The following is a 143,516-nucleotide window of genomic DNA, read 5'->3' as shown; positions in this document are numbered from 1 at the left end:
GAGAGTTGAGACAAGGAGGCACCAAGGAATGAAACGACTTGCTATGTATCTGTCAGCTTTTCGTAGTTGAGATCCTTTAACTCCCAAACCCTGTTTCTTGTTCATGGTGGACAGAGGGAGCGAGCACACCCACTGACTGTGGCGGAGGTGGCGGGTAGGTTCATGACCTTCTCCACTTGTGCGTTGGCTAGGCTGTTCTCAAATTCAAGATACCCTGCTGGGGTTATAGAGGGCACCACCACTGGGCCCAGCAGACTCACTGGCTTCTTTAAAGAGCAGTTTCCTCTAATATTCTTGTTACATATGGAAAAGCTTTAAAAACAACAGCAGTGTCTCTTGCTTAACGTGTACTAGCTCTCTGCTTGGCTATATTGTCACCCACGTTCATGACGGACCCCATGCTAGACAAGTCTGAAACTTCTTTTTCTCTCATGCCTTCACCATCAAGTCGTATTTGGGGATCACCTATCACTTGGCTGTGTAGGTGTTGTCTGTTTCCTAGTTGAATGGAAACAGATTCTCCAAGAGCTGGATGAGTAGCCTCCTCCATGCCTTTCACACCCGCCATGTTGTTTGCAGGTGTAGAGGTTGGGCTTATGTCCTTTCTAATTCATTTACAGTCAAACAGGACTTCCACATATAAATCAGTTGGGGGAAAGCCAGTAATGTTTTTCTGTAATTTTTTTTAAACACGAAAAGACATTTATTACTAGGCTATAAATTATGAGGCAATGGGTGGGTGTGGAGAGCCCAGCAGTCACGTTTTGGGCATCTGCCCTTTCTCTCTGTCTTCCTGGGCTTGTATTTGGAGTTCCTCATCTAGGCGTTCCTTTGCACGGACAACCTTTGACTGCAGGTAGAAAGAGTCACCCACGGACTTATCATTCACCTTAAACAGGTGTTCATAATTCTGCACCTCCTCAGGGCTCAGCTTAGAGATGTTGAGAATCTGCTGGGCTTCCTGGAGGCTGAGGCCAGAGAGATTGGATGCAGCTGCAGACTGGTGCCCAGCATGGCCTCGAGCATCAGCGGCTGCCTGGCTTGCTGCAAACTCCTGCCTCAGGGCCTTGGCAAAGTCTCTGCCCACCACCTGCACACCCATCACAATGATCTGGGTCAGGTACTTGGCCATGGCGGCCGCTCCACTTTACGGGGACAGGTGCCGCTTCCCGACCCAGTGGGACCAGCTCAAGGGTGGCTGGTGGGTCAGAGGTCAAGGGAGATGGCTTTCTGTAATTTCTTAAAGTTATCCTTTTTAGCTTAGGGCATTATTATTGTTTCTCCTGTCCTTGAGAATCTCAGACTTGAAAAGGACTGATGGGAGCATTCATTGCAATTCTGTCTTTGCTCATTAAAACCTTTCTAAGGTTCAGGCAGTCCATGGACCTGGTGTTGTACTTGTAGGGAGTCCCCCCCACCCCCTTCTCCTTCTCTTCTTCCTCCCCCTCCTCCTCCTCCTCTGAAGATAGCTCGTAATTGTGTGACATGTACTTTGTTTTCTATGTAAAGCTGAAATGTAGTATCTTGGAACATGTGCCTTTTGCTTTGGGAACTCCCTTAAGCAGAAGTAGGAGGCAAACCCTTTTCTACTTCCTATGTCTACTCCAGATATTTGAAGAGCATCCTGTGGTGTCTTGTTTAACCTGTCACAGATCTCAATCTCTACTGTCTTCAGGCTCCATTTATCATAGATACCGTGGAAGAAACCAACACCTTTTAATCCAGCTAAGATTTACAATTATAATGTGCATTGTGTTCTTTCCCACTGAAAGAATGACCTGAGGTTTCATTCTTGCTTTCCCATGGACTGTTGTGATTATGTAGCCCATTTGTTTGTTGACTGTGTGGATGAGTGAATAACTTAAGTAATGAGCTTCATTACTTAACCATTACATAACCATCTGGCAAAAAATCGATTATTATTATTCTATTTATGAAATAATCAAACCTATAATGAGTAATTTCATCTAATATTAAGATTCATATTAATATATGTGCTTCAGATTATTGATTTATAAGCAAACGGAATCAAAAGCACCTGTATCTGTTCTCACCCCTAGACCTAGTCACCCTCCTTGTCAGCGGTTTTCAGTAGATGCTACTTGTTTATGTGGGTTTAATTTACCCAAATCAGATACTTAATGTACCAGGTTTTTCTTTTTCTATTTAATATCTTTTCTTTTTTCTTTCTTTTTTTTTTTGTTCTTTTTTTCGGAGCTGGGGACCGAACCCAGGGCCTTGCGCTTCCTAGGCAAGCGCTCTACCACTGAGCTAAATCCCCAACCCCTTAATATCTTTTCTTAAAAACTTAATGTATATACTTAAATGACTAGATCAAGCTTTTATTAACATTTTAATGTAGAGAGAGAGAGAGAGAGAGAGAGAGAGAGAGAGAGTGTGTGTGTGTGTGTGTGTGTGTGTGTGTGTAGGTGTAGTTGAGCCAAAGTGTGGAGATCAGAGGACGACTTGCAGGATTGGTTATTTCCTTCCACTGTAAGTTCTGGTGCTCAAGCTCAGGTTGCCAGGCTTGGCAGTGTGCCCTGTAACCCACTGAGCTCGCTTGCTGACCCTACTAGCTTTTATTTAATATGCTGAATTACTGAATTCTTTCTTGATGAACACTTCAGTGGTTATTATATTATCAACATAGTATTATTTGCATATGTCTCTCACTGAATAGATCCACTGTGCTTTATTTGAAACCCTGAAACTCAAGGAACTTTGAAGAATTTTTTTTTAGATTTTTTCAGAAAGAATTATGTTGCAAGAGCAGGGTGATGTATGCCTTTAATCCTAGCGTTAGGGAGGCAGAGAGGCAGGTGAATCTCTGTGAGTTTGAGGATAGCCTGGTCTATATAGAAAGTTCTAGGGCAGCCAGAGGTACATAATAGAGAGACCTTGTCTCCAAAAGTTATGTATATATATTTTGCATGTGTCTTTTGTCATGTAACATTTTTAATATAAGAGCAACACACAACACATGACAGAGGCAATAAAATGTCAGACTTTGTGGAATAAACAAAGACCATAGCATTAAGTCTGATCAGTGTCCGTCACATACTTGGTTTGCTGCACACAAGGTTTTATAGACATGCAGCTCGGGTTATAGACTTGTACAGAAATGCTTTGATGAACATCGATTACAAGTCTTTGATATTAACCAGAATCTCTGTAAGACTGACTGCTAAAACTGTCATGCTGGGTCACACAGTGTGTGCAGTGATGTTACCAGGTATTGTCAGAGAGCTCTTGAAGTATTTCACCAATGTGTAATCTTAGCATTGAGGTCCGAGACTGTCATGTATGCTTTCCCTACTGTGTCTATCCCAGGTTCCTGATTGGAGAGTGTGATCTCATTGGTTTTAACATGTGTTTTTCTGAGTCACCATTGACGTTGATCAGTTTTTCATGTATTTATTTACTCAGTGTTTCCTTTTTTGTCATTTGCCCTTTGGCCATTTTTAAATTTGCTTTGTTAAACTTTCCTCTTGGTTTGCAGGTGTCTTTACGTATGTATTCTGGACGTCAGCCTGATACCTGCTGCAGGTGTATTTGCTTATTTGTTGATGGGTGCTTTTAGTATATACAGTTTGTTTTACATATTACAGCCACATTCATTTGTCCTTTTCTTTGGGGTTTGACCATGGGTGAGGGTTCTTTAACTCAACATTATTTATGTACATCCTTTAAAATTATCTTATTATTTTGTATGATTTTTTTTTTCTTTTCTTTTTTTTCGGAGCTGGGGACCGAACCCAGGGCCTTGCGCTTGCTACGCAAGCGCTCTACCACTGAGCCAAATCCCCAACCCCATTTTGTATGATTTTTAATTGAAATAGAATTACATCATTTTTTCCCTTTGCTTTCCTCCCTTCAGCCCCACCTAGCTATCTTCCCATGAACCCCTCCCATGCTGGCCCACTTTCAAAGTGATGCCCTTTTTTTGGTTATTATTATTAAATACAAATGTACGTTTGTATGCATATGCACAAATATCTGTGAATACAACCTGTGGGGTCTGTTTTTGTTTTTTGTGTGTCTGTGGTTTCAAGGGTGATCACTGTGCATTGGGCAGTCAATGAGGGGCTCGTCTCTGGAAGAGTCTAACTCTTTCTTCCAGCAGTCATTAGTTGTTCGGAGTTCTTTGTCTAGGGGCGGGACCCGGCACAGAATCCCCCTCCGTGTTAACGGGGTCCATTGATACGGCCATTGTTCTGGCATTGCTTATGCCACCAGTTTTAGGAGAGACTGTTTCTGTTCCTGCTATTCCATCTCCTATAATCTTTCTACTTGCTACCAGTTCCCTTGATGATCCCTGAGCTGTGCATGCAGGGGCTGTGAGGTTGATGTATCTGTTGGGGATGATCTGTTGATCTCTGCATTGTGTCCAGTTGTAGTTTTCTGTGGTGCTTTCCACTTGCTGTAAAGAGTGACTTCTTTGATGGGGTGTGGTAGCTACTCTTATCCAGGAAAGATAGCTCGAACACAAAGAGCCTTTTTTTTTTTTTTTTTTTTTTTTGGTTGGGAGGATTCCATGAAGTGTGTTCTCTATTCAGATGATAAATTGAACTGTCAGAATTTATTTAAATTAATTTTTTCCCCATTGACTTATGTCTCCAGTCTCCAAGTATGTGACTGCTTCTGGGCCCTGGTCTTTGCTCTTGGGTCCAGGGTAAGATTGTCTATATCCTTGTACTGCTGTCATATGGTTATTTATTATGGCTTTGTAGTTGGTACTGAGCGCTATATATAGTGTGCACAGTAGAGAAAGATTGTTGAGCTTTCCCTTAAGGGCTGGAGATAGGCCTTCTTCAGACAGGTCCTATGTAGAAAGCCTTTCTTTTATAAGCACAGGAGGCCATTGGGGCTAACATAGACAACATTCCAAGGACTGTCAAGTGATGGGGAACCACTAGGAAGGGTTTGGAAGGTGGTGACTTTGGCCTGGAACTTCTCCAGGCCTAATGTCTGGGACATGTTGCATTTCTAGATGAGATGGCAGTCCTCCTCCTGTTGTCAGGGAAAGATGTTTACAAAACAGGAGATACCTATCTCTCAGGGCCATTCCCTTAAGTGTTCCTTCCACTGCCTGGTCCCCTCTGTTCTTTCTCTCTCTGACTGTTTTTCAAGCACTCCATTTTGCTTTTGCCCCATGTGAAATGCCTTGCATGCCCTTCTGCAGATCATCATCTTGCAACCTGTCTTCACTAAACCTCATTTTACCTTCTTAAAAGTGATGCTCAGATCTGCATTCAAGCCTACGTGCTTGTGTGCACGCCTGTAATCCTAGCACTGTGTAGGCGAAGGCAGGAGGATCACAAGTTCAAGGCAAGCCTGGGCTGTGTAAATGAGAAAACTCAGCAACCACAACTCCTTCCAGCTACGAAACCCCAGTTTACACTTTGTTAACCCAGCCTTCCCGCCTCCTTGGCTGCACTGTACACAACTCCCTCAACTTTGTTTCCGCCTGTGTGTGTTGGGGTTTCTTAAATCTTCTCAGGGGTTTCTCATGTCTGTTCAGCCTGTCAGTTCCTAATTATGTTGTTTCTCAGGGGCGAGGATTATATCTTCCTTGCCCTTTGGCTCTTGGTAGGCAGACCAGTGCTCAGCACATTAGGTCGCAGAACAGAGAGTGGGATTGGCTGGATACTGGTTGAGGTTTATCGCCTGCTGTGTGGCCTTGAGCAACTTACTTGACCTTTCTGGTTTCAGTTTTTATTTATAAACTGAGAGCAGTGATGATGCTTTCCTCTGGGGTTACTGACTTAGCAGTGTCTCAGATACAGTAAGCTCTCTCTAAATGCTATCAGCGTTGTTCTTAGCATGAGGTTTGAAATGAAGCCTGAAGTGCCACATACAGATTTTACAGTTGAGTAGCACCGTCACCTTAAATCAGCTGTAAGGCAGCATTAAGAGAAGTTGTCTTTCCTGACCGAGGTGCTGGTGACCACCCCTGTCTCACTCATTTCCTCTTCCTTTGATAGGCAGGTCCACGAGATCCAGTCTCACATGGGACGCCTGGAGACGGCAGACAAGCAGTCTGTGCACTGTGAGTAATTAACCAGGGAGAGCAGAGTCCTTTCCCTGATGGCATGGGGCTAATGGGCTGGGTTTCCTGACTGCATTCTGCCTTAGGGGCTTAATGACTCAGCATGGAATGAGTTGTTGTTAGAATGGACAGAAAAACCCTATGGCCAATAGATTTCCCCGATTGTGCCCCTTGGAGTCCCACCAGTTTTATCCCCCATTACCCTTCCACTCAACCTGACGGCCCTATGGGAATGGAAGTTCTCCTTCCATCTGTCTTAATCTAATTACCTAGTCTGAAAATTCAGACATGTTGACCTGGAACTGGCCATCTCTTCCAAGCTGAGACTCTGGCTTCTTAGTAGGATTATTCAGACAGCTAGCAATATTAATTAGTTTAGTTCCCATACCACAGGTTTGTGTGTGTGTGTGTGTGTGTGTGTGTGTGTGTGTGTGTGTGTGTGTGTGTGTAGCATGTGGGTTGTGGTTTGGAGTTTTTTGGTTTTGTTCCAAGCAAAGGCCCCTTACTGAGCCAGCCCTATAGACCTCCCTTGGAAGCTCTTGTCACCCTACAGCCCAGCTCTGGCCAGGCCTCTTCTGTTTCCTGTTTCCTCTTTTTCCCTGGCTCCCCAGGGTGGTCCTTCCCTTGACTCTGCACCCTATAGTGCCCTAATCTAAATTGTCTGTGTTTGCTGCAGGTGCGAAGACCTAGCAAGAGGGTGGTACTGGGGTTGTCATTTCTCCTGGGTGCGGCAGCCGCCTGGGTGCGTGCTCTGTGCACTTTAGTTTCTGCCTACTGGCCTTTGTTTGCCTTTCCAGCAATCTCACTGTCGCCTGATTAGAAGTGGAAAGAGGTCATTTTGACAGCTTTATCAAAGGGGATAAGGAAAATGACTATCATATTTTCTACCTCTGCCTGTGCTTTCCTGGGTCTTTCCGATTGATATGTGGTCTATTTTGAGGGCCCTAACACATCTCAGCCTACCATTCTTTCAGAAAGCCTCTGGGTATTTCTATACTGGTCTTCCCTTTCCTTTATACCTTTTATTGCTCTTTTAGCCTTATTACTATAAGGAATTCAGTTGGCAACACTTCTCCTAGCGGTTTATAGTCCATATCTGAGACCAGTCTCAAATAGACCTACATCAGAAAATTTAACTTAACAGAGTTTTATGGGCAACCATTAAATATTCATTTTATTTTCTAATGAATATAATAATATTTGTGTACATTGTGCTCCTTTGGGAATACATATGCTTTAGTTTGTGTTATAGCTTATCATTTTTACTTTGTTGTTTTGGGGTTTTTTGTTTGTTTTTGTTTTGTTTGTGACTGTGGCCCTGGCTGTCCTGGAACTTGCTCTGTAGACCAGGCTGGCCTAGAACTCAGAGATCTACCTGCCTCTGCCTCCCAAGTGCTGGGTTAAAGGTGTATGCCAACATGGCCTGGCACGATCCATCACTCTTAATTTACGTTATTATCTTTTTTCTAGCAGTTATTCTTTCTCTCCCCTCTCTTTTGTGCAGTAGTGGAAAATGAAATCCAAGCAAGCATAGACCAGATATTCAGCCACCTGGAGCGTCTGGAGATTCTGTCAAGCAAGGAGCCCCCCAATAGAAGGCAGAACGCCAAACTGTGAGTGTTGGTCCCTGACAGGCTTGGCTACCACGGGCCCCTAAGGCAGGCCTTTCTCCCATTGGAAGTTTTAGAATATTCTGAAAAATCTGGGTACATGCTAAAGAAATGAAGTCTGTGCGAAGAGAAAGTCTCCCTAAAATACACAGTTCTGTGTAAACAATAGACCCCCAAGTTAACCTGTGATCGTGGCCCCTTGTTTCATTGAGGTGATTATAACCCACTGTCCTTTGAGGTAATTTTGAAAATGTGCGTTTTCTGACCAGATCCCTGGTCACTGGAAGCTTAGTGCTGCTGAGGAGTTTGGCTCTGCTGTTTGGTTCCCACTGGCGTCTGTTGGGCTGAAATGCATTTGTACCCCTAATCGCTTCAATCAGTCTGCTTATAATGAAGTACTGATCGAATCTTTGATACTCCACCGTGAAATTCAAAGGAAAACTACCCTCACCACCACTCCAACTCCTACTCCCAAAACCTTCACGAAACTTCATGGCTGTTCTACCTTAGAGCTGCCCTTTGGGCTTCTTCCAGGAGTACAGTACAGCCCTCGGAAGGTCAGGAAGGGGTCATTGAGCCTGCTTCCTGTCACCTGTTCCCCGAAAAGTCAGAGTCCAGCAGACATTTAAGAGCAGCTTCTGGAATCGTGTCAGTTACACCCACCACAGCCCCAGGCCGCTGTTTGACTCTGCATCTTCGTTAGGCGCGGTGGGCCCCGTGGGGAGAAGCGAGGGTAAAGCCAGGCTGCCTCAAGTGTGCCAGCCTCAGCCTCTAGGATTTTAATCTCTGTCTCCATTTACTCCAGTCGTGTCGACCAGCTAAAGTACGACGTCCAGCACTTGCAGACTGCCCTCAGGAACTTTCAGCACCGGCGCCAAGCCAAGGAGCAGCAGGAGAGACAGCGAGATGAGCTTCTGTCTCGCACCTTCACCACTAACGTAAGCCAGACACTGGGGGTTGGCAAGTGCCTGACAGGTCAGGACTGAGTGCAGGTAACAGGCATCACCTCTTACGGGTGCCTGAAGCAGACTCAGGAGGAGACCAGGTGGAAATGCTAGGACTTTGTGCATTGCCACTAAGACTGTGCCTGGGTGGGGGATTTCTCCAAACACAGAAAGCTGAGGAGGAAGCAGTAAACGGAAGCAGTGAGCAGAAACGAAAATTACCTGGTGTGACTAGTTCACGACAGAGTTGGAAGTTAACATGGTCGAGATGTTTTGTGATCAGATAGAGACAGATGATTGGAACTTAACCCATCTGGGGAGACAATAGCACCAGAGAGCTAGCTGCCTCAGGCACTTGCCATGGTGCTGTGTGTGTGTGTGTGTGTGTGTGTGTGTGTGTGTGTGTGTGTGTGTGTGTGTGTGTGTGTCCATCCGTCCCAGCCTCTGGTGCAGTAAAACGTTTCAGCCTCTGGTTTAAATGGTAGTTTGGAGGACTTTGTTAACAGATATTTAGTGTTAGATGAATTGCTTGGCTTCAGTCTTTTGGACTAGCCTGTTGGTTTGCATGTTTGATCTCTTAGAAGCCCTGCCCTGTCCTCTAGCCTCAGTAGGCTCATTCTCTACAAGTGCAACCTACTGACCCTTTTCAGGGACTTAAGTAGTGTGTTCTACCAAATGAGGTGGGTTTGGGCTTCATATTTTGTCACTTTCTAAATCTGCCAGTAGAATTCCTGGCTTAACATGTGTGTAAAGCCATACTGTAGACAACAATACTGCAAGTGAACCTGGTGGCTCTAGCTGTACACAGATTGGGCTGGGGAGAGGACCAAGTTATCACCAGCAGTGAGTGTTGGCACAACCTCCTGCCAGGCAGCGCCCCTCCACCATGGAAGCCCCAGTTCCCACTGGCAGGTGATTAAACCATTGCCCTGTGCTCTACCACAGTGTGTTTCTCCCAGTGCTTCAGGTCACGGCTTTACAGGTTTTTTTTTTTTCTTGAGCAGGCGGGCAGGCAGACTGGTGATTAGCAACTCACAGATGCTGTAAGCGACTGAATGAGGTCAAATACGACGTGGTAGATCACACTCAGGCAGTTTTAGGCTGGACATGACCTCTCTGGATGATTTTGTTGACATGTGGCACCACACTCACCAGGCTGTTCATCAACAGTGACTCACCAAAGGAAACCTTCAAGTCACTTTATCCGTCCTGAAAAAGAGCAGACTAAGCACTTTTCAGATGGGAAGGCAAGCTAGGCTTCTGTCTAAAGTCATTCAGTAAGTGCTTGTCGGAGAGGAGGAGTCATTGGTTCTCCTAGACACTAGAGTTACCACCAAGGTACCACGGAAAACATTTGAGGAGATTATTAAGCATGGCTCCTTCCTCTGGGGAGCTTCCATGTTAGCTGAGAGATTCAAAATGTCCACCTGAGGCTGCTTCTGAACTTGAGCAGCAGAAACAATGGTTAATCACCTGCCAGTGGGAATTGGGATTTTCATGGTGGAGGGGCGCTGCCTGGCAGGAGGTTGTGCTGAACAGATAGCAGGAAGGAGAGCACTTACTGCTTGTGATGACTTGGTGCTCTCCCCAGCCCAGTCTGTGTGCCGTTAGAGCCACCAGACTCGCTCTCAAGTGCTTCTGTCTCAGTGTAGTTGAAATTGAGAGTTGCTGTGCGCCTAGCCCTGAGATCCTTCCCATTTGGACAAGTTATTCCATCTCTCTGGGCTTCACCTTCTTCATCTAAAAATGGGGAGAGCAGGAATAACTCCCAGCAAGCTGAGCGAGTTTAGAGAAGTGCACCTGTGAAGTGAAAGGACTTGGTCTGTACTGATGGGGCATCTGCAGTCAGAAAGTCCAGAATCCAAAGGGCCGCTCAGTGGGTAAATCCATTCCTGCAAAGTCTGCAAAGTCCTGAGATCTGAGGCACTTCTTTCCAAGCTGTTCAGATAACCTGGGCTCAGTCTGTAGTCCTCTTTCTTTTCCACTGCTCTTTCTTTCTTTAGCACCTTCTCCTGCCTCCTCAGAACGGTGTTCCTATCCTGAGCACCCTTCAGCCTTCAGGAGAGAGCACCGCCCCTCTCATCTGTAGTCTCAGTGTAATCGGAGGGATAAGCTGGAGATAAAATAGCCAAAGAACAAAAGCAAACATGGAGTAGCACACGAGCGAGGACCCTGTAAAGGGACGTCTGAGAAGCTGTCTTGGGAGGAGCCAGAGAAACCTTTAGGAGAAACGAGTGAAGTCTGGAAGGAATAGCCAGGTTTCCTCTGGGGATGTGACAGATGGACAAACCAACACTACAGCAGGACTCACCTGGACAGTGCTGAGTCTGCCACGTCTGCTGCTGCTGTGTGAGCAGACCCTGCCCTTACACACACCTTTGTTTTGCTTTTTCTTCCCTGTTGGACTCTGATTATTGCATTCTTCCCTCTAACTCTTCTGGCTTGACCTTGGCCAAAAAGGCAGAGTAGTACGATTTGGCCAGACCCCAGGAGCTGACTGGAAGCAAAGGTAATCAAGTGCCTGCATTTCTTCCACAGGACTCTGACACCACCATTCCCATGGATGAATCACTGCAGTTTAACTCCTCCCTCCAGAACATTCACCACGGCATGGATGACCTCATTGGAGGCGGGCACAGTATTCTGGAGGGACTGAGGGCCCAGAGACTGACCTTGAAGGTGGGGACCCTGCTAGAGAATAGAGAGAAGGAGTCTTATTTTATCCTTGTCCTGTAGTTTAGCTCTGTGCTTGTATTGTTTCTGTGTCCCTAGCTTCTATGTGACAGTAAAGCCCAAGCCCTTGAACTTGCAAGTTTGCCAGTGCTTGTAATGAACACAGTGGCAGTTTTTGATAGCTAGGGCTTTGCCCTTCTACTGACTCTGCATGAAATAGAGGTTGTCATAAAGGGGACCAATGACAGGCTGAAAAATGCATCTTTAGATTTGCTCTTTTGTGAACGAAGGCAGGCAGTCTTGTAAGGTGGTTTTCTTCGGGATTTCAGCTGTGGAGTGCACAGGGAGGCCCCCATGCATCTCTTCTTTAGCCACAGGTATTCCAAGAAGCCTGCCTTGTTTGTACTGCTGAGCATGGCCCCTGGGCGGGGTTTACAGAAACATTACATAGATCGCTGTCAGTCATGGCACTTCAGCCTGCCTTCCCCTGTCAGCCCTGATGGCTCTGGGGGTGTGGGCTTTCTTTGTTATCAGGGTGTGATCCCTGGAATAAAGCGCTGCCAGCCACTGGGCTGTGAGAAATAGTCACTTGTAAGTGTGACCATTATCTTGGTTTTTATTGGAGCATGTAGAGTTGTCTACTGTGGGACTCTACTGTGTTTCTGAGCAGTTCCCACCATCTTTACCGGGGAGAGGACAGATAGGCTGGTCGATGCTCACCTCCTGCTGGCACTCACAGTTTCCCAATGGCCCCCCCTCAGAATAGCCAGCGAAAGTCTGTACAGATCTCTACAGTTGGCCACCCGCCTTTTTTGATTTTGGTGAGAACTGCAGCTCAGGGAAGGTCAGGACAAGTAAACGGCATCCGTACGGCGTGGATGCAGACGAGCACGCTTGAGGTTATCGGTGGAGTGCGAGGTTCCTCCTGAAGCTGCTGTTGTCACTGAGGAATCCATGTGCTGCTAGCACGGGTGGCTTGCCAGGAAGCCTGTTCACACGGTGGATCTTGAACCTTGTGATTTCTGATTTTCTTTTCTCTGTATCTCTCCTGCCTGTTTTGCCTCCTGATCTCTTCCTACCTGGGCCAGGGAATTTTCTTCCTAAACTGTTTGAGAGGAATAGGGGAATATGAGAGAACTGGTATAGTCACTTTGATTTTATGGTTGGAAATAGGCACTTTTTGAAATGAATGGTCACTTTCAGGTGATTTGGAAGGCATAACCACAGGGCAGTCTGTACTTTCATCCTAAGGCGGGATCTTTAGCTAGTTTCCTCTGACAGCAGACAGATTTGACTTGAGACCTCCACTTTAATTTTATTTGCAGTATAGAGAATCAAATGTAAGGCCTTACACTTGCTAACCAGTTACTCTACCAGTGGACCACATCCCCGGCCCAATATTCCTTTCTTTGGGTTTTGAGACAGTGTCTCATTACATAGCATTGGCTGGCCTGGAACTTGCTATATAGACCAGACTGGCCTTAAACTCACAGGGATCTGCCTGCTTCTGCATCCTAGACATTGAGATTAAAGGTGTGCACTACTATTCCTGCTCAGAATTCTTCCTGATGAGGCTTGTTGATATGCTGAGCCTTGTCTGGGTAGACCATGGGCTCTGAATTCCTGTCCATGTTAGTTTGTGTCTTAACCTGGCGTCTACTCTCAGTAGCTTATTAATGGCTGTGCCTTTTAGAAATGAATGTGGGGCTGAAGGCTAGACCATCTCTCTAAGCATAGTGGGTACCATGTGTGTTGACTCTGTACTTAGTTTTCTTACTTCATAAGAAACTGAATATACACTTAAAAATTAAAAAGCAATGAGAGAGAGCAGGCCATGTGGTTTAGACCCTTGATTATGATGCGTGGCAGTGTTTATGTGTTTATAGAAGAAGCTTTTTCTGTTCTTTTGCTGTTTTTTCTTCCTTCCTTCCTTCCTTCCTTCCTTCCTTTTTCTTTTTTTTTTTCTTTTCTTTTTTTGAGACAGGATCTCTCTATCTCTGAATAGCCTTGGAACTCATAGAGAGATCTGCCTGCTTCTGCCTCCCAATTGCTAGGGTTAAGTATTTATACCACCATGCCTAGCCTTTGCCATATTTCTGTCTTTGCTTCCTTTCCCACTTCAAGCTCCCTTGTGAATACTGACTTTCACTCACTCAGTAGAAGCCCTAAAGAGTCACTCTACAAAGTGACAGGTCATTATCAAAGATTGCTAGGGCTAGGGAGCTGAGAAAGGTTTTCACATAGCTCTTAAGAATATATAAAATATTTTCCGAGTGTTCACAGGAAGATGGTTGAACATGAACCCAGTTGGTGCTGTTAGTGTGTCAGCCGTTGCCGAGATTTTCAGGAAAGTGGTAGTGAGGAGCATTTCAGGTACTTGGGCCCTTGACAGCAGCACTGCTCCAGCTGGCTCATGGCTGGATACCAGCACAGCTCACAAGGCAAGGGCGCTGCCCAAAACGACTCTGCCCCACGTGATTATACTGTGTGAGTGAGAGCAGCCGAACCCTGACCGCAGACTGCAGCGGAGCTGCCCGGGAGCTGCGGTCCACAGAGCTGCTGCTCGCCACTGAAGGGCTCTAGAGTGTCAGTTCCTGCTTCGCGCTGGTGTGCCAGTGGAGCCTCGGGCTGTGTGAAAGCCTTTCTGGAGAAGACCTATGAGTATTAGCTGGTCCTTATCACCACTGTCCAGCATCTCATCTGTCAGTCCTGTGCCCACAGCAGTAGCCATCCTTGGCCCCAGGATCAGCTGCTTTACGGTTGGTTCATCTTGGCAGTAATAGAACATAGGGCAGACCTCAGCAGATTAGAGCTGCTGCTCTGGGGACCCAGGTGTGATCTCACTGCCCACATCGTGGCTAACCATCTACAACTTCAGTTCCAAGGTTTCCAATGCCTCTTCTGACCTCTGCAGGCTCTTGTATGCATGTGGTGCACACACATACATATAAATAAATATACATTTAAATTGTATGGAGAAATTAGTTGTATTTACTTTCAGAAATGAGTAAGACACAATGAAGTGTAGTTCAGCATGCTTCGACTAGTCGAGCCTTTGACTGACTTACTCAACAGTGGAGCAAGCAGATACGGAACAGAACAGAACATGAAGCATGAATGACCCAACCCTAGCAAGACTTGAATCGTCTGGTCTGCCGGGGGTCTGCCCTCTGCTCACCTTACACCTCTGCCAGAGGCCCTTCTACTCACGGTAGCTCCAGTGCACGGTAGCTCTCCATTTAACGTTGTAGGAGTTTTTTTTTTTTTAAGTTCTTTTTTTTTTTTTTTTTTTTTTCCGGAGCTGGGGACCGAACCCAGGGCCTTGCGCTTGCTAGGTAAGCGCTCTACCACTGAGCTAAATCCCCAACCCACGTTGTAGGAGTTTTAATTTGGATGCACATGGTATACACTTGTATATTTGAAGGCCGGGAAAGGTTGGGTATGTAGCACATGCCTAGAATCCTAGCACTGGGGAGGGTAAGGGAGGAGAACCATGAGTTCCAGACCAGCCTGGAGTATTTAGGGAGACCCTATCTTGAAAACAAGCAAAATTAATATTAAAAGACAGATGTGGCAGACTGTGTGGGAACACTTGTTCCCATTTGAGCCACTTTGCTCTAAAAATTTAATGAGCTCCAGAAAAGACACTCGTGTGTAATCTGTGTGACCAGCAGAGGGATTTGTCTGCTGGTACACACATGCATACACTTGTCCACAATTGCCTTAGGTATAGGAAAGTAGTTTAAAAGCTTGGAGAAAATTCTGTTGCTGTACCAGCTACTGAACTTCACATTCGTATATATACCATTGTGTGTGGCTTCTTCCTGTGTTTTAAAGGTTCATTCCTGTTACGACATGTTTGGTTACGTATGCTAATTAGGTCCTTTTTATTGTCGAGACATGCATCTATACCATAATCTATGAGTGTATGCACAGGTATCCTCCATCACTCTCTGACACTGCCCATCACTGAATCTGGAACTAGACTGGTGGCCAGCAAGGCCCAGCAGTCTTTCTGTCTCAGTACCGTACAGCAGTGAGGCTCCTGGTGTTTTACATGGATTCTGGGGATGCAGACTCAGGGCTTTCTAACTGTACAGCAAGAATACTTACCACTGAGCCATCTGTCTCCCAGCCCCAATCTTTATATGCACTGTGAATCAAGGTTCACTTTTTTACTGATACATAAACTGTACTTATGTACATGTAGGATGCATGTGTATGCCATGTAGCCAGTTCCAGCACCGTTTGTATAACAGGTGTCTTACCCTTTGATCATACACTAGTTGGCCATGGCAGAATGAATATTTCTGGTGAATGTTGCTTTCGTCTTCTCTGAGCATGACCAAGAAACAGTGTCTCTTAGTAAAACCCTGGTTTGTGGTGACTTTAACCACCCTTGGCAATGAGGCTAATCTCTGTTTTTCTTCCTTTTCTCATCTCTCCAGGGGACTCAGAAAAAGATCCTCGACATTGCCAACATGCTCGGCTTGTCCAACACCGTGATGAGGCTGATTGAGAAGCGGGCCTTCCAGGACAAGTACTTCATGATCGGTGGGATGCTGCTCACTTGTGCAGTTATGTTTCTCGTGGTGCAGTACCTGACATGAGCCAGCTGTACCCAGCACTGGACAGCCTTCCCATTGTGTGCGCATGTGCAAGCAAGAAGTGGGCTGGGAGGCCCTTTTGAAATGTATGCCTTAACTGTGAAGACACCTCTCCCTCCAGGACTAATCGTGGCTTAGTATCAAACCTGCTTTGTTTTCTGTGACATCTGGGGAGTAGGACCTAGGGTCACCAAGATGTGTGGTACTTAGGAGGTGGTTCAAGACCCTGTTCTCTGGCTTTCACGGGGGTGGGGTGGGGTGGGGAGGGATGGCTAGGTTTTGTGGTTTGTCCACACAGCTGATGCAGAGGAAAGTGTGCATTATGAGGCCTGCACACAGGACTGTCCACTCTGTTCACTTCTGGTCATCACCAGCTTTTGTGGCTCCTGAGAGGTGGGCTGGAGCACAGTGAGATGAGGAAAGAGGTCTTTCCTTACACCATCTGGGATGGATCAGTTCTCACATCCTTGCTTCTAGCCACTACTCGGCCCCAGCCCCTAAGAAAACAGGACATGTAGGTGACTAACCACGAACACCAGCACCCTTTCCTGGAAGCAGCTACTCCAGGGAAGCAGAGACATCAGTGCTGCTGCTGATAATGTAAGCGTTTCCGTGCCACGGTTGCTGGGTGTTTGTCCTTCCTGAAGTGAGGCTAGCAGTGTTCCCAGGGAGTGTTTAGTCTGGACCCTGAAGTCCTGAGTCACCAGGACTTGATACAGCAATTGGCTCTTGCAGTTCGGAGACAGTGGCTCAGCACCTCCACCCAGGCTCTGATCTTGGGCCTTTAAAAGGAGCCATGAGCAAAGGGTGACTTGTCAGTTACAGATTCATCTAATTCTGCCATCTCAGATCCTTTGACTATCTCTCCCTTGAAATACATTAGCAATATATCAATCAGCTAAGCCTCCATTTTCCCCAGCCCTCGTAGGCCACCCTGGAGGTGTCCCTGGTAAGAATGTTTTTGTGAGACTGTTTCAGGGACCAGGTCATTCTCACTTGTCCCAGACGTGATTAAGGCTATGTCAGTACCTGGTGTATTGCAGAATTTGTTTGAAAGTTAATGTATCTCAAGCACACCTATTGTGATTAATCTTCGCAAGTACTAGAACGGTCCAGTGAGTTTATTTGTTCATCAGTAACGAGCCCTGCCCACCCAAACAGTTCTAAATTTAGTAGCCTCCTGGTGGGAAAAACAGATGCCAGGATTCCTAAGAACTGGAAACTGGTCAGTATTAATCCTTCCTCTGATTGCCCCACCTACTTCCTGTGTTTGCTTAAGTCCTGTGCTTTTCCCTCCTCACAGTGCACTATGTCTCACCCTCCTACTGAGTTGCAGTACTCCTCTCTCCCATACGTCTGTGGCATCCTGTCCACATCTGTGGCATCCTTTTGGGAACTGTCTCAATTGAACACATTTTAAACCTGAGTTTCCTGGGTACTAGCTTCATTTCTGGTCAGACACAATGTGTCGCTCCTTCCCTTTTGGCTAAATGGGCCATAGCTGGCCAGAAAGGCGGAATGTGACCCCTTTAGTAAGAACTGATAGTCATGCAGAGTGGAAACAGTGGCCCTAGAAGAGACAGGAGCCTACAGCATCTCCACCAGATCACTTTGGGGGTGCAGATGGGCATAGGCTCCTTGCTGGCCATGGAGTTCATACTGCACAGACCTGACTGCTGTGCCCCCTGGCACCTGGTGACCCCACCAGGCAGCATGCTTTGGACGATGTACAAGCCGTAACGGAGCCATTGGAACTCGAAATGTGGGCAGCAAAGGCCCCAGCCCCTGCCCTTCATTGACTGTGGGGCAGTGTTTTGTAGTACATAATGGTGTATTGCCTTTGTAGCAATCCTTGGCTTCAGTGAACTTGATGTCCCACCCTCACAGCCAGGTCTCCCTTTGGAATGAAGTTGTGGTGAGGTGGTCAGCATTCCAGCCTGGGGGCAGGGAGCGGAAGTGGAGGATCTGGACTCCAAGGGGCATTGAGCTGGTTGCCTAGGTTGCTCTCCCTCGAATTTCCATTCAGTGCCTTGTGAGATCACTCTGATCTGATTGGGTACAACTGTCCTTACATCTCCAGAGGGAAGGGCACCTAGCCTGATTGGAGTGCCCTCTAGTGGAGAGGGCTGTGTACTTACTTGGAGCTTGTCAGAAACTGCAGCCTAGCAGGTAGATAAGTGAAAGGGTTTGAAGCAGGTAGGGTGCCAGAAGGACTCCAAGTAGATAGATGTATATTTCATGTACGGCCACTTGAAGGAATGCTAAATCTAAGGACCAAGTAAACAGTAGGTGTTACAGGTTTCGTTTCAGGCTTTTTCTCAAAAGCCAGCTTGCCCTGTTGAGTTTAAATAGCTTTGATTGGCAATATTTTCACCCCTTGCTTTCAGAACATGTCAGCTGAATAAAGTTGAGGTTTATTTAGAAAACCTTAAAGAAGAACTTGGCATTCTTTGTTATGACTGCCCCTTTGCTTCTAGGCTAGAAGCATTCACGTACACTGTTTGAGAGCTACAGGCTAGGTAGCTAACTGTCTCAGAAGCAGCTGGAGAATGAAAGTGTAGGCTCTTGGGTCATTCCAGGCCTGATTCAGAACAGTTCTTGAGGTTCCCAGGTAATCTGCTGTGTGTTTGTTGCAGCTGCTACCTCCTAGACAAAGAGCCCGGAACCAGCTCTGCACAGGCGTGCAAAGAGCAATACCTGGCAAGTTTGAAATGAAGTTTTAGTGTAGCCTGCCTCATTCCAGGAGGGTTGAGGACTTAGAAACAACTAGGGGCTGGGTCTGTCACTTGGTGTCAGAGTACTAGCCTGGCATTCACATTGCACTGTGTTCCATCAGCAGTGCGGGTCCCATAATAGAAACAAGGAAGTAGGGCCTGGGGTGAGGGCTCAGTAGTTAGAGCACTGGCTGCTCTCCCAAGGAGCCTGGGTTTGATCCCCAGCACCACATGCTGGCTCACAGCCATATTAATTAAACAGCCTCTTCTGACATAAGGACCAAAGGACACAGGATGTGCACAGAAATACACACAGGCAGAACACCATACACATAAAAGGAAATAGATAAACACAAAGTCAGGACTGTAAACACGAAGGCAGAGAGGCGTGTCATATCAGGGAGACTTGAGCACAGGTCTTAAAGCCTTGTGGATGTAATTCTGGGAGTCCCCCACAACGGCAGAGCAACATGTTGCTGGCTGAATAGGATGGGGTGTCAACTTGTCCTCAGGTCAAGACCAGACCTGTTGTACTGCCAGCTTCCTGAGAGTCCCCCAGCCCTTTGAGTTAGATGGGTGACGTGCCTGCAGTGCAGACAGTAAGCTGGGTCACAGTGGCTTTCCAGAGAAGCTGGCTCCTTCTGTGGCTGGAGACCCAGCCCTACCAACCTGCCTTTTCCATCCCTGAAGATGCTCTGCCAGGAGCAGGCAACAGGGAGCCCCTGAATGTCATACCAGGCTGCACAGATGGCTCCAGGTGCTAGATGGTACCATGCCCACACCTTGCCACTAGGGGGCAACATATCTCCACTCACTGCTGGTCCTCAGAGGCCCTTGCTTGATGCTGGTTCCCTTTAGGCGTAAGTTTCTTGGCAGTGCAGTGGCTCTGGGCTACTTTAGAATTCTAGAAGTGTGGTAAACAATGACCAAGGAAACCCCAGCCGTTTTCAGGACTCCAGCCCTCCCTTCAGCACTTCTGCATGCTACAAACAGACATGGAGAACATTTCTCAGAGGCACTCCTTCTGTGCTCTTTCACCTCACATGGCCCACAAGAGGAGGAGGAAACAGGATGGGAAGAGGTCTGAGGGGTCAGTGCCTTGCCCCCTCCAATGCAGCAGAGCGCACATTGCAGCAAACCTCCCCATCTCATCCACATGATGTAGCTGCTGGGTTTACACCACAGCCCCCCACGCAAAGGCATTTTACTTTGACACTAGTCTATCAGTGCAGTTGCAAAGGGGGCATTGTGATTGTGCATTGCCCAGACGATATCATGTGCAGGTATGACCTCAGCTGTGGACAGGAATACCAGTCCAAGACTAGCTGCCCCCCATGGACTTAACTCTTTTTTACCCATTGGTTCTACTATATCGGACCAGTAGGAAGGTCCTAAAAATGCTCCTTGGCCAGTGGTGGTTATCACTGGCGGATGGCACTCTGTCTCCTGGGTGTGAAGTACTGTAGGGTGAGAGGCCAGCCCTTCTCCCACGCCCACCTGACTCAGGGCTCCATGTTCCCTGCCTACTGGGCATCGGGGCACACTGTGTCTGCTGGATGGGGAATGATAATTGTTCCTTACTTCAGAGAGGTCATCAGCACATAGTAGGCAGACATGCGGTCGCACGCTATCATGTCAGTAGCCTGCAGGAGGCGCCCCAGCCCAGTCCATTCAGGTTTAGAGCTCAATGCTCAGCAAAGCTGCTGTGCTCATACCTAGAAGCCATGAAAGTTCATGGCTACTTATGCTATGGCCCACATGCTCAAGGGACCTCAAGAGCAGCAGTGGGAAAAGTAGAGGGGGAAAGGCATGGGCCGCAAGATGGAAAAAAAAATGTGTCAAGCAGGCTGGAGAGAATTCAGGAAACTGACTAGCACTGGGTTTTAAAGTAGAAAGGTCTGCAGGAGCAGCCTTCCAAGTCCCTAGTAAATAGTGGCAGACAGTGGTGACCAATTCAGGGTCCCCTAGTGAGGGGACGGGCCACCTGAGAGGCTGCCCTGGCTCAGCCACTCTAGTGCTGGTGTCTTAGAACCCCTCCTTCCAGCCACTAGGGACAACCTCGGAACCGCTGCTAAGGCTACTGTAGTCCAGAGAGGAAGTGGAGAGGGAACCACAGTGACAACAAGCTCAGTTCTTGTCACCAAAGTGGTGCGTCTCAGCCTTGGCCACTTCCTGGAGAGTTTTGTAGTTTAGGGGGTCAATCCTAAGAGGCTCGAGCTACCTGGTGTGGGGCAGATCCTGGGTTCTTTTGGAACTTCTTAAGGGCTCTCCTAGGAAGGCTCATCCATGCCTTCCAAGTGTGGTGCACTATTCATCCTGCTTAGCTTCAGAGATTAGCCCTCTTCCTCCAAAACAGCCAGAGGACAGGGCAACACAGTCCCCACCATCGAGGAACCGTGACTCTCCACAGCTGTCTCAGTGGGGACATCTAATAGGATGGGCTTTTCCAGAGATTGGGAGATGATGGGTAATGACTGGGCCTTGGAGGATAGAAAGAGTCAGCGGGGCTGAGAGGACACAGGGCGTCCTGCGGCCTTAATGAGCTCTCACCAGCCTTTGGCTGCAGGAGGCAGTGGGACAGCTGCTGGCAGGGTTGATGGCCGTCATCAGCCCATTACCACACAGCTCACAGCTGCTTGGAGCTCGTAAAGAGCTGGTTGCCCTTCAGAGGCAGAGAAGCTGGAAGCAGAGCTGAATGTATGGTGGGTGTTAACTCGTCAGAGATACAGGCGTGGGCTGTGCAGGAAGAAATCGATTCCTCTCATTCCCAACGTGGCAACAGGGGCCGTGTGGGCAGAGCCCACCCTGTATGTAGCCTTTCCACACTTCTGTTAAGAGTAGATTTCTGTGTCCGGGACATGTTGACACAGGTTGAGAGGCAAGGAGTAGATACCTTTGTAGGAGGGCAAAACAACCTCAGAGCCACAGGACCTCTGCAGATGTGACTTTGGGAATATAAAAATTTTAGAGATGAAGCCTCAGTCTCCTGGTGCTGGCCAAGTTCTGTTGCTAGAGTCAGAGTGTACCTTCGGTGTCCACAGCAATTTAAGACAAGAAACCATTTCTTTTTCCACCATGGCAGAAGGCAACCCTTTACCACAGTCTAGGGGCTCTAGAAAACCCCAAAAGCTGAATTCTAGAACAAGAGCTGTAGGCATCTCTTGGATAAGAAGACATTGGAATAGAAGTGTTAAGGTCATTCTTACTTGCACTTGGTTAAACATGGGGATGCCTGGGAAACTCAATGAAGGAAAAGTAGCTGAGCCCCGGCACTGCCACCTTTTAACATGAAGTCAACTTAAGGGACTGAAGAGTGGTTCCCTCTGTGTAGAGACACTGCTCCTGTGGAGGACCCAGGCTCAGGTCTTAGAACCCACATTGCTCTACACAACCCTCTGTAGCTCCAGATCAGGGCATCCAGTACCCTCTTCTGGATTCACACGCATGCGCACACATGTGCCCCACCACACAGCAAAACATTCCTACGTATAAAAGCCATGAAGTCGTCTTAAGCTGTGAGTGATAAAGAAGGCCTGGAATCTCAGCGCTTGGGAGGCAGAGGCAAAAGGGCCATTGGTGAATCTGAAATCAGCTTGAACTGCCTAGAGAAGGCAACCTCAAAGTAAAAAGAGGCCAATTTAATGACTGGATATCATGGGGCAGCAGTTAGATGCCAGGCACTTGGGGCAGAGGTGCCTGGGGTCCAGAGGCACAGGAGTAGGTAGGCTCTCTTGAAGGGGTGTTACAGTGGGCTGGAGATTGAGGCAGGGACCTAGTCAGAGGGAGTGGGTTTAGTGTTCAGTGGCCCGGGTTCAGGGGGCACTGAGCAAAGAGTAGGGAAGAAATCTGGGGAGGGGACAAAGGTGGGGAGTAGGTGTGGATGGAAATACCATGTCATCCTGGAACCCAAAGATAGGGAAGGGCCCAAGTCTTTCCTGATTTTCAAGCTCTCAGGAGCCACACGACCTAGGAAGGAGTATACTATAGCTCTTCAAGTCTCCTCAGGAGCACCCAGTTTCCTGGTCTCCCCATCTCCAACCTAGTGAAGTCACCATCCCCAACCTTGGGTTCCATCTGTTGACTCTGTTCCCTGTCTGTATTATCAGGGTAATGAGGACACTCCCCAGGACAGCTCACATGCCTGCATTTACGAGCACAGTCAATGGGAGTGATTGGTTTTTAAGAAGGCAGGAGAGTTGGCATGACTTGGTTATGAGGATCAGCTCGTCCCTTTATTGTGTGGACTTGAGCAAGCCATGTCCTCTCTCCTGTGCTTCTCTTACTTTAATGGGATCAATAATGCCTTGGCCTCGGGGTGTCTGCAGCCAACGCCAAGGCTTGGACAATCACACAAACTTTCCTATTGTTAATCAACATTACGTAAGCTTGGCGTTGGGCAAGCCGCATTCAAGTACCCTCTTTATTGTTACTGGTCCCCACTCATCCTCAGCTCCTTCGAGTGGGGGATGTTAGTAATGGCGTGGAGCACAGAGAGAACAAACATTTTTGAAGCAGGGGCATCGAGGCGACTCAGGCAATGCACTTTGCATTCTAGCCTAGTGACCCACATTCAAACCCATAAAGGTAGAAGGGAAAACCAGCTCCATGAAGCTGTCCTCCGACACACATACTCTGCTGTGGGCATGTGTGCATGTGCAACAAGAATTACAGACACACACACACAGACATACACACACACACAGACATACACACACACACAGACACACAGACACAGACACACACAGACAGACACACACAGACACACACAGACAGACAGACAGACACACACAGACACACACACACACACACACACACACACGTTGAGACAAGAATCTGATGACAACCCAGGTGGTCAGTACTGGAAATCCCTACTCAAGCAGCATCTGGAGCAGCAGGGACTTGTGGATCTCAGGAAGCTTATGGGGTCGGTTGCTTTAAGACTTAGTAATGTCACTGAGGCAGGCTTGGGCTACCTTGGGCTCCCTGTAAGCCGTGGAACTCTGGAGAGAGAATGAAGGAGGGATGAGCTGTGATGGAAAGGCCAGACCGGAATCATAATCTGCTGTTTGAGTCACTTTTCTCCTTGCTGGGACAAGATACTTGGCAAAGCAACCTATAAAAAGAAAGTTTGTTTTGGCTCCCAGTGAATTTACGGCTCAGTCCATCATGGTGGAGAAGGCCACACTGTTGGCAGCCATGAGGCAGATAAACTGTGGTGCACAACTCCCTTTCTCCCTTTTATTCAGTCTCTTCCGGGACCGCTACCACCTACAGTCAGGTGAAGTCTCTCTGCAAACACCCTGACAGACATACTCAGAGTTCTGTCCCCTAGGTGATTCATGTTGACAGTCAAGTTCAAGGGTGTGGATTCAGAGTGCGAGCGGGATAAAAACCACTACAAACTTGCAGGACCCAGCACTCAGGGCTGCACCTCACAGTTCCTATAGAACAAGACATGGTTAGTATAGCGTGTCACTCTTCTATGACATCCGAAGCGTCAGCTGGACGATCCCAGAGCTACAGAGGAAAGTCCTCAGGATGCTCTCCACCTGAGTGGTGCTTGCTGTCAGCCCGAGCCCTGTGCTGGAGCTGCCAAGCCGACACCAGCACACTCATGCATGTGGCCAGAGCTTCCTCACAGCATGGGCCCAGGATCCAAGGGAGGGCACCTGAAAGCAAGAACTAGACAGGATCTGTACATCTCACGATCTGGCCTGAGAATTTGGAAGACATTCTGCCCTACCTGCCCAACTGTGGCAGTCAGGCTCCCAACCACCCATTTCTCATTTGGACTACTGTGGTCCTCTAGAGCAGAAAGTGCCCTAAACCACTGGGCTGTCTCTCCAGTCCCTCACTTTCTTACTACAGAAACTTGAGGTTCTTTTTTTAGTTGTTGCCTTCTCAATACCTCAGAGTCCACAGGCGCCCTCTTTCCTAACTGTGGCCCCCTTGCAGGATTTTTGGATTGTTTTTCTTCCTCCTGGACCATAGCCCGTGTTCTCTGCTGCTCTGTGTAGGGTGGACAGGAGGCCACTACTTGGGGAAATGCTGAGAGCAAGTGAGCAGCAAGGCCAGGGGAGGGAAAAGGAGAGGAGAGGGGACTAGAGGAGGAGAGGGGGCACAGAGAATGGAAACTGCTAAGTGTGTGCTCAGTCCCAGAGCCAAAGGCCTGTGCTGCAAATTGCTGTTTCCTTCATGTCTGTCCCAGGGAAAGGCCCAATTAAAATAACACCTATTGAAAATGGAAGCAGAATTACAACAGGCTGCTTATTAGGCCCATCTCCACAGGCAATCAGGGTAGCTGTGAGCTTGAGGAACCTCCCTGTGTGAGATCGAATCCCCCGAGCTTTGCGAAGACCAGCAGAAAGGGGCTACCCCAGCAGCTGCCCTGAGAGAGAGCCCAGACCTGATGCTTTGAGGGTCCCCTGTGCAGGGGTGGGATACTTTTGAGGGCCAAGATGTGAGACCGGATTAGACCAAAAACATCCAGTTCTAAATCTTAAGAACAGGATCAGTGTAATTGAAAGGAAACTTCTGGGGGAAAGACAACTGGTCAAGGGCCACCCAGCCTGCTCGGGGTGGCAGAGCTGGAAGTGGAGAGAAGGCCACGTATTTGGCATTCACGGCTCCTGCCACTTTATCCTACTGCCTTGAACATCTCATCTGAGCCTGGGCCTGGGACCCTCGTCCTAGCCACAGTTCCTACACACCAGCCCTGTGCAGTATTCCTGCTCCACACAGCTAACTAAGGGAAGTAGGAGCCATGCCAAAGATTTTGTTTTTCTGGTTTCAAAGCATCTCTCCAGACCCCTCAGGAACTGGTTTAAGTTCTCACTCTCATGGCCAGACTGGGGTGTCCCCAGGAGGAAGACAGAGATGGACACAGTCCCTAAACTGGCCAGAGCAGCAGGTCTTGGAGGTGCCTGCTGGCCGCCCACAGTGAAGCTTAGCAGTGGGTGGTTTTCTCTCCACTGGGGCATGTCTCATCTACCCAGAGTTGGTTTCCATGACAACAACAAGCGCCTTACCCATCCTGTTCATCCTTAAAAGATTCCCACCCCAGCTGTCTGAGCCTGGGCTCCTCGCCCAGCCGCCGTGCCAGCCTACAGCTCCAGAGCCCAGGTTTAGCAGTGATCTGTCAAGCCGCCAGATAGAGTCTCCTGGGAGGTGCCTGGTAACTGGCCAGCCTTTGGGAACGTCCACATGATTGCTTCTTAATTGGATTAGGAACCTGTTCCCAGGGGTTCTCTGCTCTCCGAGTTGCAGCCAGGTCCCTCCTGTCTTCTGGAGCTCAGCATTAAGATCTTCCCTGTCCCCTGCTCAATGTCCCCAGTCATAAGAGTGCTGCTAACCAGAGCCACTGCAAAGCCAGTTACAGACCCAATGGGAAAAGAAATGGCCTGATACCTTCGGAGATGAGAATTAGCTCCGTGTGTGGAGCTGTTCAGGGACCACCACCCCTCTCTCGAGCCTCAGGTAACCCCATTTCCTGGCTTCTGCGTATTGTTTCTGCCACGCTGCCCTCCCCCTCTATACAGCACCTCCTTCACAACCCAGCTACAAGTTCCCTCCCACCAGAAGTCTTCCTGTCTAAATAATTTCCCCTCTGTCTTCTCACAGTGGCTATATTTAGTCCCTGTAACATGACTTGCCTTATGGTATATTGTGCCAGGGAGGGGGGAAGATCCCTGAAGCTATTTATTTTTCTGAAGTTTGTTTTTTTTTTTTTTAGTGTGTTTTCTTTCTCTGCTGAAAAATTCTTCTAGTGAGCATATGTTGTTTACCTGCCCAGCATACAAGTCTCTTTCTTATGGAAATTCTATTCCATAGGCCAGCTAGAGTTGCCTCCTCCTCCTCCCCCAACGATAAGAATCTGGCCAAGCAAGTGACAGGTCATAAATGTTGATTTAAAGATGACCACGTGACCGTGTAGAGCCAAAGAGAATTTCCCCTGGCATTCCTGTGGACACTTACGGCTCTCTGACAATTCTCGATCCCCCCCCTGTGGCACTTATTTAACAGAACAGTTGGAGATGATTACAGCTAGGAATTGTCATGTCCCTTAGTTCTGGTCATTAAGACATGGACGGAAGTTTCTGGAAAAGACAACTGGGAACAGACTCAATCGGCATGGTCTCTTCCACCCTCACCTTAACTGATGCCTCTCGGGCCCATGACACTTCAGCCTGAGTGGTTTAGTTGCAGTCAAGTAAGAGGCTACCTGACTGTGAAGCTCACCAGGGGCAGTGCTGGAGCCAGAGCGAGGGGGAGAGAGTGTGCATATCACTCAACACCTGTGCGTCCGGCCACACCAGAGGCTTGGGCTGTCCCAGCGCGGAGAGTTGGCATTTCCTGTTCCTACTTCAGCAGGCCCGCACTGGGTTTCTTCCTCACAGTGAGAGACTCTTGAATGGAAACCTCCACAAGACCTGGATCCTGTGCACTAAGACCCAAATCCGTACAAGGAAATGCCAAGGGCAGGGGTGAAAGGCCATACATTGTTCTTCAAGTGCCCAGATTCATCATCAAGGTCCAGCAAGAGCTTGAAGACTTTGTATTACATACAGAGTAGGCCAAATAAGAACAGACTTGTTAGTTATCTGAGTAGGTCCCCGAAACAGTGCATGGGCCAGCCTTGTCTCTACCAAACCCTCCCCTTCAGCATTCACACCTCTGGGGAACCGGCCACATCACACCTGACTCCACCATCCTGTCTTTGTGATTCTTTAGCTCTGACTTTTCTCCTGGGCTGCTGGACCTAGCCCAGGACCTTACACATCCTAGGCAGATGCTCTTCCACTGGGCTACATCCCCAGTGATGGCTTACTCTTTTTCGAAGCTCAAGCTGGCTGTACCTAGTTCCACGAACCATTTGAGCACTGTGTGTGTCTTCCCCCCAAGTTTCACCCCACCAGTGAGTGGAGACCTCTCTAGACTGCAGCATTTGGAGTGTCTTTACCTTCAGACTAGGGAGTCCCTGTGTGTAGGGTGGGCCTATTGGATTGGGGTCCAGCTGCTGCTTCTACTCACTTCAGACTGGACACTCAATCTGTCTCCTTCTCAATGGCCAGATAAGAAAATATGGAGACTGGACTAAAAGTCTTCAGTTGGGGGAGAAGAGAGAAAGAGTGAATAATTAGCATAAAGGACCATTTTCCAATTTAGAGGAAGATGATCAACAGCCCTTAAGAACTATCTGTAAGTCAGAATTCGTGATCCAATGATAATAACAATATTCAAACTCAGGCCCTGTCCCTCCTGGCCAGCAATATGTGCAACCCCCCACCCCACACACACATATGGCTAGGATTCCGTTTAACAATTACAGTTTGTTTGGTTTTTTTTTTTTTTTTTTTTTTTACATTTTCAGAGAGAGAGAGAGAGAGAGACAGAGACAGACAGAGACAGAGACAGGGAGAGACAGAGACAGAGAGAGACAGAGAGAGAGACAGAGACAGAGAGAGACAGAGAGAGAGACAGAGACAGAGAGAGACAGAGAGAGAGACAGAGACAGAGAGAGACAGAGACAGAGAGAGACAGAGACAGAGACAGAGAGACAGAGAGAGACAGAGACAGAGAGACAGAGACAGACAGAGACAGAGACAGACAGAGAGAGACAGAGAGTATATATGTGTTAGGGAAACTTGCAAAAGTCAGCCTTCCCCTTCCACCCTGTGGGTCCCAGAGATTGAACTCAGGCCATCAGCCTTGGTAGTTGGGGCCTTTGCCTACTGAGCCATCTTTCCAGCTCCCAGGAATCTGCTTATAGGACTTTTCTCTGTCTCTTGTCTTTTGACTGTTGTGTGACAATGGATCCCCTTATTGGGAAGCTTGTAAGACCATGGTAGACTTATGAGAGGAGGCCCCTGTGTGTTTGTGGCCTATGGCTTCTGCTGGATGGGAATACCCTGTGTAGTTCATAAGTCACTGGGAGAAGGTGCACCTCGTTTCTGACCCCTGTCTCTTTCCAAAAGACCAAAATCTTTACAACAGCAGCTACACCATGAGTGTCATGGAGAAAGAATGCTAAAAGAATGTCTTCCAGGAGGTAAGGAGTTTTCACAGAGCCAAGAGAAGCCCTGTAGGAAGGAAGTTTAGCCTACATTAAGGTGGCAAGTGTGAGGAGGGTCCGAGTGCCCACCAGACATGAGTGAGCTTTTCTGAGTCACCAAGAGCAGAAAGCAAAGGGAATGAGGACTGAGTCCCAGAGGGTGCAGGGGCCAGCTGTGCAGGGGAGCGGAGGAAACTGACTACAGTTGGAATCTGTATTTAGCGGAATAGTTGATGGCAAGATGGCCAGACCTCGGACAGGAGAGAGACATGATAAAGATAGTGCTGATGACCCAGACATCTGCACGTGGGAGGAAGAGCATGAAGGGAGACAGCTGAGCTGCTTGTCCGGACAGCGCAATCTATGGGGACAGGAGGTATTGGGGCTTGATTTTTACACAGGCTTTGTGACTGGTCGGATGGGGAGCCATGAGGTCGATCACCTAGGAGCCAATTGTGCCGGAGGTCATTTCCTTTGGGTTGTCCCACAGAGAGCAGGAACTTCAGTTGCCCAGAACTCTATCTGTCCGTAACCAACCAAGAAGCTTGGAGATGAGTGGAGAGCAGGACGCCCCGAGGCTTTGGCCCAGGTTAAGCAATCTGGAGAATGAGGGAGAATCACGAAGCGTTTTTAGGTATCCTTATTCCATACTAAATAAGGAGAGAGATGGGGCACAGTTGTACAATAATTCAAGACTAGATTTCCATAGCAACAATTACCCAAAACTCCACTCCTGACAGTCGCAACAGCAGGAGCTAGCAAGGAAGACTACGGGGGTGGGAGATGTGTGTGGGGCTCAGAGAATAGCTTCCTTTTATCCTTAAATGGAAGGAAGGCTGGGCTGGTGGCAAGACCCAAGTCATTCCAGAGCCAGCTTAGGCCAGAAGTAAGGGTCGGCAAAGGACGAGCAACTGGGAGGCCCACGTGAGGCACACTCCGGGAACACGTGGACTAGGCATAGAAGTCACCCGTCCCACAGCCCACTTGGCATGTGAGAGTTCTCCCTGGCCTCTAGGGGTGTTAGGGTGGGCTGAGGATGAACCTCAAAGACCTTGGCTAACTTGAGTCTGCTTGAAAACTGGAGCCTGCCAAAGGCTCGCCTCTGCTGGGGTGGGGGAGAACTGAGTTCTAACCAGCTCTGTCTAACACTCCCTGTGTGATCCCTCTCAGTTTCCCCCACAGTTAGGTATGTGACCTACTTCCAAGATCTGTTCCAAAGCTGGGTTAACAGCAAGAGACAGGAAGTGGGTTGTATTGTTAGTTTGGTTGGTTGGCTGGTTGGTTGGTTTTGTTTTGATTTGCAATAAAGGTAGACTTCAGGGCAGACAGAGGTGTCTGTACAACGAAACAGCCGGACAAGGTGAGCCACACTAGGGCTGTCTTCACCAGGGAGAGACAGGTGGGCAAGAATCAGCGTAAGCGGTCCCCAGCTCCGGAAAAAAAAAGAACTAAAAAAAAAAAAAAACAAAAAAAACAATCAGCGTAAGGAGTGTGGCGGGAACCTCAACTCAACTGTGGTCAGAGAGGAACCAGGGAGACGGCCCAGGTGGAGGGGGGCGGCTTAGTGGCTGAAGCGGCATCTGCTTCCTACCAGCAAGCAGATGGTTAGCCTGGTAGAGTAAGCTCCCAGGCAGGCGGTTATATGTAATCGCTGATGTTTATTTTAGTTTTAAAGAGAAGTTTGGCTCCAAAATGGAAAAGCATTCTATTTTCCTTTCAGAATGAGGTAAATGTAGCCCTCACTGGACCCTACACACACACACACACACACACACACACACACACACACACACACACACACACACGGTCTTCTGGTTTTCCTTGGCCCGGTAGTGCCATAGACCACTGGCTCTTTTTCTGATCCTAGAGTTCAGTTTGCTTTAGTGTCCCTAGGGAAAGGGGAGTGGGGGCTTTGTTTAAATATTCCTTTGGGGCATGAAGAAAAGAAAAAGCAAGTTGACTCTTTCCACAGCAAGGAAAACGTTCCACTGTGTCTTACTAGCAATTGGAAGATTTTTTGAAAGAAAACCACGCTCAGATTCTTACAATGAGACACTCTTAAGTGTCTCATTCATGCAATCACCCTTCACTGCATGAAGCACCCATGACGGGCCATACTGAGCCCTCTGGCCAGCAATACCTTACTCTGACTTATGGCGAGAAGGAGCTAAGTCAGACCATTGGCATTAGCAAGTTTCCTATTCAGGGCTCTTTCTCTCAGAATCTCTCTCTCCAAATCAAAACATCCTTCTCATTTTTGTCTACTTCCCATCTCCATAGCCTTTCTTCCCACTCTCACAGATGAATTACTTCCTCTTCTGAGTAGGAAGAGACAGGTGTGTGAGAGAGGCCATCGGAGGAAAGGAGGCTGATCACTTAGGTAGACTCCTCAGAGTGGGCTTCAGAATGGCTACCACAGCCCATGTCTGTCTTCAACAGAAGGACAGAGAAATCCACGTGGATCAGGATGTCTAGAAGCGGTCAGCCTCTCAGGCCTGATTCCTCACGCTGACCAAACTCAATGATGGCTAATCAGAAATGCATCTTCCAAAATCATGTCGCCGGAAAGATCCAGGTCCAGGGATTGGAGAGATGATTTGATAGGTAAAAACACTTGCTGAGCAAACCTGATGACCTGAGTTTGATCCCCAGAATGCATAGTCTAAAAAAAATTGAAGCTGTATGTAACCATGTGTATTGGTAACCCTGGCACTTCTACAGTGATACGAGAGATTGAAAGAGAAGAATCACCTAGAAGGGTCCAGGCCAGTGAGCCTGGGGTATTCAGCACAGCAGAAACAATAAGAGAAAGCCTGCCACAACAGGGTACAAGGAGAGAATTGCCTCCAGAAAGCTATGCCCAGATCTCCACATGTATCCTGGTGCACACATGTATCATGGTGCACACACGTATCCTGGTGCACACACGTATCATGGTGCACACATGTATCATGGTGCACACATATATCATGGTGCACACACGTATCATAGTGTACACATGTATCATGGTGCACACATGTATCATGGTACACACATGTATCATGGTGCACACATGTATCATGGTGCACACATGTTTCATGGCGCACACATGTATCATGGTGCACACATGTATCATGGTGCACACATGTATCATGGTGCACACATGTATCATGGTGCACACATGTATCATGGTGCACACATGTATCATGGTGCACACATGCCCTCTGCCCCTTCTGCTACTGCTGCTGAATCTCATGGCTCAGTGATGTGAGGGAAGACATTTCAACATTAGAAAGGAGCAAAACCAACACCTGCAAAGACGTATAACACCATCATTCATTATGTATCCAGTCCAAGGTGTGGCACCACTGCACACGCGCATAATAAGTATGAGCTCAGGTGATATCAGGAACAAAGAGGGTGCACGGTGACCCGAGCAGCTCTCACTGCTGGTGAGAATGTGAGTGCGTTAAGCAGTCGCTATGGAAAGTAGTCTGCAGTTCTTCATATGGGCAAGCTTATGCTTCATACGTGACCCAGCAGCCTCACCTCTAGGTATTTGCCCAAGCGAAATGATAACTTTGAATCACACATGTATAAATATCTATACATGAATATTTATGTTGGGTTTATTCATAGTCACCCAAAACTGAATACAACCCAAATATGCCTCAGCCATAGACAAAAATAAGAGTTCAAATTTTAAAACTTAGGGGATGGCTCAGCATGGTCGTAGACTCACTTCCATCACTCAGGATCCTGAGGCAAAGCAATCCCTTGAGTAGCCTGAGCAGCACAGGGAGACCGCATCTCAACCCACCCAAATCAGACCTGTGGTTTAATAACCCATCTGATGTGGTAGTACCCATTCTGCCATGAAAAGAAATGTGTTCCTGACAGATGAAATAACACTGGGTGCATTAAACAATGAGAAACCGGATTGAGTTGTATGATCCCGTTTATTTGACATCCAGAGAAGGCAAGCCACAGGGACAGAGGCAGAGAATAGATGAGTGCTCATTGGAAGCCAAGGAGAAGAATGAAAGGCTGGACCACAAAGAGGCTGCACCAGGAGGTCTTTCCAGGCACTCTAAGTAGCTGTTAAAATTCATAGTTCCACACACCGTGTCCTAGCTGGGTTACTATTGCTGTGATAAAACACCACAACCAAAAGCAAGTCCAAGAGGAAAGGGTTCATTTAACTTATGACTTTACATCCTTGTTCATTATTGAAGGAAGTCAGGGCAGGAACCCACATGGGGGCAGGAACCTGGAGGCAGGAGCTGATGCAGAGGCCACAGGGGTTTGCTGCTTACTGGCTTACTCTCAGGGCTAGCTCAGCCTGCTTTCTTAGAGGACCCAGAACCACCAACCCAGGGTTGGCTCCACCCACAACAGGTTGAGTTCTCCCCATCAATCACTAATTAAGAAAATGCCCTACAGGCTTGCCCACAGCCTGGTCTTATGGAAGCATTTTTTGATTGAAGTTCCCTCCTTCCAGATGACTCTAGCTTATGTCAAGTTGACATAAAACTAGCCAGCAAACAGCCCCAAAAGTTAATTTTACAGTAAATCTAAAATAGGACTAAAAAGATATGTTTCTAGTGAATACTTTGGAGACAGTTTTTTTTTTTTTTGAAGCTAGGGATAAAATGAGACAAAAATAACATGATAGCCAGACACAGTGATGAGTAACTAATCCTAGCATTCAGGAGGCTGACAGAGGAAGATGACAAGTTGGAGGTTAGCCTGGGCTACATAGTTTGCAACTATGCCTGAAAAACACAACAAACAATAAACTCAATTTTGTCTATGGAGGAGGTAATCGGAATTTGAACATTTTATCAAGGTCACCTGAACTATGTTGTACGTAAATTTGATAACACCCTGTATGATGTGAGCCCTTGCTTCCAAATAACATTTTAATATATGTCTGTATTATATGTAATATAGATATAATTTATATGAGAAGGTAGAAACTAACTTACGACTTTTCCAAAAATGAAGCTGTCAAAACTTGAAAGGTGACTGCTAAAAGAATCAAGACAATGTGTTTAATTTCCAAGCCAATAGAGGGCATGAGAAAAAGGAGAAAAGTAACCAAAATGGGTTGTTGTTGTTGCTTATGTTTTTTTTTTAAAAAGCTCACCATATTAAATGGATCCAAATATATACACTAACACGATTAAGGAAAATCCAAATAACAAGGTGATATATTCATAACATTCGGCGACACGCTGTGCCAAAATGGAAAACACGGGAAATTCGCAAGGGGATCGAATGGGCTGAAGGGAACGCACACAAAGAAAAACCGTGCAGATCTAGAAGCGTTCGCATACCATTAACAGAAAAGGCAACTTGCATTTAGTGCCTGCCGTACACAAAGCCCATTGCAGGGTGATGAGGGGGGAAGAGCGGTTTGACTAGCTTAGGGTGGTAGCTGGAATGGTGCTCACATGAGTTTGAATTTCTCTAGTCAGCAAATCCAAGCTTCTTCATGTGTGTGGGGTGGTGCACCTGTATGTTTCTGCACGTGGACGCCAGAGGCTGGCATCATATGTCTCCATTGATGACTCTACTTCTTCCCTTAGGCAGGGTCTCTGGCTTGGATCCAGAGCCTGCTGGTTCCGACCACCTAGCTAGACAGCTTGCCCCTTGGGATCCATTTCTGTTTCTCAAGTACTGGGGTCACAGGTGGGCCACCAAACCCCTGCCTCTGGCTTCTGTGTGTGTGCCAAAGATCCAGCTATGGTCCTCATAGGTGCACAATAAATATCCACTGAGCATGCTTCCAACCTCCAGAGGTATTTCTAAAAAATATGGGATAAGGGAATGGACCCTCCCTTAAATTCCAGTAACAAGAATACTTCTTAATCTACGTAAGTGTTTATTTCAAATGCTACCCCATAATGAGCCACACTTCCAGGTCCTCATGTTCTTGTGCCGTCTCCTCCCACTGTGGATCTGGACTCGATTAGTGACTTAGTAGTAATACATAAGCTCTGTTGAAGGAGAAAAGATGCCAGTTCTGTGCCAATTCTGAAGGTCTAGAAACTTCTGGTTTTGGTGGAGAAATCTGCCCAGTCCTAAGTTCAGCTCTCCTCCCACGAAGACTGGAGAAGGCAATGGCATGGGACTGAGGAGAAGAAAGAGCCCATCCGCCCTGCTACACTCACCCTCCTGGCTGTCCCCATTAATGTGCCAGAAACAGACACTGTAGTCCGTGTGTCACCTCTGGACGCCTCAGTCACAAGCTGACATCTGCTGCATCAGGAGTGCCTACCTAGGTCCATCTGACCCACAGAACCATGGATTTAAAGCTTTGGGGCCAGTTTGTAGCCCAGCTAAAACTAACCAAACAGTTACTTTCAATGTTGCCAGACCCTGGGCTTGCTAAACATCTCCCCGACTCCCCCTACCCCTGCTTAATCTTCCAACTACTTAAAACATCAGTTAAAGTATGTGTAACGGATTTCCATTTTCCAAATGAGGACTCAGGAAGAACGAGATGTCCAGGGTAGAAGCTGGGCTTACGTAGAGGGTTTCCGAGTTGTGGGCTCCACACTCCCACACATTGCATTATGTGGGCAGGTGGGGACATTAAGAGGTGAAAATGCTTGATGTCCCAAGCAAATTCCTATGCCCCCCCCCCCGTCTTTCTTTTCTCATCCTGTGTTCTGGAGGAGGGAAGTAGACTATGGAGAGATGGTCAAGTAATTAGGTGGGGACATAGCTATTGTGATTTCAGCATGTTTCATAACAAGCGGCAATCAGCGCTCAGCTGTGGCTTGAGAACATGCAGATGCTGCGTCCGAGACCTGCTTCTCTTTTAGTGGAAGTGAGCATGTGTCCCTGACAGGGGGTGCGTCTTGATCTCTGTCTGCTGTTACCAGTGGAAAAGCTGAGCTTCATGCAAAGGAGAAAGACTGAGGGGTTTTTTTTTGGGGGGGGGGCGTCCTCCTCTCCCCATAGCTAGGTGAACTTCTGGACTCTTATTCAAGTTTCATAGATAAGGGTGGGGGTGGGGGCCGTGACCCCTAACTGCTCCTGAGAGAGATTGTCAGGCTACGATGCATCACCAGATCTCTCCCCTGGGGTTCTCTGAATCCCAGGGCCTCTGATTGGAATGCACTGAGCCCAGCATGGCTGGTGCTAACATCACTCCATTGAGAATAGGCCTTGGGCAAGGTGTTCAGCTTGTGAGATTTCAGGACCACGGACAGCGCAGCCGTTCGGCTTTGTAGGAGACCGGATTTAGGGCATAGGTGGGAGGCTGGGCCCTCCGCAGGCGAGCAGACCTTCTGAAGAACACAGGGTTCCATGTGTCTGGCCTCATCGTTTTGCATGAGAGGAGACTCAGGAAAGGAGAGAAACAACTTGCCCGACGCCATACGCCAAATCAACAGAGTCTTCCCTGCCTTCTCACTGGCCAGAACTTTAATCAGTTTCCTAGATAAAAATCTCGTGCTCTTGGGAGTGATCAGGAGAAACAGGAAATAGAGAGATAGAGATAGAGATAGAGATAGAGATAGAGATAGAGATAGAGATAGAGATAGAGATAGAGATAGAGATAGAGATAGAGATAGAGATAGAGAGATAGAGAGATAGAGAGTGAGCGAGCAAGCACCCGGCCCTGATGGGAAGGTCTGTGATTTGGCTTCTAACAGCAAATTCTTGACAGGAGCTCCTTACTTCACTAAGGTGATGTGGCCTTTCAAAAACATTTCTGTTACTATGGCAACTTCATCCTAAGTTTTATCTCCATGGCAATTCATTAGAGTTTTTCACCCCCTGGTGTGTATACATGCGAATGCCTATACATATACCATACCCCAAATTAATGCAAAAAAAATCACCTTTTTTTGAGGTGGAATCTCTAATTATATAAATCTGCAAGCCAGGAGCATAACAGGTACATTTGAAGATACTCAGGGCCCAGGGCCCAGAGGAAAGGTCCCTGGTGCTTTTTGAGGGAGCTCCACCATTTCATATCTATTAAAACCTCCCCTGGTCTTAGAGCCCTGTAAATCTACACATGGATACAAAGAGCCCCTCTTTCCGTGTGTTCCCCTAGTGCTCGGCTTATGACAAAGGCTTGTGGTTGTCTGTGCCAGGGAGATGTGCTGTGAGGAGGAGAGAAAAACCTGGGACCCCTGACTGCCACCTTCCCAGAACACATCAGTGTCCTTCCTGCTGAATTTGCCCCTGTGCCCCACTTTGGAGTAATCCTGTAGCTAGTGGGCTACATGGTGAGTGTCCAGAAAGGAGGTGTCTACCATCCAGATGCTTCTTCCCCTTTCCTCTGTCCCTGGCCTTCAGGTTCCTCTATTTTAACCACACCCTGCAGAGGGTCACAGCTACTTGGACAGCCATAGGTGAGCTATGACCAAGCTCTGTCCTGATAGGCAGAAACTGCGTTCTGACAATCAATTCCATAAGAAGTGTGTTCGGTGGGTAGTGCTTAAGGAGAATTGTTTATGGGACACAGATACTGAAAGAGGTTTGCAGATGAGTGACTAAGAACCAGAGAGAGGGGTGCTGCCCTGTGGCCTGACCTAAGACTCTGAGTTCTAGAGTCATGGTAAGATAGGAGCGTGCTACTTTCCCCAAGCCTGCTGTACCCCGTGGCTCTAGATCGCATCTCTCTGCTCCCTTCCTGGGCCAGTCTCGGTTATAGATGGTTATAGAGATACAGTGGAGCAAAAGACACAGCATGTAGGGGCCAAGACGAAGACACCAGATCCTAGCTCTGCCGTTGCTTGGCCAGACCTGGTGTTTTGTTTATTTGTTTTGTTTGAGCGTGCATAGTGTCTGTCTGTGAATGCCAACATCTAAACATCTAAGGTTACTGTGAAAATTAAAAGTTTGGCTAATAGATGGGACTCAGTGAGTGGTTGCAGATGCCATCCAAGAGCCTAAAGACTTTTCCTGCATCCCAAGAAAGCAACGGAAGAGATGCTTGGGCATGAATGCTCCAGTTAAGCGTTCTCTAAGTTCACTTACTTCCAAGGTGGGGTGGCGCACAGCTGGGGCCTTTCCACCCACCTGGAAACAGGGCGACACCCAACTGCAGGGGACTAGTTAGCTAAAGGGTGTTATGTGCATAACAAAAACCTATCGTGTAGGTGATGCTAGTTCCCAAACGAACCTGTCACTGTGTATTGCTAAGTGAAAACAGCCACGCGCCTCAAAACAGTTCAAATGTTCAAAATGGCATGAATGCTACAAGAACTTTCTTTTTTTTTTTTTTTAATTAAAAAGTCCAAGTTTTGCTGTTTTGATTCCTACAAAAGCAGCTACAGCAAAGGGTTCATAGTGATTCTTTCTGGAAGACAGGCTGGGACTGCTTTTTTGCCCTTTCTCCCTTCTGTTGTTGTTGTTGCTGCTGCTATAAATGTGAAAACTCAAACGGGATCATTGTATGAGGAAAAATGGACCAAGTATAAAGTCCACGGATTCTACCTCCTGGTCTAAGCTGGCGTCCGAGGACCTAACATGGCTACGGGGCTCTGTGATTCAGTGTCTCCTGCCACCGTGACTGCCTGCATCCTGCGCTGGCATTGAGCCTCATACAGACCAGGGCCGAGATGCACAAACACTTCGAGATAATTCTTTTTGCATAGTTCACTGCACTACTGAGTGCTTTCAGACATTCTCATTCGACTTCCCGACCACTTGGCCAGCTAATATTCTTAGAGATGAGGGACCTGAAGCTTGAGGGGCCGAGGGCTTTTTCTGTCAGCCAGGAAGCCCGAGGCTTGCCTCTTCACGCCCTGTGCCTTGGTGTACATCTACCTACTGTCCACCCATTTCCTTGATTTTATTGAATGCTCATATATTTATTTATTTATGTTCTATGGCCTGAACTACACCCTTTGTGGTAACTTCCTCCCCAACTAGGGATGATACTTTATGGAGTATAGAGGAGTGGGGCCCAGGCCTTGGCTTTGAGGAAGGGTCACCATCACAAGGAAGCTGTGTGGTTGGCAGAGGACACAGGTAGGGGTGGGACCACCTCAATTAACCCCCTTAATGCTGCTGCTTTGCCTCTCTATTTACAGCAGATTTGGAAGTGGCTGTGGTTGGCCATCCCATGTGTAGAATCCTGAAGATGGCACAGAGGAGGAGACCTTAGGATCCTGCCGAGCCTCTCGCTCCCCCTCCGCCATATTTCTCTATTCTTTGCCTTCTTCTCCATCCCATCTTCTCTCAGCTCCCCCCCCCCATCACACTCTCTCCTCATCCCTTTCCTTTTCCCTCCTCCTCTTCTTATTTTTGCTTCCTGTTCTAGCTAGAATGGGAGGATGCTCCTGCATGGATCCTGGCTCCGGGTGAAGACAAGCTAAGCGGGGGCAGAAAAGGACTCCAGGAAGAGCTGCTGGGAGCACATGGTTGGTTGAATGGCAGCCTGGAACAAACGGTGGTGGTGGTGTACCACCCCACCCCCAGTTCTGCTCAGCAAAGAACCCCCTGTAGGGCAGTGAGGCAACTGGGAACAGACATAGGCCTCTTTTGCTCTCTCTCCTTTCCTACGGAAACCAGTTCTGACACTCCAGGTGACTGATGGTCTGCTGTGGTGCTGGGATCACGGGAGGGTGGGGATCGCAGGAGGGTGGGGCTCCGTGCAGCCCAGGGCTTTGCACCCTCTGCAGCTGGGGAAGGAGTGGGGGTGTGGGTGTTAGCATTCCCAACCGTCCTCTGCTCCAGGTTCATCTTGTAGATGATGTTACATCTAGCAAGGAATAGAAGACAAGACTGAGTTCTAGCTGCTCTACCCCAGGACCATTGCTGATGCCTCAGGGATGGGAAGACTGGGACTGGGCTCTTGCAGGTCCCTGGCCCAGGACTAGACCTACAGTAGATTAGTTGTAGATGCTAACAGAGAGAGTGAACATGAAGAAGTCCATTAAAGCCAACCCCAGTTTCCTCTCCCATAACAGCAACTGAGGTGATGTCTTGTCTTACTCTGCAAGGTCTTTATTCGGTGTTTACTCAGGCAGCTTCTTTGGGCCCTAATTTCATCATCTGTAAAATGGAAATGTTAACAAAACCCAGTGCTTTACCAATGAGATACTTAACAAAGTGCTCCCACTTTGTTGTTACTTTGTTTTTTTGTTTTTGTTTTTTTTTTTTTTTTTTTTTTTGGTTCTATTTTTCGGAGCTGGGGACCGAACCCAGGGCCTTGCGCTTCCTAGGCAAGCGCTCTACCACTGAGCTAAATCCCCAACCCCTTGTTGTTACTTTGAAAACATCAAAATGAGGTCTAAGTGTGAATTAATATTATCTTTCTGTCCAGGGTTCTCATTTCAGAGGCAATTCCATTTTACTGGGAAAAGAGTTCATACATTCAACAGAGATAACCACAGTGCTGGCAATTTTCTTTGCTGACTGTCTCTTAAGTGCCAGGCCCTGTATTGACTACCTCACATGCATGTTATAGGACCTCTGGGTCTTACTGTGTAGATGAAACGGAGGCACAGAAAGGTTGAGCTACTTTGTTGAAGTCACAGAGCCAGGAAACAGAACAGTGAGGATACCACAGAACAGGGTCGTGAATTTCTCCATGCTGGATCTGGGACCTTCTGAGATTTGGCCACTGAGTCCTAAGCCAGTCTCACAGGGAGAATACATACTGCACAAGGGTTGTAGACACAGGAAGTGTTTTCATCCAAAGTCCCAGGGCTCAACATTCTGATCACGGGTCACCTTTTTCCTGGAGCGTCATGCCTCACTGGGTTCTACCTAACTTGATCCTGTCTTCCTCCTCTTGTCTGAGATTTACGTAGCAGTCAATACCACTCCATCCCTCCTAGGCTGCAGAAGTAAGAATTACAAATGTGTCTGCTCCTCCTCCCCTCCCCAGAACCAGTGCCTGCTGCCATTTCTTCCTGGCCTTTGCATATACCTGCATGTGCAAACAAGCACCTATGCATATTTGCCTGTGAATGAATGCTCGAACAGTTTGAAATGGACAGTGGGACATTCATGGTAAGCCTAGGCTGTTGGTGTGTGCATGTGAATCCAGAGCACAGGAGACCGAGGAAGGAAGATTGTAAGTCGAGGCCATCTTGGGTCATACAGGGAGACCTTAGAGTTTTTGACTCAAAAACAAAACATTCATACTTCTCAGACAGGTCTTTGTTAACAATGATCATGGACCCGAAAGACTTCTGCACTAAAGTTCTCCTTTGTCGGCAAATTCAAGAAACTGAACTCGTGGACCACCTCCCCTCCGTCACACTAGCAGCAGGGCGCTTTGCTGCAGGAAGTTCTCAGTGTTCACTGGAACCTGGCCAGGCAGACATCTGAAGCCCTTGTTCCTTCCCAAGCTCCCACCCCCTCCCCTGTCTCCTGCCCTTTGGGAGTTAAAGAGACTTCTTTGTGGTGGTCTCTGTGAAATTCTCCAGGCCAGCAGGTGGCCCAGACTCCAGGCACCTGTGCCAACTCATGCCAGGGGTCAAGAGTCCATTTCCAAGTTTCCCCATCTTCCAAGACCCTCCCCGCCCAATCAAACTACCCGAGATAATGCCAGCCAGTCACTGGCACTCCAATGTTCTGTCCATGCTGTGGGACTTGTCTCATAGATATTTAACAAGGGCTCTGAAGTACCTGGCCTTACTGACCTGTCCAGCCCACGGATGAATCCCCGGGTATACGACTGAATGGCAGGGTGGTGGGAAGGACATGTCTCAGTGTTGACGAAGCTACCGAGCTGTATGGGAGCTGAGACGAGTCAAAATCCTTCAGACTCAATCACCACATGTGATATATCCCATCCCCACCGCAGCCTCCTTTCCTATCTAACTGGTGCCAAAGACAGAAGGTTCCTTCTGTTATCCATTCTAAAGCCAGAGAAGGCACCAGCCATTCTCTTTTTAGTCCTCCTTCATTTCCGCCCAGTTGGAGAGGAGAGGGAGGGACCTGAGCTCCGTTTCCCCAGAAACCTTTCCAAGTACTCTATGCCCAAGACTCACTAAGAGGGTGCACATAGGTCAAAAAGCCTATGGGAAGAGGGATTTCTCCCTGTGGTGGCCTGGACAGATGGCCCTCTTCCCTTCCTTTTGTCCAGTAAGCACCAAGTCCCCTCCAGAACTTAGTTTCAGGTTATTAGGGAGTGGAGGATGCATTTTTAAACAGAAGGATCTAGTACTCAGAAGACGACTGCATTTGGAGGTCATTTTCCTCATCTTAAACATCCAAGTCCCCTTCCAGGACAGAACTAAGGGGTCTGTTCTGAGTCCATCCATCTACCATCTATCGGAGTGGGGCAAAATAAACCATTAAATGGGGCTTCTGGGCTCAGGCTGGAATTTTACTAGATCTAGTCCCTCTCTACCCAAACGAATTTGTCTGATACATTTATTTTTATCCCCTCCCCCAATTCTGTTCACTTTCTTTTTCCATTTCAATTTCCAGCAATTAATCTCACCAAGTGTCTGGCTGCCCCAAAGGACCTGCTTCCTCCACTGTAGGTGTAGGTGTAGAAGAAAACAGTTCTTTGTAGAAAGAAGGGGAAAAAAATAAAAAAGACAACAAAAACAACTTGAATGAAAAACTAAGAAATCAATAAACAAACCAAACCCAAACATAAAACAGTTCCTTTCTCTCTCCTCTTGGTCCGAGACCCCAAGGAGCTTCAGCGCTGTCTGCCCTACAGTTTAAGTCAACCAAATAGGGCCAGAAGTAGGACACGTTCCCCTCCCTACACACACACACACACACACACACACACACACACACACACACACACACCCCGCACAGGCACAGTTAGAATGTATCAGGAAGCCCGACGGCCATGGTTTTATTACAAAATTTCTTTTCAGACGCAATGCGAGATCAGATGCAAAATCTCAGTGATGCTTCTCTCTTCCCTGAGCCCTCCTTGGAGCTGGCCCTCACTAAAACGCCCGACATCCCCGCGGCAGTAACCTTAGCCTCGCATTACATCTCCCTATCCGTGTCTCCCACCCTGCCCCGAACTTCTCTTTGTAAAAAACCTGTGAAGAACCCTGCGTCCCTGGCCCCTGCTGGAGCGCACACGAAAGAGTCCAGAGTGACAGTCCCTTCGCGCACCGCCCGCGCCACCGCCGCGGAGTCCTGAGGAGTCCAGGACCAGGTGGTGCGAGGTACTTCGTTGATCGCAGGCAGCGGACAAAGCCTTGAGAAAGAGGCTCCGTGGTCCCTTCCTCGCCGTGCTCCGACGCTGGCGAGGGCGGCCGGCGCTCAGTACAGTCCCAGGATGGCGGCGCCCACGTCCTTGGAGGGCCTGCGTTCCTGCATCAGAAAGTTGATCATGCTCTCGGACTTGATGAGCAGGTTACATCCCAGGAAGAAAACGCCGAAGACCACGGTGAGCGACAGCACGCAGAGCACGGCGATCTGCGCCACGCGCGACACCCACAGGCTGCGTTCGTCGGGCGCCAGTCCCGCGGGGACCCCGTCGCTGGCGGTCAGCGGTGCGCCGCCGGGGCAGCAGTCTAGCCACGTGCCCAGCCCGTGGCTGCGGTTTCCCAGGGTGGCTCGGGCGTCACCACCCACCTCTTCCAGGCCGCTGTGGTTCAGAAAGCTCACGTTCATCCCGGCGCGGTGCCTGGGGGGTCTGAATACGCGGGCTAGGACGCGCCGGGAGCTGGCGGCGTCCGCGCTGTCGGGGACGCCTTGGGGTCCCTGGATCACCCTTGCGCCAGCAGGAGAGGAAGGCGGGAGGCCGCCCACGCTTTCGGTCCGCCTACCTCCCCACCCGGAAACCGGCGGCCTGGAGCAGAGAGCAACAGGCGGCGCGCGATCTGGAGAGAGCCAACAGTGCGTGGCTATCGCCCACGGAGCTCCTAGCCTGCCGTGCCGCCCCGCCCCTGGCAACCGCCGAGCTCCGCCCCGCCCCGCCCTTCCCCAACCCACTCGCGGCGCCCAAGCTGCGAGGACACGAACCCCTCCCAGCGTGCAGTTTGCGCAAACTCCGCTGGAAAGGGTCAGAGCGTCCAGGCAGCTCCTGCCCTCCGGCCAAATAACGTTGACTCACTCTGGATGGTTGCTGTCTGTTTCTGGGCTGAAAGCTGCCCCAAGATGTCTGTTCTCAGAACTGTAGCTGGGGGCGGTCTGGAGCCCTTCTTCATGTTTAAGGCGGGGCAGGAATGGGTAGCTTTGGCTCTGGCATTGCCGGCTCCAACTGGCTTGACTCTGGGTGTCTTGGCTGTGCCACATTGTCTCTGCTGGACCCTCTCAGCTTTCCCCTGGCTGAAGCCACAGCCAAGGAAAGCTCTTTGCCTCTTACCATGTGTTTGGCCCCATATGCCACCCCTATTTCATATATTCATTAAAATTAAGTCATCTGGGGGAGTTTCTATTTGATTTACTTTATAGAATCAGTCATTGTAGATCACTTAGCATGGATCAGCAAAAGTGGGGGAAACCCTCTAAAACTGCTGCCTGGGGGCAGGTCAGTGTTATTACCTAGGTACAACCTCCTCCTGGTTGTCTATTTGTGTCCGGGAATGTTGTGTCTTGTCTTCTGTAGTGTACATGCTGTTTTGTACTGCAAGTATCTGGCCCGGACAGTCTGTACTTTACTCTTGGCAGCAGAATTTCTTTAGAGAAATGCTCGTATATGTCCTTTGCTCATTATTCTGCTCAGCTTAAGGCGGGGCGGGGGGAGGCTTAAGCTGGACTTGGAGCCCATGTCCTTGACTCTATCCAGCTGAAGTCCAGCTGTCGGCCGCAAAGGGTGGGAGTAGAGAGTGAGTAGGGAGAACAGGACAACGCCTGTTTCAGGGAGTATGCGCAGCACGCATGGGGCAATGTTCTAGTCCTTAAGTTCTCAGTCCTTGCTGCCGGCCCACCTACCCTTCAGTCTAGATCCCTCTGGATAACGTGGTGTGAAAGGAGGGTTGAGAGATGTTTGCCTTTGACCTGTCGTGTGAAGGGAGAGAGCTCTAGCTCGTGGAATCACCAACTGAGGACAAGCCTAGGCTGTTCCCTGAGATCTTGCTGGGACAAGAGTCAGCCAATTGCCTGTGTCTAGCTGACTGAAGGCAGGCAGGGCAGGAAGCTTCGCAGTAGAGGCAGGAAAGCCTGAGGGTGGGGTACAGAACAGTATAACTTGGGCTCAACGAAAGGTAGGCATAGTTTGGGGGAACATATTGCTTTCCCTATCGTGTCCTTCAGGATTTAGAGACAAAACTAGGGGCGCTGTCAGCTGCTAGCTGCCTGCCAAACTCAAGCCTGCTTGTTACTACGGGGGCTGTGTTTAGCCTTCTGACTGCTGCTAGGTATTAAGGTTTGATTTTCACATACAAGTCTGGCTATTGCCTGTGTAGACCTGGGCTCTCAGGCTCCTCTAGCTCAGAAATGGGGGACCTGTTTGACCCAAACCCAGGTCATTACCCACTATTTCTCTGGACCATGAGTCCTGGCAAGATTGGCCAGTTTGGTGTGTATCAACTCTTTTTACTCCACCCCCACCCCCAGGTATGTATGTGTTTGTGTGTGTGTGTGTGTGTGTGTGTGTGTGTGTGTGTGTGTGTGTGTGTAGGTCAAAGGTGAGTGTTTTTCTCCACCTCCTCCCCATGATCCCCTCAGGACTAAGGGTTGAACCCCATGTGTCATATATGTGAGGTAAGCATTCTCTCAGGGAGCTTTAGCTCCAGTCCCTTCTATCTTAGTTCTGAAACAGGGTCTCCAGCTGAGTCTGGAGGTCACTAAGCCAGCCAGACTACCTGACCTTCAAGCTCTAGGGAGCCTCCAGTCTTCACCTCCTCAGCACTAGAATTACAGGTGTGCAAAGCTCAAGTCCTCACACCTGTGTGGCAAACGCTTTACTGACTGAGCCTTCTCCCTGGCTCCTGTACTCTTCAATTTTGTGGGAACCCTGACAGGCAAAGGCATTCCTTTTTCAATGGCTGCCTCACAGATCCCTTCACACGGAGCAGACACTGGTTTCCTCCCAGTACCTGAGCAGCTAGGCTCTGGCACAGTCCCTCACAAGATGGAACTCCAGGTCTTGGCTAAGGTCACAGTCATCTATAAGTTAGGCTGAGGGCAGAGGACTGGCTTCCCAGATCTCTCTGTCTTAGTTAGGGTTTCGATTGCTGTGGAGAGACACCATGAACACAGCAACTCGGAGTCGGCTTATAGTTCAGAGGTTCAGTCCATTACTGTCTTGTGGCATGAAACATGGTGGCCTGCAGGCAGGCAAGGTGCTGGAGGAGGAGTTGAGAGTTCTACATCTGGATCAGCAGGCAGGAAGAAGAGAGAGTGTGAGCCACAGGGCCTGGTTTGAGCTTCTCCTCAGGCACACTTCTCCAAAAGGCCACACCCTATGAGCCCATGGGAGCCATTTCCATTCAAACCACCATACTCCCTTAGTTCCTTAGTTGCCTGTGGGCAGGAGGAAACCTTAATCCTCCCCTCACAGTAGCCTTTCCGTGGGGCTGCTTGACTTTTCTCATGGCCACACTTGGAGAATGGGCTAGCATGTAAACAGCTGGTAGATGGAAGAGGGAAGAAAAATGAAACCTGCCAGCAGCCCTCCCATGGCCATGCTCTCACAGCAAGCCTTGGAGAAAGAAGTCCTTGGAGAGTTAGAAGGAAATCTTGCCCGAGGTCGTAGCAGGTAGTGTGGCACAGACAGTATTACAGACCTGTAAGACTTACAACCAAGTCCACATGCTTCCAGCTCATGATGCGTATGGGTAGATCTGTGTGGGGTGCATTTCACTGTCAGGGGAAGAAGGGAAGTTCAAAGTGCAGGGTGGGGGCCTCTGGAACCCAGGAGCTGTTCTCCACCCGGGTTGCCACCCTCCTCTAGAGAGAAGGAAGAAGGTGCTTCTGGCCCAGCTGCCACCCACGTGGGACTATTTTTACCCTCTACCTCAGTCACACTTCTGTCTCTCTCAGCTCTGGAAGGGCCATGTGGACAATCTGGTCCCCAAGAGGAATGGCATGGGCCACTCAGGAGGCGGTAATGCACTGTCTCTGCAGCTGTTTGAAATAACCTTTGGCCTTCTGGCATGTGTGGGCCACCAGGGTTGGTAAGAAACAATCCTCCCCCGGGGCAAAGAGGTTAATAAAACCTTCCTCATTGCAGCTGCTGGCTAGATGAACCATGGGGACTAAAACGTCCTCATGAGCTGACATTAGAAACCATCTACACTGTAAACAGGGTAAAGACAGTGTTCCTCGCACGTGCGAGCTATTGTAATAACGGTAAGACCAAGCTCATCTACATACCCAACTATACCTTCTCTGCCCTTCTCTCTATTTAAAATGTAAATAGTTGACCATGGAAGGAGCATGCCCTTCAGAGAGGCTGAGAGCCCCGGAGTGGAATTTACATCACCAGCAGATCTTCTTGGATCCTATTTACATGGTTCATTATCTCAGCAAGCTCTTCCTGAGGCAGGCAAATTTGCCTTCTGCCCAGTTCCTGTCCAAATGGTCTCGTGTTTCCAGTTGGAGGACAGGAGGGAAGCCAATGGCATTTTTACTGCCCTGGGTACAGAATTAAACACTGGTTGCTTTGTTTGCCCTCGCTCACAAGACGTTGCCACTGTGGTGCCAGCCCTGTTCTGCTATGGCAAGTGGGTAGAGGGCACAGGGAGTCCCTCAGGTTGTACTAGTCAGGGTAGCTTTACCGAGGTCCGTGGGAGAAAGGCCTGAGGTGGGGGGGGGGGCGGGGTGATACCTTTAGCTGTGGAAAGCCAGCACAAGCACTGCCCAATGAGCAGATATATTTGTCATAGGTATCAGAGACGCTATGCCTCACCTGCCACCACCTGTCTGATTTAGGATTGATCGACTGAGTTATTGAGACAGGGTTTTTTTGTGGTGGTTTGAATATGCTTTGCCTATGGGAAGTGGTACTATTAAGAGGTGTGGCCTTGTCAGGATAGATGTGGCTTTGTTGGAGGAAGTGTGTCACTGTGGGGGCGGGCTTTAAGACCCTTGTCCTAGCTGCCTGTGAGTCAGTCTTCTGTTTGCCTTTGGAATGAGATGTAGAACTCTCAGCTCCTCCTGCACCATGCCTGCCTGGATGCTGCCATGTTCCCACCTTGTTGATAATAGATTGAAGCTCTGAACCTGTAAGCCAGCCCTCATTAAATGTCCTTTGTAAGAGTTGCCTTGGTCATGGTGTCTGTTCACAGCAGTTAAACCCTAAGTAAGACACCAGTCCCAAGTAAATGTTTGCCTTCATAAGAGTTGCCTTGGTCATGGTTTCTCTTCACAGCTAAGTCAGTTTTGTTACATAGTCCTGGCTGACCTGGAACTCAAGATGCTCCTGCCTCAGCTTCCTGGGTGTAGGATAACAGGTGAAATACTATGTCTAGTTGGGTCATGTTTTAGAGAATATTATAATTTTAGAGATCTAGAATCTGTTTCTGCTGGGCTCCTAATTGGCTGTGTGATTTTGGACAAGTCAACCCTCCTTTTTGGGGTTTTGATTGGTTCATCCATTAATCAAGAAGCTGGAGAGATTCTTAGTAAAATGCTTGCTTTGAAAGCATGAGGACCTGAGTTTGATCCTTACAAAGTATGTTTTCTATAAAAGGTGGGGCATGTTGTACATATATACTGTATTACCTACCTGTAATACCAGACACTGACGGTCCCTTGAGATTCATTTTCCAGATAGCCTCACCTACTTGGTAGACTCCCACAAGTAAAAGACCCTTTCTCAAAAAAAAAAAAAGGGTCTGTGTGTGTGTGTGTGTGTGTGTGTGTGTGTGTATGTGTAAGTATACTACTTGAGGAGCAACCGCTGAGGTTGACCTCCTACTTACACACACACACACACACACACACACACACACACACACACTTGTACAGACACAAAGAAAGTCTTCATTACATTTTTTTTTAAAACTCAAACAGGTTAGTGGACCAGATGAGCTTCTGTCTGCTTTTTTGTGCTCTGTGTATGTAGAAACATGAAGCCCAGGGTCTTTGTCTGGTCTGTCCCCAAAGTGTCTAGGCCTCATGGGCCATCTGTAGATGAGGAGGTTGGTCATTATCTGCAGTCTCCAGACTGCCCTTTCCACAGCAGTGGTAATATGAAGTCTGCAATACATGAGATGCTGCAGGAACTCTCAGGGCCTTACATATGTGGTGTTATTTTTGAGTTCTCTAAGGAGAGTCAGGATGTGGCATCCGACAATGGAAACCTTTCTCCCCTCAACACAACCTTACTCCCCCACCACCCCCTGCTAATATCAACTGATACTTTGTGCCATGAGGTACCGCCTAGAACACAGGGGAATTCTCTGAAGCTTCTCTCTTTTTTTTTTTTTTTTTTTTTTTTATTAACTTGAGTATTTCTTATATACATTTCGAGTGTTATTCCCTTTCCCGGTTTCCGGGCAAACATCCCCCTCCCCCCTCCCCTTCCTTATGGGTGTTCCCCTCCCAACCCTCCCCCCATTGCCGCCCTCCCCCCATAGACTAGTTCACTGGGGGTTCAGTCTTAGCAGGACCCAGGGCTTCCCCTTCCACTGGTGCTCTTACTAGGATATTCATTGCTACCTATGGGGTCAGAGTCCAGGGTCAGTCCATCTATAGTCTTTAGGTAGTGGCTTAGTCCCTGGAAGCTCTGGTTGGTTGGCATTGTTGTTCATATGGGGTCTCGAGCCCCTTCAAGCTCTTCTAGTTCTTTCTCTGATTCCTTCAATAGGGGACCTATTCTCAGTTCAGTGGTCTGAAGCTTCTCTTAAGCCTCAGTTTCTTCGTGTAGAACACAGACAACGCCACAAAAGTTAAATAAGGCCATGCCTGGAAGCAGGCCTGGCACGGCACCTGGCACAGAGTAAGTGCTCAATAAATGCTGGTAGCTATTATCTATAACGAGGTCCTTCCTTTCCAACATTGACATTCTGTACTTCCAACTGCAGCATGCAATTAAACTGCAAAGCATCTGGCTTCCCGAGCAGAAAGAACAAGCCTGGAGGAAGGAGAGAGAGAGAGAGAGAGAGAGAGAGAGAGATCCTTCTGTGTTGCCCGTTTGTGCAGCAGCCTCCCTACCAGCCGGGACAGCAGGGAACAGAGCAAGATGCCAGTCCCTTAATGACAGGGCTTGAAGAGCCCGTGGTTCCCTGTTAGCTCAGACCCTTGGGGGATATTTGCCAGTGCAGACAGCTGAAGGGAAAGATCAGGGCTGCCTTATGGTTGCTGAAGTCGAATATGTTTGAAACGTCCCCGAAGGGTTCATGTGCTGATGACTTTGTTCCTAGGGCGGAACTAGGAGATGGTTGAACCTTGAAGAGATGGGGCCCCTGGTTTGGGCATGGCAGTTCATGCCTGTAATACCACACAGTCTGGGGAGGCGCGTGGCAAGCGGGGTCAGGCAGGTGAGCTCCCATATGCTCCAGTAAAGTCTGGGCTACAGAATGAGGCCTTGACTCACAAAAACAAAAGGAAGGGCTGGGTATGTAGCCCAGTAGGTAGAGCACTTGCAGAAGGCCCTGGGTCTGAGCCCCAGCTTGGTATGAACCAAGCGTGGTGTTGCGTGCCTGTAATCCCAGTCCTGGGGAACAGAGGCAGGTGGGTCAGAAGTTCAAGGTCATCCTCTACTGTGCTACTTGCCAAATTTGAGAGCAGCTTGGGATATATGGCTCCCTGTCTCAAAACAATAAAATGAGTGGGACCTTGGGAAATCATGGTTGTACAGGACAGTCCCTGCCACAGACAGGTAGGTCAGAGGCAGAGAAACTTGGTAAGAGCAAGCTGGTAAGGACAAGCTAGGGGAAGACAATGCATGCTGGGCACCCAAGGCTAGTAGAACACAGGAAGGGAAGCTCTATTTGGATTCCCAAGCATCTTAGCGATGCCAACTCTGGCTTAAGCATGGGAAACCATTCCCAGCCTCGCAGGCATGGGGCTCAGCACTGAGTCTTTGAAGTGACAGGATGGCAGTCAGATGCTGGCCCAAGGAACGGCCAGGCATCTGTAGTGTCTCTTGTCGCTTTCCAAGGTTGGAAGTGATTTTTTACTTTCAACAGTTCAGGGAAAATGCCTCTGAACTCTGGACATGAAGCAAGTCTTTGCGGGTACAGGCACAGGGCCAGCTCTGGCTAAGCTTGTATTCTGTCTTGTTAAGGAAGCTTGACCTGGGGAAAATGGGTGATTGTTGCTTTTTGTCTGCCTGAGGCATGCCCACTGTCTTGAGGAATTTCCCTTCTCCATTGTAGTCAGCAGCAGTGGGTTGCAACGTGCCAACATGCCAGTGACGCATTCTCCCTCTTGCAGAATCAATCCTAGTACCTTCCCCCACCCAAGCTGTTTGGGCACAGAGATCCTTCTGCCTGTGACCTGAGCGACAGTTAGGTAACCACCGATGAACCATAGAATCCTACTGTACTGGCTGGTTTTGTGTGTCAACTTGACACAAGCTGAAGTTATCACAGAGAAAGGAGCCCCCACTTGAGGAAATGCCTTCATGAGATCCAGCTGCTGGGCATTTTCTCAATTAGTGATGGGGGGGCGGGTCCAGCCCATGGTGGGTGGTGATATCCCTGGGCTGGTAGTCCTGGGTTCTGTAAGAAAGCAAACTGAGCAAGCCAGGGGAAGCAAGCCAGGGGAAGCAAGCCAGCAAGCAGCACCCCTCCATGGCCTCTGCCTCAGTTCCTGCCTCCAACTTCCTGCCCTTGTGTGAGTTCCAGTCCTGACTTCCTTTAGTGATGAACAGCAGTGTGGAAGTGTAAGCTGAATAAACCCTTTCCTCCCCAACTTGCCCGTTGGTCATGATGTTTTGTGCAGGAATAGAAACCCTGACTAAGACACATACCTTTCACACTGATGGAACTCGTCGTATGATTTCTTCTGGCCAATTGGACAAATGAAAGGGTAAAAGCGAGGGGCCAGTGTGAGAAATGTTTGTTTCTGGGTCTGGTTGTCTTGGTACGCTCCCTACATGATGTTATTTAACAATGGCATCTTTAATAGCTACTAATGATGCCATTACTAAAGTTTTCAACCATCCAGGGCCTATGCATGCAACGCCCATGGAGGCCAGAAACAGGTGACAGACTCTTTAGAACGGAAGTTACAGCTGGCTGTTAGTGGCTACATGGGTGCTGACACATGAACCTGGATCTTCTGCAAGAACAGCCAGTGCCCTTAACTGATGAGCCATCTCTCCAGCCCCTGGCTAGATGAATTTTTATGTGTGTCATTTGGAAAAGGATCCTACTTCTGAAAATGGTATAAAGCTGCTATCACAAGACAGCAATTGCTCAATTATACAAGGGTTTGTTTCAAAGGAGACACACTGTACATTATTGTTTATAAGAAGGATCAGTCATTAGCTGATGGGCCAAGTTTAGCCACAACCTGTTTTTGCGAGATTTTACAGCAGCAGGGACAGACTCACTCACGGATGCCTTATCTGCGGCTGATTTTGTGCCGTGATGACAGAACCAAACAGTTGCAAGGAGATCTTACGGTCTGCAATGGTGAAAATACATACTATGAAGGCTTCTATAAAAAAAAAAAATGATTGCTACCTCCTGCTTCATCAGAATTATAAAGAAGGTGGGAGACTAGGTTGAAAATATGCCTCAGCAGTTAAGAGCACGTACTACTTGAAATAACAGGGCTGGACATTGAGCAATATCACTGAAGAAGTTCATGACACGCTTGTGACAGTTAGCTTTAATGTTGAGGTAACCTACAATCATCTGAGATAAGAGTCTCAGAGAGAAACTGTCTACTCGGACTGCCCTGTGGACATGTCTGTCCAAGGTTGTCTTAACCAAGTTAACTGATATGGGAAAAGCCTGCCCAGGTTGGCAGCGCCATTCCCTAGGCAAGGGATCTTGAATTGTTTAAGATGGAGAAACCAATCTGAGCACAAGAAGGCAAGCAAGCAAACGCAGACATTCAGTCCTCTCCACTGATCACTGGTGTGATGCGACCAGCTGTCCCAAGCTCTTTCTACAACGACTTCCTAGTATTGGTGAACTGTAACTTGGAATTGCAAGTTAAAACAAATCCTTTCTCTCCTAAATTGCCGGTTGTCGGTTGTCAGGGAATTTTAATCATAACAACAGAAATAAAATCAGGACAATGCCTTTGGGAAGACAACTGACAAGACTTGCCAAAAGTTTAAACCTTCATCTGAATCTGATTAGGCATCTAGATTCAACTCTCAATGAACAGAAAAAAAAAAAAAAAGGAAATGTATTAAGACACATCACAGATTTGCAACATGTAATGTGGCTATTTCAAATAATGAACGGCAGAGCTGGACGTTAGTGCTCAACAATAAGTCCATCAGGACTTGAGAGACTAAGGCAGGAAGAGGACCATGAGTTTGGGGCTAGCCTGGGCTACAGAGTTCTTGCCTCAAAAAAAAAAAAAAAAAAGACGATTTTGTTTATGTGATTGCTAAATCTCACAGGTTTGGTTTTAGGCTGCCTCCTCCCAGCTCTGAGACTTTGGGATGGCTAACTTCTCTGCAGCTGATTCTTAGGAACTCTGAGAAGACAAATGGATTCCTTGCCTGCAGAGTTGAGCATTGCACCCCACGGACAGGGCTCATTCAGGGTCAACATTTGTTCTCACTGGGAGGCTCATCCACCGCATCCATGGGCATTTCCCTGTCTGCATCGACTCTGCTCTCTTTCCTGTCTCTTTCACTGAGTCGTTTATCCCGGTGCCCCACTGTTGGCCGTGTGCCAACCAGGTTAGTTAAGCCCATGATGCTGCAGCGACTGGTCCAGTAAGTTGGCCTGCTTCCTAATCATAGGGTTCCAGGCAAAGTGAATGGGAGAATTTTCTGAAGCTACTCTGAGAATCACAGTTCTGGTGCCATCGACAGCTCCACAAACCCGGAGCCTGGTGTCCGCCCTTGTTTAAACACAGGGAGCACAGGGAGCACAGGTAGCTCTCCCAGTGCTGACGGACAAACAAGGCAGATTCCTAACCAAAGAGACCAAGTCTGAAATTCAAGAGAATGGTCGCTGCTGGCTAACTGGGGAGGCTAGGGCCTCTAAGGGAAGGCGTGTTGCATTTCGGAATACCAAACTCTGGCCCCCACCCCCACCCCCATCTTCTTTGACACCGGCTGCTTCTGTCCTCTAGTGGCTGCTGGCTAGCACAGCAAGTACCAGCTTCAAGATGTTGAGCATTGCTTCCAGACTTCTAAATTACCCATAATTACCTTCCCACTAAATGTATCTTGTTTAGTGATAGTGATTTCTAAATATTTTTCAGCACCCTTCTGAAGCATCGTCATGTTATAATAGGTAGATAGGTCTTCTTTGTGAGCGTGTAACAGAAACACAACTCAGCTTTGTTTATGGAGGAAGGGAGGCTCACTGAGTCCCAGAGAGTGGGAAGGAAAAGGTGTATGTGGATCCTTGAAGGTTGCTTCTGGATTGGATTCTGGCCTTGACTCCACAGACTTTCTACAAAGGACTGGAGCTGCACAGGGGCTGGGCCCACAGAAATCAAATTGCAAGGTACATAGGTCCTGTGCAAAACCCCACAGCTCTGCCGAGTTCCAATTCAGAATATAGGTACACATCCTACAGCCCAGGGACACGGGCAGGACGAGTAGGAAGCTAAGGTTGTCCTGTTCCCAGAAAGGGAGGGAGGTGGTAGGGTTTTGCCCATCCGTCTGCCTTACATGGGACACCTTCCTTGCCTTCCAGACCTATCTACCATTTCTACCTGAAGCTTGGACAGCTTGCACAGTTCAAACCACCATCTTTCCTGGAGGGTGATGACGTCACAGAACCAGGGTTCCAGAAGGCTGGGGGTGCCAAGAACACATGCCTTCTTGAGAGGAAGGAGAACTGACCCGCTCTGGTGTTGCAAATAGAATGGATGAAGCCCTGTTGAGTTAGACTTTCAGGTCAGTAGCAAATAGCTCTTTATTTCACAGGTGTGTCTTGCAGGCCTTTTTATTGTGATTCAGAATGTCCCTCAGAGATAAGCTTCTCAGAGCCTTGGGATGCAGGAAGGTCTGGCTTGGCCATTGAGCCTCACAGGGATTCCCTTGTGGGCAACAGTGGTCCCAGCAGGTGGCCCTATCCAGCTTCAAAGTGTACCTCTCTGGCCCTAGCTCCCAGCCAGCCTGGGGGGCCTTCTGGGAGGATCTACAGAACAAGGTGGTTCTTGGCAGGAGCCTCCTCTTCCTTACCAAGCACTCTCTGACCCCATTAGGGAAATTTGATTTCTCGCTCAGATTCCCCAGGCTCTCAGAGACCGGCTGGTACCCCGTCTCCTTGGATGATGATGAGGGTGCTGTTTATCTGTGTGGTGAGCTGCCTTCTGGTCGTGAATGATGGCAGCATCATCAATCGCTGTACCTTGGCCAGGATTCTGTATCAAGAGGACTTGGATGGGTTTGAGGGCTACTCCCTGCCTCACTGTGAGTGTCCTCTCCTCGGCTCCTTCCCCGCCCCCCTTCCCTGCATCTCTTACCGGCCTTCCTTTCTCTGACATTTGTCTTTCCAAGTTGAGCTCAGAGAACTATCTCCCTCCAACAAGAAGTCTCTCCCAACATGTCCCATCTCAACCAACGGCTATTAACTGAGCACTTGCTATGCACTACTGTGGTAGAGGTAAATCAAATTCTTTCCCTCACAGTGCTTACATTCTAGGAGGGCAAACACAGCAACAAGCACACACACAGATATCCAGGGTCGGCTGGTGGTGACATGTGTGTGGAGAACGTGGTGCAGGCTTGTCATTCTCAGAGACGAAGGCAAGAGGATTGCTATGAGGCTAACCAGGGCTCTATAGCAAAGTTTTTGTCTCAAACAAACCAAGGAGAAGCTTAAGGGGCCAGCAGATGGCTGGGCGGGTAACAGCACCTGCCTTGTATGCCTGATAACTTTGATCTTAAAGTTTTTGTTGTTGTTTTTGTTTTTGTTTTTGTTTTTTTAAAGTGGGAGCTGGAGAAATGCTCTACTCCTCCAGTAGACCTGAGTTTGAGTCCCCTCTGGAGCGACTTAGAACCTGCGACTCCATCTCCAAGGCACCTGATACTTCTGGCCTCCACAGGCACCTGGCAGTCACATGCACATGCACATGCACACAGACACGCATGCGCATAAATAAAAATAACTTTTTAATGCATCTATAATCCTAGCACTCATGGAGAAATGGGTAGCAGAGAGAGAGTGGGAGAGAGAGAGAGAGAGAGAGAGAGAGAGAGAGAGAGAGAGCAGCCTGAAGCTTCCAGGCCATAGTTAGTGTGGAATACAGGACACAGCTGCAGAAACGAGAGGTCCTGAAGTAATGAAAACTGACTTGAACATATATTCTCTCTCTCTCTCTCTCTCTCTCTCTCTCTCTCTCTCTCTCTCTCTCTCTTCCTCCCTCCCTCCCGCTTCCCTCCCTCCTTCCCTCTCACTCCCTCCCTTCCTCCCTTATCCCCTTCTCTCTATCTCCCTCACCGTTCGCTCTCTCTCTCCTTCCCCCCTCCCCTCTCTTCCTCCCCTCCTCTGTGTTAAGCCCATACTTTTGTACTTTTGTTCAATCTGTACTAGACCCCTTGAAGTCAATACTAGCCTATCTGGCTATGCATAGCTCCTAGCTAACAGAAGGTACTCAGCGAGAGTGCATAAAACATACGTAGGTGGAAAGATGGGGGGTGTGTGTGGCTGTACAAATGGATGGGGAAATGGACCGAAGGACAGGATGGAGAAACCTATGGCTGTTTCTAGCTCTTCAGGCATGGCTAGCCTCTTGGGCCTTGTTCTCTCTCCTGATGCCTTGTCTCCCGCCCCCTTTTGTGTCAACTTCCTACCCACTCAGTTTAGATCCTACCTAAAGAGCATCCCTCTTCTCTCTTTTCTAAGGGCTGTGCTTGGCTTTTGTGGAGAGCAAATTCAACATATCAAAGGTGACTGAGAATGCAGATGGTACCTTTGACTATGGAATCTTCCAGATCAATAGCCGTTACTGGTGCAATGACTACCAGAGTCATTCAGAGAACTTCTGCCGCCTGGACTGTGAAGGTCTGGCTGGGAACCCTAGGGTGGGAGAGGTGAGAGAGGAGATTAGGCTCTATTTACAGGACCTTTCTTCCCAGGCACCACCTGGGCATGTCCTTCCAAGGACAGTTTAAAGAACAAGGAATTCCTTGATTGAGCGGATGAATAACTCCACAGTTGTCCTTGGAGGAGGTCTGGAGGGTCACCTGAGCTCAGAAAGACTCTTCATGGCCAGGAGTGGCCTTGAAGCCACACTGACAACATGCTCTATATCGAACACAGTGTGTGCACAGGCCATTGTATCCACCCTTCCACACAGTAGAAATTGTTTATGAGCCCCACTTCTCAGATGAGCAAACTGAGGCTCAGAGAAGAGCCAAGATGGGTCGTCATTTAGTACTATCTACTCTGCAGGCTGGAGCAGGAGGATTGTCAGGGCCCAGAAACTCAAGGCTGGCCTGGGGATGTACAATAAGATACTTTCTGAGGAATGAAGAAAAAAATATTTTCTGAGGGAGAAAGGGAAGAAGGGAGAAGGAGGGAGGGAGGAAGGGAAGGGAAGAAGAGGGGAGGGAGAGGGAGGCAGTTAGTCTAGAAATGAATGTGATTTGTGGTCTTGAAGGCTCAAAAATGTCCATTCACTAGGACCCAGGCTAACGGCCAGGTACAAATTCTTGTGTCAAAGCTAATCCAGGAGGCTTGACAGGGTGGGTGAATCCTTCCTACCCTAATATCCCTGGGCTTCTCACCTATAGAACCCACTAAAAGCAGGACCTTTTCTTGGTCTCTGTGTTGTCTGTTTTGGCATCATCCCTCATGCCAGAAATCCTGCAAACGTTGGGTGAGCCATTACCTACCCTGGCTACAGGAAGAAGAGGGGCCAGAGTCCAGTCTCCTTCTGGTCCCACTTCCCATCTCCAGCAACCACTGTAGGCTAGCTAAGGGGTTCCGAGGATGGAGGCCTTGCCTAACCTGAAAGTGCTCAAGCCCTAGGTCGAGACAGTGTCTGTCTGGTTTTTGGGATTAGTCTTTGTACCCAGCACAGGTGACCTCTTCCTTCTTTTCAGAACTACTGAATCCCAACCTCATTCCATCCATCCACTGTGCAAAAATGATTGTGTCTGGATCTGGAGGGATGAAGAACTGGTGAGGGGACATGGGAGAACTGGTGGGAGGACTAGTGGGAGGACTAGTGGGAGGGCTGGTGGGAGGCCTAATGGGAGGGCTAGTGGGAGGCCTAGTGGGAGGACTAGAGGGAGGAATAGTGGGAGGATTGATGGGATGAAGTCTCTGGATTGGACCTGGAACTCACAGGTTTAGCTAGTCTGGCTAAACAGTTTGCTTCAGAAATCCTTTGTCCCAGCCTCCTGAACACTGGAATTACAGGCAGGCAGGCAGGGAAGATGACCCAGCCTTTATGTGGGTTTGGTGGGGATTCCAACACAGGTCCTTATGCTAGTGAGCCATCCCCAGCCCAGAAATTTATTTCAAGAGAAGGTTTCTTACTGAGCCCATTCAAGGGGTGTAGCAACTAGGCCTCAGGAGAGGACAGGAACCTCAGGGGAGGCTAGGAAAAAGGCAGTGGTTTCCTGTGGCCAGTTCTGCTTCCACTGCATAAGCAAGCCACTGTCCTCTGTAGGCTAGCATCTTTGCTTTCCAACACATAAGACAGACTACAGCCTCCCAAGTCTACAATTAAAAGCCCTAAGTGGACTCGGTAGACAAGTCCTAGTCAAGTTCCAGAGAGATAGAGAATCAGTGGTTTTTCTCCTTGTTCCAATTAGCTGGAAGCATGAGAGGATTTAATTAATACAAATGTGTCTACTGCAGGGGGCCTCTCCTAATCGACAATGTTTCCTATTAAAGGGGGGCCCTTAGTAGGATACATACCCCCAACGCTTGTAGCTCCTCAAAGCTGGATGCGTAGGGGACCACTTCTCTGTGCTTCAAACTGGACATGTGAGTAAAACATATGGCTTCATCTACAGGAATGTGTAAGGGTTAAAGTTATGAGCCTTGCATATTCAATACAAGATTCCAGGAAAGAGCGTTAATGATTTTAAGGGCTGCTTCTTTCTCAAGGGTAGGTTCAAAGATTGCAACCAGGGTTTTAGCTAACTCTAGAGAATAGTGTCACCCACCTTCAAAGGGAAATGTGGATTGAAAATGTGGATACTTACTTAATGACAGGAGAGGGTAAGCAGCAGAGGCGAGAGAACACTAAAGAAGAATCAGAAGGGATGGCCCTGCTAGGAATGAAGGGGATTCTAGGGAATGCTCTAGGGGAGGAGTCTGAAGAACTGGGTTAGTGTGTTGAGAAACATCACTTAAACAGAGAGCAAACACCTCATATTTTTAACTCCACAGGGTAGATTGGAGGTTGCACTGTTTAGGACGGCCACTCTCCTACTGGCTGACGGGATGCCGTCTGGTATGAACCAGGGTGCAGACTTACTGGGGAGTCACTCCAGGACCTCTGTACTCCTTGGCCATTCTTCACTATTTCATCGTCTTGCCTTCACCTGTTACTTTCTCCTCTTCCCACTCGCAAGTAAAACTGACCAGAGTCCCAGGGGGAAACGCCTTACCTCGGCTCCCTGCTTGTGTTCACCCAGGCCCGGTTCCTTTGTTCCTATCATTTGCAAACCAAGAAGGTGTCATATAAATACAATTGCATTTTTCAAAATTTATTAAAGCACACCATGGGCAAAGAATGTGTTCATTTAGTTATTAATTCCAGTTACACTTGTGTACCTGTCACTTTAAGAGTGTTCTAGGCATTAAAAAAAAAAAAAAAAAGGAAGACCGGTGTATCTGTTACCCTTGGGTGTTCATAATTAAAGTGGCAAAGGAAAGGAGATAGCCGGGAACAGTGCAGTGGGCAATAAAATGTTTTCTAAATCTATACACATTGGTTAGAAACAGTGCCAGACAACCGTTTTTAAAGATAAATTGAAGATCAGATATAGGTAACCAGCCAGGAGTGCCAAGGGTCTGGTATTGAAGAGGAGAAAATGGTAGATAAAAAGATATGGTAATAGGTACAAATGATTTGGAGAGACTGACAATCTATAATAATAATAATAATAATAATAGTAGTAGTAAAGGGAACAGCAAAATGGTTGAGCAGGTAGCAGCTTCCGTTCAAGCCTTAATGTCAAGCCTTAGTTCAGTTTTAGGAGCCTCCATGGTAGAGGAGAAAACCGACTCCTGCAAGTTGTCCTGACCTACACTCCTGTGCACACATACGCACACACGCACAAAAGCTTTTCTTCACAGGGTCTTATTGGTTTGGCAGGTGCAGATATGAACTGCAATTTGCTTAAGAACAAGGCAGAAGGGTTGGGGCTTTAGCTCATGGTAGAGCGCTTGCCTAGCAAGCACAAGGCCCTGAGTTCGGTCCCCAGCTCCGAAAAAAAAAAAAAAAAAAAGAAAAGAAAAAAGAAAAGGAGAGAGAGAAAAAAAAGAACAAGGCATAAAAGGAACAGATGGGGGATGTCCTGCACCCAGCTACTATCAGTACTGTCTAACTAACCTGGACTATTAGCTCGGACCTCCTATTCCTCTATCCCAAGCTTTAACTGCATCAGCAACCAGACGAAGGATCTGACAATTTATTGGTTTCCTGACTTTTGTATTTCCCAAGCAAGTAGGATGTCAATCAATAACTAAAACCAGAAGAGCCCTGTATTAGATGCCTGTCTTGTTGCTGTGCCAAAATACTGAGGGGGGGGGAACCAATGTTTTTATTTTATTTTGTTTTTATTCTTTGACTCGCAGTTTGAGAGTCCGGTCCATCACAGCAAAAGTGTGGGACAGTTGGTCACATGGCATCTGTAGTTAGGAAAGAGAGATAGATGCTGGTGTTCAGCTCACTTTCTTAATCCCAGCCCATGGGATGGTACCACCCAACATTCAAGTGGGTCTTCCTTCCTCTATCAAAACTTTTCTGGAAATACCCTCCCAGACACATCCAGGGTAATCTTAAATCAGGTCTGGGCGACAAGGATTAGTCATCGTGTATTCCAACTTGATTTTAATACTTAGTTAAGAATATGATAACTAGAATATTCTAAGATGTCTACAAAATGTCAACAAAAGAAGGAAGCCTGACCCCACCCAGACACCTCTTGCCGGTGATGAAGTAAAAGCTGTTTCTGTATGGACACAGAAACAACTGATACTGGATTTACGTTGTTTTTCTTTCTTTTTTTTTTTTTTCTTTTTTTTCGGAGCTGGGGACCGAACCCAGGGCCTTGCGCTCGCTAGGCAAGCGCTCTACTGCTGAGCTAAATCCCCAACCCCTACGTTGTTTTTCAACTTGAGTGGTGACTGCAGAGAACATCCTAGAGATACCACAGATTCCCAATGTAGGAATCGGCAGAAAGAGAGACATCGACATCAGCACGCTGTCCGTGCTCAGTCGTGAACACAGGACAAGATTCCATCCAGCTACTGGCAGTTTGATGTTCATGTGTTATCTATTCCCAGAACTGTGGGAAGCTCTGTGTTCTGCTGGAGTTCCTGAGTGGTCATATCTCTCCTCGCCTGTCCAAGGGAAAGACAGGGCTGCCTATGAACCTTTGGTGTGCTGCCTAGAGGGAAGTAAAGAACTTGTGATTATATCTCTAGAGATATCGTCTACTGTTGGCCACTGCTGTACACTCCTGATTGGGTTGGTTATTGGGTCTTGCTGAGAAAATTTGTAGCGGCTCTGAATGAGTCAACATCCAGTCAAGACCCTTTTGGTTATACTAGGGAAATCTGGCTACGCAGTGTCTGAAACCTGTCTCAACACTTACCAAGTGCCTCAGTTGATTGGTTCACCTCCCAGTCTTGGGTAGGATCCTTGCTCTTTGGTTTTCTAGCAACCAAATTTAAGTCTCCTGGGAAAGAGCTTATAGACTAGATTCCAATGGTGGCATCGTATGCTCAGATGACAGTGTATGTTTTGATCAAGCAGTTCTTGGAGCTGTGCATGGATGGGACAATTGCTTTGTCACAAGTTGTGTATGGCATGCCACCTTTCCTATCTATGGAAAAGAATCTCAAAAGGAGCCTTGGAGAGTGGTTTGAGTTCACAGGTGCGCTTCGACATGGAGACTCCATCAAACTCGCTCCACGAGCATTTCCGAATCTCTTTTCCACAGCACTCTTCTGGAATAAATGAGAGAGTGCTACCATGACGGCATTCAAAGCACCAGTAATCCAACCTGGTTCAACTTTAACTGAGCCTCTACTCTGCAGAGCCTGAGAGCAGCAAATCAGGAGACCAAGGATAGGTGGAGAAATGAGCCCAAATGTCCAAGCTGTCCTTAGAGCGATTGGCATCACGGGTTTCACTATGGACAAATGAATCAATGCTATTTAAAAAAAAGAGAATATTATAACTAGTCTTAGCATCATTTTGTAAAATTCAGGGGGGGTGGGACTATATTACAGTTAATTTTATACAATTAAAAAAAGTCTATTGTGAGGGTGGGAGAGATGGCTCAGTGGTTAAGAACACTGGCTGCTCTTCCAGAGGATCCAGGATCAATTCCTAGCACCCGCATGGCAGTTCACAACTACCTGTAAGTTCCAAGGGATCCAACTGCATCTTTTGGCCTATGTAAGTAATAGGCATAAGCCATACTTGTAGGCAAATCACCTATAAACATTAAAATAATAAAACTGTTCTTTTATTATTTTGTTGAGGACAGGTGAAAACGCCATCATAGCACGGATCTGAGGGCTGTCATTAGAACTCACAAGTTCTGCAGAGTCCTATTGGCCTCTAACAACCTAGAATTATTGAGCCTTGGGCCTCACCTTCTCTCTGAGTATTACTCCCATAGGTAGCCCATTATAGCTTCAGGAACACCTTTCTTAAGCGCCATCAGCTCCAGTAGTTCTTTGGACCCATTTTGATCCCTTCCAAATGTGCTGCTTCTCACTTTACTCCCAGCTTCTCATCCCGCCCCGCCGCCCAACTCCACATAACAAACACCACTAGAAACTCCAGGACAATCAGGGACATATCTTTAAACATTTCCACCGCTAGACCCCTAGTGATTGAGTTCTGCTTAATCTAGCATATTTTAAACCTCTTAAGAATTAACTCCAAGGAACCTATCTTTAGAAGTCATTTCCCACCAGTTCAACGGAGCTTACTACCTACTGTTTTAGTTTCTTCCGGAAGTGAAGGTGAAGCCAGTTGGATCCTGCATTTCTACCCTTAAAAATATGCTTGGATAGGGGAATTAGTGGTGCAGCTGGAGCTGAGGACTGAGAAACAGAGGTCAGCCAGGTGAGCGGGGCGAGGAGGGCGCTGGCTACCCGCGGCTCACGCCCCTTGTTTGTGCGCCTGTGCGTTGCTTGCGCAGGCGCAGTGAGGGTAAGGAGTAGGAGTTGCGGCTGGCACGCGAAAGCGTTGAGTGGGTACTTAAGCTGTGGGCCCTCAGACCTGTGTCTTTGCAAGAGAGGGGCTGTGCTGAGGAGAGGATGGACGAGGCTGCTTCCCGCGCCTGAGGGAATCCGGGTCCCTCGGCTTCGAGTTTCAGCTGCAAGTAATAACTTCGGACACAGGACTGGAGGACCAGCGGCCAGTGAGCCAGCGGGACGATCTTAGCCATCCGCGCTTTTGCTTCTCACGCACTCATCTCCTTCTCAGGAAGCCTGCGTTCGTTCGGGGAGGAATGCTGGAGAAGGGCCGGGGAATCAACGCTCAGGAAGGTGAGTACAAGTGAAGGATCTGGAGTTCAATTCTGTGCTGGGCAGTGAGCGAGCTTTTGTGCTGCTGTCTGGTTGGTTCATACCGCGCTTCCAGGTGCATTTTCACTGAGCCCCTGGCTCCAGGCTTCTGCGTGATATTGTTTTTAGGTTTGTAGTAGTGACTTGTGTGATGTCAAATTCAAGTGTACTCCTATAGAATGTTCTGTTCCAGTTTATGTTGCCTTTAAATTTAAGAAACCACAGGACATTGACTTCTGTTGCTTTACCTGTCATTTGTAATCCAAAGAGGGGATAGCTTATCTTGAACACTTTTAAACTGTCTATCAAAACTCCCTTCAGTTCCCAGAAAATGGGCTCCATCAAGGTATTGTAGAAACTCCCTTCCATGTCAACATGCCAAGCAATTTAATTTCCAAGGCGACTTCTCACTATGTCCCTCAATTCGAACTCCTGTAATGATTGGCCACTTGATATTTCTTTGCTACCTATGTGTGTCCATGTAGCTTTTATTGAATCTGGACACTCTACTCAGTAGTATATTCTTTTTTTTTTTTTTTTTTTCTTTTTGAGCTGAGGACCGAACTCAGGGCCTTCCGCTTGCTAGGCAAGCGCTCTACCACGGAGCTAAATCCCCAACCCCTCAGTAGTATATTAGTACACTATCTCTACCTCTGTACACTGCTCAACGTTCTCTTTCTTCATCTACTTCTAATGACCGAAGAGATCATCTGTCAGACACTCTTTAACTATTGTGATTGGTTTCTAGCCTGTGAGTAGGTCCAAGCATTTGTATAAGTGTAGATGTCACTGAAAAAAATTACAAAGCAGTAGCGAGTTTTTTTTTTTTATTGGTTTTTGGACTGAAGCCATTTTATAAATATTAGGTTTTAAGAATTTTACAAGCTAAGCCCATCATTGCATAAGCCAAGTCATACTTACTGCAGAACCTTGCCTTCCTATGATTCACCCTTCTGCCTTGTTACCAGTTTAACTATAATTATTCCTTTAGCTTCAGTGAATATAAGTCGTTCTGTCTTGTCTCCCACCCCCAACACACACACACACACACACACACACACACACACACACACACACATACACACACACACACACCTTTTATAAATATAGAAAAGAGAACAATGTTTAAAATACCACCAAGAAAGGAGATAAAGCACTTTTAAGAGAAATTTTTATTTCATTTTTCTCTTCATGAAGGAAGACTGCGAGAAATAATTATGGTAAGCTGTGCTTCCTGCTTGTCCAAAGGAATCCCACTGTGACACACCATACGGCCAGTCTCCCTTGCAGTAGTGGGCATTTCTTTCTTTCTTTTTTTTTTTTTTCCGGAGCTGGGGACCGAACCCAGGGCCTTGCGCTTCCTAGGCAAGCGCTCTAACCACTGAGCTAAATCCCCAACCCCAGTAGTGGGCATTTCTAACAGGCAGATTTAGATCTTCAAAAAGCAATTTCATTTTTAAATCACTTATTCATTCAGTCATTCAATTGACATATCATCAATCCTAGGGTAGATAGTATAAACTGTACTTGGTTCTGGAAAAGAACAAAATATTGGCCTATCAGGTGCTTATTTGCTTATAGACTTGTGACAGAGAACAAAGGTACATAAAGAGATCCACAGGCTACTAATAGTGCTTTCATTTATTTATTTTGTATTGTTCAAATCTTATGAATATGTAACACTTTAAAAAAATTGAAGTAGATATCTTTGAAAGAACTACTGTATTGTAAGGCTGGCAATTAGTTCACTTGGTAGAGTGAGTGCTTGCCTAGCATGAAGTGGGCATCTCTTTTTTAGCATCACATTAAAAAAAAATCAAAAGTGGGCACATTGGTATATACCTCTAATCCCAACACTCCAACTCAGGTTGGAGATAGGAGGATCAGAAGTTCAATATTGTCCTGGGGCAACGAAGAGAATCTAGTTATAGGAGGCCTTGTCAAGAAAAAAAGAAAAGAAAATTCCACAATGATTTGCAAAATATTTAATGTTAGGAAGAACTTGCATTGTCACAGAAGTGTAGTAATGCAGTCGAACCTTTCTCACAGCTTTGGTTGCCATAGCTTTAGTTGCCTCATAGAGATAGGTGTATTTCTTTCTTTTAATGGATTAGCAATTTGGAGAGGAGGGTGTTGGCCAGTTCATCTCCTCTGCATTTTCGACCGTAATCTGAAGTGAGAGCTACTAGATGTAAAGACTGAAACATGCCTTTGCTCACTCACAATTCTCAGCTTTTCTCTGCAGAACTTCCTTGTTGTCATCACACCAATAGAGGGCAACTAGTAAATCAAGTGTCCCGAAAATGAGGCAGGAAAGTACTCTTACTTTAAAAAAAAGGGGGGGGGGGGTTTGGGGATTTAGCTCAGTGGTAGAGCGCTTGCCTAGCAAGCGCAAGGCCCTGGGTTCGGTCCTCAGCTCCAGGAAAAAAAAAAAGCATTTGTTTAGGGTTCTCTCTGATTACAGTTAAAACTGTTTTTCTTATGCCATTTAATCTTCACATCCACTCTGTAAAACAAGCATTGAAGACAAGTATATCCAGAATAGAATCTCTGGTAGATACGATATTGTAAGTCTCTTGTGACTAGCTTCATCTTAGCACCAAATATAAGGCAGCCCGACACTGGGCTCATGTCCTAAATGGATCACAATTCCAAGGATGGTCAAATTATTACTTTGGTTTCCATTGGCCAAACAGAGTCATGAAGAAAACTTCGTAGACTTTGGCTAACCATACTTTTATGCCAGTGTAATCAAAGACTTCAGACAAAAGGGTAAATTGGATTATGTGGAGAACATGCAAGAGAACGACTACTATTGAAAGTAAGTGGATATTTAATGAGTTACCCCACCACCTAGAATTAACCACCTTAATCATTTGAATAGTCCGTATTTTCTTCACTGCTTCTCTACTATATAATCAGAATGCTAACATCTAGTAGTTCCTTTGCAAATCTTAATTGGTTTTGAAACTATAGGATACCTCACTGTCAGCTGGGATTGTTGGAAGTTTTTTAAAAATATCTTTTCATTAAAATTTTAAGGGTTCTGCGGAAGTGGGTCAGTGTTAAAGAGCTTGCCTAACACTCAGGAGGCCTTTGATTTTAGTTTCATTAACACACACACACACACACACACACACACACACACACACACACACACACGTACACAGGGGAGGGTAGAATATATTCTAGAGTAGTCTTTAATTCAAACTCCTATTAGCATTAAAGGCTTTAGTTATTCTATGCTGCAAAAATGGTGCTATTGTCCCATGAACATAGAAACCCTTGAGTTGTTAGTGCCCCCAAAGAGTGTGTGTTATGAGTTGGAGGAAGCTTTGGTCTCAGTGTGGAGAGGAAAATAGAGGATAGATGTATTATTATTAATTTCTTTTGAACTTCTTTTTCAGTGGCAAGTTTTTATTAAGCATATACTTGACAGAACTTTTAAATTTACAGTACAAGGGTTGACCTGCCCGGAAGTTTTGGAGGAAAAAGAGAATTATGTTTCCTTACTTCCTGGTTAAGGACTTGCTTTTATGATAAAATAGTTGCCCAAATCCAAATGTCTTGAGAGTCTTCAATTACTTTGGCAAACCATTATCTAAATATTTCCATAAACTCTTGTGTGAACATTTAGGTCTTTGACTGCTTATGGAATGGCAGTGAATAAATTCAGTGTTGAAAAGATAGTTCAATTGATTCTGAGCTTTTTTTTTCTTCTAGACTGCTTCTAAGGTTAGAGGGTCTAAGTCAGAAGTAGGGTTGCTAATGTTGGAGTAGAATAGGCTCACTACCATCTGTTCTACCAACCAATTTAGCTCAGTGTGTGATTCAAGCATTGACCTATAAGAGTCTGCAAGAAGTAAATCTCCCACCTGTCAATTTGAAACTTGCAGGTATGTAAGATTCATGCCATATTTTCAACTTAGATCCCTAAGCTGGCACCAGGAACTTCTGGAGAAGATTAGGGGCAGAGACAATGAGTTCTATCAGAATGTACCTAAAGTCAAGTCAGTTAGGCAGATGCTGTGTTATGACTGCCTTTCCTCACTAGGATAATGGTCTAAGAATAACGGATATACTTTTGTTTTTGAAACATAGAACAATTATTATTCTTACAAGCATTTAAAAATTCATTTATTTGGTTGGATCTAGGGCAATCATCATTCTGTTTACTATGGCTCAGGTTCCCCTAGCATTGCTGACAGATCTTAAGAGCCATCAGGTCTTGTCAGACACCTATTTTTAGACAGCTGTCTTCAGTGTCTTAACTTCTGAGTTAAGCAAGAAGCCCTCTTTGATTTTGAAAAAAATTACTGATAGTTACATGCAGAATATTCTATATGGTAAACAGAATAAAACAAGTCTAAGAAATAGAGTCAATGATGGAATAATTAATAAGAAAATAGTGGGAGGTTATAATCATTTATACATTATTGAGAATATGGTATACCAAGAGTGTTCAAAAGAAAAGCAGTGATGCAGACTGAAACACAAGGAGATTATAGCTACCGGTATATTTAGATATAGAACTTACCTTTATATTTAAAGTAAGTGTCTTTTTTGTTTACATGAAGAGACCATTTATCTTTTTTAACTGGTTTCTTTTTGTGATATTCTTGAAGCCATAAAGACTCAGAAAGGATAGATGTTATTCTAGGGAGTAACTGTCTGATTTCCTTTCATCTGGGTGGAGTGAACTTCTGTGCACATTGAGATGGCAGCAAACATCAGAAGAAGCATTTGAGTGAAGTCTAACAGCCAGTCTTTTCATAAAGAATATGTCATTCCACTTTCCTAGATTAAAGAAAGGCAGTGGCATAGTATAATCTCTAGGCTACTACCAACATAGAGCAAAAAGGACGCTGGGACTCTTCAGGGTTGTGGATGCCATAGTTCCCTCTCCCAACAAAGGCGCAAGTAATAGTTAGCTATTCTCTTCTCAGATAACATGAACACCAAGTTCCTTAGCAATTTTTTTCTCATCTGTATTTGACAACAGAATCTCACTGAATCTATTAGCTTTATCTTTGCTGTGTGGCCCATGTCCTCTGTTTGTGTATGAGGTGTGAGGTGGGCTTATGCTTAATTTTGGCACATAGGTACATAGCTATGTAGCTCAGAGCACTGTTGCAGTTTATAAGCATCCTACATATCCACATGACAGTATGAGGTGTGACAAAAAATGTTTTTAAATTTGTAAAGAAAGTATAAGAAAGTAATCAATTGAGAAAAGAGACACACAAAAAAAGGCATAGATATAAAATACATTTTGGTAAAAATAGTTAAAGAATGCTTTCAGATGAGAAAGGATTGGATATGGTAGCTTTGTTCTAAAGTAGTCAGTGTTCCAAAATGTACATCAAAATTTAGGACAAACCCGTAAAGGTTAAGCACATTACAGAAGGTCTACATTAAAAAGGTCTATGAGAGGTTAAAAACTTGAAGATAGTAATGTATGATTAAGCTCATATTCACAGCCTGCTGGAAGCTCAACAGATAAAGGTACTTGCCACCTCATAATGCAAGCCTGATGACCAGAGTTCCATCCTTAGAAGCCTTTTAAAGGTGGAAAGAGAGAACAAACTCCATAAACTGTTCTTGGAGTTCTGCGTGCATGTTGGAGCATGTGCCCTATTCACCATACAATAATAATGAAGAGTATAACTTTATTGTAATTAAACATTATTTTTAAAGTCCTAACAACAGATATTTGGTGCTTATTTCATTGAACAGTCTACTCTGGACACAGGAAGATGCTCTAGAAGCAAGAAGCAGGATACAAATCCAAGATAACTTTTAAATTTGACTGTTGGAATTTTCTACAAGATAGTCCAAAAGGCCCAGGAGAAAAGATTACAGGCAAGAGAACAAGAAGAATCCAACTGGAACCCTGCCTAGTGATGGTTTTGTAACAAAGGTCAATTGTCATAAATAAAGGGCGGGGCCAGGCAAGCTGGTTGCCAAGGTTCCGGGGGCTTTCATTCAGTTTCCCACCAGTGTGGGACAGCACTGTGGATCAGTCCTTACTGCATGTCATGTCTCCACTCCACTTTGGCGCACGAAGGCTTCTTTTCACGTGGCAACTTTTGTGGCTGTTGGCCCCAGCTAGTCCCATTCCAGAGTTCACTGGAAATCCAGTCCAGTTGACTTCAGAGCCCTGGGTGCCAACCAAGCTCTGGTCTTGGCACCCTTCTGATCATTCACGTAAAGCTGCACATACTCGAATATCCAAGACAGATGCAGGGGGCGTTGATTACCTGGGGTCCTCCGTTTCCTCAGAGGTATTATCCCCACTTGAAGAGTTGACTGACAGTTTACTTCCGTTCCAGGACCCCAGTACTTTTCAGGAGCTGAAACCAGAATCTGAAGAGCTCATTGTTCCCCATAAGGATCTGACCAACAAGCTGATACCAACGGGGGAACAGCCAGAGGATAATTTAATGCTAAATGGGGATCAAAATCAGGCTCTCACTCTGCCTTCAGAATTCAAAAGTACTACCAGTCTAGTCGGGGCTGCAGATCATCAGTTGTATGAAATACCTGTTCCACCGCTAGACAGCCAGAGTTCAAAAGCAACAACATTCATTGTTTCACCCAAGGAGTTGAAAGATCTAGCTCAGCACAAGAAACTTGCTAAAGTGGTTGTTGGAAAACCTCAATTTCAGAACCAAATCAGGGATGATTATTATGAAGATCTGAATATAAATGAACCTCATTCTTATAACCTTCCTCTGCAGTCCCAGGAGAATGCAGAGGAAGCTCCTGAGCACTTCGAGCAGGTTGAACTCTATCAGATGGAGACACAAACTCGAAATCCAGAGAACTCCCAGCAGGAAGCTCCAGATTATTTCCCACAGTCCCCTGAGGAAGATGAACCTTTAATTCAAAAAGAAGACCCAGCTCACTATCAACACCATTATACTTTGCCCACTATTACAGGTAAGCCTGTAGATATAAAACTTAAAATAACTTCTGAGCCTATAAAGGTTGAGTCATCTCTATATGAGGAGGAAACTCCAACTCAGACTCCAGGTCCTTTTGTTGAAGCCAAACTTTTTCCTAGCCAGCAACAGCAGCCAGCAGAAACTTCTGAGACTCCTGAGGAAGGTGAATCTTCTGGAATTGATCTGGAATCTTCAGTTCATCCTCAGGAGGATTCAGAGGAGATAGGGCCCTTACCAACCCTGCAGGAAGATGTATCTCAACATTTAGGCCCTGTTTTGGAGGATGAATCTTCTCTCAGTGAACTAGAGCAACCAGTTCAACTCTTTGAGTCTTCTGAGGAGGTTGGATCAGGTTCTGAAAACCAGCCAGAAGCCTCAGTTCAGCCTACAGTGCTCCCTCTAGTAGAGCAAGAGATTCTATTTGGAGCTCCAGGGTCCTCTATTGAGACTGTAATTGAAACTCTACCAATTCATGAAATTCAGCCAACTCAAAATGAAGATTATGGATATCAGTTGCCAAATGTTACAGTTAGACCCGTGGATGTGGCCCTTACTGTAACTTCAGAGCCTGTCAAGGAGACTGAATCTTTTCTAGCACCACAGGAATTCCCAGTGCATGCTTTAGAGTATTCTAATGATGTGGAACCCTTTGTCAATGAGGAGGAACCTCCAGTGCAGGCTCCTGAGACTCCTGGGGAGAGTCAATTTGAAAGCCAGCTGGAGGTACCAGCTCAAGCAACAGAGTATGATGAAGAGTTTAAAACTTCTGCAACTGAACAGGAGCAACTAGCTCAATTTCCAGAGAATGATGAAGTAACAGTTTTGCCCTCAAATCACTATCAGGCTCAACATTCTATCTTGTCAAATGTGACTGATCAACCTTTAGATCTGGATATTACCATAACAGAAAAACCCATGGAGATGGGAACTTCTCCTGTCTATTATGATGCTGCAGCATCTCCTGAAGAGGTTGAATTCCTATCAGATCAACAAGGTGTTCTATCTCAATCCCTAGAACCTATACTGTATGATCGTTTAAGCCAGCAAGAATACACTACTGGAATATCACAGATCTCTGAGGGAGGAGAACCCTTTCCAACCCAGCAGGAGACTCCAGAACATAGTGTAGGGATGCATACAGAAGAGGTAGCACAACCTCCGGGTCACCACGAGGTGACAGGTCCACCCCTAGGTCATGGTCAAGTTCATTCTCCAGCATTACAGAATATCCTAACTCAGTATTCAACCTTCCCAGAAAAGGATCAGCATTCTCCAGTTGGTCTAGGGGTGCCAGGCCATCTTGAAGAGTTTTCTGTGGAACCTTCTCCAAGTCAGCAGGAGAACTCAGCATGGCATTCAGTGACAGACATGTTTCTTTCACCTGTAGATCTACAAACAATATTCAGAAGTACACAATCAAAATCATATAAAACAACCATTAAACATGAGGACCTAGCACTTACCATAACTCCAGAGCCCTCTCTGGAGGATGGATCTATTCTGTTCCCACAGGAAGACCTACTTCAACCCATAGATTCCACTGGGCAAGGTGAATTTTCACATATCAAGACCAGCACCCTTTCAAAACCTCCATATGTTTCCAACACCAAATCTTCAGCATTCCAAGAGACCATGTCTGAGACAACATACAACTCTAAACAGGTGGATCTTTCTTCCACTCATCTGAAAACCTCAGAACTACCTCCAGATTACACTATGGGATTAGAACCTTCTCTATATCAGCAAATTACCCAATCTAGTCCTAAAAGCCTCCATGAGAATCCAAAATCATTTCCAGTGCTAAAGCCCTCTGCAGCTCAGGCCTTAAAACCTCCTAGGAAGGAAAAACTTTCTCCAACCAATAACATGATTCCACACCACCCTTCAAAACCACTGAAAAATATGGTAACTCACATTCCAGCGCACAAAATGACAGTTCCAAGACAGATCCAAGAGGATCAAGGTGAGTATACAATATCATCTAATGGTTCATTCCAGCCTTTGGACCTGGAAGTCACTTTAACTTCAGGAATTATTCCAGAGGTTAAGCATATACTACCAAAGAGAACTGTAAATCCACAGACTTATTCTCAAGTGAAAATCTCACATTCACAGCATGTTGAGACTCAGCATCCAAACTCAGAAACAACCACAGTTCAACCTTTGGATCTGGAATTTGCTATAAATCTGCAACCTACTCCTAAGGAGAACTTTGCTCAAACTTTCCAGGATACCACAACTCAGATGATAGGGCCACCTAAAGAGGTTATAGCTCAAGCTCCAGAACATCATGAGGGGACAATTCCAATACCAATTCAGGATCAAGCTGAGTATTCAACTTTACCCACTGTCTCATTCCAGCCATTAGACCAGGAACTCACCATAACTTCAGAGGCTATCAGAGAGCCTCCTCATCCTACAGTTCCACAGCAGACTATAATAGTTCATCCTCCAGAGCACCCTTTGGTGATACATTCAGAACAAGTTTACACTCAGCATCCAAACCCAACTGAAGCCATAATTCAACCTTTGGATCTGGAACTTACCATAACTCCACAACCTACTGCTGAGGGAGAACTTCCTCAAACTCTACAAGACAGCACAACTCAGATCATAGAACCATCTACAGTGGTTGTAGGTCCAGTCCCAATCTATGAGGAGGTGACAGTTCAAACAACAAGTCAGGATCAAGCTGAGTATCCACCTTCACCCACTGTCTCATTTCAGTCCTTAGACCTGGAACTCACCATAAGTCCAGAGGCTACCAGAGAGTCTTACCATCCTTCAGTTCTACAGCAGACTACAATAGTTAATCCTCCAGAGCACCCTCTGGTGATACATTCAGAACAAGTTCACACTCAGCATCCAAACCTAACTGAAGCGACAGTTCAGCCTTTGGATCCTGATCTTACCATAACTCCACAACCTACTACTGAGGGAGAACTTCCTCAAACTCTACAAGACAGCACATCTCAGATAATCATAGAACCACCTATAAAGGTTGTAGCTCTAGTCCCAGTCTATCAGGAGGTGAGTCAGGATCAAGCTGAGTATACAACCTCATCTACTGTCTCATTTCAGCCATTAGACCAGGAACTCACCATAACTTCAGAGGCTATCAGAGAGCCTCATCATCCTACAGTTCCACAGCAGACTATAACAGTTCATCCTACAAAGCACCCTCTGGTGATACATTCAGAACAAACTCAGCATCCAAACCCAACTGAAGTGACAGTTCAACCTTTGGATCTGGAACTTACCATGACTCCACAACCTACTGCTGAGGGAGAACTTCCTCAAACTCTACAAGACAGCACAACTCAGATCATAGAACCACCTACAGTGGTTGTAGGTCCAGTCCCAATCTATGAGGAGGTGACAGTTCAAACAACAAGTCAGGATCAAGCTGAGTATCCACCTTCACCCACTGTCTCGTTTCAGTCCTTAGACCTGGGACTCACCATAACTCCAGAGCCTACTGAACATTTTATAACTCAAAAGACTACTGTTTTTCCTCCAATGTACACTGATGTGACACTTCCACAACAAGTTTCTGTTCAGCACCTAAAGCCAACTGAAGGCATAGTTCAACCTCTGGATCTGGAACTTACCATAACTCCACAACCTACTCCTGAAGGAGAACTTTCTCAAACTGTGCAGGAGAGCACAACTCAAAATAAAGAACCTCATAAAGAGGTTGTAGCTCCAGTCCCTGTATATCAGGCAGTAACAGTTCCAACACCAAGTCAGTATCAAGCTGAGTATCAAAAATCATTGCAGCCGTTAGATCTAGAACTCACGGTAACTTCAGAGCCTACAAAAGAGGCTTACCATTCTACAATTTCTAAGAACTCTCTGGCGATAAATCCACAATATGTTCACATTCAGCATCCAAACCCAGCTGAAGCCACAGTTCAACCTTTGGATCTGGAACTTACCATAAGTTCCAGTCTACAACCTACTGCTGAGGGAGAACTTTTATACAGTATGCAAGAGACCGTAACTCAGATTTCAGAACCACCTAAACAGGTTGTAACTCCAGTCCCAGAATATCAAGAAGTGGCAGTTCCAGCACCTGTTCAGGATCAAGCCAAGTATCCACTTTCATCCATTGTCTCATTGAATTCCTTGGACCAGGAACTCACTCTAAGTTCAGAGCTCCTTGGAGAGGCTCACCAACTGACAACTCCAGATGAGACTATGGTTCTACCGCCAAAGGACCGTCAAGGAATATATCCAGATCATGATCATCATAAGCATTTAAATCTAACTGAGGTCACCAATCAACCTTTCCATTTAGAACATACTGTTCAGCATCAACCTACTATTGAGGAGGAACGTTCACAAAGCATTCAGAAGAAGACAACACAAATTACAGAACCAGGCAAAAAAGTTGTACCTCTAGCTCAAGAAAGTGAAGAGGTGACAATTCCAATGCCAATACTAAAAGAAACTGCATTTCCAACACCTCACAGTATGGCATTACAATCTTTGGATGAGAAATTAACAATACATTCACATTCTCCTGGCTGGACTCAACAGCATGCAAACCTAAAAGAAAGTAAAGGACATACAACTGGAAAGATTTTACTTGATTATGCAGAACCCAACATGGAAATAGAACTTAAACATCATGGCCTGTTTCTTCTCAAGACTACAGAAGCTACAACAGAAAGTGAGAACACAAATCAGATGACAAAATCACTGAAACAGGTTACAGCTCAAAACACACAAAATAAGAAGAGCATGCTACCAGCTCTAGTTGAGAGTCAAGATGAGTCTCAACCCCCACCAAATATGTCATTACAGCCTCTGGACCAGGAACTCACCCTATCTTCTCAACCTCATGGTTGGGTACCCCACATTCCAAATACACCAGAAAAGATTTACCTTCATTATGCTGAACCTCCCACGGGACCATTTGTTGAACCTCCGGATCTATTTTTTCTCAAAACTACAAAATCTAGGCCTGTGCAGGGGACTGCAACACAGATGGCCGCATCACCTAAAGAGATGGTTTCTCGAGCTCCGGAAAATAAGGAGGCTGTTCTTTCAGGTCCAGGTGAGGATCAAGATGAGTCTCCATCCCCACCCAATATGTCATTACAATCTCTGGATCAGGAACTCACCCTGTCTTCTCAACCTCATGGTTGGATTCCCCATCCTCCAAATACACATGGCAAGATTTACCTTCATTATGCTGAACCTCCCACAGGACCATTTGTTGAACCTCCAGATCTGTTTTTTCTCAAAACTACAAAATCTAAACCTGTGGAGTGGACCCTAACACGGACTGACAAATCACGTAAAGAGATGGTTTCTCAAAGTCCCAAATATGAGGAGGCTGTTTTGCCAGTTCATGGTGAGGGCCAAGAGGAGTCTAGATCCCCACCCAATATGTCATTGCAATCTCTGGAACAGGAACTCACCCTGTCTTCTCAACCTCATGGTTGGGTTCCCCACCCTCCAAATACACATGGCAAGATTTACCTTCATTATGCAGAACCTCCCACGGGACCCTTTGTTGAACCTCCAGATTTGTTTTTTCTCAGAACTACAAAATCTAAGCCTGTGCAGGGGACTGCAACACGGATGGTCAAATCACCTGAAGAGATGGTTTCTCTAGATCCGGAAAATAAGGAGGCTGTTTTTCCAGCACAGGGTGAGGGTAAAGGTGAGTCTCCATCCTCACCCAATATGTCATTACAATCCCTGGATCACGAACTCTTCATGTCTTCTCAACCTCATGGTTGGATTCCCCACCCCCCAAAAACACCAGACAAGATTTACCTTCATTATGCAGAACCTCCCACGGGACCCTTTGTTGAACCTCCAGATTTGTTTTTTCTCAGAACTACAAAATCTAAGCCTGTGCAGGGGACCACAACAGAGATGGCCAAATCACCTAAAGAGATGGTTTCTCAAACTCCAGAATATAAGGAAGCTGTTCTTTCAGGTCCAGGTGAGGATCAAGATGAGTCTCCATCCCCACCCAATACGTCACTAAAATCTCTGGATCAGGAAGTCGCCATGTCTTCTCAACCTCATAGTGGGGTTCCCCACCCTCCAAAGACACCAGGCAAGATTTACCTTCATTCTATAGAACCTCCACCAGGACCCTTTGTTAAACCTACAGATCTGATTTTGGTCAAAACTACTACAAAATCTAAACCTGCGGAGTGGACCCCAAGACGGATTGACAAATTACTTAAAGAGATGGTTCCTCATAGTCCCGAATATGAGGAGGCTGTTTTTCCAGCTCATGGTGAGGGTCAAGATGAGTCTGGATCACCACCCAATATGCCTTTACAGCCTCTGGACCAGGAACTCACCCTATCTTCTCAACCTCATGGTTGGGTTCCCCACCATCCAAATACACCAGGCAAAATTTACCTTCATTATGCAGAACCTCCCACGGGACCATTTGTTGAACCTCCAGATTTGTTTTTTCTCAGAACTACAAAATCTAAGCCTGTGCAGGGGTCCCCAAAAGAGATAGCCAAATCACCTAAAGAGATGGTTTCTCAAACTCCAGAATATAAGGAAGCTGTTCTTTCAGGTCCAGGTGAGGATCAAGATGAGTCTCCATCCCCACCCAATATGTCACTAAAATCTCTGGATCAGGAAGTCACCATGTCTTCTCAACCTCATAGTGGGGTTCCCCACCCTCCAAAGACACCAGGCAAGATTTACCTTCATTCTATAGAACCTCCACCAGGACCCTTTGTTAAACCTACAGATCTGATTTTGGTCAAAACTACTACAAAATCTAAACCTGCGGAGTGGACCCCAAGACGGATTGACAAATTACTTAAAGAGATGGTTCCTCATAGTCCCGAATATGAGGAGGCTGTTTTTCCAGCTCATGGTGAGGGTCAAGATGAGTCTGGATCACCACCCAATATGCCTTTACAGCCTCTGGACCAGGAACTCACCCTATCTTCTCAACCTCATGGTTGGGTTCCCCACCATCCAAATACACCAGGCAAAATTTACCTTCATTATGCTGAACCTCCCACGGGACCATTTGTTGAACCTCCAGATTTGTTTTTTCTCAGAACTCCAAAATCTAAGCCTGTGCAGGGGACACCAACACAAATGGCCAAATCACCTGAAGAGATGGTTTCTCTAAGTCCGAAAAATAAGGAGACTGTTTTTCCAGCACAGGGTAAGGGTCAAGATGAGTCTCCATCCCCACCCAATATATCATTACAATCCCTGGATCAGGAAATCACCATGTCTTCTCAACCTCATGGTTGGATTCCCCACCCTCCAAATACACATGGCAAAATTTACCTTCATTATGCAGAACCTCCCACAGGACCCTTTGTTGAACCTCCAGATCTGTTCTTTCTGAAAACTACAAAATCTAAGCCTATGCAGGGGTCCCCAAGGCAGATTGACAAATCACCTAAAGAGATGTTTACTCAAAGTCCTGAATATGAGGAGTCTCTTCTTCCAGCTCATGCTGAGGGTCAAGAGGAATCTAGAGCCCCCCCACATTTTTCATTACAGCCTCTGGATCAGGAACTCTCCCTGTCTTCTCACCCTCATGGTTGGATTCCCCACCATCCAAATACACCAGACAAGATTTACCTTCATTATGCAGAACCTCCCACAGGACCCTTTGTTGAACCCCCAGATCTGTTCTTTCTGAAAACTACAAAATCTAAGCCTGTGCAGGGGACCGCAACAAAGACTGACAAATCACCTGAAGATAGGGTTTCTCAAACTCCAGAATATAAGGAAGCTGTTCTTTCAGGTCCAGGTGAGGATCAAGATGAGTCCCCATCCCCACCCAATATGTCATTACAATCTCTGGATCAGGAACTCGCCATATCTTCTCAACCTCATGGTTGGATTCCCCACTCTCCGAATGCACCAGACAAGATTTACCTTCATTATGCAGAACCTCCCACAGGACCATTTGTTGAACCTCCCGATCTGTTCTTTCTGAAAACTACAAAATCTAAGCCTCTGCAGGGGACCCCAACACAAATGGCCAAATCACCTAAAGAGATGGTTTCTCAAACTCCAGAATATAAGGAAGCTGATCTTTCAGCTCCAGGTGAGAATCGAGATGAGTCTCCATCCTCACCCAATATGTCATTACACCCTCTGGATCAGGAACTCTCCCTGTCTTCTCAACCTCATGGTTGGATTCCCCACCCTCCAAATACACATGGCAAGATTTACCTTCATTATGCAGAACCTCCCACAGGACCATTTGTTGAACCTCCAGATCTGTTCTTTCTGAAAACTACAAAATCTAAACCTGTGCAGGGGTCACCAAGCCAGATTGACAAATCACCTAAAGAGGTGTTTTCTCAAAGTCCTGAATCAGAGGAGTCTGTTCTTCCAGCTCAGGCTGAGGGTCAAGAGGAATCTAGAGCCCCACCACACATGTCATTACAACTTCTGGATCAAAAACTCACCCTGTCTTCTCACCCTCATGGTTGGATTCCCCACCATCCAAATACACCAGGCAAGATTTACCTTCATTATGCAGAACCTCCCACGGGACCATTTGTTGAACCTCCAGATCTGTTCTTTCTGAAAACTACAAAATCTAAGCCTGTGCAGGGGTCCCCAAGGCAGGTTGACAAATCACCTAAAGAGATGTTTACTCAAAGTCCTGAATATGAAGAGTCTGTTCTTCCAGCTCAGGCTGAGGGTCAAGAGGAATCTAGAGCCCCACCACATATGTCATTACAGCCTCTGGATCAAGACCTCACCCTGTCTTCTCACCCTCATGGTTGGATTACCCACCATCCAAATACACCAGACAAGATTTACCTTCATTATGCAGAACCTCCCACAGGACCCTTTGTTGAACCTCCAGATTTGTTTTTTCTCAGAACTACAAAATCTAAGCCTGCACAGTGGACCCCAACACAGATGGCCAAATCACCTGAAGAGATGGTTTCTCTAAGTCCGGAAAATAAGGAGACTGTTTTCCCAGCACAGGGTAAGGGTCAAGAGGAGTCTATATCCCCACCACATATGTCATTACAGCCTCTGGACCAGGACCTCACCCCGTCTTCTCACCCTCATGGTTGGATTCCCCACCATCCAAATACACATGGCAAGATTTACCTTCATTATGCAGAACCTCCCACAGGACCCTTTGTTGAACCTCCAGATCTGTTCTTTCTGAAAACTACAAAATCTAAGCCTGTGCAGGTGTCCCCAAGGCAGATTGACAAATCACCTAAAGAGGTGTTTACTCAAAGTCCTGAATATGAAGAGTCTGTTCTTCCAGCTCAGGCTGAGGGTCAAGAGGAATCTAGAGCCCCCCCACATATGTCATTACAGCCTCTGGATCAAGACCTCACCCTGTCTTCTCACCCTCATGGTTGGATTACCCACCATCCAAATACACATGGCAAGATTTACCTTCATTATGCAGAACCTCCCACAGGACCATTTGTTGAACCTCCAGATCTGTTCTTTCTGAAAACCACAAAATCTAAGCCTGTGCATGGGTCCCCAAGGCAGATTGACAAATCACATAAAGAGATGTTTACTCAAAGTCCTGAATATGAGGAGTCTGTTCTTCCAGCTCAGGCTGAGGGTCAAGAGGAATCTAGAGCCCCACCACATATGTCATTACAGCCTCTGGATCAAGACCTCACCCTGTCTTCTCACCCTCATGGTTGGATTCCCCACCATCCAAATACACCAGACAAGATTTACCTTCATTATGCAGAACCTCCCACTGGACCATTTGTTGAACCTCCAGATCTGTTCTTTCTGAAAACTACAAAATCTAAGCCTGTGCAGGGGTCCCCAAGACAGATTGACAAATCACCTAAAGAGATGTTTACTCAAAGTCCTGAATATGAGGAGTCTGTTCTTCCAGCTCAGGCTGAGGATCAAGAGGAATCTAGAGCCCCACCACATATGTCATTACAGCCTCTGGATCAGGACCTCACCCTGTCTTCTCACCCTCATGGTTGGATTCCCCACCATCCAAATACACCAGACAAGATTTACCTTCATTATGCAGAACCTCCCACAGGACCCTTTGTTGAACCTCCAGATCTGTTCTTTCTGAAAACTACAAAATCTAAGCCTGTGCATGGGTCCCCAAGGCAGATTGACAAATCACCTAAAGAGGTGTTTACTCAAAGTCCTGAATATGAAGAGTCTGTTCTTCCAGCTCAGGCTGAGGATCAAGAGGAATCTAGAGCCCCACCACATATGTCATTACAGCCTTTGGATCAGGACCTCACCCTGTCTTCTCACCCTCATGGTTGGATTACCCACCATCCAAATACACCAGACAAGATTTACCTTCATTATGCAGAACCTCCCACAGGACCCTTTGTTGAACCTCCAGATCTGTTCTTTCTGAAAACTACAAAATCTAAGCCTGTGCATGGGTCCCCAAGGCAGATTGACAAATCACCTAAAGAGGTGTTTACTCAAAGTCCTGAATATGAAGAGTCTGTTCTTCCAGCTCAGGCTGAGGATCAAGAGGAATCTAGAGCCCCACCACATATGTCATTACAGCCTCTGGATCAGGACCTCACCCTGTCTTCTCACCCTCATGGTTGGATTACCCACCATCCAAATACACATGGCAAGATTTACCTTCATTATGCAGAACCTCCCACAGGACCCTTTGTTGAACCTCCAGATTTGTTTTTTCTCAGAACTACAAAATCTAAGCCTGTGCAGTGGACTCCAACACAGATTGACAAATCACGTGAAGAGATGGTTTCTCAAAGTCCCGAAAATGAGGAGGCTGATATTCCACGTCATGGAGATGGTCAAGATGAGCTTAGAAACCCCCCCATTATATCCTTACAGCCTCTGGACCAGGAACTCACCCTGTCTTCTCAACCTCATGGTTGGGTTCCCCACCCTCCAAGTACACCAGACAAGATTTACCTTCATTATGCAGAACCTCCCACAGGACCATTTGTTGAACCTCCAGATCTCTTTTTTCTCAGAACTACAAAGTCTAAGCCTGTGCAGGGGACCCCAACACAGTTAGCCAAATCACCTAAAGAAATGGTTTTTCAAACTCCAGAATATAAGGAAGCTGTTCTTTCAGCTCCAGGTGAGGATCAAGATGAGACTCCATCCTCACCCAATATGTCATTACAATCTCTTGATCAGGAACTCACCATGTCTTCTCAACCTCATGGTTGGCTTCCCCATCCTCCAAATACACATGGCAAGATTTACCTTCATTATGCAGATCCTCCCACAGGACCCTTTGTTGAACCTCCAGATCTGTTTTTTCTCAAAACTACAAAATCTAAGCCTGTGCAGGGGACTGTAACACAGATGGACAAATCACCTAAGCAGGGTTTTCTTCCAGCCCATGGTGAGGCTCAAGATGAGTCTAGATCACCACCCAATATGTCATTACAGCCTGTGGATCAGGAACTCTCCCTGTCTTCTCAACCTCATGGTTGGATTACCCATCCTCCAAATACACCAGGCAAGATTTACCTTCATTATGCAGAACCTCCCACTGGACCCTTTGTTGAACCTCCCGATCTGTTCTTTCTGAAAACTACAAAATCTAAGCCCTTGCTGGGTTCCCCAACACAGATGGCCAAATCACCTAAAGAGATGTTTTCTCAAACTCTAGAGCATAAGGAAGCTGTTCTGTCAGCTCCAGGTGAAGATCAAGATGAGTCTCCATCCTCATCCAACATGTCATTACAATCTCTGGATCAGGACATTACCCTGTCTCCTCAACAGTATGGTCGGATTCCCCACCCTGTAACTTCACCAGGCAAGATTTACCTTCATTACGTAGAACATCCTACTGTACCATTGTTTCAACATCCAAATATGTTTTCTACAAAAACTACAACATCAAAGCCTTTGCAGCTGACCCAAACGCAGATGGCGAAATCACCTGAAGAGATAGTTTCTCTACGTCCGGAATATAAGGAGGCTATTCTTCCAGCGCAGGTTGAGAGTCAAGAGGAGTCTGTATTCCTACCTAATATGTCATTACAATCTCTGGATCAGGAACTCACCCTGTCTTCTCAACCTCATGGTTGGATTCCCCACCATCCAAATACACCAGACAAGATTTACCTTCATTATGCTGAACCTCCCACAGGACCATTTGTTGAACCTCCAGATCTGTTTTTTCTCAAAACTACAAAATCTAAACCTGTTCAGTGGACCCCAACACAGATTGACAAATCACTTAAAAAGATGGTTGCTCAAAGTCCCGAATATGAGGAGGCTGTTTTTCCAGCTCATGGTGAGGGTCAAGATGAGTCTAGATACGCACCAAATATATCCTTACAGTCTCTGGACCATGATATCACCCTATCTTCTCAACCTCATGGTTGGATTCCCCACCCTCCAAATACACCAGACAAGATTTACCTTCATTATGCAGAACCTCCCACGGGACCATTTGTTGAACCTCCAGATCTGTTTTTTCTCAAAACTACAAAATCTAAGCCTGCACAGTGGACCCCAACACCGATGGCCAAATCACCTGAAGAGATGGTTTCTCTAAGTCTGAAAAATAAGGAGGCTGTTCTTCCAGCTCAGGGTAAAGATGAAGAGGAGTCTATATCCCCCCCCAATATGTCATTACAGCCTCTTGATCAGGAACTCACCCTATCTTCTCAACCTCATGGTTGGGTTCACCACCCTCCAAATACACATGGCAAGATTTACCTTCATTATGCAGAACCTCCCACAGGACCCTTTGTTGAACCTCCAGATCTGTTCTTTCTCAAAACTACAAAATCTAAGCCTGTGCAGGGGACTATAACACAGATGGTCAAATCACCTAAGCAGGGTCTTCTTCCAGCCCATGGTGAGGCTCAAGATGAGTCTAGATCACCACCCAATATGTCATTACAGCCTGTGGATCAGGAACTCTCCCTGTCTTCTCAACCCCATGGTTGGATTACCCATCCTCCAAATACACCAGACAAGATTTACCTTCATTATGCAGAACCTCCCACTGGACCATTTGTTGAACCTCCAGATCTATTTTTTCTAAAGACTACAAAATCTAAGCCCTTGCTGGGTACCCCAACACAGATGGCCAAATCACCTAAAGAGATGGTTTCTCAAACTCCGGAATATAAGGAAGCTGTTCTTTCAGGTGAGGATCTAGATGAGTCCACATCATCACCCAATATGTCATTACAGCCTCTGGATCAGGAACTCAGCCTGTCTTCTCAACCTCATGGTCGGATTCCCCACCCTGTAACTTCACCAGGCAAGATTTACCTTCATTATGCAGAACCTCCCACAGGACCCTTTGTTGAACCTCCAGATCTGTTTTTTCTTAAAACTACAAAAGCTAAGCCTGTGCAGGGGACTGCAACACATGTGGAGAAATCACCTAAAGAAATGGTTTTTAGAAGTCCAGAATATAAGCAGGCTGTTCTTCCAGCCCATGGTGAGGCTCAAGATGAGTCTAGATCCCCACCAAATATGTCATTACAGCCTCTGGATCAGGAACTCACCATGTCTTCTCAACCTCATGGTTGGATTCCCCACCATCCAAATACACACGGCAAGATTTACCTTCATTATGCAGAACCTCCCACAGGACCCTTTGTTGAACCTCCAGATCTGTTCTTTCTGAAAACTACAAAATCTAAGCCTGTGCAAGGGACCGCAACACAGATGGCCAAATCACCTGAAGAGATGGTTTCTCTAAGTCTGGAAAATAAGGAGGCTGTTCTTCCAGCTCAGGGTGATGGTCTAGAGGAATCCATATTCCCACCCAATATGTCATTACAGCCTCTTGATCATGAACTCATCCTGTCTTCTCAACCTCATGGTTGGATTACCCACCCTCCCAATACACCCAGCAATATTTACCTTCATTATGCGGAACCTCCGACAGGACCATTTGTTGAACCTCCAGATCTGTTTTTTCTCAAAACTACAAAATCTAAGCCTGTGCAGGGGTCCCCAACACTGATAGCCAAATCACCTAGAGAGATGGTTTCTAGAAGTCCGGAATATAAGCAGGCTCTTCTTCCAGGTCATGGTGAGGGTAAAAATGAGTCTAGATCCGCACCTAATATGTCATTACAGCCTCTGGATCAGGAACTCACCATGTCCTCTCAACCTTATGGTTGGATTCCCCATCCTCCAAATACACCAGGCAAGATTTACCTTCATTATGCAGAACCTCCCACCGGACCATTTGTTGAACCTCCGGATCTGTTTTTTCTCAAAACTACAAAATCTAAGCCTGTGCAGTGGACCTCTGCAGAAATAGCCAAGTTACCTAAAGAGATTGTTTCTCAAACCCAGAAACATAAGGAGAGTGTTCTTAGAGCCCCAGTTGAGCAACACAATAAGTCTCCTTCCCCACCCAATGTGTCATTACAACCTCTGGATCAGGAACTCAGCCTATTTTCTCAACCTCATGGTTGGATTCCTCACTCTCCAAATACACCAGGCAAGATTTACCTTCATTATGCAGAACCTCCCACAGGACCATTTTTTGAACCTCCTGATCTGTTTTTTCTGAAAACGACTAAATCTAAGCCTGTGCAGGGAACTCCAACATATATGACCAAGTCACCTCAAGAGATTGTTTCTCAAAGTCCAGAAGGTATGGAGGCTGGCCCTCCCACCAAAGTTGAGGTTCAAGATGAGTCTCCATCATCGCCCCATGCATCATTACAGACTTTGGATCAGGAACTTACCCTATCTTCTCAACCTCATGGTTGGATTCCCCACCCTCCAAATACAGCCGGAAAGATTTACCTTCATTATGCAGAACCTCCCACAGGACCGTTTGTTGAACCTCCGGATCTTTTTTTTCTCAAAACTACAAAATCTAAGCCTGTGCAGGGGACAGCCACTCAGAGTACCCAATCACCTAAAGAGATTATTTCTCCAAGTACTAGATATAAGGAGAGTGTTCTTACAGCTGCAGTTGTGGGTCAAGATGAATCTCAATCCCCTCCCAATATATCATTACAGCCCTTGGATCAGGAACTCACCTTATCTTCTCAACCTCATGTTTTGATTTCCCACCCTTCAAGTACAAATGCAAATACAGGCCACACACTAGGCAAGATTTACATGCATTATGCAGAACCTCCCAAGGGAATGTTAGTTGAACCTCCAGATCTTTTTTTTCTCAAAACTAAAATACTTAATAGACCTGTACTGGAGACCCCAACTCAAATTCCAAAATCAGCTAAAGAAGTTGTAGCTCACACAGTAGAAAGTGAGAAGGGGGTGCTTCAAGTCCCAATCAAAGGTCAAGCTGAGTCTCCTCCACCACCCAATATGTCTCTACAGCCTTTGATTCAGGAACTTACCACATTTTCTCAATCTCCAAGTTGGACTGACCACCCTCCAAATTCGAAGGAGACTAAAAATTATACACCAGGCAAAATTTATCTTCATTTTGCAGACCCTCCCATGGGCCTGGTAGTTGAACCTCCTGATCTGTTTTTTCTCAAAACTACAAAATCTAAACTTGTGCAGGGGAACCCAACTCAGATTAAAAAATCTCCTAAAGAGGTTGCAGCTCACACCGTAGAATATAAGGAGGCTGTTCTTCCAGCTCCACTTGAGGGTCAAGACAAGTCTCCCATACCACCCACTATGTCATTACAATCTTTGGATGAAGAACTCATCACACCTTCTCATTCTCCTGGTGGGACTCACCATTCTCCAACTCCTATAGAGACTAAAAGACATATGTCAGGGAAGATTTTTCTTAATCATGCAGAACTTCCCATGAGAATGGTAGTTGAACCCCTGGATCTGTTTTTTCTCAAAACTACAGAATCTAAACCAGTGCAGGAGATCCCAATTCAGATTACGAAGTCACCTAAAAAGGTTGTAGCTCCAAGTGTAGAATATAAGCAGTGGGTGCTTCCAGCTCCAGTTGATGGTCAAGACGATTCTCCAACTCCACCCAATGTTTCATTACTGCCTTTGGATCAGGAAATCTCCATATCTTCTCCTCCTGGAAGGGCTCAGCAACCTCCAAATCCAAAGGAAAGTAAAGAACATGAGCCAGAAGTGGTTTTCTTTCAGCATCCACACCCTTCAGTGGGAATGGTAGTTGAACCTCTAGATCTGTCCTTTCTCAAAACTACAGAATCTAAACCTGTGCAGGAGTCCCTTGCTCAGAATACTGAGTCTCCAAAAGAGGTTGTAGTTCAAACTCTAGAATATAAAGAGGTAGTGGTTTCATCTCTAATTGAGGGTAATGATAAATACCTAACACCCAGTGTTCCATATCAACCTTTAAACCTGGAACTTTTTGAATCTTCTGGCTCTACTACTGAGGCTCATCATTCTACCACTTTCAATGAGACTACAGTTCCTTCTTCAATTCATCAAGTCGTAAGTCCACTTTTGCACTCAGAATTTTCTGTAACTCAACAACCTAATACAATGGTTAAACGTTCTGCTCGAATGAAGGAGACTCCAACTCAGACTTCAGAGATACCTATGGAGACCGTAACCCAATCTGTAGAATATTATTCATCAACTTCAGTTTATGTTGATACTCAGCATTCAAATTTATCAGCTTTGGAAACCGCACAATCTGACGTCCTGACAACTATAGCCTCTTTTCCAAAGACTGCACATCCTGAAGTCCCAAGAACTATAGCTTCTTATCCAGAGGCTTCACTTTGTGAAGTCCCAACAACTACAGTTCTTTATCCAGTGGCCACACATTTTGGAGTCTCAACAACTATAACTGCTTCTCCAGAGTTTGCACATTCTAAAGCCCCAGGGACTACAGCTCCTACTCCAAAATGCATAACAGGTCTACCTCCAGATCAGGCTGAGAGACATCCAAGCTCAACTGCAGTCACGGTTCAAGTTTTGAAAATGGAATCTACCATAACTCCATATTCTGAAAATTCTAATACAGAAAATGATTTAAGTATAGAAAAAAATGCCTACAACTACACCAACATATGTGACTTCTGCTTATGTGAAAATGAGACACTGTTGTGTGTTCATCCCAACCCAATATGGAGACTCCAGCAAGTGCCTGTGCCAAGGCCCAGCACCTACAATGACACTTTTGCTATCTTGTAAGACTCATCGTTCCTTATTTCTGTTTTACATTCTGCCTGACATGGCAATCTTTCCCTCAAAGCCTTCCTGCACCTTCCTTGTCATCCCAGCTCCTGTTGATTGACTTTTTGCTTTTACCTTGGCTTGTCAACTTTTTATTGTCTTCACTTTCCTTGTTACTTTAGTGCCCCTTCCAACCTTTTATTCATAATAGCTTTCTTTTTCTATATTCATTGCTTAATTTCTGTTCTTCTATTTCACCACACCCTCTCTATAATTTAATTAGTGAACATGTAACAGAATGATTGGAGTAGATTGCAGAGCTGGACTCCTGAAATTTGACCTCAGGTCTTTCTTGTGGTAGCGCTTCAACTCTAGGAAGAATGCTTAGCTGCGAATGAACTTCCTAACCTGTAAAATGGGAAGTCTGATAGCTACTCTTTCATAGGACTATTGTGAGGCTTAGTTGAATACATGGAATATTTATCTCATTTCTTAGCATACATAAGCGCTAACTGTTAATACTTTGAAATCTCTCAGTTTTGTTCAGAGCTCATTCTTTTTCTTAGCTTTCTATATTTTGCATTCATTGTGTACATTACTCAGGGCTAAGAAGTATGTGACCCATATATGTTTGGTGGAACATGAAACACTAGACAGGGGAAAGGGGAATGCTATGTGAAAACTTTAACTTTGGCTCAAAGTGTTTCTAATTTTTAAATAAAAAATAGGGATTACAGCATAGGCAAAGGCATAGCTACAAGAATAATGATTTAAGTAGACTCCTTTACCAGCAAAGGGAAAACAATGAGACATACTATGAAATAATTTGAATATCAACTCTAGTGGTTTGAAAGTTACAGTACGATATGGAGAACCATAATAGATTTCTAAGAACTTTTGAAAAGCTATTTTAAATGGAGGGCAGAACCTTGCTGTGTAGTACAGGTTGGCCCTAAGTTCATGTTCATCCTACCTCAGCCTCTTAAATAATAAATATAGGCATGTGTTAACACTCAGATATAGGATTATTTTATCACCCATGTGTTGTGATCCAGGAGAGAAGCTTAATTCTTTTTTTTTCCTTTTTTTAAAAAAAGATTTATTTAATTTATTTATATGAGTACATTGTAGCTGTTTTTAGACGCACCAGAAGAGGGCATCAGATCCCATTACAGATGGTTGTGAGCCACCATGTGGTTGCTGGGAATTGAACTCAGGACCTCTGGAAGAGCAGTCAATGCTCTCAACCACTGCACTATCTCTCCAGCCCGAGAAACTTAATTCTTGATGACCATGTAGAAGGATCTAGCAAAATTTAGGAATACAGTGAGGGAGACCTGGGCCACTGTGGCTATTTGGCAGTGGGAAGAAAACCCTGAATCCCCACAGAGTAGGAGACGGTAGGATCTAGTGACTGACTAAAGAGCTGAGAACTGATACAGACTTTAGTCCTAGTCCTCAGGAGGCAGAGGTGGCAGGTCTGTGCGAATTTGAGGTTAGTCTGGTCTACAGAGTGAGTTCCACACCAGCCAGGGCTTACAGGTAAGATCCCATTTCCAAATTAAAAAAAAAATGAGCCCACAGTTTCTGTCTTTGATGAAGATGAGGAAGACAGTTTAACAGATGGACTCAGCAGTCAGGAACAAGAAGAGCATGGGGGTGCTAAGTTCAGTTGTAAGCTTTTTCTTTATTGGTGAACATAAAATTATCTTAGGTTGAGTGGAGATGTCCACTATCAAGTGAAAAGGTTTTTTTCTTCCCTAATATGAGAAAACATAGGTTTAAACTGAGCAAGAAAGTCTTCACTGAGAAGTAAGAACATAACGAAAGGTAAATGCTCAAAGTGAGTCACAGAACAAAGAAACTGAACATAACTAAGGTATCTAATAGCTGCTTTTAAGTATGTGCCACTCATGTATATATTCTCATTTTTGAAATATCATGGAAGCCTTGTGTGTTGGCCTGTATCTAATAATCTCAGCACTTGGGGAATATGGAGAACCACAAGATCAAAGCCAGCCTGGACTGTACTTGTGAGGCACTATCTCAGAATGACCGAAGGGCTAGAAATACAGCTCAGTGGTAGAGTGCTTGACTAGCACACACAGTGCCCTGGATCCCATCATTAGGACTGGAAAAAGTGGTGAGGTTTGGGACACCTGGGCAGATTACTCAGTTGTTACCACGTCCAAATTGCAAGTGTGGGGTGGGGCCTAGAATTCAGATCCTCAAAATCCCTTGTAAACGACAGGTCAGTGTGACAGGCTACCTGTATTTACAGCTTGAAAGCCAGATCCCATTCTCCAGAACAATCTGGCTGGACAAGTCTACTGTATCAGTGAGAGTCTAGGTTTGATTGAGAGACCCTGCCTCAGTACAGTAGAAGATTGATTGAGGATGACTCTTACCATCGAATGTGGGCCTCTACACATACATGTACGAAATGGAAGCAAAACATACAGTGTTTATAGGATAATTTATTTACCTCACTCCAGAGAGCTTGTCACCCTTCTCTGTGCCCTGCCATCCATAACACAAATCTCACTTGCATTTTGGGGGGCGAAATGCAATTTCATTTGTGTTTTCCCCAGATTAGCCTAAACTCCTTTCTCAGTGGTTTTGTACCTTTCCCCCTATGTGGCATGTCCGAGAACTATTTCCACACAAGTACGTTACTCTCACCAATTCTAACTTTTTCATCTTTCTAACACCTACACAGGCTTCAACAGACAGACCTTAAACAAAGTTTTGGTATTACTAATATGGTTTCTTATTAACTAATAGTGATAAAAATTTGCCTATTTTCCTGATGAATTATTAACTACTATATTAAAGTTTGAATCATATTTTTATGGATTTATAGAAGGATTTTATTTAAACACAAGTAATTTTGAGAAAAATACTTAATAATTAACTATAATTTTTTAACCAAAAAGTGGATCAGATTAGAAGTTAACCTTTGAGGAAATATCTCACCATTTGCACCAGTAGCCATACATTCTTAACTGTGCTCCCTTGGAAACTGATAGATTTAAAGAATTATAAAGTTGATGGTGTCCCATGTTCTGCATTGAGCACTTCCATAAAGGTGTTATAATTTTTACTGATTCTGCTTCTTATTTTCCTATTTATTCAACTATATCAACTGTTTCTCCACAGAAATTTCAAAGGAAATGATATTTCTTACATTGACAAAAATGTATGGAAGGTATACCGTTGGACTGAGAAACTGTGAGTAATGTGTGTGTGTGTGCATAGATATATTCTCTCCACATATTATGCAAAATATTGCACTAAGACCCTTTTGTCCAGATTCGAGGTCAGTATGTCTGAGGAAAGACATTTTATCTACGCATCCCAGTAACTTTCTGTAGAATAGATAACTTAACATGGAAGGTGTAGGGAGTTCTAATTTCACGAAATAAACAAAGAAATTGGTATTGATTGCATTTCTCTGGTAAGTTGAATGAGGACTAGGGTGTGGTTCAGTGTTAGTACAGTTGCCCAGTGCATGAGATCATGAATTGGAACCTCACCAGTGCAGGCAAAAATTTTAATTTAAATGTTGTGGGTTTTCATTGAAAGAAGAGGCAGATTTGTTTTGCAGTACAAAAACAATCTGTGATGCCATTTTCAATAGTAATTAAATAAGAGGGATAGTGAAACCTTCCTTGGGCCATATTCTTCAGCTCTGAGGTAACACTACTCTAAATTGGTATATATCCAACCAGACACATTTGCATCCAGAAAATAAAAGTGTCTCTGTTTTCCTTATCACTTTTAGATAAATGATAACATTTGGTAATTTTTTATTCTCTTTTTAATTTTATTTTTCTTGGATATTTTATGTATTTACATTTCGAATGTTATCCCCTTTCCCCCTTTCCCATAACCTCTTCCCTCCCCCTGCTCCTACTCTCACCCACCCACTCCAATCTCAATGCCCTGGCATTCCCCCACACTGGAGAAACAAGTCTTTACAGGACCAAGGGCTTCTCCTCCCATTGATGCTGGAAAATGCCATCCTCTGCCACATATGCAGCTGGAGTCATGGGTCCCTCCATGTGTATTCATTGGTTGGTGGTTTAGTCCCTGGAGCTCTGGTGGGGTTTGGTTGGTTGATTTTGTTGTTCTTCCTATGGCATTGCAAACCCCTTCCACTCCTTCAGTCCTTTCTCTAACTCCACCATTGGGGTCCCCTTGTTCAGTCCAATGGTGAGCTGCAACCATCCTCATCTGTATCAGTAGGGCTCTGGCTGAGCCTCTCAGGAGACACCCATATCTGGCTCCTGTCAGCAAACACTTCTTGGCATCAGCAGTACTGACTGGGTTTGGTGGCTGCATGTGGGATGGATCCCCAGGTGAGGCAGGCCCTGGATGGCCTTTCCTTCCGTCCCTGCTCCATTCTGTCCCTGTATTTCCTCCCGTGAGTATTTTGTTCTCCCTTCTAAGAAGGACTGAAGCATCCACATTTTGCTCTTCCTTCTTCTTGGGCTTCATACGATCTGTGAATTTTTTCTTAGGAATTCCAAGCTCTTCGGGTAATATCCACTAATCAGTGAGTGCATACCATGTGTGTTCTTTTGTGACTGGGTTACCTCACTCAGGATGATATTTTCTAGTTCCATCCATTTGCCTAAGAATTTCATGTAGTCATTGTTTTTAATAGTCGAATAGTACTCCATCGTGTAAATACACCACATTTTCTGTATCCATTCCTCTGTTGAAAGTCATCTGGGTTCTTTCCAGCTTCTGGCTATTACAAATAAGGCTGCTATGAACATAGTAGAGCATGTGTCCTTGTTATATGTTGGAGCATCTTTTGGGTATATGCCCAAGAGAGGTATAGCTGGGACCTCAGGTAGTTCAATGTCCAATTTTCTGAGTAACGGCCAGACTGATTTCCAGACTGATTGTACCAGCTTGCAATCCCACCAACAATGGAGGAGTGTTCCTCTTTCTCCACATCCTCACCAGCATCTGCTGTCACCTGAGTTTTTGATCTTAGCCATTCTGACTGGTAGGAGGTGGAATCTCAGGGTTGTTTTGATTTGCATTTCTCTGATAACTAAGGACACTGAACCTTTATCTCAGTGCTTCTCAGCCATTCAGTATTCCTCAGTTGAGAATTCTTTGTTTAACTCTGTATCCTATTTTTAAATAGGATTATTTGACTCTCTGGAGTCTAACTTCTTGAATTCTTTGTACACATTAGATATTAGCCATCTATTGAATGTTGGATTGGTAAAGACCTTTTCCCAATCTGTTGGTTGCTGTCTTGTCCTATCGACACTGTCATTTGCCTTATAGAAGCGTTGCTATTTTATGAGGTCCCATTTGTTGATTCTTGGTCTTAGAGCATAAACCATTGATGTTCTGTTCAGGAAAATTTCCCCTGTGCCTATGTGTTCGAGGCTCTTCCCCACTTTCTCTTCTGTTAGTTTCAGTGTATCTGGTTTTAAGTGGAAGTCTTTGATCCACTTGGACTTGAGCTTTGTTAAGGATATAAGAATGGGTCGATTTGCGCTCCTCTACATGCTGACCCCCAGTTGAACGAGCACCATTTGTTGAAAATGCTGTCTTTTTTCCATTGGATAGTTTTAGCCCCTTTGTCAAAGATCAAGTGACCATATGTATGTGGGTTCATTTCTGGGTCTTCAGTTCTATTCCATTGATCTACCTGCCTGTCTCTGTACCAATACCATACAGCTTTTATCACTGTTGTTCTGTAATACAGCTTGAGGTCAGGGATGGTGATTCCCCCAGAAGTTCTTTTACTGCGGAGAATAGTTTTTGCTATCCTGGGTTTTTTGCTTTTCCAAATGAATTGGCAAATGGCTCTTTCTAATTCTATGAAGAATTGTGTTGAAATTTTGATGGGGATTGCATTGAATCTGTAGATTGCTTTCAGCAAGATGGCCATCTTTACTTTATTAATCCTGCCAATCCATGGGCATGGAAGGTCATTTGCAATTTCTTCTTTTCACTCCATGATATTTAAAGTTTTCTTTCACATATGTAGAGGTTTATATTATTCACTTACAGTTCTGTGTAATATTTCCTAGAGTGTGCACATCAGTGAGAATTTAATATTATCCTGCTGGTGTCTAGTGACTATCTAGGGGATTTTTTTGCTCCATGTCTGGCTGTACTAAATGTCCTGTGTACCTTGGACAAGTGTTTCAATAGACCAGATATCCAGGAATAGAACCTTTGGGATGGAGATCATGGTGCATTTGAAATTTTAATTGCCCTAAAAATAAGTAGCGCCACCTTACACTGTAGCAGTAGCACATGACAGTGTGCACCTACGTCCCATTCCACACCAACGTTCTCTGTCTATTGATGATTTTTGATCCAGATAACCTTTTGATTTTCCAGAATTCTCAGTGAAAATCACCTGACTGAATTGCATAAGGATTCATTCGAAGGCCTGCTGTCCCTCCAGGTTTTGTAAGTTAGTTTAGCATATCTATTTGTAAGTAATGTGCTATCTGTGGGTGAATTAGACACTAACATCTCTTCAAGCAACAAAACTGTGCCATTACTGACGAGGCTCTGCAGTGTTTGCCTCTAGTCCCAGTACTGAGGGAGGTGGGAAGCAGGAAGGTCGCTGCAAGTTGGACCAGTGCATGGTCTGCCTAGTGGGCTTCCTGCCTGTCCCAGGGCTGCTTGGCAAGGGCCTGGCTCTAAAGACATGATACAAGAAACTCTGCAGTTATGTCAGTCTGCGGGCGTGTCAGCCTCGCTCTAACATCAAAATGCCTTCTATGCACTTTAAACTTCCTAAATCGTATCGGCAAGCTTCAAACAGAAGTCCATTTGCAGAAGGAGAACGTTAGTAAGCCCTGAGCCATTACTGAAACTCACACGGCCCTCGTTTTCTAAGGCATATGCTTCTATTTACATCTTGCCATACCTCAGTCAAGCCTGGTCCATGTTCTCATTTCCTTGTAGCCATGAGTTGGGAGTGCTTTGACACTCTTACAGGACTGGTGCAAGTTGATGTGACGGGGTGCCTGATGAGAACAACCTAAGGGGGCAAGATTCACCCTGGCCCTTCATCTCAGAGGTTTTCGGTTCCTGGCAGCTGGCTCCATTGTTTCTGGACCTGTGTGTGGGCTTAGAAATCTAACATGTTTACTAATTCAGTCTTTACAAAAAGGTTTAAGATAGCATAGTAGGATTTAAGAAATTAATGTTAACTTTGAGATAGTTGTATCAAAGAGAGCATTTGGCCAACTACATTGATTTGAATTTGAAGGTCATTAACCTAGAATCTTGTGACAATGCTTTTTCCCCCTTTGAGACACAGTCTCGTGTAGCACACACGCACCTTGAGCTCTCTAAAGAGCCAGAGCTGGACCTGCCAAATTCTTGCACCTCTTGCCTCTATTTCCAAAGTTCTGGGATTACAGAGATATATTATCACATGTTTTTTTATAATACTGGGTATCGAGTCCCAGCTTTTGTGCATCTTAGGCAATATCTCTACCAACCACAATAGATATACCTTATGCCTACCAAGTTCTAAGATTACATTTACTCGCCATCACATCCAGCTTTGAATGACAACTTAGCCCAAATGAAATTGACAACGGAATATAGCAGCTGAATGGTAGAGTATATAAATATTATTAATATGATTAAGTCATTAGGAGAACAGACTGGTATTGCAGTTTTCAATGCAATAATTTTTATGCTCATGTCGAAATAAATACTGAAATAGTGGTTAGTAAGTATATACAAAAGTTTACTTGGAGCAGAGGTCCCAGAAATACCCCTGCCATTCACTGATTAAACAATAAAAGGCAGGGATACTGGCACATTACTTAAATCATAGCACTGGAGAGGTGGAAGCAGGCAAGTCTCTTGAGTTTGGCTGAGGCCAGTCTTGTCTATAGTGAGTTCCAGGCCAGTCAGGGCTTTATAGTGTCTAGAGACTGTATAAAAAAGGGAAAAAAGATCTCAACAACAATGTTGTCCAGGAAAGAATACTTGGAACGTAACTCTCTTCATTTAGAGATAAGAATATAGTATGTTGTTCAGTGTCAGAGCTAGATTTCTAGCCTTTCCCCACAGGGTCCAGAACAGTACAAATCTTTAATCATTACTGAGCTAAACAGAAAAAAGTGACTTTTTTTAATGAATGGGGTATATTTTGTATTAGAACATTAGGGAAGTGCATACATATCGCCTTATATGGTGTTAAAAAAAATCTTCTGTCTGTTGGGTGTGGTGATACACATCTTTAACCCCAGCATTCTGGAGGCAGAGGCAGACAGATCTCTCTGGGTTGAAGACCAACCAGGGCTATATAGTGAAACTTGTCTTTAAAAAAGAAACCAAAAACATTTTCCTCCTATAGACACTTAGAGAATGTCCTTGATTGGTCCTACTTTGTATTGGTTTTGAGGGGTTTTACTTTAGAGAAAATAAAGTTAGTGGAGTAATTCTCTTATTATTTTAGTTTATAAAAAAACTATTTCATGTCAACATTATCATTCACTTATTTAAATGTCTCTCCATTTTAAAAATGTGTTAAAATAGGACATGCCAAATACAGCTTCTCTTACTGGTGTCACAGAGGCATAAGGCAAAGCTCCTTCCCTCTCAGAACTCACATACCGTGAAGTAGCACACGAGCATGGCTCTCAGTGCTGCCGAGACACAGAAGATTCAGCCATGAAGTCATAAACTGAATTTTTTCCAAAAAAGTCACTTAAAACTCATCAAATATGTGTTTATTTTTTATATATATTTGAATTTGCTCAATTACTTGTGTCAGTCTCAAACTCGGTGGGTGACGTAGATAAGCTGGACTCTACTTTCAAGTTTATTATTATAAGAAGGGATGCAAAAATAATTTTAAAAGCAGGACGGGGCTGGAGAGGACGGCTCAGCAGTTAAGAGCACTTGCTGTTCTTCAGAGGATCTGAGTTCGGTTCCCAGCATCAACATCAGGGGGCTCACAACTTCCTGAACTTCCAGGTCCAGAGGATCAGAAGCCTTTCTAGTACTCTGTCAACATGTGCACAGACACATAACACACACAGAAGTGAAAGTAAAATATTTTTTAATGAGACCTGAGGAGAGGGCTCAGTGGGTACGAGCACAAGCATAAGTCATGAAAGCTCAGGGACGTACACACTTAGTCCTTAGAGCCCACACTAGAGAAAAGCCAGATGCAGCAGTGTGCATCTTCAGTCAGCCAGCTAGCCTCCAGGAAGCAGTATGGCAGGACAAGAGACCCTGCTTCAACAAAGTAGAAGACAGGAACTGCTTTCTAGAGCCTGTCTTCTGACCTCCACACATGTACACATTCATACTACATACTTTATAGGTCACTGAGATATAAATTGTGTGTAGAGTACTGAAGAGGAGAAAGGACCTTGACTCACGGAAGCTGTCCCTGCACCAGTGCAATCTGAGTAAGACCTTGGAGAGTCAGTGGGGATCATCAGGCAGGTCTCTTAGGGAGAATGTGTTAAACACTAAAAATAAGAGTGGAGAAAAAGGTATACATCAGAGTTAGAGGGGTTCAGGGGTGAGCATCTGCAGAGTACAAGAGGGAAGGTAGATCAGAGCCAGGCCTTCTTTGGGTTTGAGTGCCAAGCCAGCAACCGTAATGGGATCATTGTGCTGTAACTCATGCTCCAAGACAGCTGGGAGCTTCATTGTCACCTAGAGAACTTGTTAGAACTTCCTTCTGACAGCCCCCATCCCCAAGTTACCAATTCAGTACGTCTGGGGAAGGCTGAGAATTTCCCTCTTCTAAAGCTTCCAGGGGCCAGATTTGTGTGTAAATTCAGTGTTCAGGAGGCTGAGGTGGAGGAGTATTCTACATAGAAAAACCAAGTCACTTTACAGTTCTCTCAAGAAAGACAACCTCTGAAATTTACCAGTTTATAGCGATCTATAGGTGAGGAACATAAAGTCAAGATACTTAGGATAGGGTTTAGGGTTCAAGAAAGTTCAAGTATGGGGCTGGGGATTTAGCTCAGTGGTAGAGCGCTTACCTAGTAAGCGCAAGGCCCTGGGTTCGGTCCCCAGCTCCGAAAAAAAGAACCAAAAAAAAAAAAAAGAAAGTTCAAGTATAAAACCAAAGGTTTAGAGTTTAAACAAAACAATAGTATTATCAGTTCTAAATTCTGTTGCTTTATTCATACTAATGAGATATCTAATAACTAATCAAAGCAATATTTCTTTTATTTTTCCTAGGGATTTATCCTGCAATAAAATACGCTATATTGAAAGAGGGACATTTGAATCATTACCTTTTCTGAAGTATATGTAAGTCACAAATATATCCATATTTGGAATTTTATAACCCCCATGCTACTGATTCGCTAGTAGGAAATAAGCCACACTCAGTACAGAGAGCACATGTTTCCTCTCACATGTAGTAGATGTAAGCCTATTTTCTTTCAGTGCTGGGGACCAAACCCAGGGACTTGTACTTGCTAAGCAAGCACTCCCAGCAGTGAGCTAAATCTACACCCTTAGACTTATATGTGAACTCACATATGTATTTCTCATGAAAGGAGAAGATGGACTATGGAGAGCAAGAAGTCTAGAAATATGTAGAACAAGAGAGGATGTGGGAAAAAGATGTTGTTTTCTATCAGTTGAAATTAGATTTAAGTGAGTGGGGTGTGTGTGTGTGTGTGTGTGTGTGTGTGTGTGTATAACATAAAAGAAAGGAAAAGTTACACTGTGGAGAGGAAGGGGAAAGGGACAGTGGAGAATGGTAGTAAGGATAAGAAGTAAGATCTAATGCATATATACACACATATATATGTGTGTATATGTATATATATATATATATACATATTTACCATATATAATGTGAACTGTCATGATGAAACCAATTATAATATATAAATGGAACACTTTGTAGCTAATAGAAAGCAACCAAAATTACACAACAAATTAATGTGTGTGTGTGTGTGTGTGTGTGTGTGTGTACATCCATGTGGATTTGTTTATATTTTCTATCCTTCCACCATGAGTCCTGGAAGCATTTTTACTCACTGAACTATCTCACCCCACATTTTTTTGTCTGTGGTAAAAATGAGTGAGACTCGTCTTACAATATATAGCTCTGGTTCTTAGTTGGTGTGACCGTGCACCCAGATGGTATTTGGCAACTGCGGATTTGCAACTGACTTCTAGTATGCAGATACTAAAGCTATTCTGAACAACCTCCAGTATGTAGAACAAACCTATCAGACAAAACAGTGCTCCAGCCTAAAAATTCAGCGGTACTGAGGTTGTAAAACCCTGTCCTAGAGGAGTAAGATCATTGAAAGAAGGGGGACTTAGTTATCATTTACTGTAGTTGTACACTGCTATGTAAATATGAAGTATGAATCATAAGCCAGCGTTGTCCACAGTGGATTGAGAAGACACTGAGACGGTTTCAGAGAAGGTTATGTCTCACCATATGTATACTAGGTGACTATTACTGTTCTGGGGACTTTGTCTTTTGCCTCATGTCTTTTTTATTTTTTAAAATTATTTTAGGAACCTTGGGTGCAATTTACTCACTGAACTGAGCTTTGGAACATTTCAGGCATGGCATGGAATGCAGTTTTTACAGCAGCTGTAAGTAGGCAAAAAAGGCCCCCCACTCCCACTATTAAGAGTCCCATAATGGGTTGGGGATTTAGCTCAGTGGTAGAGCGCTTGCCTAGGAAGCGCAAGGCCCTGGGTTCGGTCCCCAGCTCCGAAAAAAAAAAAAAGAGCCCCATAAGAACACCAAGCTACATAACCATGATGTATATGCAGGGGACCAGCTCTGATCCACACAGGGTCTGTGGTTGTCCTGTTTAGTTGATCCTGTGGGCTGTGTTCTTATGGTATCCTCAATTCGTCTGGTCTCTGTAGTCCTCCCCTCCCCTTTCTGTGGGAGTCCCCTGGTTCTACCTAGTGTTTGGCTGTGGGCCTCCACATCTGCTTCCATCAGTTGCTGATGAGTCCTCTCTGGTAACATCTGGGCTAGGTACTGATCTGTGAGTATAGCAATGATTCATTAGTAAGTATTTCATCGAATATTTTCCCCCCAGTCATGTTTGGTTCTATCCTGGGCCTCTAGGCTATCCTACCTCTAGTTCCTTGCCATCCAATCAGTGCCAGGTGTGGGTTCCCACTCATGCCATGGGCCTCAAGTTAGACCAGTCATGGATTGGCCTGTCCCACAGGTTCTGCACCATTGTCCCAGTACATCTTGCATGTGGGATTGAAGCGTCCTCATTTGGGCTTTTCTGCTTGTTAAACTTATTACAGTCTGTGGGTTGTATCCTAGGTATCGTGTGCTTTATGCCTAATAATCTCTTATAGTGAGTACATACCATGCATGTCCTTTTTGGGTCTGCATTGCCACACACAGGATGATATTTTCTAGTTCCATCCATAGCTGAAAGGTCACCCATTATGTAAAGGAACCACATTTTCTGTATCCATTCTTTGGTTGAGGGACAAGACCATATGGTACAGAGACAGACAGGTTGATCAATGGAATAGAATAGAAGACCCAGAAATAAACCCACATATCTGTGGACACTTGTTCTTTGACAAAGAAGTCAAAAACATACAGTGGGGAAAAAAGCATCTTCAAAAATGGTGTTGGTCTAACTGGAGGTCTGCATGTAGAAGAATAAAAGTAGATCTATACTTATCATCTTGCATACAGCTCAAGTCCAAGTGGACCAAGGGCCTCAACATAAAACAAGATACACTGAATCTGATAGAAGAAAACGTGGAAAAGAGCCTCAAACTCATTGGCACAGGGAGACATTTCCTGAACAGAACACCAATGGCTCAGATTCTAAGATTGACATTTGATAAGTGGGACCTCATGAAACTAAAAAGTTTCTGTAAGGTAAAAGACACCGCCAGTAGGACAAATAGGCAACCTATGGATTGGGAAAAAAATCTTTAGTAATCCTACATCAGATAGAGTTAATATCCAAAATATATGAAGGACTCAAGAAGTTAACTTCCCATAAAAACCAATAACCCGGAGTTGGGGATTTAGCTCAGCGGTAGAGCGCTTGCCTCGCGAGCGCAAGGCCCTGGGTTTGGTCCCCAGCTCCGAAAAAAAAAAAAAACAAAAAAAACAAAAAAACAAAAACCAATAACCCAATTTAAAAAATGGGATATAGAGCTAAACAGAGAATTCACAACAGAAAAATCTCAAAAAGCACTTGAAATGTTCAACATCCTTAATCATCAGGGAAATGCAAATCAAACCGACCCTGAGATTCCACCTCACACTACTCAGAATGGCTAAGATCAAAAATTCAAGTGACAGCACATGCTGGTGAAGATGTGGAGAAAGAGGAACACTCCTCCATTGGTGGTGGGACTGCAAACTGGTACAACCACTGTGGAAATTGATCTGGTGGTTCCTTAGAAAATTGGACATATACTACCTGAGGACCCAGCTATACCACTTGTGACCATATACAGAAAATATGCCCCACCATACCACAAAGACACGTGCTCCACTATGTTCATAGCAGCCTTATTTGTAATAGACAGCAGACATGTACTTCTTTAGGTTAGGAATGTTTTTTTGATTTTGTTGAAAATATTTTCTGGGTCTTTGAACTGGGTTTTTTCTTCCTCTTCCTCTTTCTCTTCCTTTTCCTCTTCCTCTTCCTCATCCTCCATCTTTTCCTATTATTCTTAGGTTTGATCTATTCATAGTGCCCCAAATTTCCTGGATGTTTTGTGTCAGAAAAGTTTTAGATTTGACATTTTCTTTGACTGATAAATCTACTTCTGTTATAATTACTTCAATGCCTGAGCAGTTCTCTTCCACTGTATTCTTTGGGAGATGCTTGCCTCTGTAACTCCCATTCACTACCTAGATTTTCCATTTCCAGAGTTTGGTCAGTTTGTGTTTTCTTTATGGCTTTCATTTTCATTTTCAGGTCCTGAACAGTTTTGTTTCATTCAACCCTTTGGGTTTTTCCTTGGCTTTCTTTGGGGTCATTATTCATTTCCTCCTATTTTTGTTTCTTTTCCATGATTTCTTTAAGGGGTCCGTTTCCTCTTTAAGGTCCTCTATTGCCTTCATAGAGTTTGGCTTAAGGTCGTCTTCTTGTGCTTCAGCTGTGTTGGAATACTCAGGGCTTGCTGTGGTAGGATAACTGGGTTCTGGTGGTGACATGTGGCCTTTGCTATGGTTGTGTCCTTACACTGGTGTCTAGACATCTGGGTTTAGGGAGATTATAGACGTAGGTGCTGATTTCTGTGTTTGGGCTGGAGTTCTGGCAGCCTGCATGGCTTCAGAGGTCCTGGCAGCAGGCACGAACTCTAGTGGGACACAAGCTTCTTGCACCTTTTCCAGAGGCAAGTTGACAAGAGAGAGAAGAGGAATTCTGTGACCTAGTATGTGATTCCTGGAGTCTTTTTAAGTTGAAGTTCTATCTCCGTGCATTACAAAAGTTTTGTACAAAGGTCCCAAATTAGTTAAGGATCAGGCTCCTCAAGATCCATTGTCACCTCTGGTTCCAGGTACCTCCTTGAGTACAGCCTCCACCTTACTGACCAACACAGATGCTACATGTTGGCAGGACCCTAGGGCAGATGCTCTTGGATCTGAAATCCAGTTCAAACACACACCAAAAGCTCATTAAGTACGTCCCATTGTTTGATTGGTAGCAGGCATCTTTCCTCATTCATGTGAAAAATGTTACCAAAACATCCAACAGTGGTTGATAATCTAAATGGTAAATGTATTCCCCCACCTCCGACTTTAAAGTGATTCTCCTTCATTTCTCTAAGCAAGTCCGGACTGATGGCTTGTTGTTTTAAATTCTTTCGTCACTAGCTGCTAAACATTCATTGCTTCTACTCATACTCCCCGGAAGTCTTCACTTGGCAGAAGATCTGCACATTATTCAGATAAACACATTCACAGGACAGTTTGGCTCTGGTTATGTCAAGAGCATAACCCTGAAAGGAAGTGAAAGGAAAATCCAAGTTTTATCCCCACTGATGTATCTGCCCACTATTAAGAATATTCATGGAATAAATGGCCATAAATTGATTCATGGCCCCAGAAATACCCCAGAGCTTCCTTCTGGTCCCCTAGCATTGGTTTCCTATAGGAAACTATTTACTCTTTTATAGTTTTATATTTTTTGAGAATTTCATACTTTTATATAACATGACTTTTTTTAGCAATCAGCTATCATTTATTGAAAGCAGAAGCACATGCATGTGTGCCTGTACACACACACACACACACACACACACACACACACACACTCACACACACAAAAGAGACATACTCCCCAGGTGGGAGGGGGGCCCAGACCATGTTTGAGTCTTCCCTGACAGTGGAAACTTCTCATGTAGCATGTTTTAATCAAACCTATCTCCACATTCTTTCCCCTTTAGTTCAACCCCTACACCTCCTATTACTTTTTCCTGCTAACGCTTTCAGTGCTCCTTAAAAACAAAAACTCATTGAGTCTTCTTGGTGCTGCCTGTATGTGCATGGCATGAGTGTAGGACCATCTACTGGAGCATGGATAGTCTCTCAAGGCCTACATCTCTGAATGACTATTCTCCCTCACCCTGAAACCATCATCGTCAGTAGCTCCTCAGATAGGGATAGAACTTCATGAGTTCCTTCCTCTTCCTTATTACGATTTTAGCTAAGTTGGTCTTGTACCAGTCTCAGGAATATAGTCCCAGATGGTATGTGTTCATTTCTGCAACAGTGCAAATGTTTAGCAAATACTATTTTTCTGGAGATATTAGCTCCCACTAGCTTTTTGCAGTCTTTCTTTCCCCACTTTTCTGATGATCCATGACCCTTGGGGGACAGGATGTGGTATAGTATAGATGCGCCATCTGTAGTTAAGTACTCCATAGTCTCTCATTCTTTGCATGTTGTCTATTTGTATGTTTTTGTATTAGTCATCTACTGTTAAAAATAAAGGCTTCTCTGGTTTGAATTGAAAAGTGCACTAATCTGTGGGCATAAAAATAAGAATGTAGGGAACAGTTCATTGTTATGTCCAGAGTAATAGTACCTGAATCTCCTCTAGAGCCAGTGAACTAGCAAATTACAGGTTTTGGACCTTGTCTGTGCCAGGCATGAATTCTGTCTTATGTAGTAGGCTTTAAATCTAACCAGAAAGTAACTGGTAACTTGGATAACAATTATGCCATTATTACACCAGTGGTCATGTTATAATTGCTGAATTTTGCAGATTTCACAACTTGGTAATTTCAGTCATTCCTTTCCCCTAGGAGTGTACATAGTACCTTCCAGTATTTTCCAGCCGTGAAAACTAATGAAGTTTCCAGATTGAATGAAAATAACTCCATAGACCTATATATTTGAGTACTTAGTCCCAAGTTGGTGAAATTGTTTGGGAAGAATTAGAAAGAGTGGTCTTCTTGGAGGAGTTTTGTCACAGGGTGAAGGCCTTAAAGTTTTAAAAGGCTCTAGCCACTCTCAGTGCTCTCCTCTTTCTATTTGTGGATCAAGATGTAAGCTCTCAGCTGTTCCTGCACTGACACCTATGCAGACTCTGACTGCTTAAAGTGTAAGCTTAAATTAAACACTTTCTAAGTTTTCTTGGTCATGGTATCTTATCACAGCAACATTAAAGTAGTTCAAGCAGGTAGCCACTTGATTTTTCTATTCCCTATGACTCAAATATGTCTTATCTTCAGCTATATGGTCTTATGATCAAATTCTAGAGGGAAACCAATAGCATTGGCAATAGCCTATATGTAATATTTAGAAGGGGGTGAAGGGAATCCCTCTGACCAACAACTTGAAAAGAGGTAATTCATATTACATGTATTTTGGCTTTTTATTTGATAGCATATGTTGTCTGAAAGAGGCATTGTTTCCCCACTATAGGATGACTCTGTTAAACATATCACTATACACTTACACACACACACACACACACACACACACACACACACACACACAAATCATGTTTTATTCAAATCTACCTTCACATTTTTTCCTCTTTAATTCAGCTCCTATCCTTCCCTCTCAACATTTTTAAAGGTAGCTTTTATTTTTCAGGAGTAATTGTCATTCAGAGTCTTACTGTTGAATACACTTACTTTTCCTAGCTCTTTTTGAACTCTGACTGGCTGGTTTAACTTAGCTGTTCTGACTCAAACTCCTCTCTAAGCTGACTGATTCTAACTGGCTTTTCTCAGATTCTAACTGAATTGCTCTGCTTGGCCTGAACCAACTCTAGTAATCTGTTCTAATCTTTTGGCTCCTCATTCTCTGGCTTGTTTTGTCTTCACCTATGTGTTTAGCTTATTCTCTCTGCAACCATTCTCCATAAAACTCTCCCAGTAAAAAGTGCCTCTAAACTCCACCAACTGAGCTGCTCTCAACTGAACTTCAAAGAACTCAACTTCATTGTACTGCCTCTCAGCTGACTCCCAAGTCACTGATCGATCTCCCCCACCACCCCTGTCTCTGCTTCTCTTAAATAGAATCCTTCCTGTGCTGTTCTCATGAGAATCGGGCATATCCTGTCATCCTGTTACATTTTTCTCTGATTCATCACTTAGTTTGTCCCTGAATTAAATGTAATTGTTTAGGATTAAAGGTGTCTGTTAGGGTGTGTCTGTGACCAGCCAGATCTCACAAACCTAGAAGGTCTTTGGATGTGTTCAGAGCAGTCATGTTGCTGGATTAAAGTTCCTCTACAAAGTTTGAGTGATTGTTTTTTGAAAAAGAAAAACTTTTGCTGAGTCTTCTTGATGCTGCCTGTGTTTGCATGGCATGAATTTAGCACCATCTCCTGGAACATGGACAGCTTCTCAGGGCCTACATATCTGATAACGGACAACTCGTAATATTTATTTTTGGAAAAATGTATATATTTTAGGAAGCTTGTATAGTAAGTTTCCATGTGGCATTTCAAAGGTCTCTAGTGTTAGATACCCCCATACTACCCCCTCCTCTACCCTGCCTTCCCATCCTGAAAGTCACTTAATCTGTCCTATTTCACTCTTTCTTCCTTCATTCCGTCTGCATTCTATCTTTATTCCATTGACATCCCTCCATCTTCGTGGCCCTTTATTTACTTCCTACCCTCTGTGGGTACTCCTGTTTAGACACACATGGACTGAACTACTGACACTGTAAGCTGGCCCCTGTCTCAGTTAGGATTTCTATAGCTCTGAAAAGACACTGTGACAATGTCTTTACTTCAACACTTTCATTGATGTCATGGCTTTGAGTTTCTCAAGTCTCAATGACAGTGACCTAATTAGGTAGTAGTCCTGGCACAAGAATAAAAGAAAACTGTACTTCCCATAGAGACATTCTCAGATAAGCATATGAAGTTTAAACCATTATTTTTATTATTTTTAAGCGATTTTCTGTAATCCCAGCACATGATATTTAAATCAGGAGGATCAGAGCTCCAAGGCCATTCTGATCTGCATTGTAAGTTCTAGTTTGAAGCTATAAAATGATCTACCTGATACTTGGCCTCAAAAAGAAAAAACAAAACAAAATAAGAAGTTATTTTTAACTCATTATTTGACACAATTAATACACACTAAAAATAAATTGAAAAGTTTTCCATATTAAGTCCTCTGGAAAATTAATGTTAAATCACAGCTGTCTTAAATTCCATCTAACAAGTTAAACATAAGCTTTGGTGTCAGAACTGATTTTAACTGATTTACTTTTCATGATCTTAGAAACACAGACATTCTTTTGCCCCTGTATGCCTAGTTTTCTCATGGGTAAATGGACCAGTAATAACTGAACCACTTAAGTTGTTACAATTAAAGGTAAAACAGCACAATGGATTTTTTTTAATGCAATGTTTTTATTATTTCTTTGAGAATTTCATGCAGTGTAATTTGATGATATTCACCCTCTCCTCCTCCAACTCCTCCCAGGCCCACCCCCAACTCATGTCTTCTTTTTTAGTCATTTGAATACATGGTCCCCAGTTGGTGGTTCCATTTGGGACGGTTTAGGAGGGGTGGGCCTTGTTAGAAAAGTATGTCTCTGGTGATGAGCTTTAAGGGTTTAAAGACTTGCACACTTCCAGTTTGCTCTCTCTGCTTTACACGGTTAATGATGTGAGCCCCGAGCTTCCTCTTCACGCCTGTGCTCTACTCCTATAATCTCTTAGCTCTGAACTCTAAGTTCAAATAAACTTTTTTATATGTTGCCTTAGGTATAGTATTATGTCACAGCAAGAGAAATACACCCATTGTGCCATGTATTCCTTTGTGTGAAAGCATCACTGGAGTGTCAGTGATCATCTCATCAGGGGTCTCATTCTGAAAACCTGACTGCACCCCACTCCAAAAACGTTCAGCCATTCATAACTCCTCAGCTGTGTCTTAGGGTTTTATTGCTGTGAAGAGACACCATGACCACAGCAACTCTTACAAAGGAAAACATTTAATTGGGACTGGAGAAGAAGCTGAGAATTCTATATCTAGATGGTCAGGCAGTAGGAAGAGATAGTGACACTGGGCCTGACTTGAGCTTCTGAAACCTCAAAGTCCAGCCCTAGTGAGACTCTTCCTCCAACAAGGCCACACTTCCTAATAGTGCCACTCCCTGTGGCACAGGGATAACAGTAGCAATACCATATTCCTTGCCTTCAGAAGTTTTAGACCAGGAAACTGACAATGATCACAGGCTTTGTTGATCAAGAATACAAGTAAGAGTATTTGATGGAGCCTGAATTATACCCAGCTCCTCCTCTGACATCCTCTTTGGCTCCACAGCCAGGGATATGGCCCCCTCCACACAGACCCTCCCACATGTTTTTTTCTTTGAGTGAGTGAATTGAGCACAAATTATTTATATATTTTTTTAAATGGACAAGCATCTTGAATAATGGGAGACATTAAAAATAATGTTTTCTACTATGGAAGGTTTTACTGCCAGTGTACTTATTTGTGGTATTAAAAAAATTAGATTTATTTTTTGTACTTGGGTATTTTGCCTGTATGTATTTACATGCACACATTGCCCTTAGAAGACAGAAGGCGGCATAGGATCCCCTGGAACAGGAATTATGGATGACTGTGAACGACTCTGTGGATGCTGTGACCTGAGCAGGAGCAGCCAGCAGTGCTAACCACTGAGGCTCACCTCCAGCCCCGCCCGTGTCTGTAGGATTTTTGACCTAAAAGTTCTCTGGCGTTTTTTTTTTTTTTTCTTTTCAATCCACTATTTTTTTCTGTTTTTCTCTTCCTGATATTTTCTGTTTTGTTTTGTTTTTTAGTTGTCTGCTCATTTGTTTTGTGTCTGTGTGTGGGTATATGAATGTCAGGGAGGTCATGTGATTGCCATGACATGTATGTAGAGGTCAGAGGACAGCTTGGGGGGGCTCAGTGTTTTCCTTCCATCATGCAGGTCCTTGAGACTGAACCTAACTTGTCAGGCTTGGTGGCACGCACCTTTACCTGTTAAACAATCCTGTTTGATTTAAAAGTTCCTTTTTTCAAAAGTTCCATATCAAAGAAATTAAGCTTTATAAGTAGACTCATGCATATTGAAAATGCTGGTAATTTCAATTAAATTGTATTTTTTTTCAGAATTCTCAGCCGAAATCCTCTCACTGTTGTTGAAGATCCCTACTTTTTTAAATTGCCAGCACTAAAATATCTGTAAGTATTACAATAATCTTGCAAATTATGAGATAGTTTCTATCCTTACTGACTTTCACGTTCAGAGAGCATTGTTTCTCATTTCTAATTAGTTCTGTGATAGCATCATACTTATCTCTTCCTCAACTCTCCTCACATCCGTACTCCATCCCTACCCACCCAACTCTGTGCTCTTAGACTTTTGTTTGTATGGCTTTCCAGTAGAATATGGTCAGCTCACCTGGGCCACACCCTTAAAAAAGGTTCTCCCTTTCTCAGTTGCCTTCAGTTTCCAATAGCCCTTAGCTATGGGCATCGTCTCATGCTCCACTTCCCTCTTTGTATTGGAATTTTGTCTGCCCTGTCTTTGTATAAGTCTCTAACATGCATGCTATCACAGCTGTCACGAATTCATATGTGCAGCTGCCCTGTCGTGTTTAGAAAACAGTTTGCTTGCAGTCATTACAGGGAATGACTATACTTCTGGCTATTACAATATTTTGCCCTTTCTCCTACAATGATCCCTGAGTCCTTGGAGAGAGATGTGATATAAAATGCCCCATTTAGGGCTACTCAGTCTACAGTCTTTTTTTTTTCTCTGCACCTTGACCTCTGTCAGTCTCTGTGTTAATTGCCATCTTCCCATAGTGAGGGTTGAGGGATATATTAATGTATGGATTTAAAGGTAAGTCATTAGAATTTAACACTGTGGTTTGTTTGTTTGTTTTTTTTTTTTTGACAGAGTAGTAATAGTAGTTTTTCCCCTAGGCCTATGACCTGCCTAGTCACAGATTCATGCCCCAGTAATGTGCTAGCTGTGGATCTCAGCTTGTAGAGCAGACCTTAGATTCCATTGGAAAGTGGTTGGATGACATATGTGTCAGTATTGTATCCGTGACCATGTGTACTCAGGGCAATCGTTACTTTGGCTTGCAAGATTCATGGTTGAGTAAGACGGCTGACTAGGTGCGCACAGCACCTTCCAGCACTGTTATAGCCAATAAATGTGAAGTTTCCCGTTGAATACTAGTCTTTCTTCCTATTCTGTGGCTTAAGTATGTGGTATCTTCTGCGGTAGGGTTTTACCATCAAGTTATGAAAGATAATCAAGAGGGTTGGCAATAATGAAGACTAATGGAAATCTAAGGGACCTCAGTGGCCAACAATGTCAAACAAGTAATTCATCCTCAGTATTGGCCCTTTTATTTGTTAGCCTGTGGAGTCTCATAAGGAAATTGTTTCCCTATTATAGGGTTACTCAACTTAAACTCTGTGGACTTTAGGAAGCTTTTCTAGTAGTAGGTTTCCATGCAACGTTTTCCAAAGATCTTTAGTGTTAGCTATTCCACTCTATGTTCTATGCATCAAAGAGCATTTTGTTGTAAGGATAAAAAAAGTTGTCGGGGTGACGGTGGTGCGTGCCCTCAATCCCAGCACTTGGGAGGCAGAGGCCAGTGCATCTTTATGAGTTCCAGGACAGTCAAAACTACACCAAAAATCCTGTTACAAATAAACAAACAAGTCACAGTTTTAGTTTTGACTGTATGATTTTAAAATGCTAGTGAGGGGCTGGAGAGATAGCTCATTAGTTAAGAGTGTGTGCTGCTCTTGCAGAGAACCTGGTTTGTTTCTCAGCACCCAGGTTAGCTGCTCATAACTGCCTTTGTCTCCAGCTCTAGAAGAATCCGATGCTTATTTTTAAACAGAAAAGAGAGTGTAAAGTAGGGAGTTATGGAGTAAAGGCAACATGAAAATGAGAAGTAGGAAGATGGATTGTGTTCAGTGCCAGCCCATTTAGAGGACGGTAGAAGCAGTAACCTTAGCTCTGTAGAAGTTCTTCTAGGACAGGCTGGCTTACAACTGAGCCAGGGAGTTTTATTAGAAAGCTGAGGGTTAAGTAAGTGTGTGGTGAGACGGTTCCTCATGAAGTCCGGTTTTCTCCTTCAGGGACCTGGGGACCACACAGGTGCAACTGACAACAGTTGAGAACATCCTCATGAAGACTCTGGAGCTTCAACATCTGTAAGGTTTATCTTAGAATAATTTCTAAGATATTTCTTTTAAAAGTTTGTTTTATGATAGTTTTCTATTATTTTCTGAAGTCAAGATTATTGATTTATAATTTTCATGCAGTTCAGTCTGGGTTTGCCTAGTCATCTAAACACTACCCTACAGCTTAGGCAACTTAGCAAGCTCTTTCACCCCCAGAAGGTCTGCTGTGGGCAGTGAAATGGCTCAGTGCATAGCACCATGAAAACCCAATGACCTGAGCTTCATTCCTGGAAACAACATTGAAGTGGAAGGAGAGAACCAACTCAACAAGCATGCCCTTCACCTCCGTATGAATGCTCAAACACATGCGTATACACAATAGTAATAAAAGTTCAAAGGCCCCTCGTGAGCCTTTGCCCTCAGTCACTCCTCTCACCCCTCAATCCACCACTGGCCTTATTTCTGAGACTATAGCTTCCCTTTTCCAGAATGTCTCCTAAATGACATTCCATAGTTTGTGGCCTTTTCGATCTGTCTTCTTTCACTCACCATGATCTTTAGCAGATGTCACCAGCAATGTGTGACAGTTGCTTCATTTACCTGATCCTTATATTTCAGTTTTAAAAAGCACTCACCTGGATTGGGGTTAGAACTCAGTTGGTACGGTGTTTGCTTAGTTTGCCTGGTGTCTTGGGTTTGATGTAAACCAGGCATCGTGGTGAATACCTGTCCCCCTCAGCACTCACTCACAGAGCGGAAGCAGGAAGATATAATAGTAACATATTTTTGGCTACATAGATAGTTCTTGGATAGCCCAGGATAAATAAGAGATCGTGTCTCTGTCTCAACAATAAGAAAAGGTTGCCTTTCGACTACCTGGTACGTGGTAGTGTCTGTGTCCTTGTAGTCTGTGTTGCATTTACTTAACAACCAGTGCTGTGTAGTGTCTAGTTACACTACAGTGTGTTTTAGTGGCGTGCGTTTAAGCCTGTGTCTATATCTGAATCCTGGTTTTTTTTTTTTTTTTGTTCCTGTTGAGCATTGGTTTCAGTTTGTCTTTGAGACACGGGGTCTTTTTATATAGCTCAGGTTGCCCTTGAACTTGTGCTGTCCTCGTGCCTTTGCCTTTACACTTTTGCCACTATATCCAGTTTCTTAGCAAGGATCTATTTTTCTCTATTTTGCGTGTATGTATTTGTGCACATGAATGTGTATGGTGAGCATATTCCATGGCACACGTGTGAAGGTCTAAGGACAACTTCCAATAATCTCCTTCTACCATATGTGTTCTGAGTATGGCACATGCCCACACATAGGAAGCAACCTTGCGTAAAGTTTGCATTCTGGACTGTGCGTACAAAGTTTTGTCTCATATGTGTTCAGTAAGTATCTTTTCTCTGGTTATAGTTTATGTTCACTAATGAAGTGTCTCCTGAAGAGCACATGTTTTTACATTTTTATGTATGACACACTAGCTGTTTTTCTTCTCCAGTTTGTGCTTTTTTGTGTGACTTACATAAGAGATCTTTGAGTTACCCAGAATTGAAAGTGCAGCCCAAGTGGAAAAGGACATCACTGGGGTAAACGTCTGGAGGATATCAGTCTGGAAACCATGTAGAGGGGGACCAAATAGTCATGATTTGTATGTACTGGCCAGTGCTGTAGGCTGACCCTCACTGCAAAGGGCCAGGCAGTGCTTAGCTGCCTAGCATGGTCTCTTCTGCCATCCTTTCCTCTTTAGTAAGGTAGCACAAGTCCCTCCACGGGTCTCTCTCAGGTTGTAGGAAGAAAAACACTCAAGTGGCAGGACAGTTTTGCAAATAATGTTTCTGAAGATTCTGCGGAAGCTGCTCAAGATGCAAATAACAGGCAAGCTCACGGTCAGGTGACACGCAGTGCTCAGAGCCTGACAGGAACCGTGTGGTGCTGCTTTAGCACTCCTTCCAGATGCCTGTAGATTTATTTATTTATGCCTTCAGAAGAATTATGGCTATGACTCAGCTTCAGGTGTGCCAAAAGAGAAAGCCATTGCTTTCTGAGGAAGATGAGGACCTGGAGGAGAAGTGGCAGCACTGTAGGAGCCTCCATGTGATAAGACACAGGAATTCATCCCTGGTGATGCCAAAGATGCAGAATCAAAGCCTCACAGTCAACACTAAGAGGAGAGCACACTACAGGCAGGGAAAGAAAGTAGCAAGAGCAGAAAAAGAATCAGCAACAATAGAATCCTAGTGTATTCCAAAGGACTTGGAATTCTTACCATCTCTAGAGATACAGACATGCACAGTCAGTCCCCAGGGAACTTGACACCCCTAATCAGCAGGAAGTAGTCGAAAGGTAACATTGCCCCTTTCCTTTCTGTCCTTTTATTTTTAAATCTCTTATCTAGTGTTGGGGGGTTGAAAGGGTAGGAAAATGATAGAGAAGGGGGAAAAAAGAAGAACCCACAAAGTACCAAAAGCTAGTTGTAAGTGGTGCCCAGTCATGGGAAAGTTGGTTTTAAATACTGTGGAGGAATGGATTTTTTTTTCCCCAAGACACCAGCAAAATTTATTGTGGTGCCTTCTGCTGAGAAATCTCCCCACTCTTCTTCTAGAGCCAACTTTCTGCTTTTTCTTCTTCTTCATATAATTCTGTTTCAAATAAGATCGGAAGGAAAAAAAAAAGATTGGAATAATGGCTGAACAACTGGAAAAGTTGCGGGTGGAAATGGAAGGACCTAAGAAACAAAACATGGCTAAAATTGAAGACCAAAGGGTCACCCTGCTCGTGTTTCTGAGGGTTGAGAGTTGTCTGTGCAACTGGAAAAACTGTGGGTAGAAGTGGAAGTCCTCGGGAAGCGAGGAGTGCCAGACAAGGGAGAGCAAAGGGCATAGTTCTAGTGACTGGGCGAGAGAGCAGGAGCTTCCTGCAGGAGGAAAGAGGGAGAGATACTGTGCAGAGGGCAGTCGACAGGGCAAAAAAGGTTGAAAGGGCCAGAGGACAATCTGGTCAAATAGCCCATTTCAGGAGAAAGGGTTAATCTCTAACCAGCCATGCTACCAGAATGTGAGGACTGGTGGCCCCAGGGCTACAAGATCATCACCATCAGTTTTGCAGGTAGTCATAGAGCATATATGCCTGCTAACAGTGGGGAAGGTATGATGAGATAGTATGACATCCTGTAGTAAATGATGGATCTAAGGCATTTTAAAGATGCTGTGCTTTCCTATGAAATGCACTTGCCATATCTGAAACAAATTCTAAACTGAGTTACTCAAAATAGAACTGTTCCCCAAGGCTGGATGGGATTGAAGACTGGATGGGATTGGAGACTGGATGGGATTGGAGACTGGATGGGATTGGAGACTGGATGGATTTGAGACTGGATGGATTGGAGACTGGATGGATTGGTGACTGGATGGATTGGAGACTGGATGGGATTGGAGACTGGATGGGATTGGAGACTGGATGGATTGGTGACTGGATGGATTGGTGACTGGATGGATTGGAGACTGGATGGATTGGTGACTGGATGGATTGGAGACTGGATGGGATTGGAGACTGGATGGGATTGGAGACTGGATGGATTGGTGACTGGATGGATTGGTGACTGGATGGATTGGAGACTGGATGGATTGGTGACTGGATGGATTGGAGACTGGATGGGATTGGAGACTGGATGGGATTGGAGACTGGATGGATTGGTGACTGGATGGATTGGTGACTGGATGGATTGGAGACTGGATGGATTGGTGACTGGATGGATTGGAGACTGGATGGGATTGGAGACTGGATGGGATTGGAGACTGGATGGATTTGAGACTGGATGGATTGGAGACTGGATGGATTGGTGACTGGATGGATTGGAGACTGGATGGGATTGGAGACTGGATGGGATTGGAGACTGGATGGATTGGTGACTGGATGGATTGGTGACTGGATGGATTGGAGACTGGATGGATTGGTGACTGGATGGATTGGAGACTGGATGGGATTGGAGACTGGATGGGATTGGTGACTGGATGGATTGGTGACTGGATGGATTGGTGACTGGATGGATTGGAGACTGGATGGATTGGTGACTGGATGGATTGGAGACTGGATGGGATTGGAGACTGGATGGGATTGGAGACTGGATGGGATTGGAGACTGGATGGGATTGGAGACTGGATGGGATTGGTGACTGGATGGATTGGAGACTGGATGGGATTAGAGACTGGATGGATTGGAGACTGGATGGATTGGAGACTGGATGGATTGGTGACTGGATGGGATTGGTGACTGGATGGGATTGGTGACATGTTGTGGTAAAACTAAAAAGGCATGCAACCTGGTTCTGGCGAGTGCCCACTCCGCAAGAATCTACGCGCTCTTGTTTCTCTGTTACCACTTTCACACGCTGTCCCCTTGGCAGTTGTTGCCATGCCTATGACTCACATCAAGTCCTGCTGGCAGTGCTAGCGTGGCCCCACACCACGCTAACCCCAGACATCCTATAGCCTAGCATGGCTTCCTGTCATGGACTCTGCTCACCCTCCCAATAACCCAGTGAAGTCATGACTCAACAAAGTGGGACCCAGCAACCAGATTTATTTGTTAAATGCTCAATGTACAATACAGCCACACACAAAAACTTGCAACCAATTGATAAGGATAAAAACTCCCACTTAAATAAGATATAATTTGTTCATCTAGACACACAAAATCCTGTACATACACATCCCTTAAGAATAGTCATAACAACCTGTAAATGTGCAGAGAGAAATCTTAACATTCACCGCCATGTTCTCTCAGCTGCTCTTCTTTCCTCTCTAAAACTTTTCTCCCGCCCATCCTTCCTTCTTGGCCAATGACAGGCCTCGTTCTATCCTGTACCTGCCTTCACCTGCATAATGACATCATCCTACAGACAGCTATACTAGAGACCGGTCCACAATAGCAATGGCTGTCATGGTAGAGGGAAGAAGCCACAAACACTGGCCAGTGAAACAGAGTGAGAGGAGTAAATACAGTGAAATGCCAGTTGCTGGGGGAAGGGCAGTGCTGGGATGTACAAGGACAGATTCAATCTCTTGACGCTACTGTAGAACAAGGTTGCTTTGTGGCTTTCAGAGCTTGGGACACAGGTGAGAATCCTGGGAAAAGATCCACCTCGTTTATAAAAGGTTACACAAAGCCCTGGGGAAGCCTTCACTGGCTTTCTTTTCTTTTTTTACAAAGATTAGTCTCAGCTGTGAACAGAGCTATATCAAAATGCAAATACTGAATGTAAGAAGTTATTAGACCATTAAAGTCTTGAACCTATAGATGAATGGATAATAAGGTACACAACCAATACTGGTTCTAAAGGTTCAATGCTAACAAAATAGGTCAAGCTATGTAGAGGTCTGCTATATCAAAATGTCTGGTGCTTCTGGTGCTTCAATGGCAGAAAATACAATCATTTGCAAAGAGGCTGTGACCTAACTGCTAAAGGGCTCAGATTTCAATGTGTCCGGTGTGTTAATTGTGAGAAATACGGTACTTTGCCCTGGAAAAGAAGGCAATGATTTTTTTTAAATATAAACCAGAAAGAAGACCCAGGCTTCCAGGGATGTGCAGGCAATGTGGCAGGGATTGTCTCTGGATCCATGAGTATAGATCCAAGAGAGAAATCCAAGGCAAGAAAATAAAATGGGAGACCTAGCTTGAAGCCCTGCAACAAAAAATGAAATAAAATAAAATAAAAATAATGAATAAAAACACAAGCTGTCTGCTAGGAAACACCAAACAGAAAGTGATGCCCTAGACTTGGCTACAAGTAACTGATGAAGATTAGAACCGAGCAGGAGAGGACTCCTGAAAGCCTTAGACGCCAGCCCAAAGAGCATTCAGTTCATTGAAAATGTCTGTTCATAATTTCCTGCCACACACATCACAGTTAATGGCTTAGAACAAAAGTAGGGAAATGTAGTGAGAATTTTAGAGTTTGTGTTTGTATTATGGGAATGTTTTTTCGTTTTAATCCCAGGTTTGGGGATGCGAGGCTGCTTCTCAGCAGCTGACTATGATTTGCTGTGTGCTCTACAGGGGTGCGATTTTGCCAGTAGCAGAGAGTTTGTGCAAGTGTGTGCTATTTGGAATTCAGAGGGTATGTAGATGCCAGGGCCCCGGTAGGTTGTTGGGTCGTTAGTGGTTTGTCGGTTATTGATTGGATTGCTGGTTGGTGTTGGTTAAGTCATTTTCAAAGAAGGAACAACAGGACGAAATCAGATATCCTGACAGCAAAGTTCAAACTTGCCCTAAGGAACTTGACACCCCTAATCAGTAGGATGTAGTCTAATAATGATAGTACCCCTTTCCTTTCTACTGTTTTGTCTCCCCTATCTAGTGTCAGTGGGTTGAAAGGGTGAGGAATGGGTGGAAGAAGGAAGAACCCACAAAGCAGCAAAAACTGGCTAGAGAGGGCGACTTCACTAGGATGGTTTGCTTGCTCAGCACACAAGTGCCTCATGAGTCCTTTACTACTTTGATCCACTGTCTTAGGGTTTTACTGCTGTGAACAGACACCATGACCATGGCAAGTCTTATAAAGGACAACATTTCATTGGGGCTGGCTTATAGGTTCAGAGGTTTTGTCCATTATCATCAAGGCGGGAGTATGGCAGCATCCAGGCAGGCACGGTGCAGGCAGAGCTGAGAGTTCTACATCTTCATCTGAAGGCTGCTAGTGGAAGACTTCCAGGCAGCTAGGAGGAAGGTCTTAAAACCCACACCCACAGTGACACACCTACTCCAAAAAGGCCACACCTGCTAATAGTGCCACTTCCTGGACCAAGCGTATGCAAACCTCACATCCACTGAAAGCATCTGAAAGCAGGGAGTCTTGGGCAGGGGCTCTCATCCTGTTAGCTTCTGATTTTATATTAGACACTTCTTCCATAAGCATTTAGTGCCCTAGGTTGTGTTTTGCCTAACTGGCGTTCTTTTGAAGAAGGCGAGACACAAATGGAAGAGTAGGAAGATGAAAATGAGAAAAATGACCCAGAATGGCCTAATTTTTGTCTGTTCATCATCCACACATTTCTAGGGGAAAAAAAAGGAAACAGCTAGCCAGCTGAGGACAGTGAGAACCATTGTCCCCAGGGGTGAGTTACCTCATGGATGGCTATCCAGACTTCTAGAGCACCAGTGGACTTCCTGGTTCTGCCTTTCAGAACATCCTAAAGACCTGATAGTCTGAGGCAAATTCACTAAGAGGCCACAGAGCCTGGGGATACTGTACTAGGCAGCCACAGTCTCCTCTCCTACAGTTGATGGCAGCCAGAAGCACTCCCAGATTTGAAGAAACCCCACTCTGTTTCCAGCCTTTAAGTTTTTGACTCCAGTGGCTTGTCTTGGCACAGAAGGCAGGAACTCATGTATTGTCGGACTTTCTTGAACCCACCAACTTTTGAATAGTGAGCCAGGGACTTATTTTTATTATAGCTTAGGTTACCTACCAGCTGCTCATCTAACTTAGTTAAGCGGACTATTCTAGTCCACACCCACCTTGTGGCCCTTAACCTCTCACATTCGGTGCCAGCACCTGTCCCTTCCACCTCGGTGTCATGCTGGGTGGCACACTGGTGAATCTTGTCTCTCAGTCCTTCCGAGTCCCCCTCTATGCCCAGATCTTCCGCCCTCCCTTCCCGCTTCAGCTGTGGCCTTTGCCTCTTTATTTAAGACAGTCTAAAGGTGAGAAAAGAAGAGTGTTTACAAAATATGATACTGCTGATAAGCCATAAAAATAATACCAAAATCCACTTAGTACTCAGCTCTCTGCTGGCACAGAAATCAACATTTGAATAGTACCAAGACAACTTTTGCACAGTGCACAAAAAAGGTTACCCCAACATCACCCAATAAATGAATGACTTTTCCTCTAACATCAATAAACTATACCAAGGACAATTGTGATAACTATCAGGTAAGAATTACATTCACAATGTCCAGCCCATTTGTATTTAGCAATCTTGGAGAAAGCACTCTGCCATCTATCCTGTCTTGGTGAGTTCAAAATTTTATACCTAAATCATTTTCTAACGTAACTCACTTATCAACCTATAAGCATATTTTTAGATTTAAAACACTTTCTTAAATCTTAAACAATTTAAATCTATATGTGAGACTATGACTATCTGTCTTCCCCCATGAGAAACCTGAGAATTGAGAAACCTGAGAAGGAATACTTATTACCTGAGTAAACAGGAAGTAGACAGCAAGCAGCTTCTAAAACTATAGACATGATAGAGAGTACTGGCTGTCTGGACGGTCACCCAAGGTTCCTTTGTAATGCTGGGACATCCAGTCCTCAGCCTTCAGGCCCAGAATATCTGATAGCCTTTTCCGTGAAGCAGGAAATTTGAAGGACTGGTCTACCTTGTCTGTGCAAAGCTGGCTAATCAACTTCCCAATGTCCTGCTAATCCACAGTTCTGGCAGCATGCTATCAGCAGTGTTTTACCCAGTGGCTAGTGGCTTTGTGACAGTTGAAGCAAACCCCATAAGGAGGTTTCTTTTGGTGTCCATCATCATCTTTGTGATAGATTATAGCTGCTGCCAGGAGCTGATGTGTCTCACTGTCATGAAAAGCCTTTTATTTTAAAAACATCTTAAATGTCATATTCTGTAAATCTCTGAAGTGTTTAAAGAGTACCTATCTAAAGTTTATCTGAATAGGTAGACATTATTTCTGTTTACTATCTGTTTTAACTTTAAAAACGTATACAAGAGGCTAAATAAGCTTATTTCTGTAATTAACTAAACTAGCACCTAACATGACTACAAGATTATTATATGTGACTATATACTAACTTGCATTTTTAGTTATCCTAAACTGTCTACACTAGTTGCTTTCATAGGATTAGACCTTTATACTACATTTTTAAATGACAAGAGTTGAAACATGTATAAGATACATTGTAACAAAAATAGCCCTAAATTCCTATTTGTAAACAAAGATCCACACCAATGTAAAATACTTGAGACTTGTAGTTGCTTTCTAAAGTAGGTTCAATATTCTAAATTTTTTTGTCTTTCATCCCTATACCACCTCATTTTCTTCTCATCCCCCCCCCTTTCCGCCTCACACTAGATAGGAGAGAAAGAATAGACTATAGAGAGAGTAAGAAAGAGATCTCTTAACCTGACCTCCTTTATTTCCTCCCTGACCAAGACCATTACTAACTTCCAGCCCTTTAAACAATGGTGAATACCCACCGCCCACGGAATGACTGAAAAACACCTACCCTACCTCTTGAGAAAGGGGATGTCATATTCTTAAGACAGCTTCCTGCTGTCTTGGGGTGGAGGCCAAGTCCTAGGAGAGCTAGCTGTATGGTTGCTGCCCATTCTCTGTGGGATGGGATAATATAGGGCCTGCAAGTCGTGGATGCAACAGTCTGTGAAGCTGGACCAACTTAGCTAGCCACTTGAAGTTGTCCTGGATGTAGCAACTGTGGCAGTCTGTGGGGCTGGATCACCTGGGCTACGTGTTTTGTCTTTATTGGTGTCTGGTCTTTTTGTTCTGAAAACACAAACATTTAAAGGAAGTATACATTCCTGCATTTGTGTCCAGTGTACACAAGTAGCTGAAGATGATTCCTTGCTCTATGTTTGATCAGGTGAAATGCCTCAAACTTTATAGGTCTGTTGACTGTATAACCAGACTATAATATAATCTCCACTCATGCCTTATAAAGGGATGGCTGTAATAATAGACCGTGAGGACTCTGTAGCCAGTAAGGCTCATTGGCTCCACAGAGGCATTCATGTCTCAGCCAGTCTCAGATCCTTTCCCACTGAGGGACTTGAATTAGCATTTGTATGCCTGCTTGGCTGTTCTTCTGGACCTCTTTCATGTCGGCAGCCAGGATTTTCAGGTCTCTCCTGTTCAAAACTAATCTTAACTAATTTTGATGGAATCCACATCTTTTCGTTTCCTGATAAAACAAAAAGCAAATTCTCTCCCCCAAAATAACACATTTCCTAACTTCCATTCTGAAGTCAACACAATCTTATAATATATATGGGCTGACTTAACAGTCCTTTATAAGATCCAGTGTTTTCAGCAACTGGGCTACCTGTCTCATTGACATCTTAAAAGTTAAAAATCAATAAAGCATTATTTAATCTATCTTTGGGAGATGGCATATCCCCCTTCTGTTTTTTTATTTTATTTTATTTTATTCTATTTTTTAGTCTTTAGTCTTTTTAGCACCCTCCTGGTCTACTCTCCAACTGTTCTACATCCCACACTTACCTCCACCCCCCACCCCTGTCTCCAGGAGGATGTCCCTCCCCTTCCCCCATCCCACCAAAACTCCCCACTCCCTGAGGCCCCAAGTCTCTTGAGGGTTAGGTGCGTTTTCTCTGACTGAGTCCCAGACCCGGCAGTCCTCCACTTTACATGTGTTGGAGGCCTCACATCAGCTGGTGTATGCTGCCTGGTTTGTGGCTCAGTGTCTGAGAGATCTCGGGGGTCCAGGTTAGTTGAGACTGCTGGTCTTCCTATGGGGTTGCTATGAGCACTTCCTTTAAAGTCCTGTTAGATCTCTACACAACCGATTGACCTGTATGATTGTAAGGTATACTAGTAACTTGTTTTGCTGGGGGCCTGACTGGCCTTAGAAGGGGTGCTAAAGTGGAATACAGCATTGAACACAGCTAAAACACTGATGATCTCTGGCCTGGTAAGAAATTTAACTTTTTCTTGCTGTTCTGTGCCTCATTAAGCACTGGGGGAAATTAATTCTTTGCCTCCCTTATTATTTATAATTCTCTGTGCTTGCATAAGCACTAGAAAACATAACTCTTACTTTATAATTCTCTGGCAATTAACATATCCTGTATAGCACCAGGGAATTCAGTAGAGGATTCATTGCTAAAGATCATTTTTCTCTTGCCCAGGTGCCTGACCTCTCACTGACCAAGCAAGAAGGGGGCTTGGAGCAAATAAATTTTAGTGAACCAGGAAAAGAAAGTCATGCTCACAGAAACAGAAACTTTTACATAGACAATGTATAGAAACACACACATTTATATACAGGCACATTCACATTTTTTGTTGGGTCCGACCACCTGCCTCATCAACCCCACAAGTATTCATGCATACTTAAATACATACACATATACTTACACATACACACACACATGTATGTATGTGTGTATATATATGTATGTATGTGTGTTTGCATATATGTATGTATGTATGTTTGGTAGATGGAGCAAAATCTTCAAGCAGGTTTATTGAGCAAGCACCAGTGCAGAAAGAACTCACTCTGGATGAAATGTAAGCTCCAAACTTTATTGCTTAGAGAAAGAAAAAAATGTCGACTTTTATGAGTATGAAAAGCCCTGTCCTTGTCAGTAAGAAGAAACCTGCTGTTAAGAAAAACCCTGTCTCATGGTAAGAAGAAGCCTGCCTGCTCTCTCTGCTCTCTGTGCTCTCTGCTCTCTGTGTTTTCTGCTATCTGTGCTCTCTCTGCTCTCTCTCTCTCTGTTCTCTGCTCTCTGTGCTCTCCCTCCCCCCCCTCTCTCTCTTTCTCTCTCTCTCTCTGTGCTCTCTGCTCTCTCTCTGCTCTCTGCTCTCTCTGCTCTCTCTGTGCTCTCTGTTTTGTATAGATAAATCCAGTCAACATTTTTTTGTTCTTGCACCTAATAAATTATCCATTTCCAGTTTATGACCTTAGTTATCAGATAGTGATTTTACAGATAGCCTAAAAGGAATGTTTTCCTTGATTGTAAATTCGTTTCAAGCCTGCTTCTATCTTAATGCAATTAGCCCATGACACATAAAGGTTTACAGAGCCCTAATTGCAGCCTTTTCTATAGATGGCTCAAATTTTACTTTTATAAATTTAGGAATTCTATAGAATCATTATTAGGAACTATGAAATCATCAGTTCGTCTACATAACATTGCTACAAGAAAGTACATCTTCATTGATCTACAGAAAATCTGCCCAGTAATGTGGACTGGTGCCCAGGAAGAATTATATTAATTTAATAATGACAGGGAAGGCATATCACCTGCAAGAATCAATTCTGAAGTGAGATCTATAGAGGCCCTGCAAACCAGAGTTCACCCATCACAGACTACGCGATACAATGTATCCTCTCCAGAATGTCACTTGCATGCTGTAATGTTTTTATGTTGTAACATTTAAAGAATTGTTGTGTTTTACTAGATACATATGCCAGAGCATTATCAGTTTTAATCTATAGAGGCATCCCTAATATAGACATCACTTCTAATAAATGTGTAGTTACAGAATCAGCCTTTTCAAAACTCAAGGAGCCCATTATAATCCTAAATGGGTGTCAGTTGTATGACATACATACTTAGTTTTCAAACTCTGCAACCTGAAACATCCATCTGCCAAATTACATTACTTTGGTTATTTTTAGGGTCACTTCTGATAGGTAATGGTGATTATATAAACAAGTAGGACAATTCTTTATCATTTTCTTGACTTATTGCCAAATTAGAGAAAAGTTTTTCTCTAATCTTTTATTATTTACAGGATGTCTTTTATGAAAAATTGATGCCTCTAAAAGTTACTATTAATAATATTTCTACCTCCTCATTTCCTAATGACAATGGTCCTAGCAAACCTATAAGAGATCAAATGTGGATTATATATATTAGATGATTTCTGTTTCAGGTTACTTGCCACAGTTGTATAAATAACAAGGTTAATTCTGCAATAATTTCAGCAGTTTCTATATGCAAAACAACTCTCTCTGCATGTTGAGAGTCAGTACCTATTAAGAGGTTCTAGAAAATCTAATAGAACCAGGAAAAGAGCATTAAATCTGATTTTTGAGGTGAGGCCTTGGACTTTGAATTATTTTATTTATATATAACAGAAACTTTTGCCAGAAGCAGTTGTCATCTCTGAAGCTTACTGCCTGAGTCTGCTGTCCTAGACCTAGTCTTGGAAGCTTCTAGCCTCTGAATAATATTTTCTAGGCCTAGAATGTTTTCAACCTCTGAGACTTGCTGCTAAATAGCTCACACTATCTAGTTATGTTTCTGATCTTTTATCTCTGGCTGGCTGGTTCAGCTCAGCTCTTCTGGCTCAAACCCCCTTCCAAGCTAACTGATTCAATCTAGCTTCTCTCTCTCTCTCTCTCTCTCTCTCTCTCTCTCTCTCTCTCTCTCTCTCTCTCTCTCTCTCTCTCTCCTGCTTTGCCTGGCCTCATATTAACTTTTACAGTGTGTTCTAATCTCCTGGCTCCTTCTCATTCTGTGGCTTATTTAACTTTACCTGTGTATAGCTTGTTTCCCCTCCCCTCCCCTCCCCTCCCCTCCTCTCCTCTCCTCTCTGCACTGCTCCCTTAAGTAGCTTCCTTTTCCCATTTCTTCTCATGAGAATTGTGCATATCTTACTCTGTCAAATTTTTCTCTGATTCATCACTTTGTCTGCTACTCAGATGTCACTTTCAAAAATGGCAACTTCCCTCCACAAACTAACTTTACCTTCATTGTTTGGGATTAGAGGTGTTTACTAAGAGCATGTCTGTATTCCAGCCAGAGGAATTAAATGTGCAAAAAGGGCTGAGTCACACTACAATAACACAATCTCAGAGGTCACAATATGATTAAATATCCTTCAACACTTATATTTTCTGACTTATGATCTACCATTCCTGAGTTATTTGCATCTGTATAAAAGGTTAGAGCTTTAGAAATTGGTGTTCCTCTCACTATGCAAGGAAGAATCCAATTAGTTCTTTTTATAAATTGAAGTTGCTAGCTTTTGGGATATTTGTTGTTAATTTTTGCCACCCAAAAGTCACTGTAAGCTCTTTTCCCATCCTCATTATTAACCATAATAAGGTAATTTCAGCATTAGTATCAGGCACTACAATTTCTGCTGTGTCTGTTTGTGCTAACTGATGGTTTTATTCTCCCTTTCACAATCAAATCAGAAACACTTTTATATAAGTTTTAAAGTCTGTTTATATGGTAAAATATTCATTCTAAGATATTACTGCTCTTTTCTGCTTTGAATCCAAGTGGTGCACATGTGTATCCTGTAATTTCTTTTCTACCAAAGCCAATTCTTTTCAGCTTCAGCTGCTAATTTTATTGGACTGTTTAAATCTGAATAACCTTGTAAGGCTTTTAATAAACTACTTGGTGTTTAATAAAGTATTTAGCTTTTGAGTACTTAGTCCAATTTTGGGACTTAGCCAATTAATATCTCCCAACATTTTTTGAAAATCATTAAGGGTTTGTAATTGATTTCTTTTGATCTGTATCTTCTGTGGCTGCATTTTTTTTTTTTTTGCAGAACTATCTTATATCCTAGATAGTTTATAGAATCTCCTCTTTGATTTTTTTTCAGGAGCAATTTGTAATTCCCAACAAGGTAAAATTCTCTTTGCCAAATATTTTTCCCTAAGGCATCTGAATCTGAATCAGGTAGCAAGATATCATCCATATAATGATAAATTATAGATTGAGGAAACTTGTTATGAATTATTTCCAACTGCTGTTGCACAATGAAATAAGGTAGGACTGTTTTACATCCCTTCCATTGATATTTCTTGGTTGGTATGGCACGATTAAATGTGGGCACAGTGAAAGGAAATCTTTCCGTATCTTATTTCTCAAGGGGTGTTGAAGAAAAGTGATATTTTAAATCAATCATTGTAATAGGCCATGTCTTAGGTAACAAAGAACTTAAAGAGATTTCCAGGTTGTACAGAACCCATAGGCTGAATGACTTTATTGATTGCTCTCAGATCTGTCAGCATACTCCTTCTTTCAGATTTCTTTTTAATAACAAATATAGGAGAATTCCAAGGGTTTCTATATGTTTAGCCTCCAGCTGCTCTTGGACCAGCTGTTTACTTTTCTTTATTTAAGAGACATTGATCTACACAGACAGGCTTGTCAGTGAACCAGTTTAATGGTAGGGTAGTTGGTATTCTCACTCCTTATAAATTTGGAGAGCCAACCTCTATTGTGTCCAGATTATGGAGCTTGGGCAGTCTGTAAGTGTTTTTGATAATATTTTCCAATATCTTTCTCAGGAACATCTCTTTTACAGCTTATCTCTGAAGCTGGAGAAATGTTAATCAGTGCTTCCTACTGCTGTAATAAATCTCTTGTTTATAATTTCATGGATATAACTGCTTTACAGTTTTATTTAAGGGCCATATATTGCTTTAATTTTCCTACATGACCTCTGGTCCTATGCATTTAATTCATTTTCGACTTTGTTTTACCTGAAACAATGTCCCAGTTCCTAGGAACTGTGTAGATACCTTTTGAAATGGCCAAATTGGATTCAAGGAAGCTTGTGATATTATCGTTGCATTTGGTCCTATAGCCACTAGGTCTTTAATCTTAATTACATCTCATCGTAATTTCAACCTTGGTCTCTCTTCATTTCTAGCAGTTTGCTAAAATATCTGTTTTCTGCTATCTTTGGAATCTCTCAGTCTATCTACAAGAACTGCTCTATTTCTGTTAAATGGTTTAGCTAAGCTTTGAGCAGTGTTGTTTGTCCTGTCAGGTTTTAATTTTTCTAGTCACTTTCAAGCACAGTTTTTCCTTGGCTGACAGGAAACAAACAGATGGCTCGTGTGGGTTTTTTGTTTTTTGTTTTTTTTTTTTTTTGGTTTTTCGGTTTTTTTATTTTTTGCCACACCCTGAGCAAGGTCCCTTAGTCAATTACTTAGGTAATTCCAACAGTAAGGAATATCCAACAGTAGGATATCTGTGGATAATCATTCATAGCCCTGTAGATTCCTTCCACATCTTCCACATATCCAAGAAACTTCCTCCCTGGATTACTGTTAGAGAAAAATTTATTCTTAGGAACTGTTTGTCTACAGTTCTTATGAAATAACTTTCATTACTACAGCAATGGTTATTTTGAGTTCTTAATCCTTTTCATTGTTTGTCTAACCATAACTTATTTGTGAGCATTATATTCAATGTCTGCAGCAGTTTTAATCCATTCATAAACAGGTGCAGATCTGACCCTTAATGGTCCAATAGCCCTTTTGCATTCAGCATTAGCATTTTCAAAAGCTAAAGATTCAATCAAAATTTCTCTAGCACTTGGATCTGATATTGCTCTATTTAGAACTGAAGTTATCTTTGTAAAAAGCCATTAAACCCTGGGTTATCTTTGTAAATGGTTCATATGCTTGTCCAAAACATTTACAGCTACTTTACAACATTGTTCTAAAATGACATCAAACATAATCCATACTCTTAATTCAGAATATTGACCTTCACCTAGTAACTGATCCTTGACAATACTGATGCCTCTAGTCTGGCTTGTTGCTCCATAACTGAAGCCTCCTCTTTCTACCATGTCAGCCATCATAGTTGAGGGTCGGGTTCTGAGATGGCTGACATCAACTCTCTCTAGTCTTTTGGCCCAATTATTATATAGGGTGAATATAAGCCATAGGGCATTACTGTATTTAAATCTTTTAAGACAACGTTAAGACTCTGTAAGACTATGGTCTCTGTATTAGTTAGGGTTCTCTAAAGTCACAGAACTTATGGGTTGTCTCTATATAGTAAGGGGATGTATTATAATGACGTACAGTCTATTCCAACTCCCCAACAATGGTCAGCAGCAGCTGTGAATGAAAGTCCAGTGATCTAGTAGTTGCTGAGTTTTACAAGGCAAGCAGGTGAGGAAGAAAGAGTCTTCCTTTCTCCAATGTCCTTATGTAAGTCTCCAGCAGAAAGTGTGGCCCATATTAAAGATGTGTGCCATCACTAGATCCAGGACTTGCTTTGTCCCAGATGACCTTGAATTCAGAGATCTTTTTCCCTTAGTCTCCTGGGATTCATGGCCACTATGCCTCAAGATCAGGATCTCAAGTGCGCCTTCCAATTCTGGATTGTGGTTCATTCCCGATATAGTCAGGTTGACAACCAGGAATAGCCATTATAATCCACCATTGTCAACTTGACACAAAGAATATCTCATGTTCACATGAAGCAATAATAGGGTCATGAATATGCCTAACGTAATATAACTATTCCTTGTACAGTCGCAAATGCATTTGCAAATTTACAATGGGGCAGTGTTCCTTGAGAACGTTCTTTTAATATCTCAACTAAATACCAATCGATGTTCAAGAAATTGGAAGAAAGCACAAATAGCTATACAAATGTGTTCTTAACAAAATAAAACAGAAGCATTCATATTACTTTATAATCCTTGTTTCTGCAACTGGTTACGTGGCCTTAGATGGTATTTATAACTATACCTTCCTCTAGTGCCCTTACAACTTACAAACACAGCATAATGCAACATACCTTAGTGGGTTGAAAGTTGTTTTCCAGCCTTTCACTCTGAGGTAGTGTCTGTCTTTGTCTCTGAGGTGTGTTTCCTGTAGGCAGCAGAATGCAGGGTCCCCATTGCATATCCAGTTTGTTAATCTATGTCTTTTTATTGGGGAGTTGAGACCATTGATGTTGAGAGATATTAAGGAATAGTGGTTATTGCTTCCTGTTATATTCATATTTGGATGTGACGTTATGTTTGTGTGCTTTTCTTCTCTTTGTTTTGTTGCCAAGATGATTAGTTTCTTGCTTTTTCTAGGGTGTAGCTTGCCTCCTTATGTTGGGCTTTACCATTTATTATCCTTTGTAGCGCTGGATTTATAGAAAGATATTGTGTAAATTTGGTTTTGTCATGGAATATCTTGGTTTCTCCATCTATGTTAATTGAGAGTTTTGCAGGATACAGTAACCTGGGCTGGCATTTGTGTTCTCTTAGGGTCTGTATGACATCTCTCCAGGATCTTCTGACTTTCATAGTCTGGTGAAAAGTCTGGTGTGATTCTGATAGGTCTGCCTTTATATGTTACTTGACCTTTTTCCCTTACTGCTTTTAATATTCTTTCTTTATTTTGTGCATTTGGTGTTTTGACTATTATGTGACGGGAGGAGTTTCTTTTCTGGTCGAATCTATTTGGAGTTCTGTAGGCTTCTTGTATGCTTATGGGCATCTCTTTCTTTAGGTTAGGGAAGTTTTCTTCTATGATTTTGTTGAAGATATTTACTGGTCCTTTGAGCTGGGAGTCTTCACTCCCTTCTATACCTATTATCCTTAGGTTTGATCTTCTCATTGAGTCCTGGATTTCCTGTATGTTTTGGCCCAGTAGCTTTTTCCGCTTTACATTATCTTTGACAGTTGTGTCAATGATTTCTATGGAATCTTCTGCTCCTGAGATTCTCTCTTCTATCTCTTGTATTCTGTTGGTGATGCTTGTATCTACAGCTCCTTGTCTCTTCCTTTGGTTTTCTATATCCAGGGTTGTTTCCCTGTGTTCTTTCTTGATTGCTTCTATTTCCATTTTTAATTCCTTCAACTGTTTGATTGTGTTTTCCTGGAATTCTTTCAGGGATTTTTGTGATTCCTCTCTACAGGCTTCTACTTGTTTATTTATGTTTTCCTGCGTTTCTCTAAGGGAGTTCTTCATGTCTTTCTTGAAGTCCTCCAGCATTATGATCAAATATGATTTTGAATCTAGATCTTGCTTTTATGGTGTGTTTGGATATTCAGTGTTTGCTTTGGTGGGAGAATTGGGCTCCGATGATGCCATGTAGTCTTGGTTTCTGTTGCTTGGGTTCCTTCGCTTGCCTCTCGCCATCAGATTATCGTGTTACTTTGTTCTGCTATTTCTGACAGTGGCTAGACTGTTCTATAAGCCTGTGTGTCAGGAGTGCTATAGACCTGTTTTCCTGTTTTCTTTCAGCCAGTTATGGGAACAGAGTGTTCTGCTTTCGGGTGTGTAGTTTTTCCTCTCTACAGGTCTTCAGCTGTTCCTGTGGGCCTGTGTCTGGAGTTCACCAGGCAGGTCACTTGGAGCAGAAAAGTTGGTCTTATCTGTGGTCCCGAGGCTCAAGTTTGCTCGTGGGGTATTGCTTATGAGCTCTCCTCGAGGGTAGCAACCAGGAGGACCTGCACTGCCCTTTCCGGGAGCCCCCGTGCACCAGTGTCCCAGATGGCGTTTGGTGTTTTCCTCTGGAGTCAGAGATGTGTGCAGAGTGTAGTCTCTTCTGGTTTCCCAGGCGTGTCTGCCTCTCTGAAGGTTTAGCTCTCCCTCCCACGGGATTTGGATGCAGGAAACTGTTTATCCGGTCGGTTCCTTCAGGTTCCGGCGGTGTCTCGGGCGCAGGGGACCTGCTGCTCCAGTGCCCTTATCTACCGGATCCCAGAGGCCGTATACAGCTTCCTCTTGGGCCAGGGATGTGGGCAGGGGTGGGCAGTGTTGGTGGTCTCTTCTGCTCTGCAGCCTCAGGAGTGCCCACCTGTCCGGGCGTTGAGCTCTCTCTCCCACTGGTTTGGGAGCAGTGAGCTGCGGACGGGGATCAGCGAGGTTCCTGGTTATTTTTTTTTTGTGTATGTTGGAAACTTTTTAGACTTGGCGTTTTCTTTTACCAATTCTGCATTTTTACCTGAGAATCTCTTCCATCTTTGTATTATGTCAGCGATGCTTGCCTCTGTAGTTCCTGTTATTTTTCTAGGTTTTCTGCCTCCAGGAGTCCCTCAGTTTGTGTTTCTTATATTGCCTCTATTTTCATTTTCAGATCTTCAACAGTTTTATTCATTTCCCTCACCTCTTTCATTGTATTTTTTTTTATTTCTTTAAAGGATTTATTCATTTCCTCTTTAAAGGCCTCATCATCTTCATAAGATTAGGTTTCAGGTCATTTTATCCCACTTCAGGTCTGTTAGGATAGCCAAAGCTTGCTGTAGTAGGGTAGCTGATTTCTGGTGCTGCCGCATTGCCCTGGGTTTCTTTGATTGTGTTCTTATTCTGGCCTTTAGCCATCTGGTTGTTACTGGTGTCAGCAGGCCTCTGTGAGTGCAGGTAGAGCTGGCTGGTCTGGGTAGTAGCAGGCCTCAAGGGATGCAGGCAGAGGTGTGGTCTGGGAAATGGAGTACAGAACTGGGATTACATTTAGAAGTGTGGACTGGAAAAATGGAATGCAAAGAGGGTCCATTCTGATCTTTCTTAAAGAAGATATATAAGATTGCAATCATTACCAAAAATATAATTATTTCTATTCTCGTAATTGAAATGAAATTACACAGGCCCAAGTTCCCTCTGCCATTGTAGTCTTCATTCTGTGTTTTTAAACACAAAATATTTTCTTTTTACTCTCTCTTACTCTCTCCTTCCTTCGAAGACTTCATTATTTTCAAAATATGTACATTTTCTCTATGACTGTCTATACCCGGTTTCTTTTCTTTCTTTAGCACCTGAAGTTGAAAGTGCATTTCAAACATACAATACTGGACCAGAGGCTTGTTTGTGTGAGGGACTTTAGCTTCTCAGTCTGGGCCTGGCTTGTGCAGCCTGCAGTCATTGATGCTCCTTTCAAGCCTTAAAGGGCCCAGCCACCCACCACAGTCTGCCGGACAGGAAGGGGCGGTCCCTCCACCCGTGCAATACTTGCAGGCTTCTCAGCGGCATCAGCTCACCAAGAGTCAGTCCACCGCGATGCACTACTGGTTCCATCTCCACCCAACTCTGGCTACAGCCACTCTGCCAGCCACGTGACGAGCCTCTCTGCCTACCACAGGCATCAGCTGCCACTTAGCCCTGGGCTGTGGTGCTGATCTGACTGGGGATGTGGCAGTCCAGAGTGAGCTGCAGTTTCCACCCACCATGCTTGGAGGTGAGAAACTGCAGTCTCCAAGGTTTGTGTCATCTGCCTGCTCACAGAGCAGGATGCCAGCTGCTCATGAAGTGCTCTCGTTCTTTCGCCAGCCTACCCGTACAACAAAAGCAAGTGCTCTGAAAAAAGCCGTGTGCCCCATGTTGTGAGTGACTGGCATGCCTGAGAACTGAGGGTCCTAGGAAGCCTGGCCTTCCCTGTGTCTGGAACTTTTCTCAGGCCCTAAGCTTAAATTTACATGCTCTCATGTTGGGTTTTTTTAATACTGACACAGAGACTTACTAATTTTTATTATGGCTTAGGCCTTCACTTAGGCTACCTCCCAGCTAGCTCATCTAACTTAATTAACCCTTTTAGTCTGTGTCTGCCGTGCGGTTCATTACCTCTCTCACTCAGTCCCAGCACCTGTTCCTTTCATCTCTGTGGCATGCTGTCAAATCTTATCACCTCTCAATCCTTCTCCATGAGTGCTTCTCTCTGCCCGGAAGTCCTGCCCTCCCTTCCTGCTTCAAGTATTGGCCTTTAGCTCTTGATTAAGCCAATAAAAAGGCAAGAGAGGAAGGGTGTGTACAAAATATAATACTGGCGATGAACCATGAGAATAGCAGTACCAGAATCTGGTCAGTACTCAGCTCTCTGTGAGTACAGAAATGAACATTTAAGGCATACAAAGACAACCTCCACTGAGTGCAGAAAAATGTTGCCTGAAGACTTGTGGATCTCTATAAGTTTGAGGCCAGTATGGTATACATACCAAGTTTCATGACAGCCAGGGCTGCATAGAGAGATCTTATCTCAAAAACAAAAACAAAAACAAACAAACAAAAAACCCAAAAACAGGTGGAGGAAGAATAGAAGGGAAGGAGAGAAGGAAAGAAAGAACAATGAACCAACCTAGGAATCATTGAGACCTTAAAGACCCTATTCTCAAACATTTCGCCTAACTATTTTTGATAAATTTGACAGAACTGTTACTTGGTGGTTGCAAATTGATCTTCCTCATGAGTAAGCTAGTGTTTTTGCAAAGACCTACCTTGCTTTTCTGTTGAGTATCAGTCAGAATTCACAGATTCTCTTTACATTGTATTTCATTATGTTATTCATTATCCCTTGTTCTCTTTCTCTTTGTGTCTCCCAAAGTGTTAAAGTCTCTCTCTCTCTCTCTCTCTCTCTCTCTCTCTCTCTCTCTCTCTCTCTCTGTGTGTGTGTGTGTGTGTGTGTGTTTGTGTTTGTGTGTGTGTTTGTGTTTGTGTGTGTGTGTGTGTGTGTGTCATAAGCACTATACCAAATAGCCCTTGTTTTTTGGAACACAAAAATAATCCAGATTTGGTTGATGTGGTGATCTAGGTTGCTATTTAACCACAAAGTACGTGTTAAAGTAGGCTGTTTTAGGCCTACATTAATATTCTGTTGACAGGAATAGAGAAAATTGCCCAAAGGTTGGAGGCTTACTCAGGCCCTCTTGCTGTGCATGACGAACCCAGATGACACTTTGAGCTCAGGAGAGATGCTTCTATGGATCAGTGTCACCTAGTTCTGCTTCCGACATCTTTGTTTTAGGCATACACAACCACCCTGACACCCACCTATAGAGCACCCCTGCCACCCCCCATGACCATTTTCAATATCAGCAGCAATTTGCATTGAGTCTCCGAGACCCAGCTGCCCATGCCACATGCCCCAAGTACTCCTTCCTCTGCAACCCTGTGGTGCCTTGGGCTGCCTCTTCTAACCTCAGTAACCCATTTCCAATAACCAGTTCTCTCTGTCGTTCGATTTATAGGATCTTACCTAGCCACATGGCCTGCTGCCTCTGCAAATTTAAAGCTGATATTGAGGTTGTCTGCAAGACAGTCAAAGTGCATTGTAACACTGGATGTCTGACAAACACCACACATTGTCGTGAGTCTCTTGCCCGATTAATGATTTAATTTTGTGTCTTAATTCTTAACTAGTAATGAAAATTCAATAAAAATAATTGCTAATTTTTATTCATTCATTGCTGAAAGTTGAGCTCTGAGCTATTAATGCATGATTAGAAAATGGAAGTGCTCCATGTGCAGAAAACAAGAGAAGGGAGTGGATGGGAAGGAAGCATGAAGGACTACAGGCTGCACTCTGCTGTCTGCTTGGCACACTGCTTCCAGTGATTCCTTAGGCCTGTAGTGCACTGCAGTCAGTAAGCTGGTTTGTATGCATTAGGTCTCAAATTCTCTTTGTCTTTTTGACATATCTAGATTGGTTTTGTTTAGTTTACTTTTGTAATTCTTTTTCTTTTTTTTTTTTTTTTTTTGAGCTGGGGACCGAACCCAGGGCCTTGTGCTTGCTAGGCAAGCACTCTACCACTGAGCTAAATCCCCAACCCCTACTTTTGTAATTCTATGAGTGATACTTTTTTATTTATAATCTCTCAAGCTTCTGTTCAACATGACCAGTGAGTGTTGTTTTGCTCTGCCAATGGAACAGAGAGCTCTTCATGTCCACACTTGACCAACTCCCTACTTGTTTCCAACCTCAATCTTTTCTCTCACCAGATCATTCACATAGTTTTAAGTATTTTCTCATCTGAGTGTGTTGGCACATGTAATCTCAGCTCCTCAGGATGCTGAGGCAAGATGGTCCTTTAGTGAAAATGTGCAGCGGTAATTTCCAACCCCAATAAGCCCATATAAAATTCACATAATCTAGTTATTACATTTATAAACTATATGTCTAGATTGGGCAGATCTAACACTATATGATCTTTTTCTCTAGCTGTGGGACCCTATGTTACTTGTAGTAGTTACTTTGTTACTGCTTCTCCTCCTCTTCCTCCTCTTCCTCCTCCTCCTCTCCCTCTTCCTCCTCCTCCTCCTCCTCCTCCTCCTCTGTCCTCTCCTTATGGGAGGATAGTGAGGAATCCACACAGGTGCACCAGCACACACAAGCACCCCCTGGGGAGTTTAGAGCTTTAATATACTACTACTATGAGAACTTACCATAATTTGTTTTTAATTTTAAAAGAGACCAGGGATGCAGCTCAGTGGTATAGTTTATACTTAGTCCTAAAATATTTTTCTATATATTAGGCATGTTAGCTATAACTTCATTTCATAATATGACACTTTTCTTGTCTAAATAGCTTGGTTGCAGATCTTTACCCTTGCTCTAGTGGATGGTAAATAGAATTAGCATTTGGCTGTTCATATAAATAAAAATTACTTATTTTTAATAAATGTGTTTACCAATTATGTTATTCTCTTCTTCCCCAGAAATGGCAGATAAGCATTTCTCTTCTTTTATACATCAGAAGCATCAACTGCTGGCACTTTGTGCCTAAGTCATCTCACCCTAACACTAGGCTGTCCAGAGGCCCACAGTTTTCTTTTCACCACCCCCTTGAGCCTTCACTACCACAGAAAATCCTCATTCTCTGGGACAGAAACATAGCTGTACAGTGTTAGCCTTGTCCTTCCCACTGTCAGAGGATCTGCATTGTTCCCACATGAAGCTAGAAGAACAAGAAATGAAGTGAGAAAAGGCAGCAGACAAGAGTAGCTCTGACCTTGTGCATTTTATGACTCAAGTAATGTTTATTCATAAATAGCTATTGCTCTGTAAATGAACTGGACATAGGAATGAACCCAGAAAACTGTCATGCCTTTACCTATACTTCATAGGCCCCAGTCCCAAATATAATGGACGAAGCAGGAAGATGCACAGAGAGAAGGATGCGCCTTCCACTCTGGGAGCTGGAATATGTGGCACCAGAGCCCATGGGAAGAAATTGGGACATCCAATACAGATGTGACTGAGAGGCATTTGCTTTAACATTTCTGCCCTCTTCACACTCAAAGGGTATCCACCTTCATGCTCAGCTCTGGGTGTATCAGCACAAGGCACACTAAGAAGATGGAGACAGGAAACTTAATGGGCCTTCAGATTGAGATGGGAAACTGTAGGTATAGGAGCGGAGAAGGTTCTCTGCAGGGTGGTCAGATGTGCAGAGAAACCGGCTTTGTCTTCAGGCCCTGGGCTCTACTAGTGCATTGGCTATCTTAAATAGACATTCTGTGTGCACCCTGTGGGATGTTTCAATTAGGGGGTTACTTTGTCAATGACACACTCTCTTGTTACCTTATTAAAGAATTAAGTTTAGGTTGGTTTCCCCCATAAACTAATGGCACACCAGTACTTTCTGACCCCTAATTTCTTTGATTAGACCGTGTGACTGTGGACTAAGGAAGGGCTGCAAATTCTCTCTGACTGAAGGCAATGTCTTATTCTTTGACAGTTGAAGAAGCATCTATAAGGAACCCAGAAGGAACATTCATGAGGGTGTTGCAGGCCCGGAAGGGGAACACCAGCACTGAACTCACTATTGAACCAGAAAAGGACAGTTCAGACTATGCCAATGAGTCCACTTCCATGGAGGAAAAGATAGACTTCGGTGATGAAAAGGACGTTATGAGTGCACTAAATTACATACTGCCATACTTCTCAGAGGGAAATATGGAAGACGTAATGTCCTCCATGTTACCATACATTAAACTGCTGTTTTCTCATGAACAAGATGCAGGTAATTCCTTGGGGTCTTCGCAGAAGGACACAGAAAGTGCTCCTGTTACAAGTGGATCTAAGTCTGGTAACGTCACTTACAAAAATAAATTGAATAAACTTTATTTTTTAGAGAATTTGTTAGACACAGAAATTGATGAGGTTCAAAAGGAAGAGAAACCTGGGAGACACAAGGCAAAATCTAAAAAATTAGGTCCCAAATTGAAACGAGGAATATTTGAAAAGAGGTGGGAACCTGCCCAGGCAGACGAAGACAGTCTTGCAGAGATCGAGAAGGCAGAGAGAAGGCTCCTCAGCATGAGCAGGGCCCCTGAGGGGACAGGAAGCTTAAGGAAGAGGCACTTCAAGGAGGTGAGAGTCAAGAGCCTGGGGAGCAAGCAGAGCGCCCAGACACCTGTGGAGAACAGCGCCAAGGACAGGCAGCTCGGGAGCCCAGCCTCAGTGGAGCTGCAGCAGCTCCACCTGGAGCAGAAGCCCAGGGCATTAGTGGGAAATTCCTTCCCTTCAGAGCCCTTACTCGCAAAGGATCATGGGAAGGAACTCTCTTCCTCCCTAGGACCCGCCCTGGTGGACAAGGCTCCTGCTCCAAAATCGCTACCTGAGTTCCTAGACAGACGGAAAGACTTGTCTTATACCATTTTTGTGTTAGAAAGTGCAAATGCTAATGTGAAGAGAGCAAAGGGTTCTAACCCAAATTTACAACCTGAAGAGAGACGTGGAAACCTTAGGAAGAAAAAATCTCATTTCCAGTTGATTACAAAGAGGCCAGCGGCAGCATCGTCGGCAGCGAGGAGCCTGGTAAATTCCCCTGCACAAGGGATCTTTTCATCTTTAGGAGACCTGAGTTACCCAGAAGGGCCCTTTTCAGAATCATATACTGCTTCAGAGCTTTCTACAGAAATACCTCTTGAAGATCAGGCAGCAACAGATAATGTTGAAGAAAATATTCTCGAACCAGTTGCCACTATGCCTGAAGAAACTGCATCAGAAATTACAGCCACTGAGAATCCCGATGCAGATTCTAATGTACTTATAGCCAGTGTACCCGACTTAATTCCCACTGTTCAGCAAACCAGTGAGCCAGAGTTACACTTCATTTTCAGGTCTGACTCACCTCACAACTTCAAAGAATTTGCTTACCCATCGCCAATGTCACCAGAAGAACAGTTTGAATCTCATCTAAACCAGCAGCTGGGGACGCTTATCCCCAATAACGATGTGAGAAAGCTCATCTCCCACGTTATCAGGACTTTAAAGATGGACTGTTCTGACCCCCAAGTGCAACTGTCCTGTGCCAAGCTCATCTCCAGAACAGGCCTCCTGATGAAGCTTCTCAGTGAGCAGCAAGATTTCAAGTTGTCCAGGACTGACTGGGATACAGACCAGTGGAAAACTGAGACCTACGTCAACCAGAGTAGAGGAGCGCAAGGTGAACGGAAGGGTCTGGAACCAGATCAGGTGAGGACAGCACCGGGACAGGGGGCCTCAGTCTCCCCAATCAGTTCAGCAGAAATGACTTGGGGCTCCCACTCCAGATCTTCTGCTGGCCGCATAACTCTAGCCCAGCCAAGACAGCGATTCCCACTGAGCTTTTAAATTTGTTGCCAGAAACCAACCTAAAGTACAAACTCTAACAACCGCATTGGATTGGTAGCACAACCAACTACGTTCTTTTGGAATTGTGGAAGCTACTAAAATAGAAAAATTTTATTAGTTTTTTTTTTCTGACTGTCATGTCATATTACAGTGCTGAACATTAAACTTAGGAGGTTGTACACACAGTAATCAAGGCTTGACCACTAAGCTGTGTGCTGTAGCTCTTAGTCCTGCTTGCATTGATTGGTAGTTTTGAGATGGAATCTCACTATGTATTTATGGCTAGCCTGGAACTTGCAAAGTAGACCAGGTTAGCCTTGAACTTACAGGCATCCACCTGCTTCTGCCTCCAGAGTGCGGAGATTAGAAGTGTGTGCCAAGGCACCAAGCCCAGATTTTAGTTTCATTGACCCCAAGTCTTACTGCATGTTCCAGGTTAGCCTGGAACCCACCTGGTATTGGTGTCAAGGGTTGTCCTTGAACTCATGCCTCTGGCCTCATTCACCTAAGTGCTAGATTATATACATGTGTCAGTTACCATGCACAAGCTCAAGCAAGAATGGATGATGAACAATTAGTTTTCTCCTCCTTTCATTCTTTTTACCTTGTTATTTAACAGTAACAGAAATGTCCATTTACCTTCTATGTTTTAGCGTGCAAAAGAAGCCTCAGGGTTTGGCTACAACAAGAAAGTCATCTTGGCAATATCTGTGACCGTCGTAGTGATAATTTTGATTATCGCTTTCTGTCTCATTGAGGTAAGGACAGCAGCATGGTGTGCCCGTGGGTCCAGAGTGTGCCCTGTCTGCACAGTAGACTTAGAACCTGGACACTGGAAGCCAGAGCCTCTTACCCCTCTGTGTACAAGTGATGTCCCCGTGTGTGCAGGCATTCTGTGTGTGATGCACATCTCCTCAGGCTCAGGTCCTTAGGTCACATTCTGATTTGGTGTCAGAGGGGTGGTTGACTTGAGACACTCTGGAGCAATGATGAGTTCTCTCTCAGTGAGGACAGGCTCAGCTTTAAGCCTGGAAAACAAAGATCAGCACGGGGTCGGTTTACAAACCCCTGGGAGGATGTCCACTGGCCAGCGCACAGACGGCAGGCACCCTCCACACTCTGTTACAGAGGCTCTGTGGCCTCAGGCACTTTCTGCAGCTGCTTTCTAGCACATTCCCAACGCTGCTTTGTCATTTGTACCTGTTCCTCTTAATTTTCCTTTCTTGTTTCTTTGAGGCAAGATCTCACGTAGCCCAGGTCAGTCAGAATTTTACCACTTAACCTAGCCTAGCCTTAAAACTCCTCATCCTCCTGTGTCTATCTCAGCTCTCTCCCTAGTGGTAGGACCACAGGACCCATCATACCCAACAGTTATTTAATTCTTCTAAAATTTGTTTCATTTATTTGTTTTTTTAGTAGTGTTGAGGTCAGAGAATCCTTTTTCTCCTAAGTTAATGTGCAGTTTTTGCCCTGAGTATGGGTCCTCACAGGGGCCAGAAAGGTGTCAAATCCTCTGAAGCTGGAGGACCTGTCTGACAGCAGTGCTAGAAACTGAACTCAGACCACTGACCCATCTCTCTAGCCTAATTCATGATAATTTTCATTGAATCATTCTTTTTCATTGGTCTAAAATAACACCTATATGTTCTTTTCCATTAATCTTGCTGCCTTTGCTGTACCAGTAGCAGGGCCATACCACCAAGTGTGGCCTTGTGCAAGAAAGCAAGTGTCCTGTCTTTAAGATAAATCTCCTGCATTTCTCTCCTTCTTGTTTTAAAGGTTTATTTTTATTTGTCTGTATATATCCCTATGACTGCCCTATATGTATGGGTGCCCATGGAGGCCAAAATAGAGTATTGAATTCCCTGAAGCTGGAATTACAGGCAACTGTGAACCACCCAATGTTGAGTGCTGGGAACCAAACTACCATCCTCTGGAAGATCAGGAAGCAGTCGTAACCACTGAGCCATCTCTCCAGCTGCTTCTGCACATCTGTCTGTGCAGCATGTGCATGTGCTTCCTGCCAAGGCCCTGAGAGGGTATGGGGCCCTGGGCCTAGAGTTACAGGCAGTTGTGAACTACCCATGTTGGCTGCTGAAAATCAAACCCAGACCCTTTGGAAGGTCAGCTTATGCTATCAACTACTGATTCAGCTCTCCTGCCTCGGCCTTTAAATAATAATAATAATAATATTAAAAAAGAAAAACATGTATTAGTTGGAAAACAGAGACAAACCAGTCTAACCTATAATGAGTTCTAGGCCAGCCAGAGCTACCTAGTAAGAGCCTGTCTCCAAACAAAAATTTTATTTATTATGTAGGGGGCACACATGTGGAGATCTGAGGGAGTTAGTTCTTGACTTTCCACCATGTTGGATCCCAGCGATAGAACTCACTCAAGCAGGATTGGTTACAAGCAATCTCTCTGGCTCTGGTCTTCTATGTTTTGAAACTGTAGCCAAGACTGGCCTGACATTTCTTCCAGAAAAGTTGTGAAGCTTTTATCACTAGAATTCTCACATCTTAAGTTTACCCTCAGCTCCTTTCTTCGTCTTCATCAATGTTGTACTTACAGTTTCTAGTGTTGGAGGATGTGTGAGGGGCATTGGGGTTGGTGCGTGGATCTCCTCATTTTGTGACTTGCCCTACCAACATTTTATTGTTCCCAGTACAATTTTACTTGCTCTCTTCAGCTTTTTGGTTGTTTCTAATACAAATAGTACTAGTTCTTTCCCTTTCTTCCCAACATGTCCCCATTTGTTTTCCTCTTTGCGTATTGAGACCTTCTTGACAGGTGACCTATGGCAGCCATAGAGGCCTCCTGCCCCTTGGTCTTGGTCTCTCAACGGCACCATTGTTTAGGCTCCTGATATACACTTTGATAAAGTTAAAAAATATTTCTTATTTTTCAGCTTTAACAGAAATTATTTTTATTAGGAATCGTTTTCTTAATTTTATCTAAAACAGTACAGCATATTAAGTGAAACGGTAAACTAGGTATTGTGAAAAGAGGAAGACTAGCTCAGTGGGACTCCTGTGTTCATTGAGTAAGACCTCAGAGGAGTGAAGGAATGAGTGGATTTAGAGACAAAGGTCATTTTGGTAATCAGAATTGTGCTTTTTCCAAAACAGGTTTATTCCCACAGAACAAAAAAGGGAGATGAAGAAAAGCCCATGTGGTAAATATAAGAAAAATCTTTCAAGGAAAAGTTAAGAGTTAACAGAAATCTTGGAAATGGCCTAAGTTAATTGACTCATCTGATTGGGAGACAATTTCCAGAAAGAACATTATCCTGTCTGTGGTTTGAACTGGCTCCCAGCAAGGCAGCTGGTGCCAGCATGAGTGTATCTGGGGTTCGCAGGCCTTCAGAAAGGGCGGAACCCATAGGTTTGGGCTGCACCAGCTTGCAACCAGAGGCTCCATCTTGTGGTCTGTGGGAAAGAAGCAGAGGAGCCCATGGTATTGAGTGCAGGGCTGTGAGTGGTGGGACACAAGCCCTTCCTCTCCAGGGAAGAGAACCATCTTCTCGTCCCCTTGGTCACTGTTTGATTCTGTTCTTTATGTTATTGACACAAACCTCACAGACCTGTGACTGGGAGAGACTGGGAAATAGGTGCCTCTCTTCTAGTAAAGTGGAGACTGGAGGAAATGTCTGGCTCTGTGGCCACTTTCTAGGGCGTGTCAGAAATAGGGCCATTCTCCCTGGAGGGGCCCTTGTCCTTTCATCCCACCGTGCTCATGTCATGCTCACGTCTCTGCTCATGTTTCACTATAACTCTGTCCAGCATCTCCATCCGGAACCGGAACCGGAACCGGAAAGGACGGTAGTGTATGTCTGTGCCATCGTGTCCTTTACTGCTCCTTTTTGTTGTTTTTGAGATAGGGTTTCACACTTAGCTCAGGCTGAACTGAAACTCCTATGTAGCCAAGACTGGTCTCAAAATTCTTGTTTGCACTTTCCAAGTACTGGAATTAGATATGATCCATCACGCCCAACTAGCCATGTCCTTTAAACTGTTCTCTCAGCTCGCTCATCAGAGGAAGTCTGCAGGGTGAAATTCTCTGAGTTTATGAATTGAGCTGTGGACTCGAGCTAGGCAAAAGGAGCGCCCCCTCTCTCCCTTCAGAAAATCTGTATGTGAGAGTTGGTCTAAAGGCACCAATGGGAAAGGTTCTGGAGAGCAAACTGCTCCTGCCTAGGGTAGTTTGCTCAAAGGGATGAGTAAGGCTCTAGTCATGCTGTTGCTTTGGCTGTGCAACCCATAGACAAAGATCTTCCCAGAGGTGTTGTGGGTCCCTTAGAACAAAAGTTCCCAGAAGCCAGGCATGAATGGAATTGTTCTCAAGTCCCAGGGCTGGGTGGTTTTTGTTATGGGAAGAGCCAAGATGTCTCCCAGGAGAGACACAAAAGACAATGGCTCAGTCACTAACTGACCTCTGTATGTGTTTTCTTCCAAGGAGTGAGAAAAACTACAGACAAACGAAGAGTGAGGTAAGCTTGAGACTGGGTGCTGTGGAAGAGATGCAGAGTAAGCCGAACTAATGTCTCCCCTTCTGTTTCCTAGGAAAAAATTATCTGGTTAAGGTGGCCACTGTGGCTTAGAAATATATTAAAACAAGACACGTCCAAGAAAAGTGGGTATGAGTTACAGGGTGATACATCTTTGGCAGAGAAGACGGATGTTCAGGATGAATCATGGTAAATGTCTAGCTCAATGAGGAGCTAAGGGCAGGTTGTTCAGTTTCAAAGTTTGAAAGCCTTGGCATTGTTCTTCCAGGGAGGTCGACAAAGAAGGCCCAGTGGAACCAAAAGATACTGAAGAGGAGGCGCCTGAAACATTGGAAGACGCAAAATGATCAGCTATAGTTTATTAATAAATTATTTTTTGTAGATTTGTGTCAAAGGCCTTTGTGAAGACATGAAAATTAATGCACAGCAAATAAAATTGTGGGCCAGTAAGATGGCTCCTCCTCACCGTGTGAAAGCAGTTTCCATGCAAGCCTTGTGACCAGAGTCTCAGCCAGAACTGAAGTAAATGAGATGAATGTGGGGTTTGAATGAGAATGGCTCCCTCAGGCTCATATATTTGAAAAGCTGGTCCCCAGTTGTGTGGAACTATTTGGGAAGGATTAGGAGGTACAGCCCTGTTGGAGGAGGTGTCACTGGGAGTGGGATTTGCGGTTTCAAAAGCTCAGACCATTCCCAGTTAGCTCTCCTCTTGCTCTCTCTTCTCTCCCCCTCACCCCACTCTCATCTCCCTCCCTTCTTCCCTCCCTTCCCTTCTCTCCTACCCCATAATTCTTTTTCGTTTTTATTTATTCTCATACATCCTGACCATAGCCTCCCTTTCCTCCATACTCCCAGTCCCCCACATACACACCTCCCTCTCCCTAAGACCCACTGCTGCTCCATTTCCTGTCAGAAAAGAGTAGACCTCACAGTGATGTCAAGCAAACACAGCATAAAAAGGTGCAATAAAACTAGGCACACAGCCTTATATCAAGACTGCACAAGGAAACCTAGTAGGATGATGTCTTGGGGTTTTAATGCTGTGAACAGACACCATGACCATGGCAAGTCCTTTAAAGGACAACATTTAATTGGGGCTGGCTTACAGGATCAGAGGTTCAGTCCGTTATCATTGAGGTGGGAGCATGGCAGGCATGGTGCAGACGGAGCTTAGGGTTCTACATCTTCATCTGAAGGCTGCTAGCAGAATACTGACTTCCAGGCAACTAGGATGAGGGTCTTAAAGCCCACACCCACAGTGACACACCTACTCCAACAAGACCATACCTTCTAATAGTACCACTCCCTAGGCCAAGCATATACAAACCATCACAGAGGGGAAAGAGTCCTAAGAGCAAACAAAAGAGTCAGAGACACCCCCACTTCCAGTGTTAGGAGCCCCACACACACCCCAAGCTAAACCAATCACGACATTATGCAGAGGACCTAGCAAAGACCCATGCAGGCTGCATGACTGTTGCTTAAGTCTTTGTGAGCCCCTAGGAGCCTTGTTTAGTTGATTCTGTGGGCTGTGATCTCCTTGTGTCCTTGACCCCTCTGGCTCCTACAGTCCTTTTTCTCCTCTTCTGTGGGGTTCCTTGAACACTGAATAATGTTTGGGTGCGGGAGTCTCTGCAGCTGCTCCCATCAGCTGCTGGGGGAAGCTTATCTGATGACAGTTATTGAACTAGGCACCAGTCTATGAGTATAGCAAAATACCATTAGGAATCATTTCATTGACTTTTGGTGGGAGGGGCTGACCAGTCTTGTTTAGTTCTACAGTAGATCTCTGAGCCATCCAGTTTCCAGTTCCTGGCCAATGTAGACACTGGTTCAGTGTCTACAAACACTTGCTCTTCCACAGAGCCTGGATTTGATTCCTAGCACCCACATGGTGGCTCTGTGTTACAGCTCCAGTCACAGGAGACCTGATGCCAGCTCAGAAGCCTCCGTGGGCCCCAGATGTGTACATGGTGCCCAAACATACGTGCAGGCAAAACACCCCAAAACAAAGTTTAAAAAATTAAACCTTTGAATAGGAAATTTAGACTGGTATTGAGCAGGCAGTGAGACTGGCTCTGCCTAGAGGATCTGCAAACCTGTGGAAGTTGGGCCTTGCCCCTCACCTTTGTGGGCTCCCCTCACTCCACATGAGCTCTCTGAGAAAACAAGCAGATGTCACTTGTGCTTCTCTCTCTCTCTCTCTCTCTCTCTCTCTCTCTCTCTCTCTCTCTCTCTCTTCCCCTTCAGAACACTAGTCCTGGGTCACCTGCCAGGAACTAGGAT

General features: G+C 44.7%; 4 protein-coding genes, 1 long non-coding RNA gene and 1 pseudogene across 29 annotated transcripts in view; 3 read left to right on the top strand and 3 right to left on the bottom strand.

Moving 5' to 3' along the window:
- Nucleotides 1-17,309, top strand: part of Gosr2 (golgi SNAP receptor complex member 2) — a 19,362-nt gene extending 2,053 nt beyond the window's left edge. The window contains exons 2-6 of one of the 2 annotated variants that reach the window (NM_031685.2): nt 5,985-6,049; nt 7,554-7,662; nt 8,465-8,597; nt 11,142-11,282; nt 15,725-17,309. In NM_031685.2, the coding sequence (NP_113873.1) occupies nt 5,985-6,049; nt 7,554-7,662; nt 8,465-8,597; nt 11,142-11,282; nt 15,725-15,886 (610 nt within the window). In that variant the 3' untranslated portion in view covers nt 15,887-17,309. The remainder of the gene's footprint in view (nt 1-5,984; nt 6,050-7,553; nt 7,663-8,464; nt 8,598-11,141; nt 11,283-15,724) is intronic. The other variant, XM_087574128.1, reaches the window with a different exon arrangement.
- Magmas-ps1 (mitochondria-associated protein involved in granulocyte-macrophage colony-stimulating factor signal transduction, pseudogene 1) lies at nt 686-1,206 on the bottom strand (annotated as a pseudogene).
- An 8,552-nt stretch (nt 17,310-25,861) lies between the features above and the next one.
- On the top strand, nt 25,862-59,270 carry Lyzl6 (lysozyme-like 6). Of its 22 annotated transcripts, XR_015630438.1 has the most exons (8): nt 47,154-47,202; nt 49,290-49,421; nt 53,828-54,075; nt 54,268-54,470; nt 54,782-54,989; nt 56,425-56,612; nt 57,627-57,705; nt 58,927-59,270. XR_015630438.1 is itself a non-coding variant. In XM_087570822.1 (7 exons), exons 4-7 carry the CDS (start codon nt 54,848-54,850, stop codon nt 58,994-58,996), a joined length of 450 nt encoding a protein of 149 aa, XP_087426948.1. In that variant the 5' UTR covers nt 47,589-47,703; nt 47,850-47,931; nt 54,268-54,470; nt 54,804-54,847; the 3' UTR covers nt 58,997-59,270. The 22 variants fall into 22 exon arrangements, 14 of the variants coding, with proteins under 14 accessions (XP_087426956.1, XP_087426954.1, XP_087426953.1 ...); XR_015630437.1 differs by lacking the exon at nt 53,828-54,075 and having other exon boundaries at nt 54,804-54,989; XM_087570822.1 differs by lacking the exons at nt 47,154-47,202; nt 49,290-49,421; nt 53,828-54,075 and adding exons at nt 47,589-47,703; nt 47,850-47,931 and having other exon boundaries at nt 54,804-54,989; nt 56,425-56,583.
- Nucleotides 42,397-43,401, bottom strand: Rprml (reprimo-like). The gene has a single exon (NM_001109481.1). The coding sequence runs from the start codon at nt 43,202-43,204 to the stop codon at nt 42,851-42,853; it is 354 nt and encodes a 117-aa protein (NP_001102951.1). The 5' UTR covers nt 43,205-43,401; the 3' UTR covers nt 42,397-42,850.
- Nucleotides 48,921-62,903, bottom strand: LOC103693460 (uncharacterized). 3 transcript variants are annotated; one of them, XR_015632155.1, is made up of 6 exons: nt 62,720-62,903; nt 61,362-61,716; nt 59,148-59,191; nt 58,450-58,541; nt 56,492-56,598; nt 48,921-49,556 (listed from the first exon to the last, which is right to left on the bottom strand). It is a non-coding gene; the product is annotated as an uncharacterized LOC103693460 (long non-coding RNA). The 3 variants fall into 3 exon arrangements; XR_015632154.1 differs by lacking the exon at nt 48,921-49,556 and adding an exon at nt 51,880-52,057; XR_015632153.1 differs by lacking the exon at nt 48,921-49,556 and adding an exon at nt 54,465-54,940.
- Nucleotides 62,904-63,014: 111 nt separating this feature from the next.
- Prp2l1 (proline rich protein 2-like 1) lies at nt 63,015-141,705 on the top strand. The gene is given in 16 exon segments (NM_001419907.1): nt 63,015-63,273; nt 69,028-83,462; nt 83,763-87,274; nt 90,420-90,491; nt 93,642-93,713; nt 97,482-97,553; nt 98,787-98,867; nt 107,847-107,918; nt 109,845-109,919; nt 132,351-132,469; nt 134,841-136,582; nt 137,374-137,478; nt 139,852-139,898; nt 141,179-141,212; nt 141,286-141,419; nt 141,499-141,705. Coding segments are annotated over 15 exon segments (20,349 nt in total). The 5' UTR covers nt 63,015-63,273; nt 69,028-69,329; the 3' UTR covers nt 141,578-141,705.
- The last annotated feature ends 1,811 nt before the right edge of the window (nt 141,706-143,516 follow it).

This window comes from Rattus norvegicus, chromosome 10 (genome assembly GCF_021556685.1).
Source record: "Rattus norvegicus strain SHRSP/BbbUtx chromosome 10, alternate assembly SHRSP_T2T, whole genome shotgun sequence".
In the NCBI taxonomy this organism is placed as follows: Eukaryota; Metazoa; Chordata; class Mammalia; order Rodentia; family Muridae; genus Rattus; species Rattus norvegicus.
Note: the sequence above shows the minus strand (reverse complement) of the source record. Positions and strands in the feature narration are given on the sequence as shown.

Bases quoted from the DNA above. Each gene is read 5' to 3' on its own strand.
- Lyzl6 (XM_087570830.1), top strand. From the start codon at position 54,848: ATGATGATGAGGGTGCTGTTTATCTGTGTGGTGAGCTGCCTTCTGGTC. The intron at 56,584-57,626 runs GTCTGGCTGGGA...CCTTCTTTTCAG, and splicing joins CTGCCGCCTGGACTGTGAAG to AACTACTGAATCCCAACCTC. The intron at 57,706-58,926 runs GTGAGGGGACAT...TTAACTCCACAG, and splicing joins TCTGGAGGGATGAAGAACTG to GGTAGATTGGAGGTTGCACT.
- Rprml (NM_001109481.1), bottom strand. From the start codon at position 43,204: ATGAACGTGAGCTTTCTGAACCACAGCGGCCTGGAAGAGGTGGGTGGT.